This window comes from Ranitomeya variabilis, chromosome 1 (assembly GCF_051348905.1).
Source record: "Ranitomeya variabilis isolate aRanVar5 chromosome 1, aRanVar5.hap1, whole genome shotgun sequence".
NCBI classification, from domain to species: domain Eukaryota; kingdom Metazoa; phylum Chordata; class Amphibia; order Anura; family Dendrobatidae; genus Ranitomeya; species Ranitomeya variabilis.
This window is the reverse complement of record NC_135232.1, coordinates 637,515,448-637,637,343: the sequence shown is the minus strand read 5'-3', so window position 1 is coordinate 637,637,343 and position 121,896 is coordinate 637,515,448. Positions and strand designations below refer to the sequence as shown.

At 45.4% G+C, this 121,896-nt stretch overlaps 1 protein-coding gene across 2 annotated transcripts; it reads right to left on the bottom strand.

Moving 5' to 3' along the window:
• Window positions 1-15,763: 15,763 nt before the first annotated feature.
• Window positions 15,764-97,454, bottom strand: G2E3 (G2/M-phase specific E3 ubiquitin protein ligase). Of its 2 annotated transcripts, none has more exons than XM_077260920.1 (15): window positions 97,272-97,454; window positions 92,490-92,551; window positions 89,588-89,685; window positions 82,690-82,791; window positions 79,794-79,918; window positions 76,645-76,810; window positions 76,381-76,487; window positions 48,902-49,018; window positions 43,151-43,275; window positions 41,732-41,855; window positions 38,498-38,784; window positions 37,640-37,821; window positions 35,554-35,726; window positions 30,837-31,045; window positions 15,764-18,045 (listed from the first exon to the last, which is right to left on the bottom strand). In XM_077260920.1, the coding sequence occupies exons 1-15, from the start codon at window positions 97,286-97,288 to the stop codon at window positions 17,816-17,818; spliced, it is 2,124 nt and encodes a 707-aa protein (XP_077117035.1). In that variant the 5' UTR covers window positions 97,289-97,454; the 3' UTR covers window positions 15,764-17,815. The 2 variants fall into 2 exon arrangements, with proteins under 2 accessions (XP_077117035.1, XP_077117042.1); XM_077260927.1 differs by having other exon boundaries at window positions 79,794-79,915; window positions 97,272-97,427.
• Between the last annotated feature and the right edge of the window lie 24,442 nt (window positions 97,455-121,896).

Sequence of the window (121,896 nt, the reverse complement as noted above, 5' to 3'; positions counted from 1 at the left end):
CTGATGTTTTTATTGATACCATTGTGGTGTAGATACGATCTTTTGATCGCCCGTTATTGCAGCGACCAAAAAACTAATTCTGGTGTTTTCATTTGTTTTTCATGTTACGCGGTTTACCGATCAGATTAATACTTTTCATATATTTTTTTTGACTCAAATAAATTTTTATTAAGAATAACATTACAATTGACATGTTACATTCTTGTTTTCAGTACCATACTTTTCATATATTGATAGATCAGACGACTCTGAATGCGGCAATACCAAATATGTGTATATTTTATTTTTTTTTTACTTTGAATGGGGCACAAATAGGGGGTGATTTGAACTCATATTTTAATCTTTTTATATATTTTTAATTTTGTAAATGTTTTACTTGCTGCAATAGTCTCCATGGGAGACTAGCAAAAATGCTCACTTGCTATGAGTGCCAACTGCTAGGCAGCGCTCATAACAATCCGGCAATGACAACAAAAGCGGTCTGCTGCAGACCCTAGGTTGTCATGCCAACCCATTGGCGACCCGTGGTCTTGTGACATGGATGCTGATGGGCGGGCTTAGCGACGCACTTCCGGCGCGATTCTGTTAAATGCCGCTGTCAGAGATTGATAGCAACATTTAACATGTTAACACCCGCAGGTGGATCACGATTCCACTCCTGGCTGTTAGGGGCACATGTCAGCTGATGAAGTCAGCTGACATGTGCTGGAAAAGTTGTGGGCTCATCGCCGCAGCCCGCAGCAATTAGGGAGCCAATCTTAGACGTACCTATACGTCTGAGGTTGGAAAGTGGTTAAAAATATAAAACAACAATATATAAAAGTTTCAAATCACACCCCTTTTGCACCATGCAAAATAAAACAAAACAAAAATACAAATATTTGTTATCGTCACATTCAGAATTACCCGATCAATATATAAAAAGTAATCATATCGATCAACTGCGTAATGAGAAAAAAAATCAAACTGCCAGAATTACTTTTTTTTTTGTCACCACAACATTGCAATAAAATGCAATAACGGGCGATCAAAACATTGCATCTATGACAAAATGGTGTCAAGAAAAACGTCAGCTCCAGCATTCACCTTTTCATGTTTCTGGCTTTTTTCAAATTTCCCACGCGCGGTACATGCTGGCCGGCTCCACAGAAATTTAGTCCTCGGCTTCGGCCTTATGTAGGCCGCAGCCGAGGACTGCGCCCGCGCTATGATGAGCGTCGGCGGCTCCGCCCTTTCTGGCGCTTCTCGGCAGCGACGAGAGGTGCCACACTAAGATCCTGGCGCCATCTCTCTCAGACTAGAAGGGACCAGGGGGGCTCCCACAGAACGCCGACTCCAAAAAGCTCCTTTTCCCTGAATACAGGAGCAGCGCAGAACTTTTCTGCGAACTGGGGACTCAAGACCAGGTAAGGGACACTGCTAGAAAATCTCCTTCCCTGCAATATCATCCCACTTTATATATATATATATATATATATATATACACATACACACACACACACACACACACACACACACACACACACACACACACACACACACACACACACACACACACACACAGTACAGAGCAAAAGTTTGGACACACCTCATTTAAAGATTTTTCTGTATTTTCATGACTGAAAATTGTAAATTCCCACTGAAGGGATCAAAACTGAATTAACACGTGTGGAATTATATACTTAACAAAAAAAAAAGTGTGAAACAACTGAAAATATGTCTTATATTCTAGGTTCTTCAAAGTAGCCACCTTTTGCTTTGATGACTGCTTTGCACACTCTTGGCATTCTCTTGATGAGCTTCAAGAGGTAGTCACCGGAAATGGTTTTCACTTCACAGGTGTGCCCTGTCAGGTTTAATAAGTGGGATTTCTTGCCTTATAAATGGGGTTGGGACCATCAGTTGTGTTGTGCAGAAGTCTGGTGGATACACAGCTGATAGTCCTACTGAATAGACTGTTAGCTGCTTTTTTCTTGCCAAAATACAAATTCTAAGTAAAGAAAAACGAGTGGCCATCATTACTTTAAGAAATGAAGGTCAGTCAGTCCGAAAAATTGGGAAAACTTTGAAAGTGTCCCCAAGTGCAGTTGCAAAAACCATCAAGCGCTACAAAGAAACTGGCTCACATGATGACCTCCCCAGGAAAGGAAGACCAAGAGTCACCTCTGCTTCTGAGGATAAGGTTACCTGAGTCACCAGCCTCAGAAATCGCAGGTTAACAGCAGCTCAGATTAGAAAACAGGTTAATTCCACACAGAGTTCTAGCAGCAGACACATCTCTACAACTGTTAAGAGGAGACTTTGTGCAGCAGGCCTTCATGGTAAAAAATAGCTGCTAGGAAACCACTGCTAAGGACAGGCAACAAGCAGAAGAGACCTGTTTGGCCTAAAGAACACAAGGAATGGACATTAGACCAATGGAAATCTGTACTTCGGTCTGATGAGACCAAATTTGAGATCTTTGGTTCCAACCACCGTGTCTTTGCGAGATGCAGAAAAGGTAAACGGATGGACTCTACATGCCTGGTTCCCACCGCGAAGCATGGAGGAGGAGGTGTGATGGTGCGGGGGTGCTTTGCTGGTGACACTGTTGGGGATTTATTCAAAATTGAAGGCATACCGAACCAGTATGGCTACCACAGCATCTTGCAGCGGCATGCTATTCCATCCGGTTTGCGTTTAGTTGGACCATCATTTATTTTTCAACAGGACAATGACCCCAAACACACCTCCAGGCTGTGTAAGGGCTATTTGACCAAGAAGGAGAGTGATGGGGTGCTACGCCAGATGAGCTGGCCTCCCAGTCACCAGACCTGAACCCAATCGAGATGGTTTGGGGTGAGCTGGACCCCAGAGTGAAGGCAAAAGGGCCAACAAGTGCTAAGCATCTCTGGGAACTCCTTCAAGATTGTTGGAAGACCATTTCCGGTGACTACATCTTGAAGCTCATCAAGAGAATGCCAAGAGTGTGCAAAGCAGTCATCAAAGCAAAAGGTGGCTACTTTGAAGAACCTAGAATAGAAGACATATTTTCAGTTGTTTCACACTATTTTGTTAAGTATATAATTCCACATGTGTTAATTCATAGTTTTGATGCCTACAGTGTGAATTTACAATTTTTATAGTCATGAAAATACAGAAAAATCTTTAAATGTCCAAACGTTTGCTCTGTAATATATATATTTAGAAAAAATGGAACAGCACAATGCTCACCGGTGGGTGCCTGGCCTCCTGGATAGAATGGTCCACTCATCTACCCAACATGTATACCAAATAGAAAAAAGAAGGCAGCACTCCAAATCCTTTTCAAGGTGAAAAAAAAGTGTGTAGTTTATTCAACCCACATCTCTGTGCGACGTTTCGGCTCCACTGAGCTTGAGAAAGGCTCAGTGGAGCCGAAACGTCGCACAGAGATGTGGGTTGAATAAACTACACACTTTTTTTTCACCTTGAAAAGGATTTGGAGTGCTGCCTTCTTTTTTCTATTTGGTTATTTGGTATATATATATATATCTATATATCTCATACACAATGTCCCAGACCACGGCACTTAAGAAGTCTAGTAAGACTCACAAGGTCCTTTATTCTTCATGCACCTCCTGCCAGTTTGCATTCACCGAGGCGCAGTATTCCTCTCTGTATGTCCTGCGACCCCAAATACGCTCAGGACCCCTCCTTCCGCGGCCACTACCGACATCGCCGCACTTAAAGCTCCTACTGCGCCTAGTGAGCCGGGTCGCGCTGAGTGGGCTGCGATGTCGCAATCCATGGCATAGCTAGCCAAAGCTATTGAGTCCCTCCGCGGTCACCCCGGAACTAGCAATGTTCCCCTGACAGACACCGTGAGGAACGAGGGGTCCCAGTCTTTCCAGAAATGTACAGCCGTCCAGGAAACGGACACGCAGTACGGCTCCCGAGCAGTCAGGTGCCACAGAGTCTGTAAGTTCTCTCCTGTTCTCCCTCTCCAATGGAGCATAGTGAGCATTCAGAGAACAAATCCGATGTATCTCTGGATCTGAATGCCTCAGATTTTCAGAAGACGGCAGATTCCCTCATTGAGGCAGTCAATAAGACTCTGGAGCTTGATGAGGAATCCAGTCTACCCCGAGTCACCCGCTGGTTCTGGCAAAGAACAAACCTCATCACAGAATATTTGCCGGTCATCCCGACTTTCAGGCTATAGTTGATCGTGACAGGGAGCGACCGGATAAGCGCTTTTCCGGGCAGAGGCCTCAAGCTATCCCTTTTTAGCTGATCTAAAGAAGAATTGGGCTGAATCTCCCGTTGTACATCCTCCTGTATCCCGGCTAGCTACCAAAATCCTCCTAGCCCTTCCAACAGGCTCTGCAGTCAAAAATCCTATAAACCAACAGATTGATAATCTGGCTTTTTCTGTATTTGAGGCATCAGGCTCGGCACTTTTTCCATCGTTTGCTACGGTGTGGGTAGCCAAGGCAATGGTTCTCTGGTCAGAGGCCATAATCTCCTCCACTCAGAGCTATGATCTTCCTCCAGAAGTAGCACAATTCGCTGCTCAAATCTCTCGACCTGGAGACTATTTGTTTCACGCCGCTCTGGATGCAACTAACTGCTCTTCATTAGCAGCAGCCAACGCCATCTCCATCAGAAGAGCCTTATGGCTCAGAGAATGGAAAGCGGAGTCTACGTCCAAAAAGTCTCGCATCCCTTCCTTTCCAGAGTGGTCGTTTATTCGGAGAAAAATTAGACCAGCTTATCTCGGATTCTACTGGAGGGAAGAGAGTTTCTCCCTCAACAAAGACTTAAGAGCCCCTTTTGGCATCAGCATCAAAGCAGTTTTCACCCCTTTTGTACCAATTCAGGCGTTTCTTCCGCCGCTACCTTCAATGTAGGGAGCTACCTTCAATGTAGGGAGCTCCCCACGCAGAGATAGAGGAGGCCAGGTATCCCGCTGACCTAACCAACAATGGAGGGGTCGGTCCAGACCCTCCAGGTACAAAGGATTTAGGTCTCAGAGAATTTCCTCTCAATGATTCCTGGCGTTATCTGGTCGACACCCACAAGGAAGGCGGCCGTCTGCTTCTTTTCCGTCAGGCCTGACTCCCCGTTGTCCACAAGTGGGTCAGGGATCTCGTGTCGTCCGTATACAGAATCAAATTTCTTTCACATCTGTGAGGCATAAAAGAGAATTCATTTTGTGATTTTAAGTTCAAGACATCTTCCCGTCCTGAAATGTGCCCCTACTCTCAGGATTCCACAGGCTCCTTGCTTTCTTTTAATTAAACGAGCTAGGAAAAGCTCTTTTGAAGCTGTTAACACTAGGGTGCCAACTCTTCTGCAGCTATAGAAACCTGAACCTCTTTGTGTGACCAAGCACATGGCACAGCAAGGCTATGAGGTATTGGAAAATGATTTATAAGAACAGAATGCAATGTGTCTATGATGAACCAAGCGCATATTCTGAATCGGTGTTCCTTTCCCCACGTGCACATATTAGTTAGCCACCTGTAGCACTCTGGATTATGGAGTTATAAAGCATAGCTAGCAATAATTACATATGGTAGTCATATTTAGTCTCTATGCGCAGATAAAATCCAGCAGAATCCAGTGGCAGTACAACCAACCCATTCAGAGCTTCGGGCGCAAAGATATGGGCCAGCCACAGTTCTAGGCAGAAAATCATATTCTCAGACATGGAAGGAGGCTGCACCACCCAGGGGTGGGAGTAGATGTGTGAGGTAGCAAGAGGGCCGGCGTTAGGGGCAGGCAGACCAGGCAGCGGCCTGGGGCCCCCGCTCCCCCAGGGGCCCCCAGCTAGCGGCAAGCCACGCAGCTGCTCTGGGGCCCCTGTGAGGCAGGGGGGCCCGCCTGCTGCCAGCGCTGACTCCCCCACCGCATTGATCTATACCGGTGTCTGCCGGTACAGTTCAATGCAATGATGGAGGAGAGAGCGTCACCTGACACTCCCTCTCCCATCATTCCCCGCTCTGCCTCTGACACAGCGGGTGCACGTCATCGCGCACTCACCGTGTGCCAGGCAGTGCAGCGGCAGTGGCCAACACGGGAGCAGCGCGGGCTTGGGGAGAGGTAAGGAGCTTGTGTTTTTTTTTTTTTTTACTGGACTGTGCGGCCATTCTCAGGAGGAGAGAGGTGGGGAGGGAAGGGGGGATGTGGGCAGTGCTGTATAAGACTGGGCAGTGCTGTATAAGACTGTGGGCAGTGCTGTATAAGACTGTGGGCAGTGCTGTATAAGACTGTGGGCAGTGCTGTATACGACTGTGGGCAGTGCTGTACACTACTATGTTGGCTGTGCTATACACTACTGGGTGGGCTGTATTATACATATATATATTATACTAGATTGTGGCCCGATCCTAACGCATCGGGTATTCTAGTATGCATGTCCCCGTAGTATATGGACAATGATGATTCCAGAATTCGCGGCAGACTGTGCCCGTCGCTGATTGGTCGAGGCCCAGGCGGCCTCGACCAATCAGAGACGCGGGATTTTCAGGACAGAGAGATGGAAAAACCCTTAGACAATTATATATATAGATATGGCTGCATTATACTCTGTGGGGTGGTGGCTGCATTATACTATATGTGGGCTGAATTATACTGTATCGAGGACTATGGGGAATACATTATACTATATGAAGAACTATGGGGTGCATTATACTATGGGAAGTGAATTGTACTACATGGATGACTATGGTGGTGCATTATACTATATGGAGCACTGTGAGGAGAGTATTATACTATATGGAGGACTGAGGAGTATATTTTAATATATGGAGGACTATAGGGTGTATTATACTAAACAAGCAAAATGCTGCATATTCATTGGCTGATTGGATTGTTTATGCCGGAATAAAAATCATTGCTCTCATCAGCACATCGCTGGTGTAAACTGTAGATGTGCTGCTGATAACATGATACTGTATGGTGATCTGTTAGTGATCATTCTGTCCCCTTCATTCTTTCTCAGACGGTGGAAAGAGGCCGGGAAACAAGCGTCCAACGACTTCAGTATTGTCGATCACACTCGTTTAGCGGCTTGAACTCAGAGCACGTAAATACAACTGAAATGCTTCTATATGATGTGCAATATGTTAGCATTTTGGGCCCCCAATTAAACTTTGCCTAGGGCTCCACTTTGCCTAAAACCGGCCCTGGGTAGCAGCCTAGGAGATATAAAGCAGCCCCTCATTTTGGATGGTGTTTTTCTGATGGCCGAAGTTTACATTTGCTGACCCAACTCGGAAAGCCTGTAACTAAGATTTGGACCTGTGATCCATCAGCGCCTCCCTGTGGTCACATGCTACATAACACGGTAATTGCAACCTATCTATACCCTATTCTTGTACTACACCCCTGACTGTAAATTTTTGCTCCAGTATGTATAGCTGTATTTGGCGATTAAATATAAAATTAATCTTGGGCTGCTCTTTTATCTTGATCCACGAATCCCCACGTCCGCACGCTCAGTTGGTCATATTATACGCTACCCCAGGGTTGGTTCCCGACCCGAGATAAGCCTGCTGTCGAACGGGGCTTATTTTAAATGAGGAACTGGTGTCAGAATACCATACCGTTTTAGGCCAGTCTCACAAGTCCATTTTTCCGGTACGTGAAGAAACGGTCCCGGAGTTATCCGTGTCCGTGTGTGCACGTAGGCCATCCGTGTGCTATCCGTGTCTTGAAACAATGTTTCAATTTTAACCCTATGACTTTAAAAAGCACACGGACAGCATCCGTGTGCGGTACGTGTTTACACGCACCCATTGACTTTAATGGGTCCGTGTGATCCGCGTGCTCCCACGAACACCGGCATGTCTCCGTGTTTTGCACACGGACTCACGGTCCGTGAAAACACGCTGACATGTGCAGAGGCACATTCATTTTAATGTGTCTACGTGTGTCATTGTCTCCGGTACGTGAGGAAACAGTCACCACACGTACCGGAGCCACTGACGTGTGAGGATCTCTGGCAGTGACGGCCGGGAGGTTTAGATATATATCCTCAGGCTGGACTGGTGATATATATTCCCCCTCACTGGGAGCGCCTCACTAACTCGTACCTATAAAGGAAGCCTTTCCGGTGACTATTTGCCCTCGGTGCAGTTCCCCGACTGACCTGAGGCAAGTGGTGGCGCCAGAGAGCCAACCCCTGCTGGGTGCTTCTCTCCCCTCCCCCAAGGTGAGCGAAGTCAATGCCCCCCTTCCCCTGTGAGATCCTTTACAACATCCTCCAACAAGATTCTTCCAATCCCACATCCCAGAATCTGCGGCAAGGGCAAGTGCCTCTGCTCAGGCCATAGAGACACTGACTCGGGACAGAGTCATCGTTCCAGTCCCAGAAAATGAAAAATTCCAAGGGATGACTCTAAACACTTCCAGAGGGTTGGTGACTCTCCCTCGCCAAAAAGTCCAAACACTTCAATAAGGAGTCCACGCTATTTGTCACCCGTCCTCTCATTCGATTCGTTTTGCTATGAGAATTCTGGGAAAGACGGTGGCAGCAATGGAAGCGGTTCCCTTTGCACAGTTGCATCTCCCCCTTTTGCAACATGCCCTTCTGGTGGTCTGGGACAGGAATCCTTTCTCCCTTGACCGCCGGTTCCGGTTGCCTCGGCAAGTCAGACACGCTCTGACATGGTGGACCCTGAGCTCTCCCCTGAACCAGGGGAAATCCTTCCTCCCGGTCCAATGGCTATTAGTGACCACCGACGCCAGTCTCCTAGGCTGGGGAGCAGTTTTTCGTCAACACACTGCAACTCAGGAAGCCAAGCTCCCGTTCAACATTCTGGACATACGGGCGATACGTCTAGCCCTGGAGCAGTTCCACTGTCTTCTTGCGGGGCACCCCATCTGAATACAGACGGACAACGCCAGGCTGTGGCGTACATCAATCATCAACAGCAGGGCGGCCATGGCAGCCCACACTCTCCGCTGGGCAGAGAGGAATCACTCAGTGATTTCAGCAGTTCATATACCAGGTGTGGACAACTGGGTGGCAGACTTCCTCAGCCGTCAGGGTCTGGCCTCAGGAGAGTGGGAAATCCATCCAGAGGTTTTCCAACAGATTTGCCTTCGCTGGGGAACCTCGGATGTGGACCTGATGGCGTCCAGACTGAATGCCAAAGTGCTGAACTTCATAGCTCGGTCACGAGATCCAAGAGCCATCGGAGTGGATCCCCTGGTTCTTCAGTGGTCCCATTTCCGTCTTACTTACATTTTTCCTCCGCTCCCTCTTTTTCCAAGGGTCATCCAGAAGATCAAGGCAGAGAGGATTCCGGTGATCCTAGTCGCCCCGGACTGGCCGCGCAGAACGTGGTTCGCAGAGTTGGTAAACCTTGTAGCCGGCGTAAAAATAGCATGGCACATGCATGGTCCATGTGCCATGCAATTTTTTTTCTCGCACCTAGTGATGAGCAAACGTACTCTGATAACCTGTTATCCAAGCATCTGGTTGGTAGTGATCGTATATTAACCCCTTTCTGACCTCGGACGGGATAGTACGTCCGAGGTCAGAAGCCCCGCTTTGATGCGGGCTTCGGCGGTGAGCCCGCATCAAAGCCGGGACATGTCAGCTGTTTTGAACAGCTGACATGTGCCTGTAATAGGCGCGGGCAGAATCGCGACCTGCCCGCGCCTATTAACTAGTTAAATGCCGCTGTCAAAAGCAGACAGCGGCATTTAACTACCGCTTCCGGCCGGGCGGCCGGAAATGATCGCATCACCGACCCCCGTCACATGATCGGAGGTCGGCGATGCTTCAGCAGTGTAACCATAGAGGTCCTTGAGACCTCTATGGTTACTGATTCCCGGCAGCTGTGAGCGCCACCCTGTGGTCGGCGCTCACAGCACACCTGCATTTCTGCTACATAGCAGCGAACATCAGATCGCTGCTATGTAGCAGGGCCGATCGCGTTGTGCCTGCTTCTACCCTCCTATGGAGGCTATTGAAGCATGGCAAAAGTAAAAAAAAAAAAAAAAAGTAAAAAAAAAATGTGAAAAAAATATAAAAGTTTAAATCACCACCCTTTCGCCCCAATCAAAATAAATCAATAATAAAAAAATCAAACCTACACATATTTGGTATAGCTGCGTTCAGAATCGCCCGATCAATAAAAAAAAAACATTAACCTGATTGCTAAACGGCGTAGCGAGAAAAAAATTTGAAACGCCAGAATGTTTTTTTGGTCGCCGCGACATTGCATTAAAATGCAATAACGGGCGATCAAAAGAATGTATCTGCACCAAAATACTATCATTAAAAACGCCAGCTTGGCACGCAAAAAATAAGCCCTCAACCGACCCCAGACCATGAAAAATGGAGACGAGTATCGGAAAATGGCGCAATTTTTTTTTTTTTAGCAAAGTTTGGATTTTTTTTTCACCACTTAGATAAAAAATAACCTAGTCATGTTAGGTGTCTATGAACTCGTAATGACCTGAAGAATCATAATGGCAGGTCAGTTTTAGCATTTAGTGAACCTAGCAAAAAAGCCAAACAAAAAAAGTCTGGGACTGCACTTTTTTTGCAATTTCACCGCACTTGGAATTTTTTTCCCGTTTTCTAGTACACGACATGGTAAAACCAATGATGTCGTTCAAAAGTACAACTCGTCCCACAAAAAATAAGCCCTCACATGGCCAAATTGACGGAAAAATAAAAAAGTTACGGCTCTGGGAAGGAGGGGAGTGAAAAAAACACACGGAAAAACAGAAAATCCCAAGGTCATGAAGGGGTTAATGAGCTCGTGTTGAGGCCGTTTAACCACCACAAATCATGCAGCTGCAGAGATTCGAACATAATATATGAGCACGCCCAGATGCACGGATAACACCTCAGCATACCCATATAAGACGTTATCCGAGCACTATCGCTCATCACTACTCGCACCCATTGACTTGCATTGGTGAGAGTCCCGTCTGATATTTGCAGACACTTGCAGCATATTGTAATTTTTCTCAGTCAGATTAGAGTTGAAAAATAAAAATTGCAGATAAGCGCTGAATCATTTTATAACATTAGTCAGTGCAATCTGATTTTTTTTTTTTATTGCATTTCACTCGTTCGTTTAATATGCAGAGGAGTATGAGCCAAAATCTGTGGCTAGACCTCAAAATAGAGGATGCTAGACGATCCAGGAATCTCACAGAATCGGAAGAATTGTCCCAAGGAAGAATGGATGAAAATCCCTCAACCAAAAATTGGAAAACTCTTGTCTGGTTACAAAGAGTTTACAAGCTGTGCTACTTCGCAAAAAGGGGGTGCTACTAGGTAGCAACCATGCATGTTCACAAGCTTTTGCATAGGACCATTTTCCTTTTGGTAATTTTTAAAATGTAAAATATTATATTTTACTAAAATACAAAGGAAATGTGTTATCTGTAACTTTAGGCCTTTTAGAGATCATTTAATCTTCAACTTGTGAATATATAGGCATCAGTCACAAAAGAAGCGCTAATCAGTACCCAACTATAGTGCATAGCACAATGCTGCCAGCTCAGAAAGCAAATCATGAGTGCACCAGGCAACGCTGCCTGCACTATAAACTATATTGGGCTCTTCTTTCATGACTGACTGCTGCGTTGTTCTATATAGCAGTCTGGCTGAACAGTACAGGCCACAAGTCAGTCAAAGAAGAAGCATTCACTATGTCCTTAGTGATAACGCACACAGACATAGAAGTGCTGTCTGCCTCCCAAATGAGTATGGCGAGTTTCCCTTTCTGGAATGTGATGAGCGCTGCTCACAATGGGTTACGCGTGTTCCTTGGTCTCTATGCACACACAACTTATTCACGAGGGAAAAAAAAACAAAAAACACATCTACGCATGCTCAACCAGAGAAGGAGAACCCAGCTACTGGATGTGCCATATATAGTTAGCAACCTTAAAGAGGAAAAATTAAATTTTAAAATTAATTTTATTTCAAAAGTCCATTTTCCAAGCATTTTTCACAGAATGCAGATATTTGGGAAAACCCCTTTAATCCTGATCAAATCCCGCAAATCCATTTGCTGAAATTCCACTCCAAACTTGCAAAGAACCTCCACCATGCTTCAACTGTTGCCTGCCGACTGTCATTTTGACTAATCAGTCCAGAGTAATTGCTTCCATTTATCTGCAGCCTAGTTGCTGTGTTCTTGGGCACAGGTTATTCGCTTGCTTTTTTCCCCATTTTGATATTATGGCTTCTGGATGTAAATTCTTCCATGAAGACCACTTCTGACCAGACTTCTCCCAACAGGGGCTCCTCTTTCCGCATACCCTCACTGGGTGGGACTCTGCGTGTACCTACAACTTTTTTTGCTCATTGTAAGTATGTATGTCTGGACTTATATGTGTTTATAGGAATCCCCCTTTATTTTGGTATATTTGCACACTGGTGCTACAGTAATATCGCAATATAGGATTCCTCTGCCACACTGTATTTTATATGCAGCATTTTAGTTTCCAGTCATGTGTATATACACACTCTTTTTCTCTCCCGGTACCTGCCTTGTGTATATGAGTTAGCATCATGTTGTAGTTTGGACTTATTTCGGATGTGTGCCATCATAAAATGTGTTTTTTTAGCATCCACATGTACTTACTAGTTATCATATGGCACACCTCCTGTTCATCCTTCTTCACTTTATTACTTAGCAGGTTGTAGGTTGTATGCGGCACTAGTGTTGCCTTTCTCATTTTATTTTATTGCTAATGATTTTTTGTTACTCAGTTTATTTGTGCAGTTTTCTGCTATTTTTACGGTTTTCAATAAATTGTTAATCTTAGCTTGGTGTCCATCTTCTTTTTTGGTATATTCTCCCAACAGTAGTTGGGTCCCACTGGTTGCTGCCAATTCTGAACTGGATTGAGTGCCCGAGTGACTACACAATCACCGCTCTGTGCTCACCTCTGAGAATGTCGGCTGCTCCTGGGAGGAATAAAGTTTATTTTTTCCCAGTAGCTGTACTTTCAGCAAGGCACCTGGACACCATTGTAACGTTAACCTTACATCTGCAGTGTAACAGCATTTGGGGACATGACCGGTTCCTTCTACAGCTGCACTCGCCTTCCTCTGAACACTGTACATGTCTCAGGAGTACTGGTTTCCACTCTGGAGAGGGTGACAGAATTCAAACAAAACTCCAAATTTTAGCAACTCCAGTATATTCATAAAAATATCCTTTATCGAGAATCCATTCAAGGGGGTTGTCCACTATTCGGAAAACCTCGTTCTCAATCACTATGTTTCCACCACGTAAAATAACACTCAGGGCTGTTTCAGACTGTCGGATTACAATGCACTGGCCAGACATCTGACCAAAGCGTGACAGCTTTATATGTTTTTATGAGGTGGTCAAGCTTGAGTCAGAAGATGTGCGGCCAGTCTGTGCTTTGTGGTATCGATCAGACGCCTGAAACAACCCTAATACTCACCTCCAGTGGCGGCGGAGTTCAAAGCAGTGTCGGCACTGGTGCTCCTGTGAGATTATGTGATGCGATCCCAATCAGTCTCCTTTGTACAAATAAAGACATACCGAGTAAATCAGATCTTTGGATCTCCTCTCACCTGCTCCTGATGTCTTGATTTGTCCGAATGAGGGGACAGTGAAGAGGCCGCTGATTATCACACCAGACCCGAGACTGCCAGTGAAGCCAAACGAGAGTATAGAAAATGAGATGATTGAGAAGGGGTTGTCCAAGTAATGTTTTACCCCTTTAAGGGCAATTGTTATGTATATCGAAACTGCGTATGCTTTCTGCGTCCTTAATACATCATCCATGGCTGGGCGGAGTTTGATGCAAGACCTTGACTGTCCCGTACAGAGTCCAGGCTTATTTCCAGGAAACTAAGTCATGATGAAACAAAATGAAGAATGGTGGTCCGACCCTTTTCTCAAGCATCAATGTCTGACCTCACAAATGCTTTTCAAGATGAATGCGCAAAAATTCCAAGACATTTCCAAAAACTTTTAATTTTAGTTGCAATGGGTGGAGGAGATTTATATTCATGCCTATTAATTTAGAATGTGATTTTCTAAAATCTCCTGTCGGTGAGATGTTTAGGTCTCCCTATCTTCTGATCTCAGTATCTGGCGCACACACACAGGAGGTTGCCGGCTGCTTCTGGAATCAGAGAAACTATGTAGTCGGGTTCCCACATGCCAACTTAACTGCATTTGGTTCACATTTCATTCATAATAAGGAATAATCATAAGGGTCCGTGTTCACACAGCTAATTTGTCTAAAAATGTCTATTATTGACCCCTTTCTACATATTTGGTTATAGATACACAATTACTTGTTGCAGAAAAAGCCCCATTTCCAATTAATGAAAATGAATCTTACATCTATAAGACTAAGGAGGACACGATCCTGAAACAAATTAATTTACCATTTAATTTAACTGCCCATTAATGAACATGAAAGTAGAACAAAAAGAAAAAAATGACAAATACTGCAGTCCATAACATGACAATATATACAGTAATATTTGTACTGTAATTTGTAACCAGCCCAACCAAAATATGACACAGGAAACTTGTTCGTAGCAAAATAATACAGGAAAAGACAAAACAAAAAACAGAACGTAACATATAAATATAATACACGGCCAATCCTTTAGATTGGTAGCTTAGTCCCATATACGTTGGCCATCTAAACTTTGAGGTTAGATGTCAACTAGTCAAAATGTTGAGTGCAAAAGTCTCAAGTCATTGCAAGTGCAATGTGAGAAACTCACGCGAGTCTCGCACCTCAATACCCGGCACTGCCACCGACACTCAGGACCGGAGCGTTCAGCTGCATAGAAATACATGCAGCCGCACACACCGGTCCCCAGTGCCGGCAGCAGTGCCAGGTATTGAGGCGCGGGTTTCTCACAATGCACTCACAAGTGTGACCCCGGCCTTACTCTGATTTTCCCCTGTGATGTCCACAGCTCCTTATTGAGGCTTCTGTAAATCACAGGAATCAGTTCTGCATATCAGCAGAGTTCCCACCACTGTGCTGGTCCATTCTGTACTGGTCCCAGCTCCTGCATTATTCTTGATGGTGAGGACTTTTTGTCCAGGCTCAGAAAACTGATGGACAATCATTAGGACATGCCATGAATGTCCCAAACTGTAAGACCCTCACAAATCAAATATTAATGGCCTATGCTAAAGGATAGACCATTAATATTGTCATATTGTCCTCCTGGAGAATTCCTTTAAGAGAATAATGAAAAATAAAAATCACATTTCATCATACTATACAAACTGTAAAAATAAGTATTGCATGCTAGTTATTTACTGATAACTAAACAACTAAGGCCCCAAGTACACTTCTCTCAAGTCCGCTTAAAGGTAATCTGTCAGCAGGCTTTGCTACATAATATGAGAGCAGCATCATATAGGAACAGAGACCCTGGATTGCAGCAATGTATCACAAAGGGCAGAGGTGTCAAACTGCATTCCTCGAGGGCCGCAAACAGGTCATGTTTTCAGGATTTCCTTAGCATTCCACAAGGTGCTGGAATCATTCTGTGCAGGTGATTAAATTATCACCTGTGCAATACAAGGAAATCCTGAAAACATGACCTGTTGGCGGCCCTCGAGGAATGCAGTTTGACACCTCTGACATAGGGTATGTGCACATGTTAAAGGGTTGGTGCTAAACACAAAGTTTAATTCTAAATGCTCATTTAATTCCATAATCTAATATATTTTCTAATATACTTTAATTAAAAATTCCATATACTTCCCTAACTACACTAACTGTTTTTTTTTTTCTTCTTACTTTTTGATGACGCATCTTTTGTGAATCCCAATGCTGCGGTCACAACTCAGTCTCTGTCCTCTACCTGAAACGAAGCATTATCAGTTACGTCCATTTCAAGAGATGGGCTAGTCCCTGCTCTACTGAGCATGCGTTGTCAATTCCGACATGTTCAATAGATTCTTGTCACTGCAATGACAGTGCACTCTCTCGTTGGCTTTGATCAGAAGTAGAAAAAAAAGTCAACACAGCACACTGTTAGTGTGCGTTGTAAGATTACCCAGCATGCAGAGACCAGTGCCGCCTTCACAGTGCCTCACAGTGCCTCTGCACGCCTGGTAATCCCTTTACAATTCGCACTGACAGTGCGCTCTGTTGCTGGCTTGTTACATTTGATCAAAGCCAGCGAGAGAGCTCTGTCATTGCACACAACACAATGACAAGAATCTACTGAGCATCTGTTGGAATTGACAACCAAAGCATGCTCAGTAGAGCAGGGACTAGCTCAGCCCCTGATACGAAGGGCACTGATAATGCTTCGCTTGAGCATCCCAGCATACCCTGGGAATCTCAAACAAAATGTCAAAGAGGAAGTAGATAGAATAGTGAGGAAACTACAGGAATGTTTTAATTAAAGTATATAAGAAAATAGATTAGGGCATTGGATAGATAGGGATTCAGAATGAAAATTAATTTGTGTTTTGTGCCCCCCTCTTTAAGCATTTGCTGCATTATTTATGGCACAGTTTTGTTACAAAAACTGAAGGATTTCCTAGCACGTAAGTAAAGTGAATGAGATTCCTAAAGTCTCCCTCACACATTGCTTATTCTTTCCTTGTAGATTTGAAAGTTTACGTCTGCAGCACGTCAATTCTTTCATCCTTTCTAATATCTGGTAAAAACAAAAAAAAGCACTTTTTTATGCAGCATTTTTCCTTCCAAGAGACACGTTGATATGTTTGCAACAGATACTTAACACGTGCACATACCCTTAGCTTACTGGGTGTTGTCATTGTGATTGTCACAGTTTCCTCTGTGACTATCACAAGTTTCCTAGCAGAGGTCAGAATGCTGATCTGTGTATAACCCTGATCTCCCTTTCTATTAACAGAAAGTTGCTAATCAGTCCTGGGGTATGGTTGGACTAGGATGTATGAGGCCAGTTATCCAGTTTTGGTAATCTCCTGCCGATAACACACTTGATTTAATTGAAACTGTAGAACACAGCTAGTACATGACATCACTGGAATCAGGGTCTTTTCCTTTACATCATGCTGCTCTCAGTAAGCACAGCAAAAATACACTGTAATTCCCTTTAAAACAGCGCTATGACCGCTTTGCCAAACCAATTTTCAATTTTAAAAAGTATAACGACAAACCCCTTAATGAAATCAGTTAGGATTATGCTACTTTTGCGGACGAGAAGTGTGCTGCACGCTATAATGTATCAGATTATATGAGCTGCATCTATGAAATATTAATATGGGCAAAATTCATACGGTTAATCACAAAATAGTCAGCAAAAATAGGTTTTGATGAAATTTTAAATTGCATTAAAAAAAAATTTAGCCTTCGTATAATAAAATTATCTGGCACCATCTGGCACAGCATCACTTGTATGAAAATAGTTGCTCATGCCTTTTTTGAATTAGTGAAAAATATATTCCTTTTGTTTGGGTGATTATGGTCACTAAAACATTTATCTGCAATTTCATTCTCAGTAAAAAAGTATATAAAAAGAAAAATGTTTGTACAACATTATAAAAAAACAAAAACAAAGGCTAAGCCAAATTAATGTCCTTAAAGAGATAGAAGACAAAGTACCAAAGCTCCACCAAGTATGTTTGGATAGTTTACAGAGAACGTGCACTTTTCCAGAGAAGCCCTTGAACCCGAACCCACACAACATTTTGTGGTCAAGTGAAAATAGGAGAAAATTGCACGTTTCCATAGCAAGAAAGAAAGTAAGTACTTCAGAGGACATTTACCACTCTGCCATCTGAATGGGAAGTGGCGTTAAGAGCTAACAGCAGCACGATGGAAGACTGCATCCCCCACACAACACATGGACACACTATTCTTTATTGAGGGCGGCCTGTATGGCCTTGTCCATGATTGTTCTGAACTCCTCATAGCTGTGATTCCCAGGAAGCTGCATGCTGTTGTTGCTTTTGTTTGTGGTGGGAAATATATTGTCATAATGGAACAACAGTGTTGGCAGAGGGTCAAATCCTGCTGGTGGAATGGAGTCTACACCTGTTGCAAAAGTCAAAATGTCTTCCAATGAAACCGCAGTATCACCATCTGCAGAAAACAATGCAGAAGATTAGGAAGAACAAAGAAACAGAACAAAGAATATTAAATTCCGCTTTTCTAAATTGCTTGTTCCGAACCATCAGATTTGTGAAATTCTGCTGGAATATTTCCATTAATTCACTCCACTTCATAAGCTATGCCCATGCAGCCCCACTCAGCAGATAGTTACACTGTCAGACTATGTGGTATCTGTCCAGATATGACTACAACTGGTCCTGGCTGATACACCATAGACTTGTATGGGCAGGACAGATGACAAGAGGTTTTTTTTTTACCAAACATTTTGGCCATGATTTGCAAAGCAAAAGTATTCTTTGGAAATAAATATTGCAGAGTATATGTTTTCTTACAGTCAACTGAATCCATCTGTATGACAGAGCTGCATAGGTTAGAGCAACACATAATGAGGTTTTCCGATTGAAGACCCCAATTGTGTGTCAAGAACAGATCAGAATTCAGTTTTATGCACCGATACACACAGGTATAAGCAAGGAATGAGAACAGATGCAATACCAATATCAGGACTTCAGAAGACACGCAGCTAATTAAAAGGGGTTTACCATTTTTACAAAAGTGGTCTCCAAACACTAGTACTATGTAAAATAAAATACTGATACTACCCTCCCCTGGTCCAGCTCAAGCTGTCTGCTGCTGTACCTGCAGTTTGGCTGCGGTCTAATCACTAAGTTCAGTTGCTTTAAACAGAAAAAGTTGCAGAGCTAAGTGTTTGGCAGCAGTGGTGATGTACGTTGTTGATATACGCTCCAGCCAAACCACAGGGATATGAGCAACGGCAGACAGCTGTCAATAGTCCTGGGGAGGGTGAGTATTACTGGATTATGTTTTTACATGGCTACTATGGTTTGGGAACCACGTTTGTAAGAGTTGAATAATCCTTTAAAGAAGTTGGCCACTACAATAATTTTTTTTTTTTTTATAAATCTTGCTATTATGTGCCACTGAAAACATCCACTGTGTTTATTTTAGCAATATTACCTTTTATCATGCTGTAGCAGCACATCTTCAGTGCTGGATCCAGCTCTCATGGGGTTAATCTACAACTTTCTCCTGAGTTATTGTGCTCTAATACTACAAGTTCCATGATGCATTGCACTGGCCACTAAGGCTACTTTAACACTAGCGTTTTTTCGGCGGACGTCGCAAAGCGTCGTTTAGGGAGGTTTTTTTCCCCATAGACTTACATTACCGATGCATTGCGATGGTTGCGTGTTTTGGCGCACCGCCACAAAAAAAGTTACATGTAACGTTTTTTTGTGCGTCTAGTCCACCATTTTCGACCACGCATGCACGGCTGAAACTCCGCCCCCTCCTCCCCGGACCTTACAATGGGGCAGTGGAAGCGTCGTAAGACTGCTTCCGCTGCCCCCGTTGTGCTTTTCTTTCACAGCATGCGTCGGAACAACGCACTGCGACGGGCCCGTACCGATGCTAGTGTGAAAGCAGCCTAAGCCCGAACCTACCACACCCACTCCAAAACACACCCAAACCCCTCCCTCATCTAGCTTCAAAAAGATTTGTGATATCATTTCTGTTCAACCTCCTCTTTTACATTTGTCCAACCCACACTCCATTACACACATATAGGTAGATAGATAGATAGTTAGATACAGTTGTGGCCAAAAGTATTGACACTCCTGCAATTCTGTCAGATAATACTCAGTTTCTTCCTGAAAATGATTGCAATCACAAATTCTTTGGTATTATTATCTTCATTTGTCTTAAATGAAAAAACACAAAAAGAATTGTCCTAAAGCCAAATTGGATCTAATTCCACACCAAACATAAAAAAAGGGGGTGGACAAAAGTATTGGCATTGTTCGAAAAATCATGTGATGCTTCTCTAATTTGTGTAATTAACAGCACCTGTAACTTACCTGTGGCACCTAACAGGTGTTGGCAATAACTAAATCACACTTGCAGCCAGTTGACATGGATTAAAGTTGACTCAACCTCTGTCCTGTGTCCTTGTGTGTACCACATTGAGCATGGAGAAAAGAAAGAAGACCAAAGAACTGTCTGAGAACTTGAGAAACCAAATTGTGAGGGAGCATGAGCAATCTCAAGGCTACAAGTCCATCTCCAAAGATCTGAATGTTCCTGTATCTACCGTGCGCAGTGTCATCAAGAAGTTTACAGCCCATGGCACTGTGGCTAACCTCCCTAGATGTGGACGGAAAAGAAAAATTGACAAGAGATTTCAACGCAAGATTGTGTGGATGTTGGATAAAGAACCTCGACTAACATCCAAACAAGTTCAAGCTGCCCTGCAGTCCGAGGGTACAACAGTGTCAACCCGTACTATCCGTCGGCGTCTGAATGAAAAGGGACTGTATGGTAGGAGACCCAGGAAGACCCCACTTCTTACCCCGAGACATAAAAAAGCCAGGCTGGAGTTTGCCAAAACTTACCTGAAAAAGCCTAAAACGTTTTGGAAGAATGTCCTCTGGTCAGATGAGACAAAAGTAGAGCTTTTTGGGCAAAGGCATCAACATAGAGTTTACAGGAGAAAAAAAGAGGCATTCAAAGAAAAGAACACGGTCCCTACAGTCAAACATGGCGGAGGTTCCTTGATGTTTTGGGGTTGCTTTGCTGCCTCTGGCACTGGACTGCTTGACCATGTGCATGGCATTATGAAGTCTGAAGACTACCAACAAATTTTGCAGCATAATGTAGGGCCCAGTGTGAGAAAGCTGGGTCTCCCTCAGAGGTCATGGGTAGGGTTGAGCGACCTTTATTTTTAAAGGATCGGGTCGGGTTTCACGAAACCCGACTTTCTCAAAAGTCGGGTCGAGTGAAATCGGCCGATCCTATAAAAAAGTCAGGGTCGGCCGAAACGCGAAACCCAATGCAGTGCAATGGGATACTATGGTTCCCAGGGTCTGAAGGAGAGGAAACTCTCCTTCAGGCCCTGAGATCCATATTTAAGTGTAAAATAAAGAATTAAAATAAAAAATATTGATATACTCACCCTCTGACGCGCCCTGGTAGTAATTGGCATCTTCCGTTCCTAAGAATGGCGCTTAAAAGACCTTTCGATGATGTCACGGCTTGTGATTGGTCGCGGCGGCCCACGTGACCACTGAGCGACCAATCACAACAAGCCGTGACGTAATTCTCAGGTCCTAAATTCCTCATTCTAGGAATTTAGGCCATGAGAATTACGTCACGGCTTGTGATTGGTCGCTGAGCGGTCACGTGGGCCGCCGCGACCAATCACAAGCCGTGACGTCATCGAAAGGTCCTTCACGCGCTCATTCTTAAGAAGGAAGGCTGCCGGAAAGAAGCCGAGGGTGAGTATATTCCTATTAGGTATATACTCACCCTCGGACGCACCCTGCTTCTTTCCGGCAGCCTTCCTTCTTAAGAATCAGCGCGTGAAGGACCTTTCGATGACGTCACGGCTTGTGATTGGTCGCGGCGGCCCAAGTGACCGCTCAGCGACCAATCACAAGCCGTGACGTGATTCTCATGGCCTAAATTCCTAGAATGAGGAATTTAGGACCTGAGAATTACGTCACGGCTTGTTGTGATTGGTCGCTCAGCGGTCACGTGGGCCGCCGCGACCAATCACAAGCCGTGACGTCATCGAAAGGTCTTTCAAGCGCCATTCTTAGGAACGGAAGATGCCGGTTACCAGCGGCGATGTCCAGGTTGCGTCGGAGAGGTGAGTATAGCAATATTTTTTATTTTAACCCCTTCCCGACCTTTGACGCCACGTAGGCGTCATGAAAGTCGGTGCCAATCCGACCCATGACGCCTATGTGGCGTCATGGAATGATCGCGTCCCTGCAGATCGGGTGAAAGGGTTAACTCCTATTTCACCCGATCTGCAGGGAGAGGGGGAGTTGTACTTCAGCCCAGGGGGGGTGGCTTTGCCCCCACGTGGCTACGATCGCTCTGATTGGCTGTTGAAAGTGCAACAGCCAATCAGAGCAATTTGCAATATTTCACCTATGAAAATGGTGAAATATTGCAATCCAGCCATGGCCGATGCTGCAATACCATCTGCCATGGCTGGAAATCATGTTCTGCCCCCCCCCCCCCCCCCACGATCTCCTCCCCAGTCCTCCGTTCTGTCCGGTACCCCCCTCCGTCCCCCTGTCCGCTCCCCCGTGCTCCTCTCCGCTCCCCCCGTCCTCCGATCCCCCCCCCCCTGTGCTCCGATCCACCCCCCCCCCCACCCCCTCATACTTACCAAGCCTCCCGAAGTCGGTCCATCTTCTCCCTGGGCGCCGCCATCTTCCAAAATGGCGGGCGCATGCGCAGTGCGCCCGCCGAATCTGCCGGCCGGCAGATGAGTTACAAGTACATTTTGATCGCTGTGGTAGGTTCTATCACAGCGATCAAAATAAAAAAAATAATAAATAAACCCCCCCCTTTATCACCCCTATAGGTAGGGACAATAATAAAATAAAGAAAATATATTTTTTTTCTTTTTCCAATAGGGTTAGGGTTAGAACTAGGGTTAGAACTAGGGGTAGGGTTAGGGGTAGGGGTAGGGTTATGGCATGTGCACACAGTGCGGATTTGGCAGTGGATCCGCAGCGGATTGGCCGCGGATCCGCAGCGGATTGGCCGCTGCGAATTCGTAGCAGTTTTCCATCAGGTTTACAGTACCATGTACACCTATGGAAAACCAAATCCGCTGTGCCCATGGTGCGGAAAATTCCGTGCAGAAACGCTGCGTTGTATTTTCCGCAGCATGTCAATTCTTTGTGAGGATTCCGCAGCGTTTTACACCTGTTCCTCAATAGGAATCCGCAGGTGAAATCCGCACAAAAAAACACTGGAAATCCGCTGTAAATCCGCAGTGCCTTTTACCTGCAGATTTTTCAAAAATCGTGCGGAAAAATCTCACACGAATCCGCAACGTGGGCACATAGCCTTAGGGTTAGGGTTGGAATTAGGGCTAGGGTTGGAAATAGGGTTAAGATTAGGCTTGTGGTTAGGGTTACGGATAGGGTTAGGGGTGTGTTGGGGTTAGGGTTGTGGTTAGGGGTGTGTTGGGGTTAGGGTTGTGATTAGGGTTATGGCTACAGTTGGGATTAGGATTAGGGGTGTGTTGGGGTTAGTGTTGAAGTTAGAATTGAGAGGTTTCCACTGTTTAGGCACATCAGGGGTCTCCAAACGCAACATGGCGCCACCATTGAATCCAGCCAATCTTGCGTTCAAAAAGTCAAATGGTGCTCCCTCCCTTCCAAGCCCCGACGTGCACCCAAACAGTGGTGTACCCCCACATTTGGGGTACCAGCGTACTCAGGACAAACTGGGCAACAACTGTTGGGGTCCAATTTCTCCTGTTACCCTTGCAAAAATAAAAAATTACTTGCTAAAACATAATTTTTGAGGAAAGAACAATTATTTTTTATTTTCACGGCTCTGCGTTATTATCTTCTGTGAAGCACTTGGGGGTTCAAAGTGCTCACCACACATCTAGATAAGTTCCCTTGGGGGTCTAGTTTCCAAAATGGAGTCACTTGTGGGGTGTTTCTACTATTTAGGCACATCAGGGGCTCTGCAAATGCAACGTGATGCCCGCAGACCATTCCATCAAAGTCTGCATTTCAAATGTCACTACTTCCCTTCCGAGCCCTGACGTGTGCCCAAACAGTGGTTTACCCCCACATATGGGGTATCAGCGTACTCACAACAAACTGGGCAACAAATATTGGGGTCCAATTTCTCCTGTTACCCTTGTGAAAATAAAAAATTGCTTGCTAAAACATCTTTTTGAGGAAAGAAAAATTATTTTTTATTTACATGGCTCTGCGTTATAAACTTCTGTGAAGCACCTGGGGGTTATAAGTGCTCACTATGCATCTAGATAAGTTCCTTGGGGGGTCTAGTTTCCAAAATGGGGTCACTTGTAGGGGAGCTCCAATGTTTAGGCACACAGGGGCTCTCCAAACGCGACATGGTGTCCGCTAATGATTGGAGCTAATTTTCCATTGAAAAAGCCAAATGGCGTGCCTTCCCTTCCGAGCCCTGCGGTGCGCCCAAACAGTGGTTTACCCCCACATATGAGGTATCGGCGTACTCAGGAGAAATTGCCCAACAAATTTTAGGATCCATTTTATCCTGTTGCCTATGTGAAAATGAAAAAATTGAGGCTAAAAGAAATTTTGTGTGAAAAAAAAGTACTTTTTCATTTTTACGGATCAATTTGTGAAGCACCTGAGAGTTTAAAGTGCTCACTATGCTTTTAGATAAGTTCCTTGGGGGGTCTAGTTTCCAAAATGGGGTCACTTGTGGGGGAGCTCCAATGTTTAGGCACACGGGGGCTCTCCAAACGTGACATGGTGTCTGCTAGCGATGGAGATAATTTTTCATTCAAAAAGTCAAATGGCGCTCCTTCCCTTCCGAGCCTTACCATGTGCCCAAACAGTGGTTTACCCCCACATGTGAGGTATCGGTGTACTCAGGAGAAATTGTCCAACAAATTTTAGGATCCATTTTATCCTGTTGCCCATGTGAAAATGAAAAAACTGAGGCTAAAATAATTTTTTTGTGAAAAGGGGTCACTTGTGGGGGAGCTCCAATGTTTAGGCACACGGGGGCTCTCCAAACGCGACATGGTGTCCGCTAAAGATTGGAGCCAACTTTTCATTGAAAAAGTCAAATGGCGCTCCTCCCCTTCCGAGCCCTGCCGTGCGCCCAAACAGTGGTTTACCCCCACATATGAGGTATCAGCGTACTCAGGACAAATTGGACAACAACGTTCGTGGTCCAGTTTCTCCTTTTACCCTTGGGAAAATAAAAACATTTTCGCTAAAAGATCATTTTTGTGACTAAAAAGTTAAATGTTCATTTTTTACTTCCATGTTGCTTCTGCTGCTGTGAAACACCTGAAAGGTTAATAAACTTCTTGAATGTGGTTTTGAGCACCTTGAGGGGTGCAGTTTTTAGAATGGTGTCACTTTTGGGTATTTTCAGCCATATAGAACCCTCAAACTGACTTCAAATGTGAGGTGGTCCCTAAAAAAAATGGTTTTGTAAATTTTGTTGTAAAAATGAGAAATCACTGGTCAAATTTTAACCCTTATAACTTCCTAGCAAAAAAAAAAATTTGTTTCCAAAATTGTGCTGATGTAAAGTAGACATGTGGGAAATGTTATTTATTAACTATTTTGTGTCACATAACTCTCTGGTTTAACAGAATAAAAATTCAAAATGTGAAAATTGCGAAATTTTCAAAATTTTCGCCAAATTTCCGTTTTTTTCACAAATAAACTCAGAAATTATCGACCTAAATTTACCACTAACATGAAGCCCAATATGTCACGAAAAAACAGTCTCAGAATCGCTAGGATCCGTTGAAGCGTTCCTGAGTTATTACCTCATAAAGGGACACTGGTCAGAATTGCAAAAAACGGCAAGGTCATTAAGGCCAAAATAGGCTGGGTCATGAAGGGGTTAATTCTTTATTTTACACTTAAATGTGGATTCCGATACCGAGTTCCGATATCGCAAACATATCGGAACTCGGTATCGGAATTCCGATACCAGATTCAGAAGATCGCCGACCTCATGGCCGACCCCAAACAGGGGTCGGGTCGGGTTTCATGAAACCCGACTTTGCCAAAAGTCGGCGACTTCTGAAAATGGCCGACCCGTTTCGCTCAACCCTAGTCATGGGTCTTCCAGCAGGACAATGACCCAAAACACACTTCAAAAAGCACTAGAAAATGGTTTGAGAGAAAGCACTGGAGACTTCTAAGGTGACCAGCAATGAGTCCAGACCTGAATCCCATAGAACACCTGTGGAGAGATCTAAAAATGGCAGTTTGGAGAAGGCACCCTTCAAATATCAGGGACCTGGAGCAGTTTGCCAAAGAAGAATGGTCTAAAATTCCAGCAGAGCATTGTAAGAAACTCATTGATGGTTACCGGAAGCTGTTGGTCGCAGTTGAGGGTGCCAATACTTTTGTCTGGCCCATTTTTGGAGTTTTGTGTGAAATGATCAATGTTTTGTTTTTTGCTTCATTCTCTTTTGTGTTTTTTCATTTAAGACAAATTAAATGAAGATAATAATACCAAAGAATGTGTTTGCAGGAAGAAACTGAGTATTATCTGTCAGAATTGCAGGGGTGTCAATACTTTTGTCCACAACTGTAGATAGATATGTATCTATATATCTATGTCTATTTACATAGATATGTCCATATCCATGTTTCTAAACCCCTTCACCCCTGGAGCTTTTTTCGTTTATCGCTCCCCTTCTTTCCAGAGCCATAATTTTTCCGTCCATATGGCCATGTGGGGGCTTGTCTTTTGCGGGACAAGTTTTACTTTTGAATAATACCATTGGTTTTACCATGTCGTGTAACAGAAAATGTGAAAAAAATTTAAAGTGCGATGAAATTGCAAAAAAAGTGCAATCCCACACTTGTTTTTTGCCTGGCTTTTTTGCTAGGTTCACTAAATGCTAAGGCTGTGTGCACACGTTGCGGAATTCATTGCAGATCCCCAGGGTTATTTGCTGCACAGAATTGCATCAAATCCTCAGCTTTTTTTTTCCGCAGCATGTCACTTTTGTGCCGAACTGCAGCGTTTCTGCACCCTAAGGCTACGTGTCCACGTTCAGGATGGCCGGCGCTTTGGACGGAGCAGAAAACTCGTTCCGCCCCCTTCTGTAGACATGATGATGCCGGATGTGTTCATTGCACACATCCGGAATCACCGCACCCCATACATAGGGCCCTGTGTTTTACCTTGCGGCGGCGCAGCTTCACCGCAAGGTAAACGGACATGCTGCGATCTAAAAAGACGCGCCGCATGTCCGGAATCGCAGGGCCGCCGGGTGCGTGTTACCACGCATAGTGGAGGCGGGATTTCATAAAAATCCCCTTTACTATGCTGTAACCTCTGGACGCTGCGAATTAAACACTGCGGCTCCACGCAGCGTTCAATCCGCAGCTATTCCGGATGTAATACGGCCCGTGGACACATACCCTTAGACTTTCATTGAGTCAGGCACATCCGTAGCAAAACCGCAGATGTAAAAATGATCTGCAGTTTTGCTGCGGATGTGGGTCCGAGAAACGCTGCAGTTCGGGAGGAGGGAAGTGTGTGGGCGGTGACTCTGTTCGTGTATGTGTGTGCGGGGTCTGCGGGCTGTTCGGATGTGTGAGGGACTGTTCGGGTGTGTGCGGGGGGTCTTTTGGGGGGGTGTGCAGGCATCATCCGATGGGACTACAAGTACGCAGCATCCAATCTGCAGCTAATTCGGATGTAAGGCTACTTTCACACTTCTGTCAGTACGGGGCCGTCGCAAACCGTCGTCCCGACGGACGTTGTGCTAAATTTAGCACAACGTGGGCAGCGGATGCAGTTTTACAACGCATCCGCTGCCCATTGTGATGAGCGGAGAGGAGAGGGCAGAGTTCCGGCCACGCATGCGCGGTCGGAAATGGCGGACACGTCGCACAAAAAACCATTACATTGAAATTTTTTTGTGCGTCGCGTCTGCCAAAACACGACGGATCCGTCGCACGACGGATGCGACGTGTGCCCATCCGTCCCGATCCATCGCTAATACAAGTCTATGGGCAAAAAACGCATCCAGCAAGCACATTTGCAAGATCCGTTTTTTGCCCATAACGACGGATTGCGACGGAGCCCAGAAGACGGAAGAGTGAAAGTAGCCTAATCCAGACAGTGGACACGCATCCTACACTATCCATACATCTATCAATAGATATATCTATCCAGATATATCTATAGATAGATATGTGAATAGATAGATGTATGCACCTATAGATCTATCTATATGTAGATCTGTTCTGTCTATCCATTTCATCTATCATCTGTCTGTGTGTAATTGAGTGTGGGTTGGACAAATGTAAAAGAGGAGGTTGGACAATAATGACATGACAAATTTTTTTTTTGTTCAATAATATATCTTTATTTTAGCTTTCAAAAACGCATAGAAAAACGCACAAAAACTGCACCAAAAAAATTAAAAAATGCATCAAAACCGTGCAAAAAACGCATCAAAACCGCAGCAAAAACTGCACCAAAACCGCACCAAAAACTACATCAAAACTGCATCAAAACCGCACCAAAAACTGCATGAAAACCCACACCAAAAACTGCAGCAAAAACGCACCAAAAACTGCACTAAACACTGCATCCAAACGCATCAAAAACTGCATAAAAACCGCATGAAAACCGCACCAAGAACTGCATCAAAACCGCACCAAAAATGGCATAAAAAAGCATAAAAAACCTGAATCAAAACCGCACCAAATACTGCAGCAAAAACTGAATCAAAACTGCGCAAAAAAAACGCACCGAAAACCGCACCAAGTACTGCATCAAAACAGCACAAAAAAACGGCATCAAAACTGCACAAAAAACGTTAAAAAATGCATCAAAAACGCATCTGCGTTTTCTGCAAGGAGATGCAGATTTTGTGCAGAAAATTCTGCACCCAAATCTGCAACATATGCACACAGCATAAAACTGACCTGCCATTATGATTCTCCAGGTCATTACGAGTTCATAGACAACAAACACGTCTAGGTTATATTTTATCTAAGTGGTGAAAAAAAATTCCAAACTTTGCTAAAAAGAAATAAAATAATAGCGTCATTTTCCGATACCCGTAGCGTCTATATTTTATGAGATATCGGGTTGGGTGAGGGCTAATTTTTTGCGTGCCGAGCTGACGTTTTTAAGGATACCACTTTTGTGCAGATACGTTCTTTTGATTGCCCGTTATTGCATTTTAAAGCAATATCACGGCAACAAAAAAAACAATTTTGGCTTTTGATTTTTTTCTCGCTACGCCGTTTAGCGATCATGTAAATTTTTTTTTTTGTATTGAATATTGAAAACAGCTGACATGTTGCGACTTTGAAGTGGGCTCACCGCCGAAGCCCACCTCAAAGAGGGGGATACTGCCAGCTGACGTACTATTCTATCAGCTGGCAGAAAGGGGTTAATGAACAGTATGTTTCAGTTTTAAAAAAATATATATATGAAAAAAAAATAAATAAATAAAAATGGCGTGGGATCTCGCGCAATTTTCTGCGCCAGAGGGGGAAAGCCGACGTCCGGGGGCCAATAACTGTATTCTGGGAAGGGGGTAATACCAATGGCCCCTCCCAGGCTATGAATATCAGCCCGCAGCTGTCTACATAGCCTTTACTGGCTATTAAAACAGGCCCCCCCCCAAAAAAGGACGTGGGGTTCCCCTATATTTTATAGCCAGAAAGGACCCCCCCGGCTACAAATACCAGTCCGCAGCCACCCCAGAAATGGCGCATCACTCCCGTGTAGCGGTGGGATATGGGGTAATAAGGGGTTAATGTCACCTTGCTATTGTAAGGTGACATTAAGCCGGGTTAATAATGGAGAGGCGTCAATAAGACGCCTATCAATTATTAATCCTAAAGTAGTGAGAGAGTTAAAAAAACAAAAAGACACAGCCAGAAAAAAGTATTTTAATATTCTTCATTTAACCATACTTCAGTGCCTGCAAAAAAACAAACAAACAAAAAAAAAAAACGAGCTTCCCACGACGATCTCTTCTATCGGGTGATGTCACTGCTCTATAGGCCCTCCAGTGACACACTGACAGGAGGAGGAGCTCCTGCAGTTTATCACTGAGGTTACCTTAGTTCAGGGTCTCACTTTATGGCATTTGCTGCGTGGGAACTTTCTCACACAGCAATGCCAAAAGTGAGACTAGGGACTATATTCTCACAGGGGCGTAGGAATACATTGTGAGGAATACATTGTGGAAGGATACCTTCCATCATTGTATTCCTGGAGCCCCTGGAGAGCGGTCGCATCAGCTGATGCTGCTGTTCTCCACGGGAGATCGTCGTGGGACACTCGTTTTAATTGGATATCTGCGGATCAGGGAGTATAGTGTTTGTTTATTATTTTAATAATTTTTACAGGTGTCACTGGCTTCGGGGATCAAGGTGACAAGTGATGGTGAGTATGTATTCTATGTTATATGTACTGTATGTGGCATGTTGCATGTCACATGGTGCATGTCGTCGCATGTCGTCACATGCTGCATGTCGTCACATGTCGCTGCATGTCGTCACATGTCATCGCATGTCATCACATGCTGCATGTCATCACATGTTGCATGTCATCACATGTTGCATGATGTCACATGGTGTATGTTGTATGTCTGTATATGTGTATGTGCTTTTTTTTTTTTTACATTCAAACACATTAGCCGGATGATGGGACTACTACTGTCCCATCATTGGCTAATGTGTCACTCACTGTCACTGTAGCAGGCAGAGCCCGATGGGACTTGTAGTCCCATCGGACGATCACATACACACACCAATGACCAAACCCCCCCCCGCAGCAGACCCCAGCACCGCCCGCACATCCCGGCGCCGGCATGCAGAGCCCCGGCGCCCGCACATCCCGGCACCGTCACGCAGATCCCCGGCGCCGTCACGCAGACCCCGGCGCCCGTCCATCCCTGCCTAGCCCCGCCCGCCCCCAGCCCCTCTTGATGAGTGATTGCTTACTGTGAGGCTGGGTCACGCCTGCTCATGACGTCACGTCAATTTCCAGAGTCTGAAAATTGACGTGACGTCGGCGGAAAGTAGCGGCGGCTGCAGCCTGGGGGGGGTCACGTGACCCGGACTCAGCCGCCAGCATAGCGCCGCTCACAGGCGAAAACGGCAACGGAAGGTATTTACACAATTCATTAGGGGCCCCGGGGGGATACATTGGGGGGTTAATAGTAGTGGACAACCCCTTTAACCTAACAAACTAACCTTCGGTGTCTTCTAAATACTCTTCCCAAACATTGACAGCATTACACTTTTCAGTGTGACTCAGGCTCCTATGGTATGTGATGGTGAAGAGATCTGACAGCGCTTTCGAAGTTATCTTCTCCGGCTTCATGCACAGAACACTCCAGAAGGCAGTGGGGTAAGTTCGGATATTCTCAAGTACGCCTAGTGTCTGCAAGCCTTCTTTGAACCTACAACACAAACACGACCTCTGAAACATGTAATACAGTAAAACCAGCTAACCAATCAGTCTAATGAAAAAAAAAAAAAAAAAAAGTTACTCTGCATTGTCTATATAGAATACTTTAAAAACAACCCATGACTAGTGATGAGCATCGGGGTTCTTGATAGAGTATTGAGCAGTGCCGAGTACCGTGCGAGTACCCGTAAGCAGCTCATTTTTATCATCTGAGCCATGCGCCGCACTAAAGCAAAGAAGAATTTAAAAAAATGCAAATCCAGACTTTTTTCTTAAGCTACTTTCACACTAGCGTCGGTACAGGGCCGTCGCGCTGCGTCGGCCCGACGCATACTGTGCAAGCGCTGCACAACGGGGGCAGCGGATGCTGTTTTTCCACGCATCCGCTGCCCCATTGTGAGGTGCGGGGAGGTGGGGGCGGAGTTCCGGCCGCGCATGCGCGGTCGGAAATGGCGGACCGTCGGCACCAAAAAAGTTACATGTAACGTTTTTTTGCTGCCGGCGGTCCGCCACAACACGACGCAACCGTCGCGACGTGTGTCAATACGTCGCAATGCGTCGCTAATGTTAGTCTATGGGGGAAAAAACGCATCCTGCAGACGACTTTGCAGGATGCGGTTTTTTCGCTAAAACGACGCATTGCGACGCATGCAAAAAAACGCTAGTGTGAAAGTAGCCTAAGCTGTAGTTCTTCATGTCAGCCTTATGTGGTGTGTACACCCTCTTATAATTGGGGGCTTGGTTGTGTTCAGAACTAGCCACTCACAGCCACCATCATTTACAGTAATTCTGATTAACACATATAGCGTTTAGCTGTTCTACTTGGATTTTCCTTACATTTCCTTAGTTGCTTTTTACAGCCAAAGCTGTGGTCCAAAAACAGCTTACAAAACAGCAAAGGGATCTCATTGTTTAAATTTATCACTCAGGAGAACTTAAAAAAAAAAATTATAATTTCAAACCATTAGATATACCATGGAAAACTGTGAAGACTTCATCAAGAAGTGGCTTAATTTTGACAATAGTCACATTACCTAAAACTGGATGTTCTTCAAAAATGTTAGAAAACCAGAATAAAATTGGTCCTGAGGCCTACAGCAACATTAAAGGAGCTTCAAGAATGTTTAGCAAGTACTGGTTGTGTGCTGCATGCAGCAACAACCTTCAGTATTCTTTATAGGTCTGTCCTGTGTGGTGGGGTATCAAGACAAAAGCATTTTCTTACAAAGAAAAACATATAAGTTAGGCTATGTTCTGCCAAAAACTACATAGTGTGCCAAAGGCATGTGGATAAATGTGTTATGGTCTGATGAGACCAAGGTTAACCTTTTTAGCCATAACTCCAAAAGGTACATTCAGTGCCAATCCAACACTTCACAGCAGCAAAATTTCAGGTTTTTTTTCTATTGAATTATAAAGATTATGGGCGACATTATTGGTGGAAAAGATATGAAATGATTCTCCTTGGTATGTTTTTTTAACATGACAAAAACCTGTAATTTTAAACAGGTGGGCACACATTTTGTATCAACTACATACTTATAAACCTAAACAGATATTTCACCTGACCAGTTGTCAAAATTCACATCATAATGAGCACCATTTTTTGATATATTACCCTGCAGATTCTGGGTTAGATTATCTGCAGTCAGTCCGACCTTACACACAACGATGACGGCTTTTAAAGAGGATCTTTCACCAGATTTACAATGATTAATCTGGCCACAGCATGGAATAGCGGCTGCAGAGCTGAATAAAACTTTGTTTTTAATGTCTCCTTTGTTGCAGAAAGATCATCTTGTGAAGTTTTATGTTATAAATTATGTTAAGCTTAAAGAGTTTTTCCCATGAACAAAGTACTGTATATACTCTATACATCCAAAGAAGCAAGAAGAGCTATAGCTTTAAAAGTATGAATACTTTATTTGAATCAACAATAAAAACATAAATAAAGATAGGAAGCAAAAAAGTTTTTTCTGTAGGGACACTGTGCACATTATAAACGGACCAGCCTGTGAAGGATATGGTGCTGGAAGGGCCTTGTAATTAAAGTCAGATGCAGCGGTAAAGCTTGCAAGGATATAATAAATAAGGTGCAAGTGCGACTTAAGATAAAGATAAAGGGTTAAATAACCTACTATATATACTATCATACTCACCCCTCGATAAAGCTACACGCGAAACGCGCGTCGGGGAACCGGTCCACGCCCACGGAGGTAATGTGTTTATGCTATTGAGCAAATGTACTAATTTTGGGGGTCCTTTACATCTAGGTTATTTAACCCTTTATCTTTATCTTAAGTCGCACTTGCACCTTATTTATTATATCCTTGCAAGCTTTACCGCTGCATCTGACTTTAATTACAAGGCCCTTCCAGCACCATATCCTTCACAGGCTGGTCCGTTTATAATGTGCACAGTGTCCCTACAGAAAAAACTTTTTTGCTTCCTATCTTTATTTATGTTTTTATTGTTGATTCAAATAAAGTATTCATACTTTTAAAGCTATAGCTCTTCTTGCTTCTTTGGATGTATATGTTCTATATGAGCTAGCTGTACCTAGGCATGATAGTTTTTTGAGGTTACTGTATATACTCGCGTATAAGCTGACCCGAGTATAAGCCGAGGCACCTAATTTTGCCTCGAAAAACTGGGAAAACTTATTGACTCGAGTATAAGTCGGGCGTGCATTGTCCCCTCATCCCCATCCTTGTCACAGTACACAGCCCCTGCTTTGTATTGGGTAATGGTTGTGTCTGTATAGGAACATGATCTGATCACACCACATCTCCTGGGCAGGGGGGAAATGCAAGAGACTCCTCAGCACAGAAACCTTTTTTTTTTTTTTTTTTTAAACACATCCAGTTGTGGAACTTATTATTATTTTTCTTCTAAGATCAATTGATAATAATGTTGAATAGAATGAAATTTTATTGGTGGGAAAACCCCTTTAATGGGGTGTTAGAGATTTTTTTTCAGGCAGCATGTGCTTCTCCTGCATGAGGCTGGGAGGACAAAGATGGCGCTGGTGGGCGGAGTTCGCCGCAGTGCAGGAAGAGGTGATAGACGGGCGGGAGAAAAGCCCGCCCGAGGGAGAGAGGAAGTGGGAGGAGTCGCGGTACTGGACTAGGCCCCGGCAGGCCTTAATTAGAGACCGGCCGGTAAGAGGAGGAGCAGCGCGGATGCCAAAAAATACTCCCCGCTGACAGCAGTTACCCCCGCCCTGAAAAACAGAGCGCAGAATAAAGAATAGTGCCAGGCATGAGGAGGGAAGACCCTGGAGAGAGAAACAACCAGACCTGGACCCGTGTCCACCTCCTACTGACACTAAGCTAAACTGAATTTCTGAATGCCAGTCGGTGGGGTGTACACTGCAGAGGAGGAGCTAACTTTTTTTTGTTTTTTTTGTGCATAGTATCAGCAGCATACACCCATGGTTCCTGTGTCCGCCAATGAAGCGATAGTAAAAAAAACGCTGCATTTGCGCTTTTTATGCGCATGCGTTCGATATTTCCAGGAGGGCGTGTCTAAATCCGTTCCTGGACATGCGCAGTCCGAAGTACGCAAGCACATCAAATGCATGTGTTCCCATAGACAGTAATGCGTTTTGAACTTATTCTGCATGCCTGTGCATATTTGATGGAAATTTGTCGCCTCAAAAATTGCAACATGGTGCGCTATCCGCGTCCCACCGCGAAAAGACGCATGCGTACGCAAATGCGGGCGAACGCATGCACCTGCGTTTACAATGTTAAAGATAGGAAAATCAAGACGCATGCGGATGTATGCGTCAGAAACGCTGCAGGCACAACCGCAAATGTGAAACCGGCCTAACATGGTCAAGCTGGTGAGAGATCCTGTTTGAAAGGAATCTCAGTAGAATGAACCCTCCTTAGCCGTCTATATGGGAATGTATAGGAACTTACGTTAGCTTGATATCTGTAATTCGGATGTCTTATTCCGGAAAAATCCCCATTTTTCTTAAATGTAAATGAGCTGTTAAGATTTATGGGCCAGACATAGATCTCCTGAGAAGCTGCCTCCAGAGATTGTTTTATATGAAAGGGGGTGTTACCAGTGTGTTCTGTAATGGCTTTGCTCTCATAATCACACACAGTTTTGCAGTGAGATCAGAACTATCAAAGTGCCGCTACGCCAAGACACAGTGCCGCAGAAGTGACGTTTGTCTCATTAAAAAACATTTGCAGCTATAGTTCTCTCATTGCTTCAGCTTCCATCTCACAGGCAGCCAGTGTCAGGGTCAGAGGCAGTACAGCAGAGATGACGGCGCTGCTCCTGTATAAGCTGAGAACAAAGACTGTTTTGCACAGAATGATTACACGGATAATTTTTGGGCACATAGATGTGAATTCGGCATGTCTAGACGGGCCAGTAACCTACGGACCACAGATGCAGATAACAGTTATTTTATAGCTAAATGATCCTGGCCATTAAGGTGTGGGAAGATTATTTCCTTTATCAACTTGACAAAATTTTCACCTTTCAAGTGGTTCCTGCACGCGGCGAATGACGTGATACGAAAGAATATTTTTGACCAAGATCCTTTTGTCACCAATACCATTTATAAGTCGCAAGGTACCAGTGTTCTGCAGGTAGTCAAAATAGTGAGCAATGACAGCATTCAGCTCACCAATCTTCTGACAAGACTGTATCTGAGAAAAAACAGAAAAGAATACAAGTCACAAAACAACAAGCTGAAACATTTTTGATGATAAAACTATGAAACGTATACTACAGTGAACGGCGGGGTAGGTCTCTGAGTGTAAAGGTAAACCTACAAGTTAGTTGCATGAATATATGAACCACACTAAGGCTATGTTCACACGTTCAGTATTCGGTCAGTATTTTACATCAGTATCTGTAAGACGTGTTTCTACTACACTTTTCCTCAGATTGCTCCTTTCCTGGTTTTGGCTTACAAATACTGATGTAAAATACTGACCAAATACTGAACGTGTGAACTTGGCCTTAGGGTGTAACCAGCCTCAATGTAATACAACTGCATCAATATTTCATGCTACATGGGATCTGGTCACCTTCTTGATACATTGGGGAAGATTCAGCAAGTTAAATGCACCAGAATTCTGACACAATTTGTGCTTAAAAGAGAAAAAAGTCATTAAGGACAGTTATCTGTCCTTAATGACTTGCACCATATTTATCATGTGTTTTATACGCTTTCTGTGCCTTGTCTGACAAGGAGTCATGGCTCAGAGTGAGACACTGACATTTCTGGCACAAAATAAGTCAACTAAAAGGTGGTGTAAACCAAGATTAGACAGTCTAAAGACGTGCCAGAGTCATCGAACAGCGTAAATCACCGACAGATCTGGGCTTCTTTACCCTCTCCAAGTTCAGTGCAGGGTTTGTTTTGCTGCAGCGGAGACATATCAACATTGCTGCGACCACTCAGCTTAGCAATTGACAGCAGCGCTGTGGATGTGACGTCACTGCTGCATCCGATCAACATAATCAGGTGCATCGATGAGAGACAGCGCTGGTATCACTAATCTAAGTTACCTGACCCTAGCATTATACTCACCATCATCTTTAGCTATTCCCGGCGCTGTTCCGGTCTCTCTTCACCATCTTATGACCAACTTCTGAATGACCGGTAGTCAGAGGTAATGGTCACACGCTCTCAATGTAAGTATATGAGACCCTTGTTCTGGCTGTCATAGACTTACATTGAGCTATGACTTCCAGCAAACATTGTAGTGATCAAGTAGGTCACAACTGGCAAAAGACCGATCGAAGCGGTGCCGAGAACACATTAGATGACGACGGGCGGCCAGTAAGTATGAAACTAGGGGCAGGGAACTTAGATTAGTGGCACCACTCCAGCTGAAAAATAAAAAACCACTGGAGTGGTGCTTCAAGGTTGTCCAATACTTACTTTTCCCATTTCTGGCATGGGACTTTCCATCTAATGATGCATCACATAAGTTAATTAAATAGAATTTCTGTAAGTAAAAATGGTAAATCTGTTCTGCACAAGTTTATCAGCAATGAGACTGCTGTTATATAAATACTCTTCTAGTTATAAATCTAAAGAAAGAAAGAAAAAAAAAAATCACATTACTTAAAGCACCACTCCATTGTTTTTTTCTTATTACACCAGTGGAGTAATGCCTTAAATGTAGTTCCCCTGGCCCCAACCCTTATACTCATTTGCCCGTCACCTTCATCGTTTTTCAACGTTGTTCTGGTCGCTCCCCAGCGAAAAGGAACCAGCCGGCAGCTCCAGTGCTTCATGGAGCACACCGATTGGTCACTTTTCAGTACAAGTCTATGCGAGCCTTGTTGACTTGCATTGAGAGCTTGTGACGTAGCTTCTGACTTCCAGCCAGTCAAAAGTTACGGGAACAAGATGGCACCGCTGGACTGGTGCGGCCTCAAAAATGGTGAAGATACTGGAGAGAGAGAGTATATGATTGGGGGGGAAGGAGATTTACATTTAAAGCTTCACTCCAGCACTGAAAAACAAAATGCTGGAGTGGTGTTTTAAGGGGACCATAATCCATGATATCAGGAAATAAAAACTTGTAGATTTTGTATTCTTTACCTTCAATATTGCCTGTACGACACTGGGATCTGCTACATCCTCTAACAATGGTTGCACGTGGTGGGGATCATAAATAAGGCAGTAGAAGAGAGTCGGTGAAAAAAAGCCCGGTGCTGGTCCCCCGTGAACCAACGCAATTGCCACCATTCTGCCAGCTTCAAAGTACAGATCATCGGCTAGTGCTGTGGAATGAGAAAACACTGCACATTATCTGGTGAATGAATTTGCATAGTAGATGGAAATGTAAGTTATATCATAATTGTATCCAGTAAGAAGTTACGGCTAACATGAAAATGGACTGGAACTGTCTGAGGACAACCACTGATGATGTGCGCTATCGGGGCATACAGATCGCATAAAAGGCTGTGTACGGAGAGATTCTTTTATGCAAGCGGTTTTTATACTAGGGCCCTCATGAATGTCCATTCATCTGAAACGCCACCATGTAAGGGTCTTCTCCCTACAGTGTGACGGGTGCAGTTCTTCATTTTCTTCTTAGGGGAAGTTCTTCATCTTTTGGACTGCAAAGTGTTTTTCCTGACAAGAGACACGTTTTTATTGCAGATGTCTGCTGCAAATACTCAACACGTGCACAAACCTTTAGTGCGCAGTCTGACAGATGTACAACGCATAACGATCGCATCCCCTGACCCAAGAAATGCATGCTGTCACGCCCGGGTCAGGAGCGGTGCCGGCCAGTATGAGTAGCGCGATGTGATAGTGGTCCGTTACATGGCCGTCTGACTGCGCCCTTACACTGTAGAAAAATCTGGTAAGATAGGATGCAGACCTTATACCCAACACTAGCTGTATACACAGGCACCCATCGCTGAATCACGCTGGAAATATTATACTCACCATTTATATTTAAAGAAAGATTTTTATGCTCAGGTCCTTCAAACAAATTGGAATTCTGGATGGCATCAAGTAGCAGATGAAAGTAAGAGGTCAGAGACATTTCCTCTAATCTGCCTTTATTACCGAACTTGATCTGTAGAGTGTTGTACGGAGAAAAACATTTCCTGCGGAAACAACTGAGGGAACTGTTCCAGAGGGATTTGCTTTCCACTTTTATAGTGAATGTGGAGCTTTTTATCTGAGACTTCAGCTCCTTCATTATATCAGAAATGTATCTCGGAGCCTGCCTGGTTAAAAAAAAAAAAAAAAAAAAAAAATAGAACAAGCTGGGTAATCATACAAGGCACAGAAATGGGTGTAATTCAATAATATAATGAAAACTGCTGTATTACATGCTGCAGAAACTGAGGCCGCAAACTACACCTGGGGGGATGTGTCCTGGAATTTACCTTAAAAGAGAACCTGTCAGGAGGATTTCGTAATGTAAAGTTAAGACCTGGCTGTAATGGCGTTGTAATACTGATTACATTTGATAACTGGTGAAGAATTCCGCTTTGTGGTTACGCTTTAATCAGCCTTTTGGACCTTTTCTGTTAATTAGATTTCGGTGCACAGGGGCCAAACTGTTCACAGGTTCATCTTCTCCCTGTGATACCCCGGCCCCTCCGCCCAACCCGTGCCTGCGATTCTCCCGTCTGCGATTTCCCGGCTCCTTCCGTTCCTGGCCCCTTCGCCTGCCTCCCCCGTCTGGCTATTCCCCGGCCCCTTCGCCTGTTTCCCGAATAGCTATTCCCCTGCCCCTCCACCTGCCTCCCGTCTAGTTATTCCCCAGCCCCTCCGCGTGCCTCCCGTCTAGTTATTCCCCGGCCCCTCCGCGTGCCTCCCGTCTAGTTATTCCCTGGCCCCTCGACCTGCCTCCCGTCTACTTATTCCCCGGCCACTCCGCATGCCTCCCGTCTAGTTATTCTCTGGCCACTCCGCATACCTCCCGTCTAGTTAGTCCCCGGCCACTCCGCATGCCTCCAGTCTAGTTATTCCCCGGCCCCTCCGCCTGCTTCCCGTCTAGTTATTCCCCGACTCCTCCGCCTGCCTCCCGTCTGGCTATTCCCCGGCCCCTTCGCCTGTTTCCCGAATAGCTATTCCCCTGCCCCTCCGCCTGCCTCCCGTCTAGTTATTCCCTGGCCCCTCGACCTGCCTCCCGTCTACTTATTCCCCGGCCACTCCGCATGCCTCCCGTCTAGTTAGTCCCTGGCCACTCCGCATGCCTCCCGTCTAGTTAGTCCCCGGCCACTCCGCATGCCTCCCGTCTAGTTATTCCCCGGCCCCTCCGCCTGCTTCCCGTCTAGTTATTCCCCGGCCACTCCGCATGCCTCCCGTCTAGTTAGTCCCTGGCCACTCCGCATGCCTCCCGTCTAGTTAGTCCCCGGCCACTCCGCATGCCTCCCGTCTAGTTATTCCCCGGCCCCTCCGCCTGCTTCCCGTCTAGTTATTCCCCGGCCCCTCGACCTGCCTCCCATCTAGTTATTCCCAGGCCCCGCCGCCTGCCTCCCGTCTAGTTATTCCCCGGCCCCTCGACCTGCCTCCTGTCTAGTTATTCCCAGGCCCCTCCGCATGCCTCCCGTATAGTTATTCCCCGGCCCCGCCGCCTGCCTCCCGTCTAGTTATTTCCCGACCCGCTGCCTTTACTGGGTCTTTGACTGACAGACCACTGCGTTTCAGTGATCTGCCTCCTCCTTTTGAAATCTGGTGGCGGTGTGTGCATCAACCGAGTTTCTGGCTGGTCTTCAATAAAATAGTAGTATCATTGCCTTGGGAGGCGCATGCGCAGATTGCATTCTCAGCTCAATGATGTCTTTCAGATACTACTGCATTTGGGCAGCCCACAGCAATGACAGTGCCATTTTACTGAGGACTAGCCATGAACTCAGTCTGTATATGAGCCACCCACAGCAATGCAGATGTGAGATTTCAAACAGAGGATGCAGGTCACTGAAAAAGCAGTGATCTGTCATTGAAAGACTAGAGGTAGGCGACGGGGGCAGGTAATCACACACCAGAGGTAGGCGGAGGGGGAGGGTAATCACACACCAGAGGTAGGCGGAGGGGGAGGGTAATCACACACCAGAGGTAGGCGGAGGGGGCGGGTAATCACACACCAGAGGTAGGCGGAGGGGGCGGGTAATCACACACCAGAGGTAGGCGGAAAGGCCGATGAATCACAGACAGGGAGAAGAAGACCCCATGAACAGTCCGACCACTGTGCACCGAAATCTAATTATCAGAAAACATAAAATGCTGATTACAGAAGAATCACAAAGCAGATTTCATCACCAAAGGTATCAAGGTTATCCGAATTACAGCACCATTAGGCTATGTGCACACGTTCAGGTTTTTTCGCTTTTTTTCGCGATAAAAACGCTATAAAAACTCATTAAAAAGCATACATTGTGCATCCTATCATTTAGAATGCATTCTGCATGTTTTGTGCAATTCTATGCATTTGGGAAAAAAAAGCACAAAAAACGCGCCAAAAACGCATAAAAACCGCGAAAAAAACTCATGCGGATTTCTGGCAGAAATGTCCGGTTTTTGTCAGGAAAATTTCTGCTAGAAATCCTGACGTGTGCACATAGCCTTACAGCCAGATCTTTATATAATATTACAAAATTCTGCTGACAGGTTCTCTTTTTTAATTTTTCTAGGAAGAATAGTTTTAAAACATCATAATAAAAGGTATACTCGCCTTACAGCAATCCCAATGATCCAGCGCAGGCCACCCCGGAAGTTTGAGCCGGATGCCAAAATGATATCTAATCTGGTGGAAAATCAGCAGGACTGTGACAGCTGCAACCTGTGATTGGCTGCAGCAGTCAGGTGACTGAAGAGTGTCAGAAAAACATCTGAAGAAAAGTGTTAAATGCACCACGTTTAGCAAGACTCTTGATAAACTTGGCACCTTTGGCTGACAATACACCAGAAAAATCTGCCCCTGCTGTGTACTAGAAAAGTAGGCTTAAGGACAACACAAATCACTGCAATTAAAATAGTATTCTGAAAATATTTAAAGACACCAAGACACGCAAAATTATTGACCAGCAGTTTAGGAGGTGGAGGGGGTGGGGGACAGTCTCCATGATAACTACTGTAACCAAAAAAATCTTGGAACCAAAATTCCACCACAGCAGTAGTACACACAGGTACAGCACTTAATAGTGACCCTGTATTGGTACTTACTTTAAGAGAACTTGCCTTGATGCTTTAGAGTGCCTTCTACATTTTGGAGATTGCTGTTCAGCATCAAACCCTGAATTATCAAAGGTTTTCGAACAATTAAGGGAAGCAGGGCGTGATCTTTTTACTGTTATAAAAAAATAGGAAAAGAATAACAATACTTCAGATCACAGTAGTTACAGATAATAAGCAAAAGAAAAAAAATCTCTACTTTATGCAAAATATATATCCTTGAATGCAATTACATGTCATTTCCAGGTACAAGGATCAAAAAAAGCAACTTATGTATTTTAAAAGGAATTGTTGCATTCCCGTGCGGTCGGCGGGAGCGTCAAAACAACGCATCTGCATGTCCTCATGCAGAAGTAGTCGAGGCTTAGAAGAGGACATACGCAGCCATCTGCAAAGCCCCAGAAAGCTAATGTGAACTTAGCCTTAGCTGTCCATATGCCTTTAAATCCAACCACGTCCCCAGAACTGATTAGCAGCTCAGTGTCAATATACAGCATACACAGAAAGCTGCTAATCAGTGGGATGGGAGGGTTAGGGTATGTGCACACGATGCGGATTCTGCTGCGGATTTTTCCGCTGCGGATTTGGAAAATCCGCAGTGCAAAACCGCTGCGGTATTCACTGCGGATTTTCCTGCGGTTTCTTCTGCGGATTCCTCTGCGGGTTTTCAACAGCACTTTCCTATTGGTGCATGTTGAAAACCGCTGTGGAATCCGCAGAAAGAAGTGACATGCTCCTTCTTTTTTTCCGCAGCGAATCCGCGCAGATTTTTCCGCATCGTGGGCACAGCGGTTTTTGTTTTGCATAGGGTAACATTGTACTGTACCCCGCATGGAAAACTGCTGCGGATCCGCAGCGTCAAATCCGCTGCGGATCCGCAGCAAAAACCGCATTGTGTGCACGAAGCCTGAGCTTTCTGAGCTCAGAATGAGCACTATCTTTTAATTGTCTGGACAATCCACTTTGAATTATCTGAAATAAAGATCAGAATTGTTTGATCAAAAATAGCCATTATGGATCTTTTTTCTTCATTTTTTCCAGTGAATAATTGGGTATTTATGTACACACAGAAAATGTCCTGAATGGCTTCAATTTAAAGGGAACCTTGATTCACGCTTCCCAAAGCACAGGCGGCATGAATTGCAGCCTGGCTGTGTACTGTACAATTTCCATAGTATCGTACTATGCTATTATGCTATACTAGGTGTATAATTGTGTAGGTGTATCTCCATTACGGAATAGCTTTTCACAATGTTCCATATTAGCTAAAAACTAATCACAAAAAAAATCTACAGAATATAATACACAGAAAATAATGCTTTAAAAAAATAACTATGATTGTTTGTCACCAAGTGATGGGAAAGTTATTTATAAAATAAAAAAACAAGCAAACAAGTATTGTGGAGTTACCTGGAGAGCAGCTGATACTTCGACATTCGGCACATTCCCAGGTCTGGTTCACCAACTCCACTGAGGAGCAAGCAATGTGAGTGCCACTGGATCCACAGCACTGGCAGCGCACCACTTCCCACTTACTGTTAGGGAACAGATACAAATACAAAACTAAGTCTCTATGCAAAATGAAACAATCACCCACTATTACTTACCTGTGCAATGTATGCATAAAGGTTGCTCTTGATAGAAGCTTAAAAGGGGGTTGTCCACTTATGCTCGCCCCAATCTGTCTTAGTAGCCGCACACCACTGTGTTTGTAATTATGTTTTCTCCATCGCTTCATAGGGGGACACAAGAACCATGGGGTGTATGCTGCTGCCACTAGGAGGAGGACACTATGCACAACAAAAGTTAGCTCCTCCTCTGCAGTGTACACCCCACTGACTGGCACTAGGTTAATCAGTTTAGCTTAGTGTCAGTAGGAGGTGGACACGGGTTTTTCATTAGACCCATATCTAACTCAGTATGCGTTGTTTCCTTTTTTACCTGGAGGGATACAGTGTGAATAGTCACTGCTGTACTCCCACGAAGAGATCGAGTACGGCGTGTACTGCCACCCTGTATCCTCATAAGTCTAGCCGGTGGGACACCAACCCCTAACACAGAAGCGTGTTTAGGAGATCAGATTGTCGGTCCTGCCTCAGTCCCCTATCCACTCACCCACCAGAGCCTGTCGGTTTAAGGAGACGCGGACGCACTTTTCTCTCTCTTCCCCCCCCCCCCCCCCCAAGTGCTGGCGAAGACCCGAGTACAAAATTAAGATAAGAAGATCAAAGGAGGATAAAAAAAAAAAAAAGAAAAAAAAAAAAAAAGATTTTTCTTTTATTTTAATAGCGGGCATTAGGGGTCTTTCCCCTTTAATTCCGATTGATTGGGCATACCTTTTGCGGCATTCTAGGAACATCCACGCCGCTCCTCCATGCTCCGGCGGTCACCAGCTGTAACCTAGATCCTGGCTTCTCTCAGGCCTAGTTGCAGCGTTGGCTCTGAGCCCAACTTCCCACCATCGCTTCCACTTCCTGCACCCGGCGGTTAGCTTCGCCCACTCACAGTCTGACTACGATCGTCACCATCTTTCTCCCCACAGACCCGGCGACTAGCCCCGCCTCTCTTCCGGCCCGAGAGAGCAGGACCTTTTGCAGCTCGCGCTTTTAATTGCTGGTCCCCTGCATCTTTGTTGCGGTCGCCATTTTCCGGCTTTTGGATCCGGATGGCATTTTCTCCCGGCAGGACCTGCTCTGCCCATCATTGCAGCCTCTACAGCCTGGAAACAGACTACAGGACACTGCACTTACTGTGAGTAGCTCTCCTCTGCAGACTGACACTCTTCTCTGCAATCTTTCCTGTCCCCTAACCTTCTGGCATCAGTTAGTGAGAGTCTGTTCATCATGCCTAACCCTAAATGAGAGCGTTCTGATCCTCCTACCTCCTCTTCTTCCTCTGCTCTTGTCAGTCACTTTGTGTGCTCTTCGTGTAAATACAAGCTCCCTTCAGGTCAATCCTCTACCCTCTGTCTGGACTACAGCAACCTCTCCCCTCTGTCGGGACAACAGCAACCCCATTGTGCCCACCACACAGGAGTCCCTTTCTGCCCCTGGTGAGAGCGAGGCCCCTATTCCAGTGTGGACTTCCTCTCTGTCACAGTCCGTGGCAGACCTTACCAAGGTTGTCTCAGACCCTGGTGTCCGTGCTGGACAGGCTGCCCCTGGTTTCGTTTAGACAGTCAAAACCAACTTCCAAGGTTTTCGCTCCAAATAGAGAATTTGAAAGCATGTGGTCAGGTTCTCCCTTTCCCTGGCAAGTACCTTTTCGAAGAGGGAAGCGCCTCGGCATCCTATATCCTTCTCTCCTGAGCTCACCACTAACTGGACAGCTTCTCCGGCTGTGGACCCACCAGTTTCCAGACTGTCCACCCACACGGTCCTCCCGCTTTCTACTGGAGCATCCCTGAAGGATTCCATTGACAGGAGTATAGAATCGCTGGCAAAGTCAGCCTTTGAAGTGGCTGCTTCTTCATTATGCCCGACTTTGGGCCAAGCAACTTCGTCAGGGCATCCTTGCTGGAGCTCATCTGGAGGAGTTGGCCAATCTCACCAACCAGACCACTCATGCAGGGAAGTACATGGTATCTGTCTCTCTGGATGCCGCATCTTGTGCAGCTCAGGCGTCTAGCAATATTGTGGCTATCTGCTGGACTATTTGGCTTAAGGCCTGGCAGGCGGACTGGTCGTCAAAGAAGTCCCTTACCAGCCTGCCATTGCAGGGGTCCTGTCTGATTGGCTCCATGTTGGACCAAATTATTAAGGAGGCCACAGGTTCCCTCCTTCCCCAGTCCAAGCCTTGCCGGCCTCCTCTGAAGCGGCAGTTTAGGTCCTTTCGTCCCTTTTCTCGGCAATGGAGGATGTTTCCCACCAGCAGAGGTCGCAGGCTTGCCAGGATAGGAAAAGGGCTTCCTTCAAACCCACCCCTTCCTGTAACACCCACGGTAGATCCACCAGGACTAAACCTGGCAGACACCAGGACTAGACCTGGCAGATCTTCCTCGGCAATGACTCGTGTCAAGAACCAAGCGTATCTCCCAAGCTGGGCAGTCATCTCCTTTTTTTCAGGGATGTTTGGCTTGCCTTGGTGGAGGACGAATGGGTCAGGGAGGTTGTATCCTCAGGATACAAAATGTAGTTCGCTTCGCGGCCCCGAGATAGATTCTTCGAATCCCGTCCTCCAAGAGATCCTTCTTTGGTTCCGGGTTTCTTTGCATCCATTGCCTCCCTTCTCAGTTCGGTGGTAATCGTCCACGTCCCAGAATGGGAACGCTTCACAGGTTTCTATTCAAACCTGTTTGTGGTGCCGAAGAAAGGCGGCACGGTTCGGCCCATCCCGGATCTGAAGTTACTGAACAAAAGGGTCCGCCTGCGACATTTCAGGATGGAGTCCCTTCATTCAGTGATAGCTTCCATGGAGGCGCGGGAATTCCTGTGCTCCATAGACATCCAAGACGCCTATCTCCATGTTCTGATTTGCCCAGGACATCAGAGATTCTTGCGTTTCGTGGTACAGCAGGACTATTTCCAATTTGTTGCCCTGCCGTTTGGACTTGCTACAGCTCCCAAGGTTTTCACATAAATCATGGCAGTGTTGATGGCCATAATGAGAATCAGAGGCCTAGTGCTCATCCCGTACCTCAAAGACATCCTCATCAAGGCTCCGTCCTTTTTTCAGGCCCAGGAGAGCCTGTCCATCGTCCTAGACACCCTGTTCCGGTTCGGGTAGCTAGTCAATAGGACAAAGCCCTGCCTTGTTCCGACTCAGCGCCTCATTTTTCTTGGACATGCTGTTCAACACCCGTCAGATGAGGGTTTTTCCTACCGAAGAGAAGAGAGCAACCCTCCAGCAGGGGGTTCGCTATCTACAAGGCCCTCGGCTTCCTTCCACTCAGCAATGAAGGTCTTCGGGAAGATGGTGGCAGTGTCGGAAGCGATCCCTTTTGCACAATTCCATTCAAGACCACTTCAGCTGGCCATCCTTTCGCAGTGGGACAGGTCTGTCCTGTCCCTGGATCGTTCGATTAGACTCTCTTCCTGAGTCAAACAGTCTCTTAATTGGTGGCTGTCATCCCCTCTCATCCTACAGGGCCGATCCTTCCTTCCCATTCACTGGCAGGTGGTGATGACGGACGCCAGCCTTCTTGGCTGGGGTGCGGTAATTCGCCATCTGATGGTTCAGGAACGTTGGTCGGCACAGGAATCCTCTCTGCCAATCAACATCCTCGAGATAAAGGCCATTCTTCTGTCCCTCCATCACTGGAAAAGGCTTCTCAGGGGTCTGCCAATCCGAGTTTAGACGGACAATGCCACGGCGGTAGCATATGTCAATCACCAGGGAGGAACTCTGAGTACCTTGGCGATGGCCGAGGTATTCAAGATTCTCCTCTGGGTAGAGTTCTCGGTCTCTCAATTTAAAGGCGTGGCTGTTGATTGAAACTGTGGGGCTGAGAGCGTCCGGTTTGTCATATCGGGTGATTCACACCATGATCCAGGCTAGGAAGCCGTCGTCCTCCAGAGTCTATTATCGGACCTGGAAAGCCTATTTCAGCTGGTGTGAGTCTAATCACATCCTGCCTATGTCCTTTTCTCTTCCTTCCATCTGGGCATTTCTCCAAGCAGGTCTTGATGTTGGTCTTGCCCTTAGTTCACTAAAGGGCCATGTGTCTGCACTTTCCATTCTTTTCCAGAAGAATTTATCCTCCCGTTCTCAGGTCAGAACTTTTCTTCAGGGAATTGCGCATGCGGCTCCCCCGTACCAGACACCTGTGGACCCCTGGGACCTCAATCTAGTTCTGGAGGCCCTGAGTGTAGTTCTCCCTTTGAACCGCTCCGAGAGGTTTCCCTGTCCTTTCTGTCTTGGAAGGTGGTGTTTCTGGTGGCCATCACCTTCATTAGGTGCGTTTCGGAGTTGGCGGCCCTACCCTGTCGCCCTCCTCTCTTGGTCCATCATCAGGATTAGGTGGTTGTGCGGCCTCCGCCTTCCTTCCTTCCCAAGGTGGTGTCTGCCTTTCACCTAAATGAGGATATTATTCTCCTTTCCTTTTGTCCTGCTCCGCCTGGTCAGGGCAGTGAGGGTCTATCTGGCTAGGACCGCCCTCTTTAGGAAGACACTCTTTTCATCATTCCAGATGGTGCGTGAATAGGCCTGCCAGCCTCCTAGGCTACGATTGCTGGATCAGAAAGGCAATTTTGGAGGCTTACCGGGTCAGGAACAGAGTGCTTCCCCCTAGGATTAGGGCTCATCTACCCGGGCAGTGGGCGCCTCCTGAGCGGTGCACCATAGGGCATCCACTCTACAACTTTGCAAAGCGGCAACTTGGTATTCCATCCACACGTTTGCCAAATTTTATAAGGTCCATACCTATGCCTCGGCGGACGCCAGACTAGGCAGAAGGATCTTACAGGCAGCAGTGGTGAGTTCTCCAACCTGAACGAATATTCGGTATTCGGCTGTTCCCTCCCCAGGGACTGCTTTGAGAGGTCCCACAATTCTTGTCCCCCCCCCCCCCCAATGAAGCGATAGAGAAAACAGGATTTTTGGTTGCTTACCGTAAAAGCTGTTTCTCGGAGCCTTCATTGTGTGACACAGCACCCTCCCATATTTATCAGCTGTGTTTTTCTGTTTGTTTTCTCTTTATCATGTTGTTTCTCCTACTGCTTTCTCACTAACTGATTAACCTAGTGCCAGTTGGAGGGGTGTACACTGTAGAGGAGGAGCTAAGTTTTGTTGCGTAAAGTGTCAGCCTCCTAGTGGCAGCAGCATACACCCATCGTTCCTGTGTCCCCCAATGAAGGCTCCGAGAAACAGATTTTATGGTAAGCAACCAAAAATCCTGTTTTACTACATTATACACATCTAAGCCAGTGTCACACTTGCAGTCACGTGAGCGAGTGTGTATATTTTTTTCCATCCGATACTCTACTCTTTCGGTCTCATGCCCCCTCAATAGTGTGTGAATGGGTTGGCGGCCATCTGTCTCAATCTAGGGCTAGGAAGGGGACAAATTGGAAAAAATGCCACCAAAAAAAAAAAAATTTTTTTTAAATAAATGAAACACGACTGTCAGCAAAATGCCGGCTTGGAAGCATGTAATGTACCAAAAAGCAATGTCTGCAGCAGTGAGGACACATGGGGAGGGGCCCACTTTATATAGAAACTCACCTTTCAGGGATATTATAATCCCGACCATTCCGGCAAAGGCACTTTTCAACATCACATCGTTGGTGTCGCACCAGAAGCTCCTGGAAAGCATTTTCTTCTAGCTCCCACGATGCATCTCTGCATGCAAGAAGAAAAACCGTGAATAAGAGCGCATTAATAGTCAGTAGCTGCTGTACCATCCGTCACTGCATGGTCAGCCAGGGTCTTGAGATACACAACATATAATGCTTTTGTTTGCAGCTTGTTGGCTTGGAATTGATCACCGCTGCTAGGCAGCAGAATACGTGCAGTGCTCACAAGCTCTTTTTCTACTGAGCTTGTAAGAATGGTTTTGAAGTTGGTCAGGATCTCTGGAGCACGCCGTTGCCTGGCAAGCTTCACCGCAGTTCTTACAAGCTAGACAGCAGCGGTGGTCAGTTTCTTTGGCAATGAGCTGTAAAACAAAAAAAAACAAAAACTGATATCTTAAAGGGTACCTGTCAACCCCCCAGCCACCTTCACAGAATGCAGACTTAGGGCTGCTGAAGGTGGCGCTTTTACTTTAAAAAAAAATGCCCTGGGGGGAGAAGGGTGACAGCTACCCTTTAAGAACGGTAGCAAATTTTAATAAGCAGTAAATTGCTTAAGCGATTTTTTTTTTTTTTTTTTTTTTTTTTTTTTAGACAGAAGACATATCCTACTGCCTCCTACACTGTTTCATTGTTATAACAGTTTTGTGCATAAAACAGTTTTAAAAAGTCACAAACATGTTAAGGCGCAGATCCTGGTTACAGATAACTACATCGGACTGCCAAGGAGTTAATGAATCTTCCATTTTCATGTGTTAAATTAATTAAAACTTTATATTTATTTTTCGCTCTGATTTTCCTATGTTATTGGAACTTTAAAAGGGGTATTCCAGTTATTAATTTGCTTTAATTCGTTAGAAAAAGCAAGTCAATTTGTAAACTTGCTTATCATGCTATCTATCTGCTGTAATTCTCCTGCAATAGTAGCTTATGTCTTTCATAGTGTAAACAGCTTGTTTCCATGGAGCTGCTTCCTTTCCCCTCCCTCTCAGCTCCTCATGAGCTGCAGTTATAAATTTGCAAAATCACCAGCTTCCAGAGCAGATTTACTAATCACGGCTCGGCTCTTGTCTTTTGCTATGCAAAGATGTGTGCTTGTTCAAATGCCCTATTATCTCTCTTTTAAATATAAAAGATAACAGTGTAGGCTTCACAATAAACCAAAGATAGCTAAATGTGTAATGTTATAGCAGAACTTGTGCTGGGCTTAATAGTTCTACTAATGATACAGCTCTGCTCCTTTCCCAGATCTGTCACTCAAGGAGTAAAGCCCAACCTGCCAGATACCAGAAAGTGAGGAGACTGGAGTGCTGTGAGCTGCGCAAGAGCCAAACTGAGAAACTTTTAAAGTTGGTGCTCTCCTAAAGTAATAATTAGGTTTCTTGGAATAATGCTCTCTATCCATGGATCTTTAACTTGGAAGTTCAAACAATTTTTTATTATCTATCAAATTTTACTATGTGCAGTATTATACACTACTCAACACTGAAATTTCAACAGGGATGAAAAGTGGTGGAAATATGGAAATCACAGGATGTACACGTTACAGATATGAAAATTAAAAAAAGAGAAACATTTTCAAAACATCTACCGTATATACTCGAGTATAAGCTGAGATTTTCAGCCCATTTTTTGGGGGCTGAAAGTCCCCCTCTCGGCTTATACTCGAGTCATACCCAGGGGTCGGCAGGGGAGGGGGAGCAGGGGCTGTCTAATTATACTCACCTGCTCCTGGTGCAGTCCCTGCAGGTCCCTGGCTTCCCGGCGCCCCAGCTTATTCCTGCACTGAGCGGTCACATGGTACTGCTCATTACAGTAATGAATATGCAGATCCACCTCCCATTGGGGTGGAGCCGCATATTCATTACTGTAATGAGCGGTAACGGTGACGGCTCAGTACAAGGAGAAGCTGCGGCGCCGGGAAGCAGGGACTACACAGCGCCAGGAGCAGGTGAGTATAATGGGGAGGGGGGAGCGCTGCGCGATATTCACCTGCTCCCCGTTTCGGACGCCGCTCCGTCTTCAGCGTCTTCTGCAGTGACGTTCAGGTCAGAGGGCGCGGTGACGTGGTTAGTGCGCACCCTCTCCCTGAACGTCAGCGCAGTAGACGCTGAAGATGGAGCGGTGCAGGAACGAGGAGCAGGTGAATATTGCAAGTGCCGGGGGCCTGAGCGACGGAGGGGTGAGTATGTGTTTTTTTTTATCGCAGCAACAGCAAATGGGGCAAGTGTCTGTATGGGGCCATAACGTTTGTGCAGCACTATATGGGGCAAATATCTGTATGGGGCCATAATGATTGTGCAGCACTATATGGGGCAAGTGTCTGTATGGGGCCATAACGTTTTTGCAGCACTATATGGGGCAAGTGTCTGTATGAGGCCATAGTCAACATTTGTGAGGAACTATATGGGGCAAATGTATATATGGGGCAAATGTATGTATGGAGCATCTTATGGGGCCACAACTTTGTGCAACACGATATGGGGCAAATATCTTTATGGAGCATCTTATGGGGCCATAATTAACTTTCGTGGAGCAATATATGGGGCACGTATCTGTATGGAGCATCTTATAGGGCCACAATCAAGGTTTGTGCAGCACTATATGGGGCAAATATCTTTATGGAGCATCTTATGGGGCTATAATCAACATTTGAGCAGCATTATATTGGGCAAATGTGTCTATGGAGCATCTTATGGGGCCATTATTAACCTTTATGCAGGATTATATGGGGCATATTTTAATATGGAGCATCTTATAGGGCCATCATAAACTGTATGGAGCATTATATGGGGCTCCTGATTCAATATGGATATTCAAAAACACTTACCCTACTGATGTCTCAATTAATTTTACTTTTATTGATATCTTTTTACTTTTGACATTTACCGGTAGCTGCTGCATTTCCCACCCTAGGCTTATACTCGAGTCATTAAGTTTTCCCAGTTTTTTGTGGCAAAATTAGGGGGGTCGGCTTATACTCGAGTATATATGGTATATTTATTCAGTGTCCAGAATGAGCACCACATGCAGAAATACCCGCACTTACACACCTCGGCTGCCATCAGTGAGGTTATTAATGGTATTCTGAGGAATGCTCTGCCACACTAAAATTCACTTGGGAATATAATCCAAATCCACTGCCGGCAGCTTCTTGCGCAATTGCCTACCAATGAGGTTTCAGAGGTGTGCAGTTGGAGACAAGTCTGGAGACGCTGCAAGCCATAGTAGCACTTTTAGGCCCCACAGGCTGCTCACAGTAGCACAAGCAATCTAGCATTGTTGTGCTGAAAAATTACTCCTGGGACACTTTGCCTTGGAACCAATGGTATGGCCACTTTTCCAGAGTCAATCTAACATTGAGCTGTTAGTGTACATGGAATGAAAATTAAAGAGTCCTAATACCGTACATTATGCCACCCCACAATATAATCTCTTCGAGGTGTTGCTAATGTGGTCTGCAGACCAAACTCAGATCACACGGCATTGGCAGACACATTGAATAGCAGCTCTTCTGCTGTTATGTATAATGGGTGTAATTCTTACCATCTCCTCTAACTCTGTATGTCTTAAAAAAAAATGTGATTTTAATTTAAGTGTGTGATTGTTATTAAGCAGCCTACCAAATGTTCTTAAATATTTCAGTTCATCTATGATATTTGGTTGAATAATCCAGAATTTTGGTGTTTTTTTTTTTTAAATTACCTTGGCAACTGTGTCATTGACTTACCGTATTTTTCGGACCATAAGACGCACCGGACCATAAGATGCACCCCAAATTTGGGGTGAAAATTGCAGAAAAAAAAGATTTTTTTTAAGATGGGGGTCAGTCTTATTGTCCGAATTTACAGTATCTTACCTTAGGGCTGGCGGTGGCAGAGCAGGGTCACAGGAGGCATGGTGTTGGCAGAGGTGCGGTGATGCGGTGGGCGATATGGTGTGCACCTGAGCAGGGTCCCTTCCTGTTTATTTGGGTGGCAGAGGTGCAGGGATGATGAGGCGCAGTGAGCGGTATGGCGTGAGCAGGGTCCGTTCCAAATGTGAGGTGACGCAGAGGCCCGGTATCCAAGGTAAGCAGCAGAGCCGGGTGAATCATGGCTTTATCGGTGGCGGCGGCCATCTTCCTGAGGCTGCGCGTGCGCAGATGAAGTGCTCTGTTTCCCTGGACTTCAGGAAAATGGCCGCGCGTGCGCAGATGGAGATCGCGGAGGCCATTTTCCTTAAGCAGAGTTCGCAGATTTAGATCTCGGCTTCAGGTAAATGGCCGCTGTGATCTCCATCTGCGCGCACACACGGCCTCCCGCGGCCATTTTCCTGAAGCCCCGAGAAGCAGAGCACTCCATCTGCGCACGCGCGGCCTCAGGAAGATGGCCGCCGCCACCGATAAAGCCATGATTCACCCGGCTCTGCTGCTTATCTTGGATACCGGGCCGCTGCGTCACCTCACCTGTGGAAGGGACCCCGCTCACGCCATACCGCTCCCTGCAGCTCATCATCCCCGCACCTCTGCCGCCGCCACACCACTGCTGGTAAGCCTGCATTCCAATTATAAGACGCACCCCCCCCCCCATTTTCCTCACATTTTTTTGGGGGGAAAAAGTGCGTCTTCTAGTCCGAAAAATACGGTACTTCTAAGATGGGCACTCACGCATGCATCCTCACATGAGCATTTTTGCAGGAAAAATACGTCACCAACCAAGTCACAAATGTTCTTTTTATAGGAGGTATATAAATGATTTGTTCATCTGGATGAAAAAAAAAAATCACAGTAAAAAAAAAAAGAAAAACAAACGACATGGGATCCCCTGAAATTTTATTAACTAGAAGGGGTAAAGCGGACATGTTGTGACCGATCAGCATGTCAGGCAGCCGAGACAGTGAGCTGCGTGCTTCCGCAGCTCAGTGCCACGCGGTTGTGGGAAAAAGTTTTTTTGTGTACTCAGTGTAAAATCCTTTTCTCCGGGCCACTCATTGGGGGACACAGGACAATGGGTGTATGCTGCTGCCACTAAGAGGCTGACACTAAGTGAATATAAAAATAATCCTCTGCAGCATACACCCACACATTGGTTCCAGCCGAACCAGGTCAGTGACAAAGAAGTAGGGAGATCATAGACATCAAATAAGGGTAAAACACATCAAACCAAATAACATACTCAAGCCTTCAGGCAAAACAGGGTGGGTGCTGTGTCCAATTAGTGGCTCAGAGAAAAGGATTTTACGGTGAGTACACAAAAATCCCGGTCTGTCCTCTGCCTCATTGGGGGACACAGGACCATGGGACGTCTCAAAGCAGTCCCCGGGGGGGGGGGGGGGGAAAGACGTAAACCGAATGAACCCAAAGCGTCAGCTGCCTAGAGGTGCGCTACCGCTGCATGCGAGATCCTTCTTCCCAGGCCTGCATCTGCGGAAGCCTGAGTGTGAATGTTGTAGTGTTTCCAGAAGGTGTGCAGACTGGACCAGGTCGAAGCCCTGCAAACCTGTTCCTCCAACGCCTGGTTCCGAACGGCCCTGGATGCGCCCACCGACTGAGTGGAGTGTGCCTCTGACACGTTAGGACTTCTGCATAGCCGAGCATACCCACCTGGCTATTGTGGACTTTGAAACGGCCAAACTCTTCCCGAGACCCTCAGGAAGAACGAATAAAGCGTCCGTCTTTCAGAAGGACGCCGGGCAGAAGATGTACCTCCTAAGAGCCTTCACTAGACCCAGAGTGTGGAGCGCCCTTTCAAAACGAGGAATCGGTGCCGAACAAAACAAGGACAATTGTTCTCGTTATGGTGGAAGGGAGAGATCAACTCGGGCAAGAAGGACGGACGGAGAACCACCTTGTCCTGGTGAAAGATTAGAAAAGGAACTCGACAGGAAAGGGAGGCTTGCTCCAAAACCGGCCTGATCGACATCACCGCAACTAGGAAGATGACCTTTCATGAAGGGCGAGCCCGAGAGCATTCTGCAGCGGCTCAGACAGAGACTCCTGTAGGACCCCCCAGGACTAAGTTAAGGTTCCAACAGCCTTCTATAGGGGGAATCCTGTGGGAGACCCCCTGAATGAAAGTCTTCACCTGTGGCTTAGAAGCAGTCCAGCACTGGAACAAAACTGATAAGGCAGGCTTTTGAGATTACTAAGCACTAGACCTGTCTAAAGAAACTCCAAAATGGTCGAGATAAGAGCCAATAGGGTTCCATGCACCATGGGAAAAAAAAGCTTTCCAGGTGCAATGATGGATGTGCACCGATGCAGGTTTCCGAGCGCTAATCAGGGGAAATGAGAGGACCCAGCTTGAGTTAGGACTCAATGGTTAGGCTGTTAAACACAGGGCTTCAGAGTTCTGGTGGCAAATCGGCCTTGGGAAAGATCTGGTCGGTCCAGTAGTGACCAGGGAACGTTGGCGATGAGCTGCACGTACCACGCCCAGAGGGGCCAGTCCGGATCAACTAGGATGATCGGATCCCCTTCCATCTTGATCTTCTTGACCCTCGGAAGTAATGGAATTGGAGGGAACACGTAAGGCAGACGAAAGTGACGCCACAAAAGAATTAGTGCATCCACCCCGATGGCCTCTGGATCACGGGACCGAGCTATGACCTTGGACACCCTGGCGTTTACCCATGATGCCATGAGGTCCACGTCCGGAGTCTCTTGGCTATGACAAATCGGTTAGAAGACCCCGGATGAAGAGACCACTTCCTAGGCGAGACCCTGATGGCCGAGGAAGTTTACCGCCTAGTTTTTTTATGCCCGGGATGTGAAAACACCAAGATGATAGACCGATTCATCTCGGCCCAGCTGAGAATGTGTTCCACCTCGCGCATTGCCGTCCTGCTGCGGGTGCCCCCCTGATGGTTGATGTACGCCACAGCTGTGGCGTTATCTGACTGACTTCTGATGGGGCGACCTGCTAGACAGGTGATGGAACTGCCGCCGGGACAACTGGATGACCAGTATTTCCAGGACATTGATCAGAAAAAGCGACTCCCGATGTGACTAGCGCCTCTAGGTGGTTTGATAATCGGAAGACGGCCTCCCAGCCGAGAAGACTGGCATTGGTGGAGACCTCCAGCCCTTGCAAGGAGAAATTAATTCCACTGAGGAAGGATCGTAGCGTCCACCACCTAAGCGCCCGCTTGATCTGCGGAGACAGGCGGCACAGACAATTGAGAGAAGGGATTGCTGTCCCAGGCCGACAGAAGCGGAATCTGCAGAGGACGGAAGTGTAGCAGGACAAAAGGTAACAGCTTCCATCGCTTGCACCACCCAGCCGAAATCCCGCCTCCCAAACCAGAACGAAAGAGGAAATGGGCAACAAAGTGCCCAGGCTCATTGTTGAAGGGCTATAACCTTTCCCCGAGGGCGAGGTACCAACTCTCGTGAGGTGTTCAAGTTCATCCCTAAAAGGGATATCTGCTCAGCCGGGACTGGGGAAGACTTGAAGTTTATCAGCCAACCCAGACGAGAAAGTGTATCCAAGGTTATAATAATAATAATAATAATAATAATAATAATATTTATTTATATACGCCAACATATTCCGCAGCGCTTTACAGGTTATACAGACGCACTCTGCGCAGTCCTGAGAGGAAAGCCCTTTGATCAAAAGGTCATCCAGGTATGGAAGGACGACCAAGCCCCGAGAGTGCAGAATGGCCCTGACGGCCGCCATGACCTTGTGGACACTCTGGGAGCAGTGGCGAAGCGGAAGGGCCATAAAATCGGAAATGTACCTCACCAAAGGTGAAACATAGGAACCTTTGGAGTTACTTCAGGTCCAGATTGGGCCTACTGTTTCGTGCCGGAGATAGGGAAGAAAACTAACTTGTATCTGGAAGACACCAGGTCTCTGACCCATTCTTTGTGAACGATGGATGGTCAGTTATGAGAAAATAGAGGTAGACGTCCGCCTACCCTGCTAGAGTCGACTGGTTAAGACAATCATTTGGCCAAAATCTGTGGGACTCGAGTCAAGATTGGTTGGTTTTAAGAGAAACCTGGGTACTCCACGAGGAGAGCGCCCGAGCCGGATGAGATGCCTAGTCCTTCGCTGGGGAAAGAATGTACATTTTCCTCCTGTAGCGATGGATAAGCTGATCCAACTGGTCGCCAAATAAACACCGGCTCTGGTAGGGCAGAGACATCAAGGACCTTTTGGACACAGAGTCCGCTTGCCATTCCCTGATCTACTGAGCCCATCGGATGGTGATGGCATTTGCAGCTGCAAGCGCAGCACAGTTAGCAAAGTCTAGAGATGCGTGCAACAAATATTCCCCGTCCAAGGAGATCTGATTGGCTAGTTCTGCTGCTTCCGGAGGAAGGTCACTGTCCTGTATGGTCCTACTCAGGGTATCCGGATTCTGTCCATTCCTTCCTCAACACAGGGGAAAGGAGGGGTATCTCGCCTCTATAGTCTGCTGACCTGCAAAGCGTTTGTCCGGTAGCTCTCTGTGCTAAGAACTATGTACTGGAACTCGGGGTGGTTGGAGATAACCGTATGAGGTGTTTTGTCCCTGTAAAGAACACCGAGTGATCCGAGACAGAACTAGGGTCCTCGTCAACCTTTATCGTATGGTTAACGGCTTCAATGAGCCTGTTCACCGTCACCTGTTCAACCTTTCTAGTCCATAAGCCAGGAGCTTAACCGCTCGGCCATTGGCTCAAATGGCATATCTGGCTTGTCTAGTTCAAGGTGCAAGTCAAATTCTGGTGCAGAATCGTGAATGCTAGAGTCCTGAGGTCAGACTAGGGGAGTAGGACAGTCCGCCTTCCAGCCATCGCCGCTGTTCATCAGGGGCGATGGGGATGAGGGCCGCACGGACACAGTAAATGACTCTGGACATCCTAAGGGTTAATTCCTCAAGGATGGGTCAAGGATGGTGGTCGGGCGCAGGATAAAAGGGTGGGATGGGCCTGGGTGCAGGAAGGGGGTATGTGGAAGTGAAACTTCACGTTCCCGTCTGTTGCTGGTGTGCGGAGAGCGGTACCCTGAAGGGATCCGTCGCCCTGGAACATCATAGACATGCCCATAACACAAAAACTGGATCAGGATGGGGTATGTGGAGGCGACACTCCGCGTTTGGATCAGTCGCACCTGTGTAATCTGTGGATTTTTCGCTTGAGGTTGACCTCTGCTGACCGAGAAGTCCTCCGAGGCAGGCTGGCGAAGACCCCCGGCCGATAGAGGAAGCGACATAACACCACAGTATGCCACCTGACTCCTTATGCGCCAATATTCACTGCTGGGAAAGGCCAATGGGGCTGATGTGTTTGCTGCAGGGTCAGAGCACTTACCCAAGTCCGTTGTGTTCCCTTTAAAATGCCGCTGGGATCTGCAGTGTTGCACCAGCATGTGAGAACAGCGTCTGGGTGGATAAAGATGGCCCCCGGAGTTGCAGAATCGGCGTGCGGAAGTCTCGCAGTGAGCGACAAGTGCCAGATCGGGGGGCGGGGCTACAGGAGCGGCATCGTCCAGGGGTGGAGCCTCAGATTGCTCCTAGAAAAGGCCGAAACCGGGGCCTAAATTTCTTGCGCCAGCCGTAACACGGTTGAGAGGAAAGGGATCGTCTGCGCTTTAAGGAGACATCTGCCTGCAACTTACCGGCAGTGTGCTGTGAAGAAAACTGCTGGAGGAGAACACGGAGCCCAGCTGCTCTGCCTGCAGGTTAGCTCTGCAGTATGAAAGGTGCGGGGGGGGGGAATTTGCGTCCATCCACCATCCCTTTGTTAGGGAGGTGGAGAGGGAATTACCGGCTACTTCCATCGCTGGTGTTCTATCAGTGGTGATGCAGTGGGGTCTCACGGACGCCATAGATGCCTCTGTGCATCCTAGAGGTTAACTCCCCCAGGATGGGTCAGAGCTGTTGGTCCGGCCATAATAAGCCTTGCTGCAGAAGGGGGTACGTGGAGGCGGCACTCCATGTTCCCGTCTGTTGATTGTGTGGGGAGAGCGCAGCTCTGAAGGGACCAGTCACCCCTAAAATAGAGCTCAGGCATACCTTACAACAGTGCAGGAGGGGTACGTGGAGGTGACACTCCACGTTCCCACCTGTTGGTTTGGTGAGATTGGAACCCTGAAGAGATCAGTCACCCCTGTAATCCTTGAAAAAGATAGTAAAAAGTAAAAATAGAAATAAAATAAATTGTGGTCTGAAGACCAGACCCATGTGCCTCCTACGGACACCAAGCATGAACTGGTTCAGCTGCAGCCAGTGTGTGGGTGTATACTGCAGAGGAGGAGTTAATCTTTTTTGGTATTCACTTAGTGTCAGCCTCCTAGTGGCAGCAGCATAAACCCATGGTCCTGTGTCCCCCAATGAGGCGAAGGAGAAAGGTGAGCATTTCATATCCAATGGAATCTGTTCGCCTCACTGACGTCATTGTGAGCACAGTGAAATTTCTCACAGCGCATGCGCTGACGTCAATATTGGTTTTTAAGGAGATGATAAAAATTGGACAGCGCTGGCATGGTCCGAGGGCCATGCAATTTTTTTTTTTTTTTAATTGCACTCAATGGCGAGTCTCATCCTACATATGAGGACTAATCATGCTGCGATTTTTTTCTCAGTCCGATCAGAGAAAAAAAAATGCACATGAGCACTCATAGATTAACATTGGTCAGAGTGCAATTAAATTTTTATCGGATTACTCTTGTTTTTCTTTTCTCGCAAATGAGTATGAGCCGTTAAAAGGAAACGTTTCTCAAACCCCAGTCCTCACAGTCCCCAGCACATTATATTTCCAGGATTTCCTTAGTACTGCACAGGTGAGAACTTGCGGCAATTTCTGATGCCTTAATAATACTTCCATCGCCTGTGCAATAGTAAGGAAGTCCTGAAAACATTATCTCTTGGGGGCTGTGAGGACTGGAGTTTAGGAAACACTGATTATAGGGAATCTGTCAATAAGATTGACCATTCTAAGCCATCTATATATATGGGCGTGCAGAAAGCTAAATAAAATAATACCTTGATATCTGCGATCCAACGTTTTACTCCACAGATATCCACATTTTTCTTTATATATAAATGAACCGTTAAGATCTATGGGCTGGACACTGATCTCCCAGAGAATCAGCCTCCAAAAATTATTTTTAGTAAAAGGTATTGTTACCAGAGTGAGACATAATGACTGACAGTCCGTTCTCCTGATCCAAATATCCCATGATGGGAATGAGCCCTTTTATTAAAAAATAATCTCTGGAGGCAGATTCTCCGGGAGATCTGCAGTGGGGAAAACAAGTATTTGATACACTGCCAATTTTGCAAGTTTTTCCACCTACATAGAATGGAGAGATCTGTAATTTTTATTGAGACAGGGTCAAAAAATAAAAACAAGAAAATCACATTGTATGACTTTTTCATAATTCACCTTTTTTGCATGAAATAAGTATTTGATACAATAGAAAAACAGAACTTAATATTTGGTACAGAAACCTTTATTTGCGATTTTAGAAGTCAGACACCTCCCGTAGTTCTTGACCAAATCTGCACACACTAGGGATTTTGGCCCACTCCTCCATACAGGTCTGCTCCAGATCTTTCAGGTTTTCAGGGCTGTCACTGGGCAACATTGAGTTTCAGCTTCCTCCAAAGATTTTCTATTGGGTTCAGGTCTGGAGAATGGCTAGGCTACTCCAGGACCTTGAAATGCTTCTTACAAAAATCTTGCGATAAACGACCCATCCATCCTCCCTTCAATACTGTACTGTCGTCCTGTCCCCTTTGCAGAAATGCACTCCCAAAGTGTGTTGTGTCCCCAACCATGCTTCACAGTTGGAAGGTGTTCTTGGGGTCGAACAACACAGACTGATTGGACACAATTTCACACAAAACCCCAAAAATGAGCTAGACAAAATTATTGGCACCCTCGCCTTAATATTTGGTTGAATACCCATTGGAATGAATAACTAATCAATCACTTTCTATAATCATCAACAAGGTTCTTACACCTCTCATGTGGAATTTTGGACCATTCTTTTACAAACTCCACCAGGTCTCTCATATTTGAAGGGTGCCTTCTCCTAACAAAAATGTTGAGAAATGTCCACAGGTGATCAATAGGATTTAGATGTGGACTCATTGTTGCGACTTCTGAGCTCTCCAGAGCTTTGTTTCCATTAATTTCTGGGTGCTTCTTGAAGTATGTTTGGAGTCATTGTCCTGTTGCAAGAACCATGACGTAGGATATAAACCCAGCTTCCTGACATTGGGCACTACATTGTGACTCAAAATCCTTGGGTAATCTTCAGATTTCATGGTGCCTTGCACACAGTCAAGGCACAGAGTGCCAGAGGCAGCAAAGCAACCCCCCAAGAACATCTTTGAACCTCCACAATATTTGACTATAGATACTGTGCTCTTTTCTTTGTAGGCCTCATTCAGGTAAACAGTAGAATGATGTGCTTTACCAAAAAGCTCTATCTTCGTCTCATGTGTCCACAAGATGCTTTCTCAAAATGATGTACACAGAAACATCAAGATCTCTGGAGATGGGACTTGTAATCTTGAGATTGTAGATATTTTTCAACAATATTGCTTCTCAAGTCCTCAGACAGTTCTCATTTCCTCTTCCTGCTTCCCATGCTTAGTGTGGCACATACAATACAAAAATTAAAACAACCTCTCCTCTTTTTAGATGGTTTCAGGTGTAATTTTCATATTATCCAAACCTATTTCTTGCCACAGCTAAGTTTGAACAAGCATCACATGCTTGAAACAAAGTTATTTACCCACAATTTTGTAAAGGCCCATTATGGGAGTTGAGAGAAATTACTGTATGTACTTGAGCATAAGCCGACATGAGAATATGCCAAGGAACCCAATTTTATCACAAAAACTTGCAAACCTTATTGACTCGACTATAACCCACGGCTCCCCCTTACTCCCCATCCGTGTCAGCACGGCCCCATAAGGAAACCATTAGAAAAATAAAAATAAAACCATCCTACTTACCATCCCTCACAGCGTCTTGTTCCGATGCCAGCGGCTGGGCAAACACTTGTGGGAACACTAAGGAAATTAATATTCCCTGCCCTCCACGACTATGGAGTGGAGAGAAGTGAATATTAATTTCTCTTAAATAGCGGCACACGTGATCTCCCAGCAGCTGCTGGAAGCCGGCAGTTGGCACTGTGCGCACTTATTACAGAGAAATGAATATTCACTGCCAGAACAGTGAATATTCAATTCACTTTAGCCGTGCACACAGGATTTAGCCGCAGCAGCTGGCTCCTGCCTCCTGTGACCTGCTGCTGCTCCCCCTCTGTCTTCTGGAACCCTCACTCGAGTATAAGCTGAGGGGGGCTTTTTCAGCACAAAACAAAATGTGATGAAAAACTCGACTTATACTCGAGTATATACGGTATGTCCAATCTTTTTTTTCAGTTTTTCTTTGTTCCAATACACACAAAGGAAATAAACGTGCATAAAAAAAAACGTGTAATTGCAATCTTTTTCTAGGAGAAATACTTCATTATCTGGAACAATTATCAAGGGTGCCAACACTTTTGGCTGTAACTGTACAGTCATGGTCAAAAGTTTTGAGAATGACACCAAAATTATATTTTCACATGATCTGCTGCCCTCTGGTTTTTATTAGTTTGTCTGATGTTTATATCACATACAGAAATATAATTGCAATCATATTATGAGTACCAATAGGTTATATTGACAGTTAGAATGAGTTAATGCAGCAAGTCAATATTTGCAGTGTTGACCCTTCTTCAAGACCTCTGCAATTCTCCCTGGCATGCTCTCAATCAACTTCTGGACCAAATCCTGACTGATAGCAGTCCATTCTTGCATAATCAATGCTTGCATTTTGCCAGAATTTGTTGGATTTTGTTTGTCCACCCGTCTCTTGATGATTGACCACAAGTTCTCAATGGGTTTAAGATCTGGGGAGTTTTCAGGCCATGGACCCAAAATCTCTGTTTTGTTCCATGAGCCATTTAGTTATCACCTTTGCTTTATGGCAAGGTGCTCCATCATGCTGGAAAAGGCATTGTTGGGCGCCAAACTGCTCTTGGACGGTTGGGAGAAGTTGCTCTTGGAGGACATTCTGGTACCATTCTTTATTCATGGCTGTGTTTTTAGGCAAGACTGTGAGTGAGCCGATTCCCTTGGCTGAGAAGCAACCCCACACATGAATGGTTTCAGGATGCTTTACAGTCGGCATGAGACAAGACTGGTGGTAGCGCTCACCTCTTTTCTCCGAATAAGCTGTTTTCCAGATGTCCCAAACAATCGAAAAGGGGATTCATCAGAGAAAATGACTTTGCCCCAGTCCTCAGCAGTCCACTCCCTGTACCTTTTGCAGAATATCAGTCGGTCCCTGATGTTTTTTCTGGAGAGAAGTGGCTTCTTTGCTGCCCTCCTTGAAACCAGGCCTTGCTCAAAGAGTCTCCGCCTCACAGTGCGTGCAGAAGCACTAACACCAGCCTGCTGCCATTCCTGAGCAAGCTCGGCACTGCTGGTAGTCCGATCCCGCAGCTGAAACAGTTTTAAGATACGGTCCTGGTGCTTGCTGGTCTTTCTTGGGCGCCCTGGAGCCTTTTTGACAACAATGGAAGCTCTCTCCTTGAAGTTCTTGATGATGCGATAGATTGTTGACTGAGGTGCAATCTTTGTAGCTGCGATACTCTTCCCTGTTAGGCCATTTTTGTGCAGTGCAATGATGGCTGCACGTGTTTCTTTAGAGATAACCATGGTTAACTGAAGAGAAACAATGATACCAAGCACCAGCCTCCTTTTAAAGTGTCCAGTGATGTCATTCTTACTTAATCATGACTGATTGATCGCCAGCCCTGTCCTCATCAACACCCACACCTGTGTTAATGGATCAATCACTAAAACGATGTTAGCTGCTCCTTTTAAGGCAGGACTGCAATGATGTTGAAATGTGTTTTGGGGGTTAAAGTTCATTTTCTTGGCAAATATTGACTTTGCAAGTACAGTAATTGCTGTTAAGCTGATCACTCTGACATTCAGGAGTATATGCAAACTGCCATTAGAAAAACTGAAGCAGTAGACTTTGGAAAAATTAATATTTGTCTCATTCTCAAAATTTTTGTCCATGACTGTACATACACACTGACATATTTCAAATTAATTTATCTGCAAGGTCCCCCTCCCTCATCCGCGTCTGTAGTAATCTAGACATGGTTTAATTGTCCAGGTCCCATTATTGCCAACTTGTTATAATTGAACTTGGTTGTACATACCATCCTGCATTCCCATCAAATTTTATTTATTTTATTTTTTTAACTCAAAGCTATTGGAACAAGATGCATGAAAATGGAAAAAAAATCGATTAACTCCTCTGCAATCCAATGTCATCAACAGTAACTGGAATCTGTGCCATAACGTGGACTCATGACTTTTTAGTACTAGGTTTTATATACAAAGATCGTTTTATCTGTGTGGATATTTATTACTCCTGATTTTGCTTATTTTATACAGTGGGTATGGAAACTATTCAGACCCCTTTAAACTTTCATTCTTTGTTTCATTGCAGCCAACTGGTAAATTAAAAAAAGTTCATTTTTTTTATACTTATTTGGTCTGGCATGCACGTGGGGTCTTAAGGCCCCGTCTCACATAGCGAGATCGCTAGCGAGATCGCTGCTGAGTCACAAGTTTTGTGACGCAACAGCGACCTCCATAGCGATCTCGCTATGTGTGACACGTACCAGCGATCAGGCCCCTGCTGCGAGATCGCTGGTCGTGTCGGAATGGCCTGGACCTTTTTTTGGTCGTTGAGGCCCCGCTGACATCGCTGAATCGGTGTGTGTGACACCGATCCAGCGATGTCTTCACTGGTAACCAGGGTAAACATCGGGTTACTAAGCGCAGGGCCGCGCTTAGTAACCCGATGTTTACCCTGGTTACCAGCGTAAATGTAAAAAAAAAAAAACAATACATACTCGCCTTCTGATGTCCGTCAGGTCCCTTGCCGTCTGCTTCCTGCTCTCACTGACTGCCTGCCGTACAGTGAGAAGTGAGAGCACAGCAGTGACGTCACCGCTGCGCTCTGCTCTCGCTGTACGGCGGCTCAGTCAGAGCAGGAAGCAGACGGCAAGGGACCTGACGGACACCGAAAGGCGAGTATGTACTGTTTGTTTTTTTTGGTAACCAGGGTAAACATCGGGTTACTAAGCGCGGCCCTGCGCTTAGTAACCCGATGTTTACCCTGGTTACCCGGGTGCTGCAGGGGGACTTCGGCATCGTTGAAGACAGTTTCAACGATGCCGAACTCGTTCCCCTGATCGTTGGTCGCTGGGGAGAGCGGTCTGTGTGACAGCTCCCCAGCGACCACACAGCGACTTACCAACGATCACGGCCAGGTCATATCGCTGGTCGTGATCGTTGGTAAATCGCTAAGTGAGACGGGGCCTTTATATAGACAGGTGTGTGCCTTTCCAAATCAAGTCCTATCAGTTTAATTAAACACAGCTGGACTCCAATGAAGGAGTAGAACCATCTCAAGGAGGATCGCAAGGAAATGGACAGTATGTGACTTAACCCCTTTCTGCCAGCTGACGGAATAGTACGTCAGCTGGCAGATCCCCCGCTTTGAGGTGGGCTCCGGCGGTGAACCCACCTCAAAGCCGCGACATGTCAGCTGTTTTGTACAGCTGACATGTGCGCGCAATGAGCGCGAGCGGAATCGCGATCCGCCCGTGCCCATTAACTAGTTAAATGCCACCGTCAAGTGCTGACAGCGGCATTTAACTAGCGCTCCCGGCCGCGCGGCTGGAAGTGCTCACACCGCTGACCCCCCGTCACATGATCGGGGGTCAGAGGTGCATTGCCATAACAACCAGAGGTGTCCTTGAGACCTCTATGGTTGTTGATGGCCGATTGCTTTGAGCGCCACCCTGTGGTCGGCGTTCAAAGCAACCCTGCATTTCTGCTACATAGAGGTGATCTGTGCGTCACCTCTATGTAGCAGAGGCGATCGTGTAGTGCATGCTTCTAGCCTCCTATGGAGGCTATTGAAGCATGCCAAAATTAAAAAGAAAAAAAAAAAAAAAAAAAAAAGGGTTTAAAAATATAAAAAAAATATAAAAGTTCAAATCACCCCCCTTTCGCCCCAATCAAAATAAAAAAAAAATAAAAATCAAACCTACACATATTTGGTATTGCCGCGTTCAGAATCGCCCAATCAATAAAAACAAAGGATTAACCTGATCGTTAAATGGCGTAGCGAGAAAAAAAATCAAAACGCCAAAATTACGTTTTTTTTGGTCACTGCGACATTGCATTAAAATGTAATAACGGGCGATCAAAAAAACGTATCTGCACCTAAACGGTATCATTAAAAACGCCAGCTTGGCATGCAAAAAATAAGCCCTCACCCGACCCCAGATCACGAAAATTGGAGACGCTACGGGTATCGGAAAATCGCACAATTTTTTTTTTTTATTTTTTTTTTTAGCAAATTTTGGAATTTTTTTTCACCACTTAGATAAAAAATAACCTAGACATGTTAGGTGTCTATGAACTTGTAATGACCTGGAGAATCATAATGGCAGGTTAGTTTTAGCATTTGGGGAACCTAGCAAAAAAGCCAAACAAAAAACAAGTGTGAGATTGCACTTTTTCTGCAATTTCACCACACTTGGAATTTTTTTCCCGTTTTCTGTTACATGGCATGGTAAAACCAATGGTATCGTTCAAAAGTACATCTCGTCCCGCAAAAAATAAGCCCTCACATGGCCATATTGACGGAAAAATAAAAAAAAAGTTATGGCTCTGGGAAGGAGGGGAGCAAAAACCGAAAACGAAAAAAGCTCAGGGGGTGAAGGGGTTAAATATGAGTGTCTGAGCAAAGGGTCTGAATACTTATGACCATGTGATATTTCAGTTTTTCTTTTTTAATAAATTTGCAAAAATATCTACATTTCTGTTTTTTTCAGTCAAGATGGGGTGCAGAGTTTACAATAATGTGAAAAAATGAACCTTTTTGAATTTACCAAATGGCTGCAATGAAACAAAATGAAAAATTTAAAGGGGTCTGAACACTTTCCGTACCCACTGTAAATTATGCATATAGAGTTATCTGCAAATCTTGATCTTTGATGCCATGGAATATTTTAAATAAACCTGATAAAGATCCCTGGTAATGTTTCACATTTAAGTACTTGTTTTCAATCGGATCATTTTTTTGTGAAAAATATCAAGATATATTCACATTTTGATTTTGTTTTTAGAAACAATCAAATCTAAATGGAACAAAAGCACAAATTAAAAAAAAAAAAAACGTCAGTACAAACCAAATACAAAACGTTTCACATTAACATTCATTGTATGTATCATCATTTGCTTACTACTGTTTACATACAGGAATACAAATACACTTCTCAAAAAAAATGAAGGGAACACTCAAATAACACATCCTAGATCCGAATGAATGAAATATTCTCATTGAATACTTTGTTCTGTACAAAGATGAATGCGCTGACAACAAAATCACACAAAAATCAATGGAAATCAAAATGTAACCAATGGGGGCCTGAATTTGGAACGATACTCAAAATCAAAGTGGAAAATCAAAATACAGGCTGATCCCACTTCAGTGGAAATGCCTGAAAACAAGGAAATTATGCTCAATAGTGTGTGTGTGGCCTCTACATGCCTGGGCATTCTCCTGATGAGGCGGCGGAGGGTCTCCTGAGGGATCTCCTCCCAGAATTGGACTAAAGCATCCGCCAACTCCTGGACAGTCTGTGGTCTAACGTGACGTTGGTGGATGGTGCGAGACATGATGTCCCAGATGTGTTCAATCGGATTCCGGTCTGGGGAACAGGGGGCCAGTCCATAGCTTTAATACCTTTATCTTGCAGGAACTGCTGACACACTCCAGCCACATGAGGTCTGGCATTGTCCTGCATTAGGAGGAACCCAGGGCCAACCGCACCAGCATATGGTCTCACAAGGGGTCTGAGGATCTCATCTCGGTACCTAACGGCAGTCAAGCTACCTCTGGCGAGCACAAGGAGGGCTGTGCGGCCTTCCAAAGAAATGCCACCCCACACCATTACCTCCCCACTGCCAAACCGGTCACGCTGAAGGATGTTGCAGGCAGCAGATCGCTCTCCACCGTGTCTCCAGACTCTGTCATGTCTGTCACATGTGCTCAGTGTGAACCTGCTTTCATCTGTGAAGAGCACAGTGGTGAATTTGCCAATCCTGGTGTTCTGTGGCAAATGCCAAGCATCCTGCACGGTGTTGGGCTGTGAGCACAACTCACATCTGACCGTTAGTGCAGACACATGCACATTTGTGGCCTGCTGGAGGTCATTCTGCAGGGCTCTGGCAGTGCTCCTCCCTTTCCTCCTTGTACAAAGGCTGAGGTAGCGGTCCTGCTGCTGGGTTGTTGCCCTCCTACGGCCCCCCCACGTCTCCTGGTATACTGGCCTGTTTCCTGGTAGCGCCTCTGGACACTATGCTGACAGACACAGCAAACCTTCTTGCCACAGCTCGCATTGATGTGCCATCCTGGATGAGCTGCACTACCTGAGCCACTTGTGTGGGTTGTAGAGTCCGTCTCATGCTACTACGAGTGTGAAAGCACAACCAACATTCAAAAGTGACCAAAACATCAGCCAGAAAGCATTGGTACCGAGATGTGGTCTGTGGTCCCCACCTGCACAACCACTCCTTTATTGAGTGTCTTGATAATTGCCAATAATTTCCATCTATTGTCTATTCCATTTGCACAACAGCATGTGAAATTGATTGTCAGTGTTGCTTCCTAAGTGGACAGTTTGATTTCACAAAACTTGGGAGTTATATTTTGTTTAAGTGTTCCCTTTATTTTTTTGAGCAGTGTATAAATGAATACCATGTGACTGCTAACATTTCAGTACTTTTACTACTAATGACCCGATTTAGTGGTACACCATCAGCAAAAGATGACCTACTTTTAAAATCAGGTTTCTGTGCCAATTGTTTTTTCCCCCACATACAATATTAAAAATAACATTTTTTAGTATCAGCATTAAAAACATCTTACAATTTTTCACGTTGGCCACTGGGGCTTTTTAGAGACTAACTTTCTGTTTCAGGAAACAATACATGCATAGCCACAGTGGTCAGATCCCAACCCTATTTTTTGTACTGCAGTATCCAATGAACATGTGCAAAGATCATTAGGAACGCAGGATCAGCTCTGACATCACCTATTGTGATCGGTGGATCCTGTGTATAGAGACGTTACCGGTCATTGTCATCCTGCCTCTACTACGAAAGCTGAACATTTTTCCCATATTGACAGGAAATATCTATGAACCTATAGAATTCACAATTGCCACAGTGAAAACTATCAGATGACTAAATTGTGGTTTGCTTTTTTAATTAGGATTGTGATATGGAGAGGAAAGAAGGCAAACATTATTCTAAATAAATTGAACACAAAAATCCTGATTTAAACAGTAGGTGCTTTCTTCATGATTGCTTCCCTTTAAAGGGAATCTGTCAGCAGGTTATTGCTAACTCATCCGAGAGCAACATGATGTAGGAAAAGAGACCCTGATTCCAGTGATATAGGGATTTTTGTGTACTTACCGTAAAATCCTTTTCTCCGAGCCATTCATTGGGGGACACAGACCATGGGTGTATGCTGCTGCCACCAGGAGGCTGACACTAAGTATTACAAAGAAAGTTAGCTCCTCCCCTGCAGTATACACCCCTCTGCTGGCTCCCAGCTAACCAGTTCGGTGCAAAAGCAGTAGGAGATCAATAACATATAAGCGTATAGCATGTCACATTATATATGAGAGTATAACATATCAAATGATAAAAACAAATACAACTAATAATAGGGAGGGAGCTGTGTCCCCCAATGAATGGCTCGGAGAAAAGGATTTTACGGTAAGTACACAAAAATCCCTATTTCTCCTTCGCCTCATTGGGGGACACAGACCATGGGACGTCCCAAAGCAGTCCCTGGGTGGGGACAACATCAGATCAGGCCGTGTAACCGCTACTTACAAGTGCGCCAAGGCGGCCTGCAAAGTCCGCCTGCCCAGACTCACATCTGAGGAAGTGTGTGAATTATAGTGCTTCAAGAATGCATGCGGACCTGAAACAGGGAGATAGGCTGACATCTAGCACGGAAGGACTCCTGGATGGTGAAAAGAATCCACCAGGCTAACGTGGCCGATGAACCCGGCTAAACCCTTTCTGTGACCATCGGGAAGCCTACTTACCATCGAGAAGCCCAAGCAAAGTGTCCAACCTTGGAAGGACGCCGTCCTCGATACGTACCCACTTGGAGCACTCACTTCTTCCAGATTATGGAGAACCCATTCCGTTGTGTGGACTGGAGCCGAAAGATGAGAGGACGATGCCCCTGCAACAGTGGGAATACAAAACCACCTTGGCAACGAGGGAATGGGATGGCTTGAGGGCAACGATGCATAGATGGTAATAAGGAAAAAAGACTGAAAGGAACAGAGTGGGAAGCTCTGAAGACTCATCAGGATGACAAGAACGCATAGAAGAAAGGGAAGTGACGTTCCATTATCGTAAAGTCTTTCTGGATCGAAAAAGGAGTGTACTGTAAGATCCCCAGGACCATTAAGGTCCCCCAGATCTAACGGTACGCGGTAGGGAAGAACTACAGGTGGAGACTCCCTGCGAGAAGGTCCATATTTCCAATTTTGACGAAATAAGACGGAGAAATACTAGTACCGCAAGCGAGAAAACCTGACATGGTCAGTGCGGGTCTCCCAGGATCACTGGGGGCCTTTTCCGCTTCCAAAAAGGTCTCAGACGTAGTGGAAGAGGAGTTATGGAAATTGGTACCGTGGAAGAAACGGAGTATGCACTGCGATGGACTTGGATCTTGCAGCCAAACCATGAACTGGAGTACATAGGCGTTCAGCTTGGACGCCATCCGACCTACATCTGGAGTACTCCAGTGAAGGCAGATGTGAAGGAAGACTTCCGAGTGAAGTTCCCACTCACTTGAGGAGAAAACCCTGACGGCTGAATATGTCAGCCGCCCAGTGTTCTACTCCAGGGACATGTACTGTTGAGATCACCGAATGATAGATCTCGGCCCATCAGAGAGTGCGAGGTACCTCGGCCATGGCGCTTGACTGTGGGTACCTGCGAGATGATTGACGTATGGCACAGCCGTGGCATTATCCAAATTGAAGACGGATGGTTGACCCGCCTAAGGGCAGTGGACCTGCTGTGGGATTGGCCGTACTGTTCAGATCCCCAGAGAAATGATCGGGAGAAGAAGACGGGCATTGGTATCCCTAATAACCATTGGACCAGAAGAAGGCTCTGGATGAGGAAGGAGCTTAGAAACTACCTTTTGAAAGCCTGATTGACTTGCTGAAAACGAGCGGAGCAAAAGAAAACTACTTCCGTTTTCATCTTATTGCTCGGAACCCTCCTAGCTAATTGAATGAACCGAGGGAATGAGTGATCAAGTGCACAAGCTCCGTGTTGAAGGGCCACGACCTTGACTCGAGAGAGAGAATTACCATCCTTCTTGTGCAGGATCATCGTCAAAGAGGATCTGCTGGGCTGGGAATGAGGAAAAAACTTGTCTAAGTTTAGCTGCTAGCCCAAGAGAGAGGGTATTGCAAGTGATATAGACGACTTAGCGTAGTCCTTGTAGAGCGGCTAGAGAGTCGACCGAGTAGGGCAGGACGACCATGTTTCTAAGGTGCAGGAAGCGCATGACAACCGTCATGACCCTTGTGACCACTCTGGTGTGGTAGCCAGGCAGAAGGGCCAGGTCGTGAAAATACTGTTCGCGAATGGAAAGGCGAAGAGATTATAGTAGAGAGGAGAAATAGGTATGTGAGGGAAGAATCCCGGATGACGATGGATGCCAGAAAACAACCACGTTTCTCTGTTGAAGTAGTGGCTGAGCGGAGGAACTCCATCCGAAAAAAGAGAGGGCCCTGTCAAAGGTTGTTAGAAGTTTGGGGTCCAGAAATGGAGATACTTTTCATTCCCTCCATTTTGGAACCAAGATCCCTTAGATCTAGACTGTCCTGGCCAATGCTTCCACTGCTGGTTGAGCTTGAAGAAGACATACGATCCCTTGCTAGTCTCCCGCTCAGAAGATTTGATTGGCCAGCTATACTGTGGAACGAAGTAGATAAGGTCTGGGACCCGGAGACTTTCATTCTCTCCCTTTGGTCAAGCAACCCATGTGGCGGCTAAGGAAGGGTAGAGCGCTAAACCCGAAACCACAGGACGGAACTAACTAGACCTGCTATCCGACCGTCTGTGGAATCTTAATTGATGATACACCGGCCAGGATACTGGTAGGAATACCGCAAGAAATTCTGCCCGGCGAGTCTGTCAAGTGACAGAATGCGGGACTGTAACCAGCAGGTCTCTGTCATCGTGCAGAGAAGAAAATAAGGAAAAAAATAAAAATAAATAAAAAATAAAAAACCTCGATCCACCATCTCTTAACAGGGAAGTGGAGAGGAATCGTCCACTTTCTTGCATCTGATACAAAGGGGGGAAAAACCTCCTTGTTGGGACGCCACAAATGTGTGCCTCAGTACATCCCCAGAATTGAGGTTTCCGAGTGGACAGGGCAGGTTGTGGCGATAGACCTGGATGCAGAAGAAGATACATGGAGGCGACACTCCGTGTGCTCGTCTGTTGAAGGTGTGGGGGGAAATCGGAGCCCTTAAAGGGACCCGTCGCCCATAAAATTCCAACCAGGTATGGTATCCTACTTAGAGGTCTTCCAGTGCATCACCGTCAAATGTTGATGGAGATTTTCTAGAACCTGTACGTTTTTCTAGAATACTTGCGGCCCCTGCTAGCCGACGGCTCCCATTGTAGGAGAGGGAGCATGTGAGTGCTCCAGAGCTCAGTTAGGGTGACCAGCTTAGGATAGATGATGTGCCCTTAAGACCAGTAAATACTGGTCATGCACTTTTAAGGCTAGGGGTTACTGGCCATGAGCCTTTAAGACCAGGGAATACTGGTCTTGTGCCTTTTGTAAGATGAAATACTGTTCATGTGCCTTTAAAAGCAGGGCATGCTGAAATCCAGGAGATAATGGTCATGTGCCCTTAAAACCAGGGTATGCTGGTCATTTGCGTTTAAGACCAGGGCGTACTGGTCCTGAGCCTTTAAGTCCAGGGCATAATGGTCACGTGCCTTAAAGACCTGGGCATACTGGTCGTGTGCCTTTAAAAGCCAGGGCGTACTGGACATGAGCCTTTAAGACCAGGGCATACTGGTCATGTGCCTAGAAAACCAGGACGTACTAGTCATGTGCCTTTAAGACCAGGGCATACTGGATATTGCGTTTAAGACCAGGGGATACTGGTCACGTGCCTTTAAGACCAGGGCATACTGGTCATGTGCCTTGAAAACCAGGACGTACTAGTTATGTGCCTTTAAGACCAGGGCATACTGATTATAGCGTTTAAGACCAGGGGATACTGGTCACGTGCCTTTAAGACCAGGGCATACTGGTCATGTGCTTTTAAGACCAGGGTATACTGGACACGTGTCTTTAAGACCAGGGGATACTGGTCACGTGCCTTTAAGACCAGGAATACTGGTCATGAGAGGAATGTAGGAACAAGTGCCTTAAAGACCAGCAAAGCTGGTAATGTGCCTTTAAGAACAAAAAAAGCTGGTCATGCTCCTTTAAGACCAGGGATGCTGGTCATGTGTCTTTAAGACGAGGGCACACTTGCCATGTGCCTTTAAGACCAGTGCCTACTGGCCCTGTGCCTTTAAGACCAGGGCATACTGGCCTGATTAAGTACTAAGGAAAAAGAGACCGGCTTCTGGCAGAGCAGAGAATGCTGGGGATGTGACCCTTTTAAAACTAGGGGACCCTTAAGACCAGGGAATGCTGGTCCTGGGTTTAATAAAAAGGCATGGAAAGCTGGGGATGCACCTATGGGCCCAGCGACTACCGAGGCAGAGTAGCAAATACCAGGGAATGAGTCACCAGGGAATGAGGCACCAGGGAATGAGTCACCAGGGAATGAGTCACCAGGGAATGAGGCACCAGGGAATGAGTCACCAGGGAATGAGTCACCAGGGAATGAGTCACCTGGGAATGAGTCACCAGGGAATGAGTCACCAGGGAATGAGTCACCAGGGAATGAGTCACCAGGGAATGAGTCACCAGGGAATGAGTCATGAGAGCTTCGTTGCTGGGAACTCACAGCTCTCAGTTTGCAAGCCTGCATACTGTACTATACATTCTGTAGTGTGCAGGAGCACCAGAAAATTGCAGCCTTAAGTATATAAAAAAAAAAACAGGGAAAGCTAGTCCCTTAATGCTGCCGGGATGCGTGCCGGGGGGGGGGTCCGATTCACCTTACTCAGGTTCTGAGTCCCCCGACTGGAATAGCGCTGACTTCAGCGCTGAAAAACCGCCGGCCGCAGCCCCCTCCAGAAGAAATAGTGACCGCAATGGAGGAGGAGGAAGATGGCCGCCGAGATCTCGTCTGGAACGAGAAGCGCCTGAATAGGGGGGCGGAGCCGCTAGAAGGGAGCAAGCGGTGGGCGGGGCCTCCCAGGCTGCGGCCTAAACAGGGCTGAAGCCGGGGACTAAAGTTATGGCTTCGGCCGGCGCGCACCCGCAGACTGAGGGGAAAAGTGCCGCGAAGCTCTGTGGGGACCCAGTCGCTATGGAGCCCTCCTCTGACCGTCGGAACACCCAAATCTCACGGAGCACTTACCCCAATATGGAGAGGGACCATGGCAGATGCTGCAGGTAGGAGCTGTGCCCGGGTAGATAGGCCGATGCAGGGTTGGGGAGCCTCCATCCACCATCCCTGCAGAAGAGGGGTGGAGAGGAACCGTCTGCCTCCTTCCATCATCCGCTTTTTCAGTGGTGATGCAGTGGGGGCTGCTCGGACGCCACGCTGGAAGGTGCCTCTGTACAGCCGAGGGTAAAACCTGGTGGACAGGGCTGAATGTCCGGCAATAGGCCTGGCTGCAGAAGAGGATACTGAAGGTAAAACTCCAGTGCTCGTCTGATAAGGGAGGGGGGAGATCGGTGCCCTTGAAGGGGCCCGTCGCCCCTAGAATCAGCTCAGGCAGTGGCTTCCCACGTCGCAGGAGAGGATACGGAGAGGTAAAACTCCCGTGCTCGCCTGTTGATGGTTCGAGGAGATCGGAACATGAAAGAATCCGTCGCCCCATTCGACCGTAGTAAAAAGTAAAAAACGGAAAAAAAGAGTTCTTTGGGTCTGAATAGCAGACCCGTCCGTGTGCCTCCTATGGACACTAAGCAAGAACTGGTTAGCTGGGAGCCAGCAGAGGGGTGTATACTGCAGGGGAGGAGCTAACTTTCTTTGTAATAATTAGCGTCAGCCTCCTGGTGGCAGCAGCATACACCCATGGTCTGTGTCCCCCAATGAGGCGAAGGAGAAATATCACTTAGGCCTGTCCCACACGTCCAGATAATTCCGGTACCGGAAAAATCGGTACCGGAATTATCCGTGTCCGTGTGCCCGTGCATTTCTGCGGCACATCAGTGTGGCACACGTGTGCCGACTGGGTACCACACGCACCGTGCAGGAGACAGCGCTAGAGATAAGCGCTGTCCCCCCCACGTGGTGCTGAAGCCGCCATTCATATCTTCTCTGCAGCAGCGTTTGCTGTAAAGAAGATATGAATAATCCTTTTTTTTTTTTTTGTTTCTCGTGTTTAACATAAAGATCCATGTCCCCACCCCCCTCCCACCCCCTGTGCGCCCGCCCGCTGTTATTAAAATACTTACCCGGCTCCCTCGCAGTGTCCTGTCCTGGCCGCAGCTTCTACTGTATGAGCGGTCACGTGGGGCCGCCAATTACAGTCATGACTATGCGGCTCCACCTCCCATAGGGGTGGAGCCGCATATTCATTTCTGTACACTGACATGTCTCCGTGTTTGGCACACGGAGACACGGTCCGCAAAAAATCAATGACATCTGCACAGATGCATTGATTTCTATGTGTCTACGTGTGTCCAGTGGCTCCGGTACATGAGGAAACTGTCACCTCACGTACCGGAGGCACTGACGTGTGAAACCGGCCTTAGTTTAACAGGGTGCAACAGTTGTGAAAGAGTTTCAAGATTTAGCAATGCAGCAAAGCTGAGAAAGCTAACCTAGATAGCGGGGCTCTCAGTGCGGGCATCGGGCAGGTTCAGAAGGCCATCAGACTGCAGATTAACCCCATATCTGCAGGTTAATAGCGCTTTTTTTTTTCTTCACATGACTGGTTCCCTTTAACTATCTGAATTTGGAATGCTTTATCATGGGTTCAAAAGCATCGAGACTCTTCCTCTGGTTTGCAATCGTCTCACCACTTTATCACGCACAGCCTTTCGTGTATGTTTATACTGGGTGTGTAAAAGGGTCTGGATGCAATGAAATAATGTAATCTAAAACAGAAAGTTTCACCACATACCGTTCTGGAATATGGATTCCCATGCAGAGCATCTCCTTCTGGAACTTCTCTTTATTATTGCATACTGTACACCGGAAGAAAAATAATCCAGCGCTCAGAGCTTGATGCTGAAATAGGAATAAAAGGTGGTGGAGGAGTAAGAGGAGCTTTCAACAATGGCACTACATAAACTGGATGGGGGAATAATGTGGGGTAAATCTCTAAGAGTTTAAATAAGACAGTTGTGAATTAGGAGGGATGTTTTGGATAAGAACATTAAAATACCTGTAGGCAGTCTCTATGATACCAAGACGTCTTGCAACAAGGTCCTCGTATTACGTGGTAAGAAGGGACATGGTCAACATTCTCCAGGCAAATTGTGCATGGAGAAGACTCGTTACTTTGTCTGGAGAGGGCTTTCTGCACTGGTCGATGTTCCCAACAGTAGGACCTTTAAGATTCAAAATCAGTGATGGCAAATACCTCTTCACAGAAAACAACAAGAATATAGAGCCAGGGATAAGAGATCCACACTAATAAGAATTCATGCCAGGAAAATGCCAGGGTTCGGCGTGCTGCACTGCCCCTACGTGTATATATTGGGCTAGCTGTTTCCAGCCAGCTAACGCTCGGCACGCTCAGGAGCCTCGTGTGGTAATGTGTGGGGAAACGGAGCCTCGTGTGGTAATGTGTGGGGAAACGGAGCCTCGTGTGGTAATGTGTGGGGAAACGGAGCCTCGTGTGGTAATGTGTGGGGAAACGGAGCCTCGTGTGGTAATGTGTGGGGAAACGGAGCCTCGTGTGGTAATGTGTGGGGAAACGGAGCCTCGTGTGGTAATGTGTGGGGAAACGAAGCCTCGTGTGGTAATGTGTGGGGAAACGAAGCCTCGTTTGGTAATGTGTGGGGAAACGAAGCCTCGTGTGGTAATGTGTCGGGAAACGAAGCCTCGTGTGGTAATGTGTAGGGACGGAGCCTCGTGTGGTAATGTGTGGGGACGGAGCCTCGTGTGGTAATGTGTGAGGATGGAGCCACGTGTGGTAATGTGGGGAGACGGAGCCTCGTGAGGTAATGTGTGTGTGGGGGGGCGGGAATATGTGTGGTAATGTGATGGGATTATTTGTAGTAATGTGGTGGGGGGGCGGGATTATCTGTGGTAATGTGGTGGGGGTGAGAGTATCTGTGGTAATGTGGTGGAGGGGCATGAGTATCTGTGGTAATGTGGTGGAGGGGCATGATTATGTGTGCTGATGTGGTGGGGGGGTGGGATTGTGTGTGGTGATGTGGTGGGGGGCGGGATTGTGTGTGGTGATGTGGTGGGGGCGGGGGATTATGTGTGGTGATGTGGTGGGGGCGGGATTATCTGTGGTAATGTGGTGCGGGGGCGGGATTATGTATAGTGATGCGGTGGGACGGGACTATGTGTGGTGATGTGGTGGGGGGGCGGGATTATGTGTGGTGATGTGGTGGGGGGTGGGATTATGTGTGGTAATGTGGTGGGGGGTGGGATGTGTGGTGGGGGGGCGGGATTATGTGTGGTGATGTGGTGGGGGGCGGGATTGTGTGTGGTAATGTGGAGGGGGAGGGATTGTGTGTGGTAATGTGGGGGCGGAGCTACTGTGCAGAGGGTGGGATTAGCAAGTAATCACGATGCTATATATATATATATATATATATATATATATATATATATATATATATATATATATATATATTTATTTATTTACTACAGACACTTCCAGAATAAGTAGCACTTTGCTTTATAAAAGAAAAGGCGACTAGTGACGAGTGAACGTGTTTGGATAAGGTGTTAGCCAAGCATGCTCGGGTACTAACCAAGAGTCTTCGGCGTGCTACAATATGTCCGACACCCCGCACCTGCAAGTCTTGCGGCTGAAGTAGTAACATGAAACGCGCGTCGGGGTGAGGGACTCAGGACAGGATGGCACTACTCTCCATTGGATTAACTTTTCGGTAATTAGGTAATTATACATTTAATACACACTATATGCCCACTACCAAATGCATATCTAGGATGACTATTGTATAATGGGGTAATATGTCTATTGCTAAAGTTATTAATTCTACCTTTTGTGGACATATGGACTGTTTAAGTCCTTGTTCTGTGTCACGCTTTGTTGAGGTACCTTATTTTATTTATACTCTAATGAAATTATACATTTTTACTATCTTATGTGTGGTAGTCACTCTATATATCCAATCAGTGAATTTTTGGCTGCGATAATGGTTGTTCTGTATTTATTCTGAAAGTGCCGATAGTAGTCATCTATCCAATATACAGGCTGGAGCAGCTCAGCAGGCCTAGACCTGGCATTTTCTTGCCATGAACTCCTATTAACCAGATGAATGATTGCCCTATGAAGCACTTTCCCCATTCAGGACTTGTAGATCCCCACATTTCTGACAGGCACTCAAGTGACAGAAATAGACATAAGTTAATGATGGAACAAAAAGAAAACATTGATAAGCTTTTTGTTATTGGCTAGTGAAGCCCCATGTACAAATGATAAAGATGGGAATAATCAGATAGTCGGATGGGAAAAGGGGTTCGAGAAACCAGATGTGATGATGACCACAACAACAGTATCTTCATAAAAAAAATAAAAATTAAACATAATCCAGTTAAGGGTACACCGCCCCATGACTTGTCATACAGCGGAGATCTTTTGTGCTGCTTAGCACAGCAGGACATCTATATTGATGGATCTTTTTTACCATCAACTAGTGGTAATAAAGAAGGGGGAAGCCTGAACAGAGTGGCAGGACACACACACACAATTGAAATCTGAGCCAATTAATGGACCAGTGACGTGATTCATGCTGCCCAGGCTATAGGCAGCATCAATCGGAGCCTGCATGATGGCAGCCAGGTGTTTTGCTCCCCAATTCTCCGGCTCCATTTGTGCACATTGGGGGAGACATGTCAATGAAAGCAAGCGATGCTGTGAGAAGAGAGCCAGGGTTGGACTTGTTTTGTCTATTGCTATGCTCCCCATCTGGATCTGAAACTCTGAAGCGTTTCAATTAAAAACCATACCTGGATGCAATCGTGCAGACGAGCTCTGATCATGCTGCTCACAGTGTGGAGTAAGCGCAGAGGAACAGATGCAAAAGGCGGCTGAGAGAGGCTGGGGAAGGGGATCAAATTCTTCACCTATCTGGTAGTGGCATGATAAATATCTTTTATGGAAAACCCTTCGATCTTACTAATACTCCAAACCATTTTGTTTAGCAATATTAATAAAATTAATTTTCCAGTGAAAGCATATGGAAAATGGCACAAGATGTGATGCTGAGCAATGCTCTTATGCTGGCAACGTCAAATTTACATGACAGATTGTTATTCATGGTGATGATACGTCTCGTAAGCTTGCCAAATAATCTGAAGAAATAAATGTAAGAAGCAAGAAATTACCTGAACGTGTCCATGAATTGGAAAATGCATTGCTTTTCTGTCCCACAAGGAAAATGATAACCACGTTTGCAACGAGGAAACACACAGCCGATGGATGCGCCGTTTCCTTTACAAACATAGCACTTCTGGGAAAAAGGAAAAATGGTAATCACATAGAGAAATTAACAGTGCCATTTAATTGACAACCGGCAGACAATGTGAATGCTACACAATGACCCGTGAACACTGGTAGGTAAGGTCTGAGGAGTTCAGCGAGCTCCTCTGGCTATACTTCGATTAGATTTCATAATAATAATCTTTATTTATATAGCGCCAACATATTCCGCAGCGCTTTACAGTTTGACAGTTTCAAACACAACAGTCATAAGTAACAACCATATAATAATTAAAGCAAAATAAGACGACCCTGCTCTACAATCTACAATGAGGTGGGGAGATACAAAGTACAGGTGTGTATTTACAATTATGTATTTACAATGATGGTCCAGCCATCTTCAGGGGATGGGGGATAGATGGAGATAGCGAATGGGCTACACACAAACATAAAATGACTTTTATTGGGGAATGTGATAGGCCGCTCTGAACAAATGTGTTTTGAGGGAGCGCCTAAACCTATGCAAATTGTGGATGGTCCTAATATCTTGGGGTAGAGCATTCCAGAGGATTGGCGCAGCACGGGAGAAGTCTTGGAGTCGGGAATGGGAGGTACGGATTAGTGCAGAGGTTAGTCGAAAGTCATTTGCAGAGCACAGCGGTTAGACCGAAATGAGGGAGGAGATGTAAGGGGGTGCCACACTGTGAAGAGCTTTGTGGGTGAGAACAAGTACTTTGAATTGTATCCTGTAAAGAATGGGCAGCCAGTGTAACGACTGCCGAAGAGCGGACGCGTCTGAATACCGATTAGCCAGGTAGATGACCCTGGCTGCCGCATTAAGGATGGACTGGAGAGGGGAAAGTCGCGTGAGGGGGAGGCCAATTAATAGAGAATTACCGTATTTTCTGGTGTATAAGACGGCTGGGCGTATAAGACGACCCCCAACTTTTCCATATAAAATATGGAGTTTGGGATATACTCACCGTATAAGACGGGGGTCATCTTATACGCCCAGTCATCCTATACGGTGTATGCGGTGTGGATGGTTCCCAGGGTCTGGAGGAGAGGAGACTCTCCTTCAGGCCCTGGGATCCATATTCATGAAAAAAAATAATAAAAAAATAATTATATATATATATATATATATATATATATATATATATATATATATATATATATATATATATATATATATATATATATATATATATATATATATACTTACCCTCCGACGGCCCGCGGCTCTCAGAGGTGGCCTCCGTTCCCAAGGATGCATTGGAGCGAAGGACCTTCGATGACGTCACGGTCACGCGACCGGTACCGCGACGTCATCGACGGTCCTTCGCTCAATGCATCCTTAGGAACGGAGGCTGCCGCTTGCACCGCTGAGAGCAGCGGGCCGTCAGAGGGTAAGTATATCCCATATTTTTTATTTTTACGCTTTTTTTTTTTTTTACATGAATATGGATCCCAGGGCCTGAAGGAGAGTCTCCTCTCCTCCAGATCCTGGGAACCATACAAGACCACTCCCTGCACATGCTGTACCCGGCGTATAAGAAGACCCCCGACTTTTGAGATGATTTTCAGGGGTTAAAAAGTTGTCTTATAAGCCGGAAAATACGGTACAGTAATCCAGGCGTGAGTGGATCAGGGCGACGGTGAGGGTTTTTGTTGTTTCCATGGTGAGAAAAGGGCGGATTCTAGAGATGTTCTTTAGGTGTAAGCGACACGAGTGGGCAAGAGATTGTATGTGGGAGGTGAAGGAGAGATTGGTGTCAAACATAACTCCCAAACAGCGCGCCTACTGCCGGGGTGTTGTTATGGTGCCACCCATCCAATTTCCCAGTCCTAGTTTATTGTAATAACCCTATAAACATAGGTGCACCCTCTCTGATTTCAAAACATTAGTTAGCAAAAATTGCCAGGAGTGACAATAGCCTAGAAAAAAAAACAGGGTAATCAAAAAAAACTTAGTAAAAATTAAATTTTTAAATGATTTAATATAATAAAAAATGAAAAATATAAAAAATTCCAAGAAAAATACAAGAATAGAAAAAAGCAGGGATATACGACTCAAAAATGAATGGCTGCTACATTGTAAAGGTAGGACCGTGTCCACATTAGTGATGTACTCAACTAGATTCTGAAAAGGTTCAAATGTATAATACAAAATTAATAACCAAAGCATATATCCAATACTTATTAATCAGCGGCCTTTTTTTTGCTGCAGCTAATCAATATTCCGACAAGGGTGACGTCGATCTGACGCAATATTTAAGGCTGAAGCTGATGTAGCAGCTCATTGGCTGCAGCCTGCACGTGACAACAAGTCGTGTCATTCTCCGGGAACAGCAGCACCAAAGTCACCGCAACTACGCCACTGCGGAAGAAGAGTGCCCAATGCTTTTAAATTAATTACAGTAGTAAACTGATTGAAGTTGGGGCTGCCCAGTAGAGGAAAACCCTTTAACAATATTCACCCTATTAATATGATATGGCATAACTTTTTGAGTATAACTGCTGGGATACCGAGTATTGGGTTGAGATCGAGCATGAGCATCTGTGTTCCTTTCATTGTCTACAGAGTTGATCGATATATACCCTCAGGAACCCCGGACTGGTAAGGGTCTCAGGTCAGAAAGAGTACAGCACTTCACTTAGACCATCCATACTAGCAATAAGCCTATAGACCCGCACTAGTGCCAACTTGTGAGAAGCATTTTTTGTAATTAAAAAAAAAAAAAAAAAAAAAAAAGAAAAGAAAAGTGAAACATGCATGTATAACATTTAATCTACACTTACCAATTTCCTGGCTCGGTTTACTTCTCTCTTAATGTCATCAATGAGGAATCCATATATACCCTCATCTTCCTCACCCCTTTGCCAGATACCGCTGGAAAGCAGCTAGAAGAAAAATTATTCATCTTGAGTTCATTCATTTCAGCAGTTCTCCACAAGTTTTTTCAGATACGTGTTTAACGCATTATCGTGTTTTCTCGGCTACCACATATTTCATTGGAAGACATTCGGATTGCCGTAAATGTTTGAGAGCGGAGACCCCTACTTATCTGAAAGGTAGCTGAGACACGAGGTTAGCCAATGCGGACTAAACAAAGGGGAGCTGGACATTCCCCTGCTAAGTCTGTGCATCTATCATTGACAACAATGGACACCATGACCAGATCTCCACCTTTATTGCGGTCTTCAAGAGATAGTTACCGTATCTTGGTACACAACAAGGCCCCCGTTACTGAGAATAGGCCCAAAGGGACCGAGGGGCAGATTTATCTAAACAGGAATCTTATACCAGACTCAAAAGGGATATTCCCATCTCCAAGATCCTATCCCAATATGTAGTAGAAGTAATGATAATAATATTAGAAAATACTTCTAAATAGCAATGTAGTATAGTGTTTCTGATTCGCTAGGTCTTTCCTCATGTGCAGTCATTGAGGGATCTTAGGTAACATGGTTATGACCACTGATATAGCCATAGTAAGTTTCTAGAGGTTGTAACCATGGATACCTAAGGTCCTGCAATGCCTGCTCATAGGGAAAAGACCTAGTGAATTAGAAAAACTATACAACATTTCTAATTGGAGGTATTTGCTAATAATATTATTATTATACCTACTACATAATGGGATAGTATCTTGGGAGATGGGAATACCTCTTTAAACGTCCACTTCAGTAAAAGGCAAATTTATGAAGAGGCACACAACTCTTAAACGGAGGCGGTTAGGCTCAAAATTCTAAATAAACCACTTATAAAAAGGTACCTGTAGTATAGATTTTAGTTATTTAGCTGCCAGAAAAAATGAAAATTAATTCCATATGCAAATGAGGTGGCAATGAAAAGTTTGGAGTACTTTGACAGCCTTCTAGTGGGCATTGCCAGAACTCAATCAGTGGCTCTGCACCTCCGGACAGACACAGCAGTAGCCCTGCCGCAGGTACACATTGCTAATGCAGGTTCCCATTGTTGCCTCATGTGTTCAGCACCGATGGGCGGATGCAGACAGGAGTGCTGGCAATGGCACTAAGTGAGCATGGCTGGGCTCATTCAGGAGGTGCAGAGCTGCTGATCGTGTGCTGTCAATCAAGATGTGACAAAATGGTCAGTATACAATGTAATAAGGGGCGTAGCGATGCACTGAACCCTTGGCCACGCAAAGAGTGCACTGAAGCCCCCTTATCTGCATACAAAAATAAACTTACTTTCTCGCTTCATTGGGGGACACAGGTAACCATGGGTGTATGCTGCTGTCACTAGGAGGCTGACACTATGCAAATAAAGAAGTAACTCCTCCCCGGCAGTATACACCCTCCGACAGGCACCAGGCAACTCAGTTTTTGCTTAGTGTCTGTAGGAGGCGGACCTGGATCTAACCCCAGATCCGCATTTCTTTTACAGGGATTTGTTTTGTTTATTAACCTTTTCCCTTTCTTTTACAGATTTTTCCTTCAGGGTAACAGGGTGCAGTTTTCTCACCCTGTTTTCCCCACTTTGAGCGACCGAGAGAGCAGTGTGGTATCACCCACATCGCACCCTCTCGGTCCCGCTGGGCAGGACTTTGTCCCGTCACCCATTCGGGTGTTCAGGGTGACCACTTTCCTCGGTGGCCAGTCCTGCCCGTTTTCCCCTCCTCATCCCTCTCCTCGGAGTGGGCTGAGGGGAAGACGGCGGTCACATCCGCCGGAGAGTTTGTGGCGCGGGAAGGAGGACTTCTTCCAGGACCCTCTAGTCTACAAGGGATCCTGATGGTTCCTCATCTCCAGGTAATGGGATCTTCAATCAACAAAGCCCCCCCCCCCCTTCCTTCTCTCTCCCTGCCCTGCAGGCTCAGGTCTTTCTCCCCAAGGAGAAGTTCCTTTCTCTTCGTCGGGGGGTCAGAGCACTAAAGAACCCGAATCCTCCATCTCTCCGCCTCGCCATGAGGGTTCTGGGAAAGATGGTCGCCTCCAGGGAGGCGGTCCCCTATGCCCAGTTCCACTCTCGTCCCCTCCAGCTGGCCCTTCTGTCGGCCTGGGACAGGAATCCACTTTCCCTGGATCTCCCGTTTCACCTCTCTCTCAAAGTGAAACAGTCTCTCTTGGTGGACGCTGTCCACCTCCATGCTGCGCGGGAGGTCATTTCTCCCTCCCCACTGACAGGTGATCACCACCGACGCCAGTCTCCAAGGTTGGGGAGCAGTTTTTCTCCACCTCACGGCCCAGGGCCGCTGGACTGCTCAGGAGGCGCGCCTCCCTATCAACCTCTTGGAAATCAGAGCCATCTTCCTAGCCCTCATCTGCTGGGAGCCTCTCCTTTCTGGGAAACCGGTCCGCAGTCAGTCGGACAACGCCACGGCCGTGGCTTACATAAACCATCAGGGAGGGACTCGCAGCACACAAGTCATGGCGGAAGTGGCAAAAATTCTGCGTTGGGCGGAGGGTCACGTTCCCTCTCTGTCAGCCGTCCACATCCCAGGGGTGGACAATTGGGAAGCCGACTTTCTAAGTCGCCAGGGCATCGTGGCGGGCGAGTGGTCTCTTCTTCCCGCAATCTTCAGCCAGATTTGCCAGCGGTGGGGCGTTCCAGACGTCGACTTGATGGCCTCCCGGGCAAACCACAAGGTTCCCCGGTACGTCTCCAGATCTCGGGATCCGATGGCCGTCGGATGCGACGCTCTCGTAATCCCATGGACTCAGTTCCAGATGCCCTATCTGTTCCCACCCCTCCCCTTGATCCCAAGGGTCGTAAAAGAGATCAAGACAGAAGGGGTCCCCATACTCTTAGTAGCTCCAGATTGGCCTCGCAGGGCCTGGTATGCGGAACTGGTGAATATGCTATCGGACGTTCCTTGGAGGCTTCCGGACCTTCTTTCGCAGGGGCCCCTCTTCCACCCGAATTCTCGGTCTCTGAATTTAACGGTATGGCCGTTGAGGCCGCGGTGGTGAAGAACGCGGGTTTTTCTCATAGTGTCATCCAGACTATGATTAGGGCGAGAAAAGCGGCTTCCTCGCGTATTTACCACAGGTGTTGGAAGGCTTTTTTCCGGTGGTGTCAGGACAACAATTTGTTTCCTATGACCTTTTCCCTTCCTTCCCTTCTCAGCTTCCTTCAAACGGGCCTAGATGCGGGTCTTTCCCTTAGCACCTTGAAAAGTCAGATTTCTGCTCTGTCCATTCTTTTTCAAAGAGACCTGGCTTCCCTGCCTCAGGTGAGGACCTTCATCCAGGGGGTCGCTCATATAGCTCCCCCTTATCGTTCTCCTGTCGAGCCTTGGGATCTCAACCGCCCTCCAGCGTGCCCCCTTTGAACCGCTTCAGGACGTTTCCTTCTCGCTTCTATCCTGGAAGGTAGCCGTTTTGGTCGCCATCACTTCCATTAGAAGGGTGTCAGAGCTGGCGGCATTATCCTGTCGTTCTCCCTTTCTAGTCCTGCATTAGCACAAGGTGGTTCTTCGTCCAGTTCCTTCCTTTTTACCGAAGGTGGTCTCATCTTTTCACATCAATGAGGACATTGTCCTCCCTTCCTTTTGCCCTTCCCCGGTTCATCCCCTGGAGAAATCTGTTCACAGGTTGGATGTGGTCAGGGCTATCCGAATTTACTTCGCCAGAACTGCCTCTTTTCGTCAGGCCGATCCTCTGTTTGTCGTCTCGGATGGTCGTCGAAAGGGACTCCCCGCCTCCAAGTCCACAATTGCTCGTTGGATCCGTTCGGCAGTTCTGGAGGCATACCGTGTTCAAGACAAAAGGCCCCCTTCGGGGGTAAAGGCTCACTCTACCCGGGCTGTGGGAGCTTCCTGGGCAGTTCGTCACCAAGCTTCAGCCTCGCACCTCGCACGCAAGGCCGCAACGTGGTCATCCATTCACACCTTTGTAAAATTCTACAAGGTCCATACTCAGGCTTCTGCGGATGCGAGCCTGGGTAGGAGGATACTGCAGGCGGCGGTTTCTGACCGGCCGACCTAACTCCTCTTTTTCTGCAGAATATCCCACCCTAGGGACTGCTTTTGGACGTCCCATGGTTACCTGTGTCCCCCAATGAAGCGAGAAAGAAAGAGGGATTTTTGGTTCTTACCGTAAAATCTCTTTCTTGGAGCCTTCATTGGGGGACACAGCACCCTCCCTTGAAGTTGTACCGTGTTGGCCAATAGGCCGTTGTTGTGGGTTGGTACATATAAAACTCAACCTATTACCTGTTCCTACTACTGCTTTTGCACCAGCTGAGTTGCCTGGTGCCTGTCAGAGGGTGTATACTGCCGGGGAGGAGTTACTTCTTCTTTATTTGCATAGTGTCAGCCTCCTAGTGACAACAGCATACACCCATGGTTACCTGTGTCCCCCAATGAAAGCTCCAAGAAAGAGATTTTACGGTAAGAACCAAAAATCCCTCTTTTTTCTGACAGCTAACCCCTTAGTGACAGAGCCAATTTTGACAATTCTGACCACTGTCATTTTATGAGGTTATAGCTCTGGAACGCTTCAACGCATCTCACTGATCCTGAGACTGTTTTTTCGTGACATATTGTACTTTATGTCAGTGGTAAAATTTATTTGATGTGACTTGAGTTTATTTATTTTAAAAAAAAAGAAAACATTTGGCAAAAATTTAGAAAATTTAGCAATTTTCAAATTTTTTTTAAAGGGAACCTGTCACCCCCAAAATTGAAGATGAGGTAAGCCCACCAGCATCAGGGGCTTATCTACAGCATTCTGTAACCCGATATATTCTGAAAGATGAGAAAAAGATGTTAGATACGACCCAGGGGCGGTCCCGCTGCAATGGGCATCCCATCTTCTTACGATGACATCCTCTTCTTGTATTGATGCTGAGGCTCCGATGCAGGCGTACTTTGTCTGCCCTGTTGAGGGCAAAGTACTGCAGTGCGCAGGGAAAGGTCAGAGGCCCGGCGCCTGCGCACTGCAGTACTTTGCTCTGCCCTCAACAGGACAGATAGAGTACGCCTGCACCGGAGCCGCGGTAGGAAGACAAGAAGAGGTCGTCATCCTATGAAGATGGGAGGCGCCGGACCCGGACCAGCAGTGGGAACGCCCCTGGGTGAGTATAATCTAACGTCTTTTCTCATCTTTCAGGATACATCGGGGGCTTATCTACAGTATTACAGAATGCTGTCGATAAGCCCCTGATGATGGTTGGGCTTAGCTCATCTTCGATTTTGGGGGTGACAGGTTCCCTTTAATTTCTGTGCCCTTAAAATCAGTGGTGTCACACAAAATAGTTAATAAATAACATTTCCTACATGTCTAGTTTACATCAGCATAATTTTGGAAACAATTTTTTTTTATTTTATTAGGACATAAGTTCACCAGCGATTTTGAATTTTTCAAACAAAATTTACAAACCCATTTCTTTGGGACCACCTCACATTTGAAGTGAGTTTAGGGGTAAATATGACAGAAAATACCCCAAAGTGACACCATTCTAAAAACTGCACCCCTCAAGGTGCTCAACAAACACATTCAAGAAGTTTATTAACCCTTCATGTGCTTCACTGGAACTAAAGCAACGTGGAAGGAAAAAAAATGAACATTTTACTTTTGTCACAAAAAAATTACTTTGGACCCAAAGTTTTATATTTTCACAAGGTAACAGGAGAAAATTGGCCCCTAAATTTGTTGTGCAAATTCTCCTGAGTACGCCGATACCCTGTATGCAAGGGAATAGCCACTGTTTGGGAACATGATAGGGCTCAAAAGGGAGGGAGCATAGTTTGTCTTTTTGAATGCAAAATTGGCTGGAATCAATGGTATGAGCCATGTTGTGTTTGGAGACCCCCTGATGTGCCTAAACCGGGGAAACCCCCCAATTCTATACCCAACCTTAGAACCAGCCCCAACCATATCCCCATCAGCAAATAATGGAAAAAAAATGTATTTTATTATTTTGACCTAACTAAGGGGGTAACAGAGGGGTTTGATGTACTATTTTTTTTTATTTTGATCACCGTGATTGGGTCTATCACAGTGATCAAAATGAACCAATAGGAAAAAAAAATCTATTGTTGCCAGGAACCATCTGGAAGATCTCTGTGGGTGCACTGTGTATGTGCCTGCCATTTTCTTCCATGAAGAGGCGGAGGGCCGGGGAATGGAGCAGGAGGGTTTGGGGATGGCGGAGGTAGCGGTGGCCCATTTCTCTCTCCTCTGGCATGCTAGATCATGTCAGAGGAGAGAGAAATCAGAATTTTTTTCCTTTTTTTTTTTTTTTGCAATCGCAGTTATTCAATGAATAATGGCGATCACAAGACTGGGGATGGTAAAAACCAACCTGAGGCCGAAACCATACATAAGTGTATAAGTGGGCAATTTTTCGTTTTGGGCGTGTAAGACTCCCTTTATTGAAACTGCTTGTTGTTTACGCACCACAATCTGGCGTAGATTTCTGCTACTATATATACCACTTTCTTCTGATGGGCAGTCACTGACTTTACATCCTTCATTAAAAAAATAAATTATGTGGTGTGGCCCTTACAAAACAAAGAAAAAAGTCAACTTTAAGCGAAGAAATGGTACTATTATTATATTATTAATGATGATGATGAATGGACCTAAATGTATGATGTAACAATGACCTGGAGGAGTCCGGCTACAATATGTGTATATAGAAATAGGAGAAAGAAAGAAAATATGCTGAAGAAATTAAAACTTGTGGTTTCCGTCGTGTTGCATCTGGAGGCTCTTGAGCACTCACCAGGCAGTAATAGTGCAGGGTCAACTTGTGCTCTACATAGGTTTTCTTCTCCCCGTATTTCTCGGTGCAGTCGTCTCGACGTCCACATAGGATGCAGGCTGTAAGGGTCATACAAGGAACCAAGGTTTAAATAGGATCATTTTTTACATCAGAAATTACGTATTTTTTTGTGAGTAGCAAGTATTTATGAAGTGTAAAGCACACGATACATGCTTTTCAAATTTTTTAAACACATAAATCTGAAAATTGTGACATGCATTTGTATTCAGCCCCCTGTAGTCTGATCCCCCAAAATACAATCCTGAGTGACCAATTGCCTCCATAAGTTTCATCTTTAGTAAATGGAGACCACCTGTGTGTATGACTACCGCTATTCTGTGAAGGCCCAAGCATTGTGAGAAGATAAAGAGGTTGTCCAGTCACAACAAGTTCCTACGGATAGATGATAACTTGCTGATTGGTGGGTGTCTGACAGCTGTGATCGGCTGATCAGTGCAGGTCCCAGCAGTTGGACACCAGCAGATCGCCACGTTACCACCTCCCTTGTAGGTAGTTGATTGTTTTCCTAGGACAGTATCCTCATGGCCGCTTGGCCAATCACTGCTGTGTTCTCAATCAGGGATTCGCTGACAGGCTCCTCTAGTGGAGGCTTATCCTCAGAGAGCAAAAAATCAACTTCAGGATATTCAGCAAACCAGATCCTTAACCCCCCCCCCCATCTGTTGAGGGAGTGTTGGGAAGCCCCATACACATGACACTATTAGCTGACCCCGCAGATTTTAGTCTTCTGCTTTTCCACAGGCTTTAGTGTAACCCTTTCTTAAAGGGAGTCTGTCACCCCCAAAATCGTAAATGAGCTGCGGCCACCGGCATCAGGGGCTATCTACAGCATTCTGTAATGCTGTAGATAAGCCCCGATGTAACCTGAAAGGTAAGAAAAACAGGTTAGATTATACTCACCCAGGGGCGGTCCCGGTGCGGTCCGGCGCCTCCCATCTTCATGCAATGACGTCCTCTTCTTGTCTTCCTGCCGCGGCTCCGGCGCAGGCATACTTTGTCTGCCCTGTTGAGGGCAGAGCAAAGTACTGCAGAGCGCAGGCGCCGGGAAAGGTCAGAGAGCCGCGGCAGGAAGACAAGAAAAGGACGTCATCGTATGAAAATAGGAGGCGCTGGACCGGACCGCGACACCCATCGGACCCGGACCACCCCGGGTGAGTATAATATAACCTTTATTTCTCATCTTTCAGTTTACATCGGGGGCTTATCTACAGCATTACAGAATGCTGTAGATAAGCCCCTGATGCCTGTGGCAGCAGCTCATATACGATTTTGGGGTGACAAACTCCCTTTAACAGCCCCAGGGTGCAAAATAAAAAAAACTATGTGTCCGTTCCTCCACCGGTATATGGGTATAAACCATGCCATATGGCCGCAGCCATCACTATTCCATCAGAGTGGTGCTCACGTGACATTATTTATGACAGGATACCAGCAAGTGGCAAGGGCTGCCAATAGAGTGTCCGGGCGGGACGTAAACAGTGTTTCCTATGCTGCACTTTGGGGTGACTAAGCAGTGGACAAACCCTTTAAAAGGGTAATTCTGGTGCTGCTCATTCCTGTATCTGAAGGGTGCAGATGACATCAGTACTCCAGATACATGTCAGCATCATACACCCATCTTAAAGGAATGTGGGGACATAATGTCATTGGCATAAGGATACACCTCCCATTAAAGGGAACCAGTCAGCAGGATTGTGCACAGTAACCTACATACAGTGTCAGGTCGGTGCCGTTATACTGATTACAATGATATCTTGGTTGATGGAATCCGTGTTGTGGTTGTTGTGTAATCCTTATTTTCAGTTTTGAGTTAATTATATGCTCGTGCCCGGGGCGGCCTGCGGGGGGTCTTCATGTGGTGCTGATTAGATATTCATAATGCAGACTGCTGACAGGTGACTGATCCCACACTGACCTGCCCCCTCCTTTACATAATGAATATTGTATATACATATTAACATAAAAACCCTTCTGCAGGCAGGTGCCAGCCGTGGCTCCTGCCACGGCTGGAGGGCGGAATCGCAAGATGGGAGGAGCCAGAACCGGACCTGCAACACCCATCAGACTGGACCGCTCCCCAGGGTGAGTATAATATAACTTATTTTTCTTCGCTTGCAGGTCGGATCGGGGGCTTATCTACAGCATTATAGAATGCTGAAGATAAGCCCTGAAAGGCAGTAGCCGCATCTTATAGCAGCCAAACCTGGTGACAGGTTCCCTTTAAATTTGGGATCTTGAAAAGTAGAAAAAAAATGCTGTAAATCCTGCTGTTTGTAAGCAGCTTCTTTATTGCCAAGAGAGCAGGTTTTGCCTGCAGAAAAAAAACACAGCAAAAACGCAACATGTAAACATAGCGTAACATTTCTCACTCTCCCCGCCGGGTGCGGGCACACAGCTTTTCTTGACCTCATGTTCATTCCTGGCTCCGCTCTCATCTTCTGCTGTTCAGCTTTATGCATACTAATACGCATGAGGCTGATGTAAAAGCATAAAAATGGATCTACAGAAAACCATACAGGCGTTACTGTGACTTCTGTGTGTACAAGTATATACGCATTATGCCCAACTGTAAGCGACATAGGAAACTAAACTGTCCTTTGCTCTCAGCCCATATTTATATTCAGCCAATCTGTAGTTTCCTTTTGGATTTCGTGGGCTCCAGATATGGACTCTGCAAACTGAAACGCTCTTCCGCCTGCTACATATATTGTATTGCGACAGATGTCTACATATGTCATGTCAGAAACCTGAGACAAAGCAAAAGTGATTCTTTGCACAAATAAGAAATAAATGATTTTTTTTTTTTTTTTTTTTACAAAGACTAAATTGACTTTGTACTCACGCAGGCTGTTTGTGGCCGAAGGGCTCGAGGTGCTTGTACGGACACTTTTACCTTTTGGACTCCTGCAAATAAATATAATGAATATTAATGTGTACAGGCACTCTAGCTGCTAAGTTATGGCAATGTTTACTAAGTGCAGTTAAGGGGCTTGTCCAGTGACAAAGTAGAGACAGAGACCCTGATCCCAGTGATGGGTTGCAGCCATCAGCTATGAGTTTTGCCTGGCTGGTTATACAGGGGAACCCACACCTCCCCCCCCCCCCCCCCTCATTATTTAGAGCGTTGGAGCTGGCTGATGAATACACCCATCAGCCGCGCCAGCTCTCGCCGATATTAGCGGCAGCAGGCTGATGGGAGCAGTAGTCCCATCAGCCGACACCAGTGACTGAAGGTAAACTTTATACCTCCGATTAAATCTGCAGGCAGACGCTGTCATTTGACAGAATGGGAACCGCGGCTGTTTGACTGGCGTTAATGATTTTATCCCCTATCAGAAGCAGTGTTTGCAGCGCTGTCATGCATATGACAGCGCAACAAACACCCAATGTTTGAGCAACCAAACCCGAACTTCCTGGTGAACTCCGTGCCCGAACATTAGGTGTTCAGTACTGACGTCAAACTTTACTGTTTGGGTGGGCCCATCTCTATTCATGAGCTCTGTATAACCCCACCCCCAGCACTTATTGGTAGCTTTCTGCCTATGTACAGTGTACACGGCTGCCAATCAGGGGTGTGGGTGGGGTTATACTGGGCTCAGCATGCCGAGAACTGCTAGATTTGTAGCAGATAAGAGGAATTTTATCAAATCTACAGCAAGCACTCCAGTAAGTGACACATCATTAGAATCAGGTTCTCTTTCTCTATATTATGCTGCAATCAGATGGAATAGCCAAAACCTGGAGACAGGTTCCTTTTCAACTCCATTCTATGTTTACATTTGGCTTTTGCCAAAGATGGGATCAGCTCATCAGTAAGGGTACCGTTACACAAAACGATTTACCAACGATCACGACCAGCGATATGACCTGGCCGTGATCGTTGGTAAGTCGTTGTGTGGTCGCTGGGGAGCTGTCACACAGACAGCTCTCCAGCGACCAACGATGCCGAAGTCCCCGGGTAACCAGGGTAAACATCGGGTTACTAAGCGCAGGGTCGCGCTTAGTAACCCGATGTTTACCCTGGTTACCATCGTAAATGTAAAAAACAAACAAACAGTACATACTCACATTCCGGTGTCCGTCAGGTCCCTCGCCGTCTGCTTCCCGCACTGACTGAGTGCCTGCTGTAAAGTGAAAGCAGAGCACAGCGGTGACGTCACCGCTGTGCCCTGCTTTCAGGCCGGCACTCACAGTCAGTGCGGGAAGCAGACGGCGAGGGACCTGACGGACACCGGAAGTGAGTATGTACTGTTTGGTTTTTTTTACATTTACGATGGTAACCAGGGTAAACATCGGGTTACTAAGCGCGGCCCTGCGCTTAGTAACCCGATGTTTACCCTGGTTACAAGCAAACGCATCGCTGGATCGGTGTCACACACACCGATCCAGCGATGACAGCGGGAGATCCAGCGACGAAAATGGTAGTTACCTGCCGATAACGGTATTTCTCTGATCCCATGATGGCACCACGGAGAGAGGGGTCCGCCCCCAGGGACAGGAAACCTACAGGTGAAAAAGGGCGTACCTCTCTCCCACATCAGTTGGTTTACAGAGCCTTTATACAGAACTTCAGCTGCAACTCAATATTTATGCAAATTAAACTTAGCCTATTTAACTTAATAGAAGCACCGTGACTAAAGTTAATTACTAGTACATTATCCAGTGCACACCTGTGTGTGAAAAGAAAAGGGAGGGAATATACGGGTGCCATCATGGGATCAGAGAAATACCGTTATCGGCAGGTAACTACCATTTTCTCTATCCCCATGATGGCACCACGGAGAGATTTGAATAGATAGAGCTATTAGGGAGGGACCACTGCCTCTAGAACCCTTCGCCCAAAGGTAGGATCAGAGGAAGTCAAGTCTAAGCGATAATGCTTAAAGAATGTAGACTGGGAAGACCAAGTGGCCGCTCTACATATCTGTTGTATTGAACCGCCAGCTCTCTCCGCCCAGGATGCGTGCTGTAGGTTCCCCGTCAGGGACAGGAAACCAACTGATGTGGGAGAGAGGTACGCCCTTTTTCACCTGTAGGTTTCCTGTCCCTGGGGGCGGACCCCTCTCTCCGTGGTGCCATCATGGGGATAGAGAAATAAAGTTCCAAACGATCTGCTACGACGTACGATTCTCAGCAGGGTCCCTGATCGCTGCTGCGTGTCAGACACAGCGATATCGTATGGATATCGCTGGAACGTCACAGATCGTACCGTCGTAGCGACAAAAGTGCCACTGTGAGACGGTACCCTTAGGCTAAGGTCTCATGCAATGTTTTTGCAACATTTTTGCAGTCAAAACCTGCTCTCTTGGCAGTAACAATGCAGCATTTTCGATTACATTTGTGCTTTATCTACAGTACATGTTTAATAAAGTTAGCTTTATTTACCAAAATGCCATGAAAAAACATTTGCTGAGTTTTTTCACTTTCTCATTGCTTTCTATGGCTCAAAAACACTGCAAAAACGATGAAAGCATTAAAACACTGCAGTTCTCAAATTCAATCAGGAAAATAAAAACAAGCATCCGTTGAAAAACAGAGCTGAAATGCTGCATGCAAACATTGCCCAAGCTTGTTGCCCCACCCCCCACTGACAACAATTTTATAGGCCGAAACAACTCCTACTATATCAATATATGGTCTGTCATATCAACAATAGGGTATATTTTTACATAAAAAAAAAGAAAAAACTCATTTCTGCTCCATTCAGTGATGGTCAGCCATGTACAGCGCTCGACAATCCCTTAAAGGGAATCTGTCACCTCATTTTTCTCATATAAGCTGCGGCCATCAGCATCAGGGGCTTATCTACATTCTGTAATGCTGTAGACAAGCCCCCAATGTAACCTGAAAGATGAGAAAAAGAGGTTAGATTATACTCACCCAGGGGCAGTCCCGGTCCGATGGGCGTCACGGTCCGGGTCCAGCGCCTCCTATCTTCTTACGATGACATCCTCTTGTCTTCCTGCTCCGGCGTACTTCATCTGCCCTGTTGAGGGCAGAGCAAAGTACTGCAGTGCGCAGGCGCCGGGCCTCTCTGACCTTTCCCGGCACCTGCGCACTGCAGTACTTTGCTCTGCCCTCAGCAGGGCAGACAAAGTGCGCCTGCGCAGGAGCTGCAGCGTGAATACAAGAAGAGGATGTCATCGCATGAAGATGGGAGGCCCCGGACCGCAACACCCATCGGACCGGGACTGCCCCTGGGTGAGTATAATCTAACCTCTTTTTCTCATCTTTCAGGATACATCGGGGGCTTATCTACAGCATTACAGAATGCTGTAGATAAGCCCCTACTATCAGTGGGCACAGCTTATATACGAAAAACGAGGTGACAGATTCCCTTTAAAGGAATTATTCAGGACTTTTAGGCTCTCACCACACCATTGGAGCTCCAAAGCTGAGACGTTCTCTGACCCTTTAACTTTTTATGGGGGCTAAAAACTAATAGGCAGGCAGTTGCTAACAACCTCCCTATTCTGGCCAAAGCCAGAGTGGTCACAGATTGCTGCTGCCGGTGATTCTGTGGCTTCTGCTGACGTGACGTCAGACGAGCAGCACTTCTCTTTCCCTCTGCTCTATTGACAGGGTATCACTGCCGATGTCATGCTGATTGACCGCCGCCTCCTTGCTTACTAACTTCGGGGAGCTGGCTGTCAATCAGCATGACATCGGCAGTGATGACTCATCCACAGAGCAGAAGAGGATGAGCTACTCTGTTATGAGTGATGGAGAGAAACAACAGTATTGCTGGGTGAGCAGCACAGATCATCTCCGTGCAGAACAGGTAGGCAGCAACTATTTGTATTGTTCAATAAAATACTAGTGATAAGCTGGGATAAGGTGTTATCCGCGCATGCTCAGGTGCTAACCAAGTGTGTTCGAAAAAAGTTTGAGCCCCCGCGGCTCCATGTTTCGCGGATGTTGGATAGCTGCAACACATACAGGGATTTTCTAACAAATAGACAATCCCTCCATATGTTGCAGTTGTCTAACAACCATGAAACTTGCAGGCGCAGAGACTCGAACATAGTATTCAAGCACACAGAAGACACTCTGATAGCACCCGAGCATGCTCAGATAACACCTTATCCCAGCATGTTCGCTCATCACTATAACATACCATACAGAGAAAATCCAGACAGCAGTACTCCCCCACTGCCTGCTCTACAGTTATCGCTAATGTGACAGAAGTGGTGACATTACATAATCACCAGGCTCAGTCGTCTGCTGCCATTTAGCTCGGCGATTGTCTGCAGCGGTTGTAAGATGCTGATATGACATCACAGCCACAGAAAACCAATAGATTTAGGACAAATAACAAATGACGCTGTTCTTTAAGGGCAAATTCAGACACCTGCGAAACAGACTACGGTGCGCAGAGCGGCCCCTGACAGCAGGTACACAGGAGTGCAGGTGAGGGGGCTCCGTGCTGCGCGGTCTGTGCACGGTCAGTCAGCTCCACAGGGCACAATGGTATAGCGCTGACAGCAGCTGACATACTGAAGAAAGACGCACACAAGTGTACAATCATATCGCGATTGTGATGCGTCTGACTGACACAACATGCGCCAATAGTAAAGCCTCAGTGCAGCCAGCACACCACTGACCAGCTGGCAGAACTACGTACCCAGAGCGGCGCTCCATGGCCCAGGACGTCACCGACTCGGCTTTCTCTTTCTCTCCCCGAGTCCCCGTCACCGTTCGAACTGCCACCTAAATTCAAACCCTAACATCCGGCTCCATCCCGGAAACCGCTCAATCCAGGAGGGAGGGGGCGGAGCTTGCGTCTCACGCCTCGCTTTCACTGGACGGGTCCATTGTGTGACAGGGGGAGTTATGGGGCGTGCCACACTGTTACGGTGAGCAATGGTTTCCTCACTTTATCAGATTTTTTTTTTGTGGGGTAAATTTAACAAATCCCGTTGTCCACTTCTTGTCTTGAAAAACATTACTCATGTTCGTACTTTTTTTTTTCAGTTCAGCTCTACTGCGCATGCTCAATTACATGACGCTCATGTTATCAGTGGTAGGATGTGATGTGACCTGTAGGTTTGGATGCTGGCCACTAGATGGCGCTGTAAGACGGAAAAAAAATGAAAGGACACTATTATTATTATTATTTATTATTATAGCGCCATTTATTCCATGGCGCTTTACATGTAAGGAGGGGTATACATAATAAAAACAAAGCTCTAATCGGTTCAAGTGCAGACTGTGCGGCTGCCAAATAACCGCAGACGGACAGCTATAGCTTTTTTTATCATTGCGCTTTAGTGTTATTATTATCATTTATTATTATAGCGCCATTTATTCCATGGCGCTTTACTTTCTGTTTTTTCACGATTCTCCAGGTCAGTACAATTGCAACTCATACCAAACGTAGGTTTTTACTATTATTTTAGTGGCTTAAAAAAAAAGGAATGGTGTCGCTATTTCCCATGACTTTTTATTATTTTTCCATGGATGGTGCTGTGTGAGTCTTCTTTGTAGCTGGAATGGTGCTAGTTTGGGGCACATACAATGATCTGATTGTTTTTTATTGGATTTTTTTGGCGGAGGTGGAGAAAAACATTTTTTACTCCTTAAAGTGTCTAATAAGAGGTCAGACAATTTTATATTTTCACAGATTGGACTTTTACGGACACAGTGATCCCTGATATGCTTATTTTATTTTTTTTTTTTCATTTCTTTATTACTTTATTTCGGAAAAGGGGGGATTCAACATTTTTAAAAACTTTTTAAAGTTTTTATTTAAAAAAAAAAAAAAAGAGGAAAATTGACCTGCTGTTTTTACATGGAGCTTAGAAGGATTCAGCTAGTCAGTTTATAATCACTTGATGTCAGAGACCTAATGGAAAAGAGAAGAATTAGCTGGGTAGAAAGGCGAAATGAGCAATTGTAGGTACACAGTGCTATATAATAGGATGACTGCATTATATTAAGAGGATAAAAACTTTGATGGGAGGAGGAGGAGGGCTTCTTTAATGGGGTTGTGTGGCCATAGCCTTCAAGTCTGTATGTGGCTGTAGACGTGTGAATCCGCATTGCACGCTGTGAGGATTATCTGGCGCTGGAGATCACGTGACTGCAAATCACATACCTGCATTCTCCGGGCCACATTCCAACTAGACTGTTTTCAGCCTCGCTCAATACATGTGATCAGTTTTCCAAAATAAGCTGTCTATCTGCCATGACTCCACCCACACTCAAATATGCAAATAGCCTCTTTATAAACTAAGTAGACACGATCTTTAGCGCCACCTATTGGCTGTAGCAATCCTAAAGGTCAATATCACCCATGAACTAGCCCTGCCACATGACTTAGGATAAGAAGCCAAACCAGATACTATGTTTACAGACACGTTTCAGGGTGTTTGCTCCTCATCAGTGCAAAGCAGCAGGTCTGATTTGATTAGTCAGTTTTCTTGCTTTGCACTGATGAGGGGCAGACACCCTGAAACACGTGTCTGTAAACAGAGTATCTAGTTTGGCTTCTTATACTAGCTCATGTTGCAAAAAATTTTGGCACAATTTTTGCAACATTTTCTGAAATATGCTACTTTTTGTGCTAAAAAAAAATCACAAAAAAGGTTTTAAGACAAAAAAAAGTGGATTTATTACATTGCACAAAATTCTTGGACTGGGTTTGCCACTTTGAAGAATATGGCGCAAAAAACAGCAACAAATACCATAAAGCAAAAGAGAAAATAATTAAAAATGTAAATAATGAATCATTGTGTTTTTCTCCCATGGGTCTTGAGGGTCAGACCACTCTCAGCTTCCTTCTTGCTCATTCCATATATAAGGTGTTAACCTGTTAGCCACAGGTCTGGTTCTCCTAAACTCCAGTAAAACCACTCGGTATGTGTGTGCTGCTCAAATGGGTATTAAACAGGTTTAACCTGTTGGATATACAGTACAGACCAAAAGTTTGGACACACCTTCTCATTTAAAGATTTTTCTGTATTTTCATGACTATGAAAATTGTACATTCACACTGAAGGCATCAAAACTATGAATTAACACATGTGGAATTATATACTTAACAAAAAAGTGTGAAACAACTGAAAAAATGTCTTAAATTCTAGGTTCTTCAAAGTAGCCACCTTTTGCTTTGATGGCTGCTTTGCACACTCTTGGCATTCTCTTGATGGGCTTCAAGAGGTAGACACCGGGAATGGTCTTCCCACAATCTTGAAGGAGTTCCCAGAGATGCTTAGCACTTGTTGGCCCTTTTGCCTTCACTCTGCGGTCCAGCTCACCCCAAACCATCTCGATTGGGTTCAGGTCTGGTGACTGTGGAGGCCAGGTCATCTGGCGTAGCACCCCATCACTCTCCTTCTTGCCCAAATAGGCCTTACACAGCCTGGAGGTGTGTTTGGGGTCATTGTCCTGTTGAAAAATAAATGATGGTTCAACTAAACGCAAACCGGATGGAATAGCATGCCACTGCAAGATGCTGTGGTAGCCATGCTGGTTCAGTATGCCTTCAATTTTGAATAAATCCCCAACAGTGTCACCAGCAAAGCACCCCCGCACCATCACGCCTCCTCCTCCATGCTTCACGGTGGGAACCAGGCATGTAGAGTCCATCCGTTCACCTTTTCTGCATCGCACAAAGACACGGTGGTTGGAACCAAAGATCTCAAATTTGGACTCATCAGACCAAAGCACAGATTTCCACTGGTCTAATGTCAATTCCTTGTGTTCTTTAGTCCAAACAAGTCTCTTCTGCTTGTTGCCTGTCCTTAGCAGTGGTTTCCTAGCAGCTATTTTACCATGAAGGCCTGCTGCACAAAGTCTCCTCTTAACAGTTGTTGTAGAGATGTGTCTGCTGCTAGAACTCTGTGTGGCATTGATCTGGTGTCTAATCTGAGCTGCTGTTAACCTGCAATTTCTGAGGCTGGTGACTCAGATAAACTTATCCTCAGAAGCAGAGGTGAATCTTAAGGTACCTTCACACTGAACAACTTAACAACGATAGCGATCCGTGACGTTGCAGCGTCCTGGATAGCGATATCGTTGTGTTTGACACGCAGCAGCGATCAGGATCCTGCTGTGATATCGTTGGTCGGAGCTAGAAGGCCAGCACCTTATTTCGTCGCTGGATCACCCGCTGACATCGCTGGATCGGTGTGTGTGACACCGATCCAGCGATGTCTTCACTGGTAACCAGGGTAAACATCGGGTTACTAAGCGCAGGGCCGCGCTTAGTAACCCGATGTTTACCCTGGTTACCCGGGGACTTCGGCATCGTTGGTCGCTGGAGAGCTGTCTGTGTGACAGCTCTCCAGCGACCACACAACGACGAAACAGCGATGCGGCATCGATCGGCATCGTTGTCTATATCGCTGCAGCGTCGCTTAATGTGACGGTACTTTTAGTCTTCCTTTCCTGGGGCGGTCCTCATGTGAGCCAGTTTCTTTGTAGCGCTTGATGGTTTTTACAACTGCACTTGCGGACACTTTCAAAGTTTGCCCAATTTTTGGGACTGACTGACCTTCATTTCTTAAAGTAATGATGGCCACTCGTTTTTCTTTACTTAGCTGTTTTTTTCTTGCCATAATACAATTTCTGACAGTCTATTTAGTAGGACTCTCAGCTGTGTATCCACCAGACTTCTGCACAACCCAACAGATGGTCCCAACCCCATTTATAAGGCAAGAAATCCCATTTATTAAACCTGACAGGGCACACCTGTGAATTGAAAACCATTCCCGGTGACTACCACTTGAAGCTCATCAAGAGAATGCCAAGAGTGTGCAAAGTGGGCAGCACAGTGGCGCAGTGGATAGCACAGCAGCCTTGCAGCGCTGGAGTCCTGGGTTCAAGCCCCACTAAGGACAACATCTGCAAAGAGTTTGTATGTTCTCTCCGTGCTTGCGTGGGTTTCCTCCGGGTTCTCCAGTTTCCTCCCACATTCCAAAGACATTCTGATAGGGAATTTAGATTGTGAGCCCCAACGGGGACAGCGATGATAATGTGTGCAACCTGTAAAGCGCTGCGGAATATGTTAAAAGATTATTAAAGCAGTCATCAAAGCAAAAGGTGGCTACTTTGAAGAACCTAGAATATAAGACATAATTTCAGTTGTTTCACACTTTTTTGTTAATTATATAATTCCACATGTGTTAATTCATAGTTTTGATGCCTTCAGTGTGAATGTACAATTTTCATAGTCATGAAAATACAGAAAAATCTTTAAATGAGAAGGTGTGTCCAAACTTTTGGTCTGTACTGTATATATATTTATATGTATGTATACACAGAGCACATATAAGCAAATATTTATTTATATGTATATATACACAGAGCACATGCACACATACTGTATATACAGTGGGGCAAAAAAGCATTTAGTCATTCAGCAATAGTGCAAGTTCCACCACTTAAAAAGATGAGAGGCATCTGTAATTTACATCATAGGTAGACCTCAACTATGGGAGACAAACTGAGACAAAAAAATCCAGAAAATCACATTGTCTGTTTTTTTATCATTTTATTTGCATATTATGGTGGAAAATAAGTATTTGGTCAGAAACAAACAATCAAGATTTCTGGCTCTCACAGACCTGTAACGTCTTCTTCTTTAAGAGTCTCCTCTTTCCTCCACTCATTACCTGTAGTAATGGCACCTGTTTAAACTTGTTATCAGTATAAAAAGACACCTGTGCACACCCTCAAACAGTCTGACTCCAAACTCCACTATGGTGAAGACCAAAGAGCTGTCAAAGGACACCAGAAACAAAATTGTAGCCCTGCACCAGGCTGGGAAGACTGAATCTGCAATAGCCAACCAGCTTGGAGTGAAGAAATCAACAGTGGGAGCAATAATTAGAAAATGGAAGACATTCAAGACCACTGATAATCTCCCTCGATCTGGGGCTCCACGCAAAATCCCACCCCGTGGGGTCAGAATGATCACAAGAACGGTGAGCAAAAATCCCAGAACCACGCGGGGGGACCTAGTGAATGAACTGCAGAGAGCTGGGACCAATGTAACAAGGCCTACCATAAGTAACACACTACGCCACCATGGACTCAGATCCTGCAGTGCCAGACGTGTCCCACTGCTTAAGCCAGTACATGTTCGGGCCCGTCTGAAGTTTGCTAGAGAGCATTTGGATGATCCAGAGGAGTTTTGGGAGAATGTCCTATGGTCTGATGAAACCAAACTGGAACTGTTTGGTAGAAACACAACTTGTCGTGTTTGGAGGAAAAAGAATACTGAGTTGCATCCATCAAACACCATACCTACTGTAAAGCATGGTGGTGGAAACATCATGCTTTGGGGCTGTTTCTCTGCAAAGGGGCCAGGACGACTGATCCGGGTACATGAAAGAATGAATGGGGCTATGTATTGTGAGATTTTGAGTGCAAACCTCCTTCCATCAGCAAGGGCATTGAAGATGAAATGTGGCTGGGTCTTTCAACATGACAATGATCCAAAGCACACCGCCAGGGCAACGAAGGAGTGGCTTCATAAGAAGCATTTCAAGGTCCTGGAGTGGCCTAGCCAGTCTCCAGATCTCAACCCTATAGAAAACCTTTGGAGGGAGTTGAAAGTCCGTGTTGCCAAGCGAAAAGCCAAAAACATCACTGCTCTAGAGGAGATCTGCATGGAGGAATGGGCCAACATACCAACAACAGTGTGTGGCAACCTTGTGAAGACTTACAGAAAACGTTTGACCTCTGTCATTGCCAACAAAGGATATTTTACAAAGTATTGAGATTAAATTTTGTTTCTGACCAAATACTTATTTTCCACCATAATATGCAAATAAAATGATAAAAAAACAGACAATGTGATTTTCTGGATTTTTTTGTCTCAGTTTGTCTCCCATAGTTGAGGTCTACCTATGATGTAAATTACAGACGCCTCTCATCTTTTTAAGTGGTGGATCTTGCACTATTGCTGACTGACTAAGGCTACGTTCACATTTGCGTTGTGCGCCGCAGCGTCGGCGCCGCAGCGCACAACGCAAACAAAAACGCGGCAAAACGCACGCTAAAACGCTGCGTTTTGCGCCGCATGCGTCGTTTTTGGCCGCAAGTTGGACGCAAAAAAAATGCAACTTGATGCGTTTCTTGCGTCCAACGCTTGCGGCCATGCGGCGCTAAACGCAGCACAACGCATGTCCATGCGCCCCCATGTTAAATATAGGGGCGCATGACGCATGCGGCGCCGCTGCGGCGCCCGACGCTGCGGCGCTGACCGCAAATGTGAACGTAGCCTAAATACTTTTTTGCCCCACTGTATATTTATATCTACAGGTGCTTCTCACAAAATTAGAATATCATCAAAATGTTAATTTACTTCAGTTCTTCAATACAAAAAGTGAAACTCATATTATATAGAGTCATAACAAACAGTGATCTATTTCAAGTGTTTATTTCTGTTAATGTTGATGATTATGGCCTACAGCCAATGAAAACCCAAGAGGCATTATCTCAGTAAATTAGAATAATTAACAAATAACATCTGCAAAGGCTTCCTAAGCGTTCAAAAGGGTTCCTTAGCCTATTTCACAATCATGGGGAAGACTGCTGACTTGACATATGTCCAGAAAACAGTCATTGACACACTCCACAAGCAGGGTAAGCCACAAAAGGTCATTGTTAAAGAAGCTGGCTATTCACAGAGTACTGCATCCAAACATATTAATGGAAAGTTGAGTGGAAGGAATAAGTGTGGTAGAAAAAGTCACACAAGCAAACGGGATAACAGAAGCCTTGAAAGGATTGTTAAGAAAAGGCCATTCAAAAAGTTCGGGAGATTCACAAGGAGTGGACTGCTGCTGGAGTCATTGCTTCAAGAGACGTATCCAGGACATGGGCTACAAGTGTCACATTCCTGGTGTCAAGCCACTCATGACCAATAGACAACGCCAGAAGTGTCTTATCTGGGCCAAGGAGAGTAACACAGTCCAAGCTGCTTGAGGTCTAGTGTGAAGTTTCCACAATCAGTGATGATTTGGGGAGCCATGTCATCTGCTGGTGTAGGTTCACTGTGTCTTATCAAGACCAAAGTCAGTGCAGCTGTCTACCAGGAAATTTTAGAGCACTTCATGCTTCCCTCTGTCAACGTGCCTTTTTAGATATGGAATTTCATTCTCCTCCAGGACTTGGCACCTGTCCACACTGCCAAAAGTACCAATACCTGGTTTGAAAACAACAGTATCACTGTGCTTGATTGGCCAGCAAACTCACCTGACAATTAACTCCATAGTGAATCTATGGGGTATTGTCAAGCGGAAGATGAGAGACACCAGACCCAACAATGCAGATGAGCTGAAGGCTGCTATCAAAGCAACCTGGGCTTCCATAACACCTCAGCAGTGCCACAGACTGATCGCCTCCATGCCTGCCGCATTGATGTAGTAATTGATGCAAAAGGAGCCCCGACAAAGTATTGCGTGCATTTACTGAACATATATTTCAGTAGGCCAACATTTTAGATTTTAAAATCATTTTTCAAGCAGGTGTTATAAAGTATTCTAATTTACTGAGATAATGACTTTTCGGTTTTCATTGGCTGTAAGCCATAATCATAAACATTAACAGAAATAAACACTTGAAATAGATCACTCTGTTTGTAATGGCTCTATATAATATAGGTGTTTCACCATTTATGTTGAAGAACTGAAATAAATTTACTTTTTCATGATACTCTAATTTAATGAGAAGCACTTGTATCCATAAGATTGCTTTATTAGGTTTGTAAACTAGCTTTATTAAATTAAACAGATAATTACTGTATGTAAAAGATGATATTAGAAAATGCATTGCATACAGATTACATACGCATGTCATACGGATGCTAGGTGAGGAAAAAAAATCTCACACTCACATAGCACTTGAATGACATAAGTTGAACCATATGGATTCCACTCCACTTGTCTAACTTTTCAGCATCAACATCAGAGCTATTCTTTATACGCTATTGTGAGCGAGTCCTAGTAGTGTATTCCAGTTTCACACTGAGAAGAGGATCCCTTAGAAGGTGATAATGTATATCTATATTAACGCATGTACATATACATAGATTTTGTAAAAAGAAACTTAATAGAAGTTCTTCTATAAATAAATAAGATTTTGGGTGAGAAGAGTAGTAACTCTAACCTAAGAGAAAACAGTTTTTTTTTTTGCTAAGACCTCATTCATACATCCATTTTTTTGGGGGATTTGTTGTATACAAAAAATGGATTGTTTATCATCAGTGTGCTGGATGAGATTTTTGTCATTTTTTGGTTCATATGTATATTTTCATCATCAGTAAGTCCATTTTTCTTCTGTGCATATTTTCTGCTATGCAAAAGAAAAAAATCCAGGCTTCTCTTACCCATTAGACAGTAAAAAATGAATAATACATGGATGGCATCAGCTCCATTTTTTTCTATTGATTTTAATGGGCAAGTTTGATTTGTGGCTTGTATCAAAAAACAGGTATGCATGTCTGCTTTTCTTTTTTTTTTTTTTTACAGACACTATGTCCACCACAAAACACAAAAAGACACGTGAGCAGCAAAATAGACTATGACGGGTACATGTTCTTTTTGCGAAAAAACACTAATAGAAAATATAAGTGAAAAACAGACTTCTGAAAGAGGCCAAAGAGATGCAATGCAATAAGGAGCAGGTTACAACATTGCATGATGAAGTCTGAAGTGACAGCAAAGTCAGTGAGTTTGTTACTCATCTGAGCATCAGCTGAAGTCTTCCTCTCCCATGAAAGCTTGCAGCTATGTGAATTGTTGCAGCTCTTTGGAAAAAAAAAAACACTACCTACGTTCCTGTTAGGTAATTTAACATTTTAACACCACTAGCTCCCCTTTTTCTTAGGGTATTGTTTCCCTTTAAACTAATACACCTCCTCCTGAGACTATTTCGCTCATGCTGAGTTTGGTAAATCAAGTAATATAAGTATCAGCTTGAAGTTTTTTTGCTGACTTGACGTGTTCATCTTGCTAAAAAAACAGCATGAGACATTCATTAATGCATTGCAATGCATTCAGTCCAACATTGTCCTATTACGAGTATTGCATAGACCTGGAATTAATTATTTCCTAATTAGCTCACATTTGGGACCAGGGGCAAAAATATGCACATGTGGTAATTGGTACTGTGAGATGGGGCATGTCTGTGGAGCTGTAACCATCCTCACTTCATTCCAAACAGATGGTATCTTTCTAATATTGCATTTGTCTCCCGCTAAGTGAAAATAGCAAATGAAACAAACAAAATAATTTTGTAACCTGCGATGGCAGAGAACAGAAATAACATCCTACCATTTAGTTTGCTGATTCAACTTTTTTTACTCCAGCTGATAACGACATACAGATAACATATTATCACATTCTGCAGGTTCTTGTTGTTGTTCCAGATGAAGAACATCTCCTACAATACACTCCAAAACTTCGGCTAAATTTAGTTTTATGGAAACTCCACCACACCGCAGAACCCATTGTGGTTCCCCATCTTCAGTATGGTGGACCATACTGTAAGGAGATGGACATATTGCCCACGTTCCCCCTTGCAGAACGAGTGTTTTATTATATGGTGTCATGTCAACTGTGATGTGTTAATAATGTTGGTATTGTGTGTTGTCCGACTGTAGGGAGAGTTAGAGTTAATGGTTGGTACTAGTCCAGAGTGGTAAGGGCTAAGGTGAAGGGACAGAGACAGTTTCCTTTCAGAACGTCAGATAGGGCCTAGTTTGCGTAAAAAGCAGATGTAAGGTCTGATGTGACCAGTGCCGCTTGATGTGGGTGTTCTTAACGTAAAAGGAGACAGACGATAGCAAGATCCTAGCAGAAAGAAGCAGAAGTGACCGAGCGCTAGAGTGATCAAATGAAGACGGATCCAAGAAGGGGACAACTAGCAGTACGACCCAGAGATTATAATTCTGAGGTGCAACGGGCCAAGATGGGACAGAATATGTGATATATAAGGAGAGTACCCCAGGTGGGAGTTCAAGAGTGTCAGGGACAAAGATGATAAATACCGGCCATATGGGCAATATAGTTCTCTAGAGTGGAAAGAAGATGCAGAATCGCCACTGAAGAAAAGGACTCTTGGAATCTGGACTCTGGTACCGACCTGGGTTGTGGTGAGGTAGTGAGGAACGATGAAGATAGAGGACAAGCGAGTAAAGAACAAGGGATTGAATCTGTGTGTGGAAAGTGCTCCATATTGTGGAGGAAACATTCATCAAGTTGTGTGCCTATCTACTTTACATAATCCTTGCCAAATTATCGTTCAGTAAAAAGTATATTTTTGACTGATGGTTTCTCTCATTGAATTGTCAAACATCTGATCCTGGCCAACCAAAGTCATCAGCATCATCTGCAAGGGCATAGCGCCACCATAGTAAAAGTCTGCACACCCAGCCGGGACTCCCACTTTCATGTAACGTGCGAGGGCGTAAGAGACAAGTACCTCCCCCATGGCTACTGCCCCACACCACATTACAGTACAGAAGTCGATTTTAAGACCATACTGCATATATAACAATTAGCAAGTAGAGCAAAGTTGTGCTGAATTTTTTTATTGCAAAATCACAGATGCATGACATCTCATGCCCGCTTGTGCCCCCACAAGCTTACATTAGAGATGATATAACATTGCTTGTTAACATAAATGTGCTTATTGTAAGTCATATGCATAATGCATCACTCCAGGGTGTTGTGAAGGATTATTACAATTTTACATAAATGGATAGTGCTTATAAAACCAAGCACTTTTGCAATTTGCTGCTTATTAAAATTTCTATCCGTTCTTGAGATATTAGCACTGTTCTTTATAGCGCATTGTTTTGGAGACTGACCACTGCTGCTGTTTATTTTGTAAGCATTGCGTTCAAGCTAGCCACAATTAGTAGGTAACATCGTGCTCCAGAGATCCAGACTAGCTTCAAAACTGTGATTAAAAAAAATCAGCAGAAAAGAGATAAAACTTAGACATTGATCATATAGGATAAAAAACTTGGGAGAATGCGTACATATTAAAAAAAAAAGTAATTCTTACGCGTTTCGGGTAGAGAAACCCACTGAAATTGACACTTTTTCTATTTTTTGTCAGAAAGGTGCTTGTAAGCACTGCACATGTTCTGCTGTCTAGAAGCAGTGGTCGGTGTCCAAGGAAACAAGCTGTAAACCAAAGTGTTAATATCTCAAGGACGGCTGAAAATTTTAATAAGAAATAAATATCAAAATTGCTTGTACTTACAAGCACTATCCGACAATGCTTATTTTTGCAGATGTGCATAACCTTTTACCGTGTACTAGTGGTGTTAGACAAGGTCTAAAAACAATTATTTTCTATTAAGTTTTGAGCTGCGCGATTCTTACAGGTTATAAAAACATAATGAAATGGCTACTTTTCATGACATGTGAATTATATTAGAAAGCTGTAGAACTGTTAATAATGCAGAGATTAAAGGAAAGCTGTCAGGACAATTTTACTAATAAAACTAATAGTGTAATGGAAGAACAATAGAAATGATACCTGTTCTGTAGTAATCAGATTGGCCATCACTCACAAATCAAACCTTGAAGCCATATTCAAATTTCCTTATAAATGCATTGGGGCGTGTTGATACACTCAAAGGGCGTGAACACTTCCCCAATGCACTTTCAGGGTGATCTATATGTAGATTTAAAGGTCAATTTTCAAATCAGATTATGACACGGCACCAGATTATTAAATAACATTAGATTATTATACAAAACCAGATTACTACATCAATTCAGATTATTACACGGCATCAGATTATTACATGTCATCAGAATATCACATTGCACCAGATTATTACCTGACATAAGATTATGACATGGTACCAGGTTATTACATGGTACCAGATTATTACACAACATCAGATTATTACATGACTTGCAACAACACCTCAAGCTCCAAACTAGATCTAAGCCAATGTTTGATCACTTTATTTCTCCCTTGTGAGATTCCTTTTATCGAGCTTACCACAGGGTCTTTGGAGGCCTTTCCCCAAACTCATTCCTTTGCCTGACAAATTGATTTGCACTGATGTTATTTACATTCGCATTGAATCTGACAGAATTTATTATTACCGGTTATTTTCCTTTTGTCACATTTTTTTTAATGATGACATAATAATAATAATAATTTTATTTATATAGCGCCAACATATTCCGCAGAACTTTACATTTTAGAGGGGACTTGTACAGAGAATAGACATTACAGCATAACAATAAACACAAATCAACAGATACCAAGATACCAGATACAAACTATGAGGAAAAAGGGGAGACATAAAAGGTGGATGGTAGCAATTGCTTTCAGTGTTCAGATCAGCCATACTTTAAGGCTAGGTTCACATTGCGTTTGGGCGATCCGTTTAACGGATCCATTACTTAGCGGCACTAACGCAATGTAACAGATCCCTTAATGCGCTCATAGACTTCCATTATCGTAACACATCATAACGCATATCAAAATCGTCATGCGTTAGCGATGATGCATTACTTTGTGATGCACCCTCGAATGCGGTTTACCACGTTTTCGGGTATGTTAGGTCTAACGCACAGCGAAAGGACACGTTCGCTGTGCATAGACCTCTATTGCTAATGCATGCCAACGCAATGGTACCATGCGTTAGCGCGATTGTAGTAAAAAAGAGATTTTGTGCATCAGCGTTAGCGCATCCCTTTAACTGGTCCATTACACAGATGGCACTAACGCGATGTGAACCTAGCCTAAGAATCGGGTGTTAATGTAAAGCTGCATGAACCGGTTATCAGCCTAACTATGTAACAGTACAGACACAGAGGTCTGTTAAATGCATAAAGTGTGTGAGAATATGATACGAGGAAACTGGTTATGGTAAAAATTTTGAATGGGCAACACATGGATAGTTAGATTAATGTGTTGAGGCAGTAGGCCAGTATGAAGAAATTAGTTTTTAGGGCACGCTTAAAACTGTGGGTATTGGGGATTAATCAAATTAACCTGGGTAGTGCATTCCAAAAAATTGTCACAGCACGTGAAAAGTCTTGGAGACGGGAGTGGGAGGTTCTGATTATTGAGGATGCTAACCTCAGGTCATTAGCAGAACAGAGGGCACGGGTAGGGTGGTAGACTGAGAAGAGGGGAGATGTAGGGTGGAGCCGAGCCATGTAGTGCTTTGTGGGGTAATAAGTTTATACTGAATTCTGGAGTGGATGGGTAACCAGTGTAATGACTGGCACAAGGTAGAGGCATCGGTGTAACAGTTGGTGAGGAATATGATCCTGGCTGCAGCATTCAAAACAGATTGGATAGGGGAGAGTTTGGTAACAGGGAGACCGATTAGTAGAGAGTTACAATAGTCCATACAAGAATGAATAAGAGAAACAGTAAGAGTTTTTGCAGAGTCGAAAGTAAGAAAGGGTCAAATTCTAGAAATGTTTTTGAGGTGCACATAACAAGAGTGAGCCAGTGATCAGATGTGGGGGGGTGAATGAAAGCTCTGAATCAAGTATGACCCCAAGACAGCGGGCATGTTTCTGGGGAGTAATGGTAGAACCACACACAGAAATGGCAATGTCGGGCATAGGTAGGTTAGTAGAGGGAGGAAACACAAGGAGTTCAGTTTTTGGCACGTTCAGTCTCAGATAGAGGGAGGGCATGATGTTGGAGACAGTGGTAAGACAATCACTGGTGTTTTCTAAATAGTCAGGCGTGATGTCAGGAGAGGCGGTGTATAATTGGGTGTCATCAGCATAGAGATGGTACTAAAAACCAAATCTACTGGTTGTTTGTCCAATAGGGGCACTATACAAAGAGAAGAGGAGGGGGCCTAGGACTGAACCTTGAGGAACCCCAACAGTAAGGGGAAGATGAGAGGAGGGGGAGCCAGCAAAAGATACAATGAAGGGGCGGTCAGAGAGATAGGAGGAGAACCAGGAGAGAACAGTGTCCTTGAGGCCAATGGAGCGGAGCATAGTGAGGAGGAGCTGATGATCCACAGTGTTGAATGCTGCAGAGAGATCCAGGAGAATTAGCATGGAGTAGTGACCATTAGATTTAGCTGTCAGTAGATCATTAGAGACTTTAGTGAAGGAAATTTCAGTAGAGTATAAAGATAGGAAACCGGATTGAAGAGGGTCGAGAAGAGAGGTATCGGAGAGATAGCGGATAAGACGGGAGTGGACCAGGCGTTCGATGAGTTTAGAGATGAAGGGAAGATTAGAGACAGGTCTATATTTAGCAGCACAGTTTTGGTCGAGGGATGTTTTTTTTTAAGTAATGGATGTGTAATGATTATAAGGGATAACTCAGAAGACTCTTGCATGGAACAAGACAACTACAGGACACAGTTTTATAAGTGGTAAAGTCTATATTATCACACGGTGATTCAAACAGGTGCAGAAAGAAACTCAAGTCCACAACACTTGGTGTAAATATTAAACGCAGCTTAACAGTCTATAGGAAACTTCAGAGGAAAATGCAATCACGCAGAAAGTCTACAATTATTCTTGAGGATATTTGACACGAATAAGTCCTTGGTAGTCCAAACACAGATAGATATGCTTATAAGGCAGTTCAAATAATATCTTAGCACAACCAGGGAGGCCTGGGTAAAAGTCTCAGGTTTAAGCAGAGTAGCAACAGCTTACATGTCCAGCAAATGCAGATGGAAACAAACACAAGCAGCCAGATGGAGGATTACTGGAAACCGATGTATGCAGCAGAAACTCAGAGCTGAGTAGCAGGATCTCCACACAGGTTCACAGGAGCAGGTGCAGGTGCAAAGCCAGGGAGTCGTCAGGAGCTGGATGCAAGGCAGAGTACTCTAGCACAGACTGAAGGCTGGGGTGGAGTTTTATAGCAGGAAGACACAGTGCACATGAGACCAAAGACGCCATCTTGGAAAAGGGCAGTAATGCACAAAAGGTAATCAAAATGTTCAGAGTCCTGACAGGATGTATGATGGCATGCTTAAATGAGGAGGGAAAGATACCAGAAGAGAGAGAGGTTGAATATTTTTGTTAGGTGAGTGGTGACAGCAGGGGAAAGGGACTGGAGGAGATGTGACGGAATAGTGTCACTGGTGCAAGTAGTGGGGCGAGAAGATGCAAGGAGCCTGATCACTTCTTCTGTGACTGGTTCAAAATCAGAGAGTGAGCTAGATGCAGTGGGGGAGGGAGGACAGTGTATGGTATGAGGGCATTGGGAGAAAATTTCCTGTCGGATATGGTCAATTTTTTCTTTGAAGTAATTGGCCAAATCATCAGCGTGGAGATCCGTGGTTGGGGCCTGCACTCTTGGGTTGAGTAGGGAAAGAAAAGTGTCAAAGAGATGTTTAGAGTTATTGGATAGTGAGTAGTGATGAGCGAATATACTCGTTGCTCGGGTTTTCCCCTAGCACGCTCGGGTGATCTCCGAGTATTTGTTAGTGTTCAGAGATTAAGTTTTCATCGCTTCAACTGAATGATTTACAGCTACTAACCAGGCTGAGTACATGTGAGGGTTGCCTGGTTGCTAGGGAATTCCCACATGTAATCAAGTTGGCTAATAGCTGTAAATCATTCAGCTGCCGCGATGAAAGCTTAATCTCCGAACACTAACAAATACTCGTGTAACAACCCTGCCGGTATCACTGCATGGCCTTCCATTCCCCACCTGCCTGTTACATCAACTCACCCAGTGCCATGCTGTGAGATCTGTCTGCTGCCGGCTCCATACCATGTGCTCCATGGCCGCTTACTCTGTGTACACTTCCTGGCTGTGTGCATAGGGGGGCGGCGCCAGCAACTCTGGATTCTTATTGAGACTGTGTGCACCTCCCTAAGGTGTCCCTGGCCAATGGCCTAGTGGCCTCTGATACTTAAGGCATTCTCACCCATTGGAGGATGCCTGAACTATTTCCCTCAGTTAGCACTTGCTACTGAGCTGCCAGGTCGTGTCTGTTTCCTGTCTCAGAAGGCTGCAATTAGCAGGCCTTCATCTGTGTTCTGTTTGTGTATCCGTGTCTGTTCCTGTCTGAACTCTGGTCTACATCTGTTCCTGTCTGAACTCTGGTCTATGTCCGTTCCTGTTCCTTCTTTGTCATTTGTCATTCCCCACTCTGCTGTGTGTACCTCCGCCTTATCTTTCTGCTCTGTTCGCCACTGTCTGTGACTCTGCTTCTCTCTGCTCTGTTCGCCACTGTCTGTGGCTCTGCTTCTCCCTGCTCAGTTCGCCACTGTCTGTGGTTCTGCTTCTCCCTGCTCAGTTCTGCCACAACCTGTGGTTCTGTCTCTTAGCTTTGCTCTCAGCTCTGCACTCTGTGGCTTTGCTCTCAGCTCTGCTCTTTGTAACTTTGCTCTGCACTCTGTGGCTCCGCTCAGCTCTCGCTCTGTGGCTCTGCTCCTTGCAGTTCTACCTGGTTCCGCTCCTTGCGGTTCTACGTCTTTTGCTCTTGGCTCCGCCTCCTGCATTTCTGCATGTCGCTCCGCCTCCAGCTCTTGGCTCCACCTCCTACATTTCTGCATGTGGCTCCTGCTCTAGGCTCCGCCTCCTGCTCTTAGCTCCGCCTTCTCCTCTGCTCTTAGCTCCGCCTTCCATTTATCTGCTCTTAGCTCTGCCTTCTCCTTCTCTGCACTTAGCTCCGCCTTATCCTTCTCTGCTCTTAGCTCCGCTTTCTCCTTCTCTGCCCCGCGTCCTTCTTCTCTGCTCTTGCTCCGCCTCCTGTGGTTCTACTTTGCATCCGGTCTTGCTCTACCTCTGTTCAGCAACTTGCCGTACGGGTCTCTACCTGTTTGTTTATATTCACCAGTCTGAACAGGTTTTTACCTGTTTCCATACACCCGCCTGTATACCAGTTCCTAATAGAGTATCAGCCCTGTCCGCCTGTCTGCCAGTGCCAGCCGTGCCCGCCTGTCTGCCAGCCGTGCCCGTCTGCCTGCCTGTATCTCCGTCAAGCCAGTCTGCCCGTCAGGGCCTCTGCCATACACATCCGTCAGCCAGTGTCACAGCCGTGCCTGCCTGCCTGTGTCTTGTCCCCAGTGGGATCAGCATCCACAGTCCGACTCCACCCTGGAGTGGTACCTGGTAGCTTCCTATTGCACAAGTCTGACCTCACCATCAGAGGCTCCAGCGAACACCTAGGAAGCTACTTAGTTACGCCCCTTCCAGGGAAGTTTGGTCTGTGGTCCAGTGGGGCCGCACCCCCAGACGCCCGCGCCAACCAGTCTCGGCGCGAGAGTTACAACTCGGAGATCAGTGTGCTTGGAGAAAACCCGAGCAACGAGTACACTCGCTCATCACTAATAGTGAGGTGATGAGGGTGTTGAAATAGGTTTGTTTGGAGAGGTGAAGGGCAGTGTTGTGTGTTTTAAGCATAAACTTATAATGGATGATATGTACACAGTGTTGAAGCCAACAACCATTTCTGATTAATGAAAATGCTCTAGTATCTCCTGGTACAATGAATTGTGATCAATGTATCACAACAGTATTATTTCTAGGATATGGCACGAGAAACACATACATCTGATGGCCACGCTCTCAGCTATGCCAGTCTTTATAAATCTATTTTAAAAGAAACATATCAGGACAATTTTACTAATCAAATTCATGGAATGGCTAAATAGAGTGGCATGTAAAAGTTTGGGCACCCTGGTCAAAATTACTGTTATTGTGAACAGTTAAGCAAGTTGAAGATGAAATGATCTTTAAAAGGCCTAAAGTTACAGCTGACAAATTTCCTTTGTATTTTAGGCAAAAAAAGTAATATTGTCATTTCTTCACATTTTAAAAATTACAAAAAGGAAAATGAGCCAATACAAAGGTTTGGGCACCCTTGGAGATGTGTGTGCTCAGATACCTTTGACCAATGTTTCAGACCTCAATTAGCCTGTTAGGGCTATGGTTTGTTCACTATCATCGTTAGGAAAGACCAGTTGATGCAAATTTCCCAGCTTTATAAAAACCCATCCTCCTCTAACCTTGTGCCAAAAAATAGCAGCCATAGGCTCTTCTATGCAGCTGCCTAGCACAGAAAATGAAAATGGTGGAGGCCCACAAAGCAGGAGAAGGCTATAAGAAGACAGCAAAGTGTTTTCAAGTTGTCCTTTCCTCAGTTTGAAATGTAATTAAGAAATGGCAGTTAACAGGAACAGTGGAGGTCAAGATAAGGTCTGGAAGACCAAGCAAAATTTCAGTGAGCTGCTCGTAGGATTGCTAGAGACAACGTCCCCTTGAAATAAGCACCTGAGCAATGACGGCATCCATGTCACTTTACACAACATGTGGATATGAATGGATGATTAACTGTAAGTCTATCTGACTTCTTGCTGTATTTAAAGCTTTAATAATGTAATTGAGAACCCTAAGATTGCACTAAGCACTTTGCACTATGTCTGTTTGCATTGAACTTTAGATCTTTCATTATCATTTGATCCCATATCTATCAGCAATATTTGGTATCCAACTAGCAGAAATACCTTTAGGCTAAGTTCACAGTAGGTGTTTTAGCTGTGTTTTTTAATGCTTTTGTTTAATAATAATTTTCAGCTGCGTTTTACAGTACCAGCAAAGCCTATTAGATTTCAGAAATCTTATGCACACATATTGTTTTTTTTGTCATCAGTATTTTATGCTTTGGATGTTTTTTGGGCAATTATTTATTTTTATTATGCTTTGCTCATATATATCGCTGTCTTAATCCATAGTGCTTTACATACATTTTCATCGCTGTCCCCAGTAGGTTTCACCATATAAATTCCCTATCAGTATGTGTTTGAAGTGCAGGAGGAAGCCGGAGAATCTGTAGGAAACCCACGCAAACACGGGGAGAACATACAAACTCCTTGCAGATGTTGTCCTTGGTGGGATTTGAACCCTGGTCCCTAGCGCTGTTAGGCTGCCGTCACACTAGCAGTATTTGGTCAGTATTTTACATCAGTATTTGTAAGCCAAAACCAGGAGTGGAACAATTATAGAGGAAAAGTATAACAGAAACATATGCACCACTTCTGTATTTATCACCCACTCCTGGTTTTGGCTTACAAATACTGATGTAAAATACTGACCAAATACTGCTAGTGTGACGGCAGACTAAGGCTGCAGTGCTAACCACATAGAGCACGTCACTTATTTCAGCATTTTTTCAGCATTTTTCACCCACTGACTTGATTGGGTGATGAAAAAAAGCTGAAAAAACCACCAAAAACACAGGTATCATGTTTTGCTGCATGTTTTGTGCCAAAACCTGATTCTATGAAATAGGACTTTTTTTATTCAACACTAAACTTCATCAGCATGCACAAAAGAGAAATCTAGCATGCGAAAACCACCGCAAAAAATACCCAAAACGCAAGAAAAAACAAGGAAAACATGCTTTTTTCTGTAGCTTCTTTCCTGCCAAGAGATCAAAGTTTTCTGCAGAATAAAACCACTGAAAAACGTCTAGTGTGAACTTAGTCTTATAACTTTATCTGAATGTACCTCTACACTTCCACCTGATTTTTATACCTGGTTGCAGTATTTGACATTTAGATAGCATTTCGTCACTTATACTGTTGTTCATAGGAATTGTTCCGCATTTTGTGTAAGAGTTCTGGTTTTTCTCTGTGTTTTTATGGCATATATTTTTAAATATAATTTCTAAATAAAATAAATATTTTAATGCATCATTAATTAAAATCTGTGAAATCAGACTCGCAGGTTGTGGTGCTATCAGGGGCGTGACAACCGCGGTCGCAGAGGTCGCAACTGCGACTGGGCCCGGAGTGCTTAGGGGCCCGCCCAGTGGTGTATCCAGGGGTTTTCAGGGCCAGGGAGCGGGGGCTGTCTAATACTCACCTACTCCTGGTGCGGTCCCTGCAGGTCCCTGGCTGCCCGGCGCCCCAGCTTCTTCCTGTACTGAGCGGTCACATGGTACCGCTCATTACAGTAATGAATATGTGGCTCCACCTCCCATAGGGGTGGAGCCGCATATTAATTACTGTAATGAGCGGTAACGGTGACCGCTCAGTACAGGAAGCAGCAGCACTGGGAAACCAGGGACTGCACCGCGCCAGGAGCATGTGAGTATAACGGGGAGGGGGAGCGCTGCGCGATATTCACCTCTCCTCGTTCCAGCCACCGCTCTTCTGCAGTGACGCTGAGGTCAGAGGGAGCGGTGACGTAGTTAGTGCGCGCCTCTGCCCGAGCGTCAGTGCGGAGGAGGCGGAAGATGGAGTGGCGGCTGGAACGAGGAGCAGCCTGCAGGTGAATATTGAAAGTGTCGGGGGCCTGAGCGACGGAGAGGTGAGTATGTGTTTTTTTTTTAATCGCAGCAACAGCAAATGGGGCAAATATCTGTGTGGAGCATCTTATGGGGCCATAACATTTGTGCAGCACTATAATGGGGCAAGTGTCTGTATGGAGCATCTATGGGGCCCTAACGTTTGTGCAGCACTATAATAGGGCAAGTGTCTGTATGGAGCATATATGGGGCCATAACATTTGTGCAGCATTATATGGGGCATGTGTCTGTATGGAGCATCTATGGGGCCCTAACGTTTGTGCAGCACTATAATGGGGCAAGTGTCTGTATGGAGCATCTGGAGCGGCCCCCAAGCGCAGGGCAGCAGGGTACTCAGTACCGGGTCTCTCTCGGTTCTGGGGATGTCACGGTGGCCTGACCCATTCCGTGGCCCTGCTAAGGGGCGCCCAATTAAAGATGTAGGTGACGGTGTAGGTCGCAGTAAATGACGAGGACACAGGGTTGCAGTCTCTTTACCTCTTTACTGAAGGCTTCGGCATCCACAATCCAGAGCACTGCTAACAGGGCTGGCTGAGACCGGCCGGTCCGAAGGCACATCCAGAGTTCCCTTTGCAGGTGGAAATCAGTAGCCTACCTACTAGCGCCTGGGTGTTGTAGTACTTCCCTGCTGAGCACCACGGGATAGTCCTCACAACTGTCGTGTATGTTTCTGTTCTTTCTCTCCCCGTCCCCCAGATGATATGGATAGGACACACCCGTATGACGGGGTAGGCCTGGAGTTATTTTATAGGGACCCTAGAGACGCCCCTCTCCCACAATTGCCTCCGTTGTCTTCATTAGGTGTAAAGGTGAGACAGCCAACCTAGAGTTAACTGCCCTGCCGTTGGTTTGAAGTAATGCGTAGAGTCTATTACTTCATCGGCGTTCCGGCCGCCGGCTACGCGCCTCAGTAGGATGTTGCCGATCTCGGGGCACGACTCCTTCTGGTTCTATCGCCTTTGTGCTGTGATCTCCTTTCACACTTCTCCACAATATCCTTCGATTCGAGTCCTTTCTTAAGATGTCGCCGCAATGAGGTGCAGGCACGGCTCCGTAACTATCTGTCCTTTTGCTAGGCCTCTGTCGGGATCCCACCCCTGACAGGGACCCCCCTGGATCTTCCCAAGTAATGCTCTCCTCTCACTAGATGTTGCCTGGGCAAAACCCAGTCAGCTTCTCTCTAACTTCCTATCCAACCCCCAGTTTTACCAGAGTGTGAGGAGTGGCCTAATACATAGAACCCTTTGCTCCCCCTGGTGGCCAGAGTGTGAAGTGTAATGTGTGACTGTGATACCTGGTCAGGTGAACTCCTTTAGGCTACGTTCACATTAGCGTTGTGCGACGCAGCGACGGGCGCCGCTGCGGCGACGCATGCGTCATGCACCCCTATATTTAACATGGGGGCGCATGGACTTGCGTTGCACTTGCGTTTTGTGACGCATGCGTCACTGCGGCGCACACGTCAGGGCGCACAGGACGCAGCAAGTTGCATTTTTGTGCATCCAAAATCAAGCAAAAAAAGGATGCATGCATCACAAAACGCTGCGTTGTGCATGCGTTCACATTTGCGTTGTGCGTTGCATCGCCGACGCTGCGGTGCACAACGCAAATGTGAACGTAGCCTTAGTGCAATCAGACGTACCATCACTCTCCTTAGTGGCGGAGCGACAATACTGCAACGACCAGGACTCTGGGGCGCTGCACATCTATGGGGCCATAACGTTTGTGCAGCATTATATGGGGCTAGTGCCTGTATGGAGCATCTATGGGGCCATTACGTTTGTGCAGCACTATAAGGGGCAAGCGTCTGTATAGAGCATCTTATGGGACCATAATCAATGTTTCTGCAGCACTATATGGCACAAATATCTTTATGGAGCATCTTATGGGGCCATAATCAACATTTCTGCAGCACTGTATTGGGAAAATGTGTCTACGGAGCATCTTATGGGGCCATTATTAACCTTTATGCAGGATTAAATGGGGCTCCTGATTCAATATGGATATTCAAAAACACTTAACCTACTGATGTCTCAATTAATTGTATGCAGGACTCTGCTGTGCTGATTGTCATGGTGCTGAATGAGGGGAAGTTTATGTGTGGGGTCAGGAGGGGTTTATAGTGTGGATGTAGCAGAGCCATGTGTGTACAAGGTGTACAGAGCGGAGCCGTGTATGTGTGTAGTGGAGCAATGTGTACGAGGTGTACAAAGCTGAGCTGAGTGTGAAAGAGGTGAGCGGAGTCGTGTATGTATGGGGTGCTGCGTGTTTACGAGGTGTATGGAGCGGAGCCGCTTGTGTACGGGGTGGACGGAGCGGAGCTGTGTGTGTATGGAGTGTACGAAGCGAAGCCGCGTGTGTTCGGAGCGGAGCCGTGTGTGTACGGAGCGGAGCTGTGTGTGTGAGGTGTACGGAGTGGATCCGCGTGTGTATGAGGCGTACGGAGCAGATCCGCGGGTGTAAGGAGCGGAGGCGCGTGTGTACAAGGTGTATGGAGCAGAGCCGTGTGTGTACAGGGTTCACGGAGCGAAGCCACGTGTGTACGGGCTGTAAATTTCCGAGTCGGGAAGAATGGTACACGGCTGTGGGCAGAGCCCAGCATGTGCACTGTGGGGGAGTATTGGGTGTACTCGCCAGCGTCACAATGTGCAGTGCGTATGCTCCGGAGCCGACCAGTACACCCAATACACCCCCACACTGAACAGGTCCGGAAATGACGCACTGCAGCGTCATACCAGGAAGAAACAGCACACAGATTTCAAACGCCGGGAGTGCGCTTGGAATTAGAGCGAGGAAGGACATGAACGCCCAGAGTCTGCACTTCCGAAGACATCACCATAATTAGTATAGGGAATTGTTAGTTATAAAATCATTTTTCTCAGCGATTACAGGGCAGTATTAGGTCAGACTATACAACAAAGCAACAAAACTATAGTGTGCGAAATGAATAGGGAAAATGTGAATTTCGGTGGGAAATATTTTGGCGCGGGGGGGGCCCCATTTGAAAGTTCGCATCGGGGCCCCTCACTTTGTAGTTACGCCATTGGGTGCTATGTACTGTATTATTTAGAAGTGGTATGCACTAATTTGATATTTAGACAAATGTGTTAATTGTTAGGTTCTCTTTTTTGTTCATTGCTTTATTTCCTTTTTCTTTTGTTTTCTTAATTTTTTAATCTATACTTGACAGTTTTTGTAATTGTAAGCCGAGCTGTGGACACTTTTGATTCATATGTTATACATAAATCTGCCACTGAGTGTCACCACAATCTAGGTAAATGAAACCTGTCATCTATGGAATGACTGGAGTCAGCTCTTTTCAACCATTTGTATAAAAAAAAAATCCTAAAATGTATGTAGCAGACAATAGTGGATCATAATCTGATCTCTGTTAGATACAGATGTATATTATTGTCTTGGATATTGCATTATAACACCTGACGACATTACAGGTATTCCAGCAGCATGCAGACATTTGTGTAATGTGTTTATTTTTTGAGTGCAAATTAATGATATATGTGTTCGGAAAATAACAATTTTTCTTATTTCTGAGCTTTTTTTTAGATAGTGGGTTTACATGTATATGCTTAAAAATTGTCCAATATAAAATACAGAAAATCTTGCAAATCTGTAAAAATTCTGGTATTAGGATGAGAGTTCTGTGTTCCCATATGTATCTGATTTTCATGCTATATTCTGTGACCAAAAAAATTTGTACATGTGTGATGTCCAGCCTTGACCACAGGATTTGCTGCTGCTTTTGTGAACACGGTTTGATAGCATTTGACAAGTGCTTTGTTATGACAAGCTTCTATAGCATTTCTGTCTTATATGGAATTAAGGTCATACAATTGTAATGGCACAAAGCCAAAAATCCATCTAGACATTGCAAAAGCAATTAGTCATTTTTATTCTACAATTATTGCTGATTGTCCCATTGCTTCGCTGTTCTCTCAAATCTATATGTAAAATATGATTTGTACCAGGCGTTAAAACACTGTGG

Bases quoted from the DNA above. Each gene is read 5' to 3' on its own strand.
- G2E3 (XM_077260920.1), bottom strand. The intron at 31,046-35,553 runs GTGAAAATTTTG...TTTGTGTTGTAG, and splicing joins GTGCAGGAACCACTTGAAAG to GTTCAAAGAAGGCTTGCAGA. The intron at 18,046-30,836 runs GTTAGTTTGTTA...TGTTTTCTGCAG, and splicing joins GTATTTAGAAGACACCGAAG to ATGGTGATACTGCGGTTTCA.